Here is a 112,039-nt window from a genome sequence, read left to right as displayed (position 1 = left end):
GCTAGAGTCCATGGGGCCGCAAAGAGTCGTACAGTACTGAAGCAACTAACACAACAACACTGATCCCATCTCAAAGCTCACAGCCTGCCCTGCGGGAGCACTGGGCAAGGGGCTGAGAGAGCTGGGACCTGGGACCCCCGCTCAGACCTTTCTTCTCTTTGTTTGGGCATAAGGGTGTCCACTTGCTGTTCATGGACCGCAGAGTCACTCTCAGCCCTGCTCCTCTCCCACCTTCATCCGGGTCACACCACGGAGCACAGATGTCCCTGGCAGCTGCCATGAACGTGTATCCGTGGACTGGAAGAGAATGCAAAGGCCAGTGGTTGTTGGCAAGACGACTCATCTGGAACCTGCATTCACAGCCTCTAATTTTAGTTGTAAGAGCAGCTATGCAACACAGGAGGGCTGGCAGAGGCAGGAGTCCCCGGTAAGGGGCAGGAGTCATCGAGAGATTGTGGACCCAACAGACCCTGCCAACAGCCTGTTTTCCCACCCAGAAATTTCATTTCTGTCCCACCCTGAGTGTTGGGTGGGTGTGGAGAGCAGTTAGTCGGGGCAGGCCTGTGAGTTTAGCCCCACCCTCACCCTAGCCAAGCCAACATGGTCCAGGACAAATAGAGGGGCCAGCCCTTTCCTTGCGTTGGATTCCATCAGTGAAGTGTCCGTGTGAGGTCGCTGTTGGTCCAGATGGTCACTCAGGTCTGATCCCACATCCCAGGGTCTGGTCCATAGAGGCGAGACAGACTGGCTCACCCTGGGGGTCTGCAGTTCCTCAAGCAGCCCAGCCTCAGCCTCTGCTCAGATCCTGGCACGCCCCTCCCCCATACCTCCAGGCACAGGCTCAGCTGGAGCAGGGGATGACTCAGACTTGGGAAATTCTGTGGGTGGGAGGCGGGGGTGGGGGGCATGCATAACCCATGTGGCCAGGCCATAGGTGACATTCGGAGTCCTGGCAGCATCTCCACCAGTGGTTTCACAGATGAGGATTACACAGAGGGGGAGGTCTGATCCCAAGGCCCACACTCTGCACCCCGCATGGGCTTGGTGGAGGGGGAAGGGGGTGCCTCTGTCCACAAAACAGGGGGTGGGATGGCCCAGCAACCATGGCGTGGTTGCTGGCTGTGCAACTCTGGGTAAAAGCCTAACCTCCCTTTGTGGAGCGCTGTGGAAATTCTCCGTGCAGTGCAGTCACAGAGCCCAAGGGGATCCCAGGCACTTCCTAAGGGACAAGGAATACCCCAGGCCTGAGCCTCTGGAACCCCGAGATCCTGCCTGGCCACTCCCACCCCCAAGCACCTGTTATGTACAATTTTGACTTAGAAGTGAAGTTTTGAAAGGGACCTTAGTGTCATTATCATTCAATGAAAAATCTCCACCATTTGCCGTGAACCGAAGACATCATGCAAAAACTTGCAGGAAGTCAAAAACATGAAATTCCATTTAGATGCTGGTGCCTACTGCAAGCTTGCTTCCTCCTGTAAAAAGGTAAATGAATACATGGTCAGAAGGATATTAAGAACCTAAGTGGCGGACTCCCACGTGGTTCGTCTGCCCACTAACGCAGGCCACAGGAATTATATCCCTGGTCCAGGAAGATTCCACCCGCTGCGGAGCAACTAAGCCCCTGGATCCCAATTACTGAAGCCCAGGTGTCCTAAAAGCCCACGCGCTGCAACTCCTGAGCCTGAGTGTTGCAACTGCTGAAGCCGTGTGCCTAGGGCCTGCACTGGGCAACAAGAGAAACGAGGAGAAACCTACGCACTGCAGTGAAGAGGAGGTCCCCTGGGGCAGCAAAGAAGACACAGGGCTACCGAAAATTTAAAAAAAAAAATTGTTTTTAAACTTAAACAAGAACATTAAGTAGGCAGCTGTATGTTCTAACTGGTTTCCTGTGGTCACGTATGGATGTGAGATTGGACTGTGAAGAAGGCTGAGCGCCGAAGAATTGATGCTTTTGAACTGTGGTGTTGGAGAAGACTCTTGAGAGTCCCCTGGACTGCAAGGAGATCCAACCAGTCCATTCTGAAGGAGATCAGCCCTGGGATTTCTTTGGAAGGAATGATGCTAAAGCTAAAAGTCCAGTACTTTGGCCACCTCATGCGAACAGTTGACTCATTGGAAAAGACCCTGATGCTGGGAGGGATTGGGGGCAGGAGGAGAAGGGGACGACAGAGGATGAGATGGCTGGATGGCATCACCGACTCGATGGACTTGAGTCTGAGTGAACTCTGAGAGTTGGTGATGGACAGGGAGGCCTGGCGTGCAGCGATTCATGGGGTCACAAAGAATCGGACACGACTGAGCGACTGAACTGAACTGAATTGAAGGGGTGAAAAGGAACCGGCAATGAAGCTCTCGATCTGCACTGTCAAAGAAGTTGCAGAAACTCCATCTTCCACCCTCACCTGGCTCAGGTCTTCCGCTCTCTTCTCCGCAGGTCCAGACCCCTCCCAGGCCCCCGCCCCCCGCGGGCCGCGCTACCCGCACTGGGCCGCCCGGAGGCTGGCTCGCGCGGTCCGAGCGGGGCGGGGGCGGGGCCGGTGACGTCGCGCCGGGAATAGCCCGGGCTGCGGCGCCCAGGCCCGGCGGAGAAGCAGGGTGGGCCGCCCCAACCTCCCGCCGCTATGTACGACCCCGAGAGCGGCTGGAGCCTGTCCTTCGCCGGCTGCGGCTTCCTGTGCGTCTACTACGTCGGGGTGACCCGCTGCCTGAGCGAGCACGCCCCGCACCTCCTCCGCCAAGTGCAAAAGTTCTTCGGCGCCTCGTCGGGCGCGCTGTACTGCGCCTTCTTCCTCTCCGGGATCCCGCTGGGTAAGTCCCGGGCTCCGCGCCGGGATGGGGCGCGCGCTGGGAGCCGGGGTGGAAGCGGGCCCTGCGGGGGTAAAGCCGGGGTCTCCCCCAAACAGTTGGGTCGTCCAGTGCATCTTTTTTTGCCCGGCGCCGGGGAGCCCTGGAAGCGGGGCGTGCAAACCCGGAGCGCATCCTCGCCTCAATTCCCTTTTGGCGCCCGGGCTTGGAGGAAGCCCCCCACCGTACTCAGGGACTGAGAGCCAGGTGGTCTCCGAGCGACGGGGAGGAGGGAGCGTGACGCGGTCGGGGGAGCTGAGTTCCCATTTCCCCTGCGTGAGGCCAGGAGAGAGAGGCCACGCTGGCAACCGTCTCCATCGAGAGGGAGAGGGGCAAAGAGCAGGAAATGTGACCTCGGGGATGACTAGACTGGACACACAGCCAGTCTGCACAGCTTGGACTTGAGCTGTGATAAAAGCCAACCCTTGCGTCTCCGGCTTGTGACCTGGAGACATGCACACAGTCCAGTGTTTCATTGATTCCGATGCACAGACCCCAGCACCGGAAGTTGGCCGAATCCAGCCTGGAGGAGGTTCACAGGTAGAGGACAGGTGCAGCGGAGCGGCTGGGCTTGCAGGGGGAGGCTCGGGACCAGCAAGTCCCCCGAAAGGGTCTGGAGGTTTTGGCAAGAACTGCTCCGCAGGGTCTGGGAGCCCCGGTTTCCTGCTTTAACTGCCTGTCTGACTTTGGGGAGCTCCGGGGAGCATTCCCAGGGCCTGTGGCTTGGGCAGGGTTCCTGAGCGCATCTCTCAGCCAGGGCTGACCTGGAAGAAGAGCCTGGCAGAACCAAGCAGCTCTGTGCAATCATGTGCCTTCTGTCTGGCCTCAAAGGGGCCACATGTGCAGGGAGAACCCAGTGGAGTCGGAAGTGGGTCAGGGCCTGCTGGTGTGTCCAGGCCCTCTGCGTCCCCGCATCTGTGGATGACCAGGGCTTGGGCTGGCACTGCCTGCCAGGGCAGTGCAGGCCACCAGAGGGGCCCAGGCCAGTGAGTGAGGTCAGATGGAGCATGAAAGGGCCCTGTGTCCACTAGACGGTCTGGCAATTGTAGCATTAGAGGTTAAAAGTGTCCTTGGTGGCTCAGAGGGTAAAGAATCTGCCTGCACTGCAGGAGACCCAGGTTCGATCCCTGGGTGGGGAAGATCCCCTGGAGGAGGGCATGGCGGCCCACTCCAGTATTCTTGCCTGGAGAATCCCCATGGACAGAGGAGCCCCGGGGCTGAGTGACTCCCTTTCCAGAGGTTCAGAGTTAAGTCTGGGGACTTCCTTCGTGGTCCAGTAGCTAAGACTCCATGCTGCCAATGCAGGGACCCGGGTTGCGTCCCTGGTTGGGGAACTAGATCCCACATGTCACAACTAAGAGTTCTCATGCTGCACTGGGAATTTGCATGCTGCCTGGGAAGAACTGGCCTGCACAGTGACGATCAAAGATCTTCACACAGTTCCGTGTGCCGCAACAAGACCTGGTGCAGCAAATAAATAAGCAAATGTGTTTTTGAAAGTTAAGTCTAGAAATTTACGAGGTGCTTCCTCCGGGTTGACCGTGTACAGATTTTAGTGTACCTAACCTTCTCCGTCTCCAGAATATAGGTGAGTGTTGTCCCACATTAAAAACATACTGTCTGAGGCTCAGAAGCAGTGATGTAACGTGTTGAAGTTGCTCAGCTAGTAAGCGGTAGAGACAGGATTCAAACTCAGGTCCCAGCCTGCGCTTGCTCTCTGCTCCCTGCAGGGTTAGGCCCATCCATGCTCAAGCTCTGATGCTGTGGGTTCCTGGCATCCGGCCTTGATGGAGGGATGAAGATGAAGGGAGGGCTCCCTGGGCCTCTGGAGGCTCGTTCCTCTGGCCCGGGAGGGTCAAGAACGGCTCTGACCAACAGGATTATGTGTATCTTTATTTCCTAGTTGTTGTGGTTCAGTCACCAAGTCGTGTCTGATTCTTTGCCACCCCGTGGACTGCAGCACACCAGGCTTCCCTGTCCTTCAGTATTTCCTGGAATTTGCTCAAATTCATGTCCATTGAACTACGTGGAAGAAATAAAAGACATCAGTGAAATTTATTTGATTTATCCCAGTGTAGCCCAAATATTGCCATTTTCACATCTAATCAACGCAAAACATTACCCGTGAGATAGTCAACGTTTTGTTGTTGTGATCGTCATTCTAAGCCCTCGGGATCCTGTGCGTCTTTTACCCATCAGTGTGGACTAACCACATCTCAGGCTCAGGAACCACCGGCCCGATCCGGCAGCCCAGGCCTAGACAAAGGAGAGGGCTGGCAGCTTCCTTGCCATCAGGTTTCTGGTCCCACCGCAAAGCAATGGCCACCTCCAGGGTGGTACATTCCTTTGCATATTTCTCTCTCCACCCCTCCCCCTCCCTTCTTCCCCTCCCTGCCCATCCTCCACTTCACCCCCCACCCAGACCAGACGTTGCAGATCCTCATGGACCTCACCCGGAGCGCCAGAAGCCAGAAATTCGGGATCGTCCACCCAGGCTTCAGTTTGAGCAAGCACACCCGAGACGGTCTCCAGAGACACCTCCCTGACAACGTCCACCAGCTTGTCTCGGGCAAGATGGTCGTCTCGCTTACCAGAGTGTCGGACGGAAAAAACGTGCTGGTGTCGGATTTTCATTCCAAAGACGAAGTCGTGGACGTAAGCGGCTTATCTGGGTACTGTCGAGTCGGAAGGGCCATTTCGTTTTGGAAGCAACACAGGGAGGGGCTGTTGTAAGCCAGTCTGCCCCATTTTTTACTTAAGATGCAGGAGAACCTGGCTGCCCGTGATGCAGGTTGGCTTCCTGCACCAGAGTGATGGAAGCTGTGTGCCTCCAGCGGGCTGGTCCAGAGCCTGTGCAAACCTGGGGTGTCCCAGACAGCATCAGCTTCGAACAGTGTCTCCCCCTCCTTCACGACTTGGTTCATAACCTCCTGCTCCAGGGACCTTATGTGTGTGGCCGTCCTCCCAACGATGCCTGTTCCTTAATGAGGACCCGCCCAGTGAAGCCCACAAGGGTGGGAGCGTGTCTTGGTTACTTCTGTCCTCTTGGCTCTAGCACAGAGAAGATCATTGGCGATATCAAAATGCCGTTTGGTTTGGCTGAGTCTTTTGTGAGAATGCCTTGGGCGTCATTTCACTTAACACGGGTCCATACGAGCCAGCTGCCTGGTGAATATAACCAGCTGCTTCTCAGCAGCCAGTGTCGTCTTCCACTTAACCTTGTTTCTGGGAGCATTTTCTAGGTCCCAGCACCTGTGCATTCCCACAGGAGCCCTTTTCTCTCATTGCACCAGTGTTACATCATGCTTAATTTAGTGCTCACTAGCTCGGTGAGATGCAGAGCGTGGTCCCCCGGGGACCCGCAGCAGCAGTATCTCCTGGGGGTATTTCAGAAGTGCAGGCTCTCAGGCCCCGCCTCCAACCTGCCTCATCAGAATCTTAGGGGTGGGGCCCTGAGTCTGTGATTGGCCAAGCTTTCCAGGTGATTCTGATGAGTGTCAGTAATTGCAAAGCCCTGATCTAATCTGCTGAGAAGGCAATGGCACTCCACTCCAGTGTTCTTGCCTGGAAAACCCCATGGACAGAGGAGACTGGGGGGCTATGGTTCATGGGGGTCACAAAGAGTCGGATGTGACCTAGCACACAAGCACGCTGAAGTAATAAGTGTGTGGGCAGGCTCATCTTCATCCAACCATTCAGAAAAGCACCTGCTCTGCCAGCAGCGCTTTCAGGCTTATTGCTGTCCTTGCTTGTAGAAGGCTTGTGAAGGCCCAGGGAGTAAAAGGCCGCCTGGTCTGGGCTGTGCTGTGGTTTCACTCTCTTTTGTCTTCGCAGGCCTTGTGCTGTTCCTGCTACGTCCCTTTCATCTGTGGCTGGATCCCCCCTTCCTTCAGAGGCGTGGTAAGTCCACTTTTCAACGGTGTTTCTGGGAATTCCCTGGTGGTCCAGTGGTTAAGACTCTGCACTTTCACTCCCAAGGGCCTGGGTCTATCCCTGGTCCAGGAACTAAGATCCCGTACTAAGCATCTTGGAAAAAAAAAAAGGAAGACAAGGCACTGGGCTCAGGCACCCTGGGCCCCTGAGACCTGTCCCTAAATGAAGAAAGCCTTTTGCCTCTCAGCCTTCAGACAGAGGTTCCACAGCTGAACCCCTTCCAAGCTCTCTTGAAGCAAAACTGACTTTGTGTGGGATAATTAACTGCTCACCTGTAACATAAGCTGTTCACATAATCTCCACATGAGCACCGAAATAGGTGCCCAGTGGCCTACTTAGAGTATAAGATGCTCAAGAGTCAATTTACTCACTTAAGGTTTAATTCTGAGGAGCTGAGAGTTTCAATCCTCTCTGCCTCTGACTCTGTCTTTTTCGGTCCATGGCTTTGGGCAGAGGCTTCCGACAGGGCTGTGATTCAACTCCGGTGTAGACACATGTGGCTGTTCCTGAGCACTGGCTCAGGAGGAAGAACAGAAGTTGAGGTGTCGGTCCTACAGACTCTGGGCTGGATGCTGGACCACCTGGCAGCCTCCTTCTAGGGCAGTGGTTGTCAGATAATTCTGTCCCTTGTCCCGGGACATCTGGCGACGTCTGGAGACCGTTTAGGTTGTCACAGCTGTGGGAGAGAAGACGAGACATCCCCATGTCTCAGCAGGAAGGCACTTCAGAAGCCCTTTCGGTTCACGCTTTAACAGCAGTACGGGCCTCACATTGCAAAGCGACTTGCAAAGGCAGGTTGCGAATAGGCTCACTCCTGCCCCGGAGCTTCCGCCGGACAGACACACAGCTGGCCCTGTTTACAGATGAGAAAACCGAGGCCTGGAGCCATGAAGCGGTCACCTGTGGTTCTCACAGCCCCTGCCTGGCAGACAAACCTAGAATCGAGTGTCTGCTTTAGCCCATGTTAGCTGGGCCACGTTGATCCATTCCTTTCTTTCTTTCTAACATTTATTTGCTGATTTGGCTGTGCCGGGTCTTAGTTGCGGAACTCTGGCTCTTCGGTTGTGGCATGCAAATGCTTAGCTGTGGTGTCCCCGGTCTAGTTCCCTGACCAGCTACTGAAGCCGGCCCCCCTGTATTGGGAGTGTGGGATCTTAGCCACCGAGCCTCCAGAAAAGTCTCTGGACACATTTCTCAAGTCTTAGAAAGAATTGCAAACTGGGAGTCAATAATAGTGTGCAGTTGTTGCACTTTCGTGGAACTTACCTGCAATAATGCACTGAAGTGCCCGGCACAGAGCCTGGCACTCTTAAGTATTAGGTAAATGTGGGTTGTTTTGTCGTTGTTGTCATTGTCATCTTTGCACTTCCCCTTGGCCGCCCCGGCCGTGGGCCACACACAGTCACAGCCTCAGTGTCCTCAGACAAAACCTGCTGAAAGTCAGAGCAGAGTGTTCTTGGGATTCCACTGAGCAAACTCAGAACATTCCTCCAGGAAAGTTCAGGCTGGAGGAAAACCCCACACGACGGAGAGTCATTGGACTTTACAGTAGACCTTGAGCGGCAAAAGAGGGCATGTGTGTGTGTGTATAGAGCAAACTCAGAACATTCCTCCAGGAAAGTTCAGGCTGGAGGAAAACCCCACATGACAGAGGAGTCATTGGACTTTACAGTAGACCTTGAGCGGCAAAAGAGGGGATGTGTGTGTGTGTATAACAGCTGCCCGTTGTTGCATAGCAGAAACTAAGACGACAGTGGGAAGCACCTAGGCTCCAGCACACATGAATTAAAAACATAAAAAACAATTGGAAAAACAGTCCCTTGCTTCCGCCCATCTCAATCTCAACTTTGCTGCTGTTGGGTTCCAAGTCCCTTTCTGCCAGTGAGGGATCTGACGCTGACAAACAGCTACAATACAGAAACTACTGCTGTGTGTGCACAGCTGATCACTGTGGGCCTCAAGGGAGGACTCTCCTGATCCTGAAGGCATGCCTGAGCATGCCCCATCCTGTCCGGGACTCATTTTAGGCCAACGTGTGCCCTGGCATTTCTCCCTTTGGAAGGACTGGCTGGGGAAAGCCTCCCCCTTGTGATATTTGAAGGCCCCACCACCCCCACCATGGGCACCGACAGCTAGACTATGATGGTTTGAGGTTCGGGAATCATTCAAGATGTTGGCTTCATAGGTCTAGACTCGATCCAAACTGTAGCAAAACCTTGCTGCCTCAGCCTGACCGTGGGCACTAAGGTTGTTCGAGGCTATGAATACATTAATAGGAGGACTTCCCAGGTGGCTCAGTGATAAAGAACCTGCCTGCCAATGCAGGAGACGCAAGAGTTTGGGTTTGATTCCTGGGTCGGGAAGATCACTTGGAGTAGGAGATGGCACCCCCATTCCAGGTATTCTTGCCTAGAGAATCCCATGGGCAGAGGAGTCTGGTGGGCCACAGTCCCTGGGGTTGTAAACAGCTGGACACAACAGAGTTCCTGAGCGCTTACATGGAATATAGGAAAATGGATTCTCACAGTGCTTATCCAGATGCTCCTTTCCTGTGGGATAAGATGCCAGTTTTTAAGAGCGCAAGTCCCGGGTTCGCCGTGTCATTTAAGTCTCCAGTGCTGGTTCTCATTGCCCAGGTGTGGACAGAGAGTCAGGACCACAGGTTAGGTGTCTCGTCCAAGATCGCTCAAGCAGCAAGGGGCCTCGGGAATCGAACCCATGACCATCTGTCTCTCTTTGGCGCCATCTACATCACACTCTGCCCTGAGTGCGCTCAGCGCCCCTAGTGAATGCGAATTACATGGACTCGCCTGGGGGCGCTCATGACTGGGCCCAGCAACGTGGCCAGGCGCCAGCCTCCGTGTGCCTCTTCACCCGGCACTGTTCTGGTGCAGTGCGCGCACTGCGCAACAGCATGTGGCAGTCCTGAGTGCCAGCCTGCAGCCTGGCCTGGCACAGAAATGCTCGCTGGGGATTTGCTGCAAGAGTTGTTCCAAACTCCCTGGTCTCTCACTAGGTCTCCCTGCGGCTCTGAGAAGTCTCTATCCCTAATCTGAAGCACACAGAGAACTCCAGCCCAGAGCTAATGACAGGGTGTCCTTTTTTTTGTCCTCTCCCTTAAAAGCGATACGTGGACGGAGGAGTAACTGATATCATGCCCTTCGTTGATTCCAAAAAGACCATCACTGTGTCCCCCTTCTATGGGGAGAGCGACATCTGCCCCAAAGTCAAGTCCACGTTCTTTCTTAACGAAGGGTTCACCAAGCTCAACATGCAGTTCTGCACAGAGAACCTCTACCTGATGTTCCGGTCGCTGTTAATGCTGGATGTCAAGGTGAGAGGGGGCTGTGAGTTCTGGGGGTGCTGTTCTCCCCTTTGCGTCCCTCGTTGCCAGGCGACCCAGCAGCTGTTCAGGCTTCCCGGATGGCTCACTGGGTGAAGAATCTGCCTGAAATGCAGGAGACTCGGGAGATGTGGGTTCGATCCCTGAGTTGGGGGAAGGAAATGGCAAGCCACTCCAGTATTCTTGCCTGGGAAATCCCAAGGCAAAGGAGCAAATGAGTTGGACATGACCGACCATAGCACATCACAGCCTGGGCAGTAGGGTGTTTTGTTTTTTATTATTTAATTATCCCGATGATTCTTTTTAAATTAATTAATTTGGCTGCACTGGGTCTTAGTTGTGGCACAAGATCTAGTTCCCTGACCGGAGGTCGACACCCCCTGCCTTGGGCGTGCAGAGCCTGAGCCACCAGACCACCAGGTGAGTCCCCCAGTGATTATTGGCAGCCATGGTCAAGAATTACACTGCGTTTGGTGGTTTAATCTTTTTCTTTTTTTCCCCAGCTGTGCCTTGAGACTTGTAGGATCTTGAGGGATTGAACTCGAGTCCTTGGCCTGAGAGCGTGGAGTCTTAACCGCTGGACCACCGGGAAATTCCCCATTTAATCTTTTGTTTTGACTGTCACTATAGTGTGGTGGACCTTACCACCCTAATATAGTAAGAAAGTTGGTAGAATCTGCACAGTGACAGCTCTCTGGGGAGAAAGAAGGCCATGCCATACAGTGTACGTGAAGGCGTGTCGTCCTGGGTAGAGATAAGGCTGGACCACAGCATCAGGTGCCCATGTGGTTTGAGTGCAGAGGAGGCAGCTCAGTGTCCCATGACAAGCAGATCAGGCCCCGGTATTTGTGAGGATGGAGGCTCATCCAGGGACCAAAGGACACCAGAGGAACCAGCTCCCATCATGCTGGGGCGCCAGTGCAGGCTTCGCGTGGAGAGGGTGTCCTTCGAGGGGAGTCCTGCCAGGAAGCAGGGCTGCCTCTTTGGGGGAGCGCAGAACCCTGTCCACAGGCGGCGTCGACTCAGAGCTCAGGGGTTCCTGGCTCTGTGCCTGCCGTCTTCAGGCGCTGCTGGAAGGATTGCCGCTTAGTGACTCCGCCTGCGGTTCACGTCACGTGGTTTGTCCACAGATGCTTGGAGAGCTGTGCCTTCAAGGATATGTGGACGCGCTCAGGTTCTTGGAGAAGAACGGTGCGTATGGCGAGGGCGGCAGGCATGCCCTTTGAGTCACTTTTCTGTTCAGTCTTGGTCACCAGGGGAGCCATGCTGGTGCCATCACTCAACGCTCAGCACATTCACCTGCCATCAGGCTCGGCCCTGAGAGATAGGAAATCATTGGCCCATTTTACAGATGGAGAAATGGAGGCAGCCACGGCCCGCACTCTGGGGAGCAGGGCTGGGGTGAGCCTGGCTGACCCTGCAGAGGTCACAGCCCCAGGGTTCCTTTCCCTCTGCAGTGTCCCTGTCTGCCAGCCGAAGGCAGCTCCTTTGCTTTTTCATTTTTGCTTGAACAATTGTGAACCTTTAGTTTGATGGGGAGAAGGCAATGGTACTCCACTCCAGTACTGTTGCCTGGAAAATCCCATGGATAGAGGAGCCTGGTAGGCTGCAGTCCGTGGCGTCACACAGAGTCGGACATGACTGAAGCAACTTAGCCGCAGCAGTTTGATGAGGAAGGAAGAGAAATGGTTTCTGAGTCTCAGGTGAAGCCATCAGGAGAGCTGCCTCCAGCCAGGTGTGGGCCGCGCCCACCAGCCCAGCTGTGTTCTGGGGAAGGTCCTGGCTGGTCTGGGCTGGGGAACTTGGGTTCTTCACATGTTAGTGTGGAACCAAGTATTAGTTGTGTCTCGAGCTATTTTTCCCGGACACTAACGGTTGCTACAGTCACTGATCCTCTGAGTTAGTCTTTGTCCGAGGCCGAGGAGCTGGTGTGGTTCATGGGACATTCGTGTATTTATCTGCTCAGAAAGTGCTTACCGTATACCTTCCGGGTGCTAAGCAGTTGGCTGTGCGCTTGGGACTCCACAGTGGGTAGATAGATGTAGCCTCAGCCTTCCTGGAGCTTAGTCTTGGGATTGGGGAGGGGCCAGGTACCTGAATAGAAGGCTGCCAGAGGGCTCAGTGCCCTGGCAGGAACGTACAGGATGCTGTAGATTCAGCTGGGGTTCAGTTAGGGGAAGGGGGGTGGGGTTCTGCAAGGCAGGGGAAAGCAGGGCTCCTGGGAGGATGCAAATCGGCAGTGATGCTTTGAGGGTGAACAGGAATGTTCTAGGCATGGGGGGTTGTGAGCATGAGTCCTGCAGACAGGTAGTCTGTTCGAGGTGAAAAGAGGCATGTGTCACTGGAGTGGTGGGGGTGGGAGACAGAGGAACAGATTAGAGGGGAACAGGAATGGGGGTGAATGGAAAGAGGGGCAAGGCTGGGCCTTGTGGAGGTGGAGAGGGGCTTGCATCTCACAGCCATAGGGAGCCAGGGAGGGCTGCTGACGCGGGAGTGAGGGCAGGCAGAGGGAGCTCTGCCAGGGCCCCTGGCTGCAGTACAGAGAGGGTGAGGCCAATATCCCCGGTCAAGGTGGCCACCATGGGTTTGGCTGGGGTCACGGCAGCAAGGTGGAAGGGGCCGGAGGGGACAGGACTTGGAGACGACCCACCAGAGATTGCCGAGGAGGAGGACTCGGGGATGAAGTCCTGCCCTTGGCGTCTGTGGCTGGGACCGGAGCAGAGGGTGGTGCTCACAGTTTGGGCCCTTGGGAGGGCGCGGGTCCTGCAGGAAAGCTCGAGAGCCCCATGTGTGGTGCCCTGGGACAGATTTGGGTGGTTGGCAGAGGGACTGGGCCTTCCCAGGTGGCACTCGTGGTAAAGAACCCAGTGGCCAACGCGAGAGTCGTGGGAGACGCAGGTTTGTTCCATGGGTCGGAAAGACCCCCTGGAGGAGGGCCTGGCAACCCACTCCAGTATTCTAGCCTTGAGAAACTCCATGGACAGAGGAGCCTGGTGGGCTACAGTCCACAGGGTCTCAGAGTTGGACACGACTGAAGCGACTTAGCAGGCATGTACACAGAAGGCATGGTGATGTCAGAGTTCGAGGTTCTAGAAAGCAGGTCTGAACTGGGATTGGCATTTGGGAGCCACCTGGAAATAAAAGACAATGAAGAACCCTCTAGAAGTTGCTAGGTGACTTTGGGCAAGCTCCTTCTCTCTCTGGGCCTCTGTTTCCACATCTGTAGCAAGAGGAGTTTGGAGTGAATGATGCCGACTGATTCTTAGTAATTCTAAATCCTGGCGTGGGCTGGGCGCTTGCAGCATGGGTGCTGGGTTTGGGTTTAAGGATCTAAGCCAAGTTCTGCCTCGGTCACCCTGGCTTCCTTGGGGTTCAGCAGAGGATGCATGGGGGCGGGACAGGTGTTCCTTGGAAACAGATTCTCTGACACATTCCTCAGAGAGAATAAGTCCCCAGAGGCTGAGCTGTGTGTCAGAGGCTGGAAAGATGCAAGGGAGTCGAAGCGGGAGGTGTAGCTTGGGAGTGAGGCGAGGGGCATGCAGGGACAGCCCCTGGGCTTTTAACCTGAGGTTGGAAGCGAGAGGTGAGCCCGGGGAGGTGTGGGCATCCAAGTCTACCCGTCCCACCGTCCCCACGCAGTGTGAGAACAGGAATCACCCACGGGGATCAGCCCCTGAGCCCTGGCACCCAGGGCAGGGCCAGCACAGACTCTCCAACCTGTGGCTTCTTCTCAAGGTCGGGTGACGGAAGGGTGCCATCTTTGATATCAGACCTGGGTTTGAATATCGCTCTGCCGCGTGTCGGCTGTGTGACTTTAGGCAAATCCCTTCACCTCTCTGGCTTCTGATTCCTCAGCGTTCAGCTGGGAGCAGCTGCGTGGGTCGTGCAGGGCCGGAAACACTGGGCTTCTCGAGTGGTTCAGTTGTTATGAATCATCCTTTTCTCTGAACCTCATGAATCCACATGTGGCTCTAGAGCTCACACGGCTGGTGCGTGACAGAGCCAGCTGCCCGCCTCATCCGTCCCCTTCAAAGGACCACCCTGCGCTCTCCCTGTTAGGAGTGGTGGTCCCTGTTCGAGGTGGAGCAGGGGGATCCCAGGCGGATTATTCCCAGGTGGATCCACGCTGCGTACCTATAACAGGCCTGTTAGCTTCCTCCAGCTGGGTGGGCAGGTGGCTGGGCGAGTAGTGGCCCTGCTGCCTGAAATCGCCTGATGGGTTTTGTTTCCGTGCCCTTCGCAGGCATCCGTGAGGGGCCCCATCCGTGCCTGAGCGCGGCCCCCGCAGAGGCAGAGTCGGAGCCCAGGAGCCTGGAGCCTCTTCTGGGTGTGGCCACGTGGGAGGCGGGGCCTGAGGCAGTCGAGCTGCTGGACCACCTGCGCCTCCGCGTGCTGACCTGGGACGAGGGCGTCCTGGAGACCCTGTCGCCCGAGCTCAGCATGGGTACTGGCTCTGGGGGCGGGGAGGCGGGGGTGCAGAGGAGGCGGTGGTCAGTGACCCTTTCAGAGGAGGAAGGGCGGCTTCCCCGTGAGCTGTGGAGGAAGGTCCTGCTGCTGCCCCGGGAGAAACAGGGCAGAGCGACCAACGCAGGTTGGTCGGGACCCCCACCTCCGCGCATGGACCTCCCATCCCCCTGGGTCCTTGCTCTGTCTCCCTTCCCATTTGGTCATGGGCAGAGGAAAACAAACTCCAGCTGAGTTTTTATTTCATTTATCTATTTATTTTTAACACCAAAAACATTTTATATTGGGGTAGAACTGATTTACAGTGTCTTGATATTTTCAGGGGATCAGTGAAGGAACTCAGCCATACAGGTATCCATTCTGTCAAACCCTCCTGCCACCCAGGCTGGCACATAACATTGCAGCTGGGTTTTTGTTTTTGTTTTTTTAATTTAATTCATTTTTGGTTGCACTGGGTCTTCGTTCCGTCTAGCCAAGGCTATAGTTTTTCCAGGAGTCATGTATGGATATAAGAGTTGGGACTATGAAGAAAGCTCAGCGCAGAAGAATTGATGCTTTTGAACTGTGGTGTTGGAGAAGACTCTTGAGAGTCTCCTTGGACTGCAAGGAGATCCAAGCAGTCCATCCTAAAGGAGATCAGTTCTGAATACTCACTGGAAGGACTGATGCTGAAGCTGAAACTCCAATACTTTGGCCACGTGATGTGAAGAGCTGACTCCCTGAAAAAGACCCTGATGCTGGGAAAGATTGAGGGCAGGAGGAGAAGGGGATGACAGAGGATGAGATGGTTGGATGGCATCACCGACGCGATGGACATGAGTCTGAGCAAGCTCCCGGAGTTGGCAGTGGTCAGGGAGGCCTGGCGTCCTGCAGTCCATGGGGTCACAGTCAGACACGACTGGCTGACTGAGCTGAACTGGGTCTTGTTTGCTGTCCCTGAGCGAGCAGGGGCTACTCTTGGTTGTGGTACCCAGGTTCCTCATTGCGGTGGCTTCTTTTGCTGCGGAGCACAGGCTCCAGGTGCACGGGCTCTGTCACTGCATCGCGAGGGCTCAGTAGTTGTGGCACACAGGCTTAGTGCTCGACAGCATATGGAATTCCCTGGACCAGGGCTAGAACCCATGGCCCCTGCGCTGGCGGGAGGATCCTTATCCCCTGGACCACCAGGAAACCCTCTAGCTGAGTTTTGAGTTAACCTGCTGTGCTCTCTGCTCAGAAGTCCAAACACACTGGGTTTCTAGGGGGCCTCCTGGGGTGGCCCGTTCTTTGACGATGCTGTTTGCTCTCTGTCCTCCCATCTAAGAGTCTTCTCTCTCTTGAGGAGCCCCTCCAAACGTCTTCCTCCTCCCCAAACCACAGTTTTGAACCTTCACTGAAGGTGATGTATCTTATCGTGTCATCACAAACTATCTGATGGACAGATGAGTGCACCGTCCAGTTTCCAGTCAGGCATTTGGGGAAAGTGAAGGAAATGGCAACCCAGTCCAGTACTCTTGCCTGGAGGATCCCATGGACGGAGGAGCCTGGTGGGCTACAGTCCACGGGGTCGCAAAGAGTCAGACACGACTGAGCAACTTGACTTCACTTCAAAGCTGACTTATTGGAAAAGACCCTGATGCTGGGAAAGATTGAGGGCAGGAGGAGAAGGGGGCGACAGAGGATGAAACGGTTGGATCGCATCACTGACTCAAGGCACATGAGTTTGAGCAAACTCTGGGAGATGGTGAAGGACAGGGAAGCCTGGCGTGCTGCAGTCCACGGGGTCACAAAGAGTCGGACACAACTGAGCCGCTGAATAAAACAAAGATGAAAGGGATGCCGTTTCTTGCCTTAGGTACTAATGCCCTAGGATTCGCACTGACCAGCAGCTGCTCAGGTTATTGTGATCTGAGGCATGGTGAGGTCATCACAAAGGGGAAAATAGAAGGCTAGGGGTCCCAGGTGGCAGAGTGGAATCCAATTGCAGATGCAAAGCAAAGCTCATGAAGCCTGGGCTGGCGAGATTTGAGACAATTGTGTCTGCCTCCAAAAGTAATTTAAAGAGGTAGTGAAGTGGGATTTCCATTCTGGAAGCCTCAGTGCAGTGCCTAAGAGTCAGTGCAGCTCTCAAAGCACGGGGCCCAGGTTCAATGCCTGGTCCAGGAACTGGATCCCACATGTCACAGCTAAGACCCAGCACAGCCAAATGAATTTAATAAATAAAAAATAAACGAAGTAAAATGTAGTAGTGAAAGCTGCTCAGTCGTGTCCAACTCTTTGTGACCCCGTGGATTGTAGCCCAGCAGACGCCTCTGTCCATGAAATTCTCCAGGCGAGAATACTGCAGTGGGTTGCCATTCCCTTGTGCAGGGAGTCAGTTTAAAGGAGACTCTTTCAAAGGGATCCTGTGTCCTGTCGGCGATCCAAGGGCTGTGTAGGCACATTCCACATCTGACCTCAATTGTCATAGCTTCTGATTCCTTCCCTGCTGACTCAGATGGTCAAGGACCCACCTGCAATGTGGGAGACCTGGGTTCGATCCCTGGGTTGGGAAGATCCCCTGGAGAAGGGAACAGCTACCCATTCCAGTATTCTGGCCTGGAGAATCCCATGAACAGAGGAGCCCGGCAGGCTACAGTCCATGCGGTCACAAAGAGTGGGGCACGACTGAGAAACTTTCACGTTCACTTTTTCACTTTCTGATTGCTTAGCTGCCAGGTTTGGTAGGATTTATAGAAATTCCAGGCACCAGTTGGGGAAGGTGGCTTGGTTTTTACGCTGGTGGGAAACAGACCTCCAACTTGTGTTTTTCAGCACTGAGGAAGGCAGTCAGAAACCCAGATGGGTACAGAAACAGGATTTGCAACTTCTTACCAGTTAAGATCATGTCCTACGTGATGCTGCCCTGTACGCTGCCCGTGGAGTCTGCCATCGCTGTGGTCCAGAGGTGAACGCTTTCCGTGGCTTTCTGGCTTCCTCTCGGGGCTTGGAGGTAGGGTGAGGATTCAGTGAGAGGAGTCACGCTGGGCGCTCAGCCCAGAGCCTGGCTCCTTGCACATCTGGGTGGAGCTCGCCGTCTGCGTGGAACACCCTGGAAAGGTGCCTGGTCGGGAGCCCCTGGCCACCCCAGCTCCTTTCTCATTGCTCCCTCAGGTTTGTGGCTTCTCGTAGGTCTGCGTTTTGGGGAGGGAGGGGGATTTATTCCTGTGCGTTGGAAGGATCCCGAGGCCTACGCTGTGTGGCTGCTGGATTCCCGGGCATGGTTTTCCCTCCGTTTTCTTCAGATTTTCTTTAGTGTTTATTTTCTTTTTGCAACGTAGTCAGCATGTCTTTCAGTCTGTCTTTTTAAAAGTCCCAAAGTGAAAGTGAAGGCCGCTCAGTCATGTCCGATTCTTTGTGACCCCATGGAATTCTCCAGGCCAAGAATACTGGAGTGAGTAGGCTTTCCCTTCTTCAGGGGATCTTCCAAACCCAGGGATCAAACCGGGGTCTCCTACATTGCAGGCAGATTCTTTACCAGCTGAACCACAGGGGAAGCCCAAGAACCCTGGAGTGGGTACCCTTTCCCTTCTCCAGCGGATCTTCCCCACCCAGGGATCAAACCGGGCGGATTCTTTACCAACTGAGCTATGAGGGAAGCCCCTAAAAGTCCCAGCCATCCTTCAAAATCCGGCTCAGTTCTCTGGCTCTGCTGGACCTCCCAGATCACTCCCCAGCCCTGCCAGTCAGCCACCTGCCTTGCCCTGGGAGGAGGGCTGGCTGCTCTGGCATAGTTTTTCCTTCCTTTTCCTTTGTTTTAAAAAAGGACTTTGATAACTTCTTTGATTCGTGTATTGTGCTTGTGCTTGGTTTTCAGACCAGGATGCACGTGGGCTTCTCTAGTCGTGGCGAGCGGGCTTAGTTGCCCTGGGGCGTGTGTGGTCTTAGTTCCCTGACTGCCGTGGACCAGCCCCGGCTGATCCAGGGTATTCGAAGCGGGGACGGCGTCAGCGACCTATTTATTTAAATATTTTATCAAAGATATAAAGAGTAATAGGATGAGGATAGCTCAGTAGGAAAATTTAGTGGAGAAAAGAGGCTGAGTAGCTTGGTTTACACAGGAGACCAATAAAACTTCAAAACAAGAAGTTTGCACCACTTACATAGGCCGCAGGCGTCCTTCCGTTCTCCCGAAGGAGAGGAGACACAGGCCTTCCCGGTCGGATCTTGGAAGCCCAGGCATAATTAGCAAGTGTGGCGGGTTCTGCGCTCCAGATGGAGACTCAGCCAGAATTTGAGAGAGAGAGCGACATGGGGAGACCAAGTTTCAGTGAACAAGGCCCGTACTTTATTTTCCACAGTAGTTTTTATACCTTAAGTTGTGCATAGAGGATAATGGGGGAAGGGGTGGAGTCATGCAAGGACAGCAGTTCCTGGTCCTAATCGAAGCCAGGCTTTCAAAGTTATCATATGCAAAAGTTCAGGTGAATTACATCATCTTCTGGCCAGGAGGCCTGTTAACCTTTTAAGAAACTTATCTTTCTCTAAAGGTGATTATTCCAAAGTCAGGCACCAGCCTCCAAAAAAGCACTGGACAAAGCTGCATTCCTATAGGGCAAAGGTGAGGTGGGCTCAATCAAGAAAAGAATTAACTCAAGGGTCCAAGGTTACACACATTGAGGCTACTACTTACATTTCTATACACCCATTCTATCAATCAATACACTGCCAAGGACACAGTAGGTAAGGAGTATGGAGACTTAGCAGCAAACATTGGCCCAATAAGTGAAAATCCCTTCACCGATCCAATTTCTAATCAATCTTTTGTCTACTCAAAGGAATCTGTGTTTAGACAGTTTAGAACACCTCCTGCCTCTCGCAGTTGGGAGGCTCTGAACAATCACATGTGGCCGGAAAAACCTATTCAGGCAGGCTAGAGGACTTCCAAAGGAGTTTGTAGGTTGAAACACTGTCACACCCAGGAATTATTAACTAGAGCTGTAAGCTAACTCTTTTTTCAGAGAGAGGTAGTGGGGGACAGCCCCCCGTAAAGTCAGAGGTGTAGGTGAGAGCAGAAAGCAGAAAGTAGGCAGACTCTGGTTTTGGGCGTAGACGCTCAAGAATTTCCAGGGGGACTCCTGAGGCTCGATGCCGCCTTTGCATATGCCGAGCCTCCTTCCTCATGACCTTTGTCATGGGTGGAGCTCCTCACGCTGGCTCCCGGCAGTGATAGAATTCCAGTTGAGCTATTCCAGATCCTGAAAGATGATGCTGTGGAAAGTGCTGCACTCAATATGCAATGTGCACTCAGTATGCAATATGCCGGCTCCCGGCACCTGACCAGGAATTGAACCCTCGTCCCCTGCAATGGAGGGCAGATTCTTTACCACTGGGCCACCAGGAAGTCCCTTGACATTTTTTTTTTTTTTAATCTTTTTAACACCAAAAACATGTTTATAGGAGTATAGACGATTAGCAATGTTCTGATAGTTTTGGGTGAACAGTGAAGGAACTCAGCCATACATATACACGTATGCATTCTCCCCCATATCCCCCTCCCAAGCAGGCTGGCACATAACATTGAGTAGAGTTCGATGTGCTGTACAGTAGGTTTTTCTTTCTTTCGTTCTTTCTTTAATGCAGGAGACCCAGATTTGATTCCTGGGTTGGGAAGATCCCCTGGAGAAGGGAATGGAAACCCACTCCAGTATTCTTGCTTGGAGAATCCCAGGGACAGAGGCTCCAGTCCATGGGGTTGCAAAGAGTCGGACACGACTGAGCAACTAACAGTTTCACTTTTAAAGAATATTTCTTTATTTTTGGCTGTGCTGGGTCTGCGTTGCTGCGTGGGCTTTTCTCTAGTTGCGGTGAGTGAGGGCTGCTCTCCAGGTGCAGGCATGGCTTCCCACTGCAGCGACCTCTCGTTGCTGAGCATGGGCTCTCGGGCGCGTGGGCTTCAGTAGTTGCGGTTCCCGGGCTGGAGAGCACAGGCTCAGTAGTTGTGGTGTGCCGGGCTCCAGCCCCGGCTGATCCAGGGTATGCGAAGCGGGGACGGCGTCGGCGAGGATCAGGATACAGTAGCTTCAATTAGATATTAATTAAAGATGTAAAGAGTAATAGGATGAGGATAGCTCAGTAGGAAAATGCAGTGGAGAAAAGAGGCTGAGTAGCTTGGTTTACGCGGGAGACCAATAAAACTTCAAGACAAGAAGCTTGCACCACTTACGTAGGCCGCAGGCGTCCTTCTGTTCTCCCGAAGGAGAGGAGACACTGAGGCCTCCCCGGTTGGATCTTAGAAGCCCAGGCATAATTAGTAAGCATGGCAGGTTCCACGCTCCAGATGGACACTCAGCCAGAGTGAGAGAGAAAGCAATATGGGGAGAACAGTATTTCGAGAAACTGATCCCAATTCTTTATTTTCCATGGTCTACTTTTATACAGTGAGATATTATGCAAAAGTCACGTGGGGTCAGCAGTCCTGACTTTTATCAAAGTCAGGTGCTTCATACCAATGTATACAGAGGTCGTAGGGGTGTTACATCATCTTCTGGCCAGGGGGCCTGCTGACAATTTATGACCCTCTCCTTGTGACAGCGGTCAGTCAACCAGGACACTTATTTCTCCAGGGGTGATTATTCTTAAAACAGACACCACCCAAATAAAGTTACATTCCTATAGGGTGAGAGTGTAGTGGGTTTTAGTTAAGAAAAGAATTCTTAGCATAAGGGTCTAACGTGATTAATATCGAAGGTTAATACTTATTTCTTCTATATATTCGTTACCATGTGTAAGGGCAGGGGATGTGGAGACTTAGCAACAAACATTGGCTCAACAAATGAAAAACCCTTCACCAATACGATTTCTAATCAGCCCATTATACTTATCCTAATAGTTTTCTAACTTTTCTAAGGAACCTGTTTTTAGAAGGTTTAAAGCATCTCGTGCCTCTCACAGTTGGGAGGCTGTGAGCAATCACATGTGGCCGGACAAGCCTGTCAGGCAGGCTAGAGAACCTTCAGAGGAGTTTGTAGGTTAAAACACTCTTGTCACGCCCAGGAGTTTTTATTAACTGGAGCTCTAGGTTAACTCCTTCTCCGAAAGAGGTGGTGGGGGACAGCCCCCCGTAAAGTCCGAGGTGTGGGTGGGAGCACAAAATAGTAAAGCAGGCAGGCTCTGGTTATGGGGGTAGATGCTCGAGGATTTCCAGGGGGACTCCTGAGGCTCGATCCCGCCTTTGCGTATGTCGAGCCTCCTTCCTCATGACCTTTGCCACGGGCGGAGTGCCTCACTCTGGCCCCCAACAGTGGTGCATGGGCTTAGGTGCTCCTCAGTGTGTGGGATCTTCCTGGAGCAGAGCTCGAACTCATGCTTCCTGCATTGGCAGGCAGGCTCTGCCACTGAGCCACCAGGGAAGTCCTCCGCTGACATTTCTTGAAGCCCGAGACGTGGGGTCCTTTTTGTGTCCGGGGTGTTGGAAGCCTGGAGGGCAGAGGTCAGGCCTCCTTGGCAGCTTCCTCTGCGGGCACGCACGTGGCCGAGCACCTTCGATGTGGGCGCAGGGGATAGTGTCTCAACCAGAAGATGCTGTGTGCCAGGGTCCACGTTGCCCCAGAGGAGTGGGCTCTGGGAAGACCCAGGCCTTTTATCTCCGTGTAAGTCCTTTGAGCTTTCCTGAGTCCAAAGTGGCCTCATTTTGCTTTAGGCTTTTAGGTGGGTTTGCCTTGCAGAATTTATCAGCTTGGGGTTAGAAGTGACCCTGGCAGTACCTGAACGACGGTACTGGCGTCAGGTGTCTGCCTTCGGGGTGGGTTTCTTCTTGTCCTTTCTGCTGTGGCTCGTCTTCACTCACGTACGAGGTGTGCGTGTCTGCGTTTCCATCCTGCAGACTGGTGACGTGGCTTCCAGACATGCCCAGCGACATCCAGTGGCTGTGGTCGGCCACCTCCCACGTGTGTTCTCAAGCCATGGCGCGTCTGCTCCCCGCTTCCAGGTAAGTGATTTGGTTGTGGGACTGGGGGTCCACCCAGCACCCTCTCATCTGCTCAGGCCTCACGCACCATCCTAGGAATGTCATCAGACCCCGGAGAGGGGGCAGGGACCGTGTCCCCTGGTGCCAGAGGCCCTGCCTTACGGGAGGCCGCTGGGCCCATCAGAGGTCCCAGTGTACCTGCTGGAAGCTAGTGACCGAGACTCCCCTGCAGAGAGTGTGCTGAAGCCCGGGGAGGTGTGTCCATGGAGCGTAATTTTTAAAAAGTTGTTTATTTAGCTGGGCCAGGTCCTACTTTCAGCATGTGGGATCTTGAGTTATGGCGTGTGGGCTCTACTTCCCTGACCAGGGATCGAACTCCGGCCCCCTGCAGTGGGATCACGGAGTCTTAGCCACTGGACAGCCAGGGAAGTCCCCCACTGAGCCCATTTTGAGGGCAGAGGAGGGGGGAGCTGGCTGATGGAGCAGGAGCAGGGCCAGTGGACAGGTAGCATTGGTTTGCCTAAAGGGAGTGGCTCTGGGTACCGGTAGCACAGGCAGGGGGTGAGGCAGGGAGAGAGGGGCAGGGCCCCTCTGTGTGTGTGTCTGCGTGTGTGTCTGTGTGTGAATGTGTGTGTGAATGTGTGCGCATCTGTTAAGGGAAATTCCTGTCTCACCTTAGACCCCCTGAATCCTGGTCTCTTGGGCTGGAACCCGGCCGTCCACACTGTTAACATGGCCCGGGTACTGCTGCCACCACTTCCTGAATTCTGAAAGCTAATGAGGAGCAAGAAGGGCCTGGTCCCAGAAATGATTCTGGGACTTTTGTCCTGAAAGTCGTGGACCTCGGCTTCCTCCCCCGTTCCCCGGGGGTGAGCCTCCTCACCCCATTAGGTGTCTGTGAGGCTTTGGGAGTCCCCAGCTCAGTCCTGACACGTGGCAGGTGCCTGGGAGACGAGCCCTCCAGTGTTTCTATTAACAGACATGGAAGGTTTAAAGTAGGGATGGAGGGGTCTGGCTTGTGCTAGGAAATGACAGCAGTGGGCTTGCGGAGGCCGGATCCCTAGAGAGGGCAGAACTGGCCCAGCGAGGGGAAGGGCTTGCTCTCCAGAGAAACTGCAGGGCTGAGTGCTGTTCGTAGGCTCCAGTCAGAAGGATGATAGCAGCTGGGAGGCGCTGCTGAGCTCCAGGCTGGTTGGCAGGCAGGAGCAGTGGTAGGGGGGATGGTGGTGTGGCTGCAGAGGGCCACCCTGGCGGGTGAGCTGGTATGCCTGGAGGTGACCGATGGGCTCCTCCGGGCCTGTGCACGTCCAGTGGGAGGTGTCCAGGTGGCTGGGAGGGCCACAGGTTTGGAGGCCTGGGATGGTGATGTCAGCCCAGCACGGGGATGGGGGATCCGAGGAGGTGGTGAACTTGGGCTGGGCCACCCTGCACACCCCAGACCGTGTGACAATGTCCCCCCTCCCGCATCCCCACAGACACTGCAGACCAGAGTGGCAGGTCGGCGGCTGAGTCAGAATTCTTTGTTTGTTTCAGATCCTAAATCCCAGCAAGCGGCCAACGGCCTTCCTCCACAACCAGGACACTGTGGGCGTCGCTGGGCTCTCTGCTCCTCCGAGGACCCGGACACCCACCCAGTGGACGTCCCGCAGAGGCCAGAGCTGACAACTATGATGTACGCAGAATGACCTGTGTGCTGAGTTTGTAGTGTCCTGAAACCAAAGGCAATCTTCTGTCTAACAAAAAGCTAGGAAGCTACTCTTGGTGTGCGCGGTGGGTGCAGAGCTCAAGCATATCCAGGATATGAGTCTCTAAGTATCGTTGGCTCGGTTGGGAAACTCCACGAGGGAGCCCGGCGTGGGGGCATCTGTGGCTGACTCGTCACCCACTCGGCTGTCCCAGGGCACGTTCCTAGGGTGACTGGTGTTTGGATCGGGGTCCTTACCGGGGGGAGCCGGGCTACCCTTTGTGCAGTCTCGGGGGTTGAGGGGAAGGACTGTGGTCCCATCTCTCCGTACAGAAAGCAACCTGTGTCGGGCGAGGTGGGGTGCCATCCTCCCAAGGACACCCCTGGTTTCGGGGGGCATTACGAGGTGGTAACGTACGTGTGCTCTGGTACATCTTGCTGCTGCTGCTGCTGCTGCTGCTGCTAAGTCGCTTCAGTCGTGTCCGACTCTGTGTGACCCCATAGACGGCAGCCCACTAGGCTCCTCTGTCCCTGGGATTCTCCAGGCAAGAATACTGGAGTGGGTTGCCATTTCCTTCTCCAATGCATGAAAGTAAAAATGAAAGAAGATGCTCAGTCATGCCCGACTCTTAGCGACCCCATGGACTGCAGCCTACCAGGCTCCTCCGTCCATGGGATTTTCCAGGCAATAGTACTTCCCTATCCTAAATATTTGGTGGCGTTATATTAAACATAACTTTCAGCAGGCACTGAGAGAGGGCATCAGAGGGCAGACAGATGGAAACCACAATCACAGACCACAGGCCAATCTGATCACACGGACCACAGCCTTGTCTAACTCAATGAAACTAAGCCGTGCCGTGTGGGGCCACCCAGGACAGACGGGTCATGGTGGAAAGGGCTGATGGAGTGTGGTCCACTGGAGAAGGGAATGGCAAACCACTTCAGTCTTCTTGCCTTGAGAACCCCATGAACAGCATGAAAAGCCAAAAAGATAGGACACTGAAAGATGAACCCCCCAGACTGGTAGGTGGCTGATATGCTACTGGAGATCAGTGGAGAAATAACTCCAGAAAGAATGAAGGGATGGGGCCAAAGCAAAAACAACACCCAGTTCTGGATGGAACTGGTGATAGAAGCAATTTTCGATGCTGGAAAGAGCAATATTGCATAGGAATCTGGAATGTTAGGTCCATGAATCAAGGCAAATTGGAAGTGGTCAAACAGGAGATGACAACTGAATGTCCACATTCTAGGAATCAGCGAACTAAAATGGACTGGAATGGGTGAATTTAACTCAGGTGACCATTATATCTACTCCTGTGGGCAGGAATCCCTCAGAAGAAATGGAGTAGCCATCATGGTCAACAAAAGAGTCCAAAATGCAGTACTTGGATGCAATCTCAGAAACGACAGAATGATCTCTGTTCATTTCCAAGGCAAACCATTCAATATCACAGGAATCCAAGTCTATGCCCCAACCAGTAACGCTGAAGAAGCTGAAGTTGAACGGTTCTATGAAGACTTACAAGACCTTTTAGAACTAACACCCAAAACAGATGTCCTTTTCCTTATAGGGGACTGGAATGCAAAAGTAGGAAGTCAAGAAACACCTGGAGTAACAGGCAAATTTGGCCTTGGAGTACAGAATGAAGCAGGCCAAAGGCTAATAGAGTTTTGCCAAGAGAACGCACTGGTCATAGCAAACACCCTCTTCCAACAACACAAGAGAAGACTCTACACATGGACATCACCAGATGGTCAACAGCGAAATCAGATTGATTCTATTCTTTGCTGCCAAAGATGGAGAAGCTCTATACAGTCAGTGAAAGCAAGACCAGGAGCTGACTGTGGCTCAGATCTTGAACTCCTTATTGCCAAATTCAGACTGAAATGGAAGAAAGTGGAGAAGACCACTAGACCATTCAGGTATGACCTAAATCAGTCCCTTATGATTATACAGTGGAAGTGAGAAATAGATTTAAGGGCCTAGATCTGATAGAGTGCCTGATGAACTATGGATGGAGGTTCATGACATTGTGCAGGAGACAGGGATCAAGACCATCCCCAAGAAAAAGAAATACAAAAAAGCAAAATGGCTGTCTGAGGAGACCTTACAAATAGCTGTGAAAAGAAGGGAAGTGAAAAGCAGAGGAGAAAAGGAAAGATATACCCATTTGAATGCAGAGTTCCAAAGAATAGCAAGGACAGATAAGAAAGCCTTCCTCAGCGAACATGCAAAGAAATAGAGGAAAACAACAGAATAGGAAAGACGAGATCTCTTCAAGAAAATCAGAGATACCAAGGGAATATTTCATGCAAAGATGGACTCGATAAAGGACAGAAATGGTATGGACCTAACAGAAGCAGAAGATATTAAGAGAGGTGGCAAGAATACACAGAAGAACTGTACAAAAAAGATCTTCATGACCCAGGTAAATGACGATGGTGTGATCATTCACCTAGAGCCAGACATCCTGGAATGTGAAGTCAAGTGGGCCTTAGGAAGCATCGCTAAGAAAAAAGTTTGTGGAGGTGATGGAATTCCAGTGGAGCTATTTCAAATCCTGTAAGATGATGCTGTGAAAGTGCTGCACTCGATATACCAGCAAATTTGGAAAACTCAGCAGTGGCCACAGGACTGGAAAAGGTAATTTTCATTCCAATCCCAAAGAAAGGCAATGCCAAAGAATGCTCAAACTACGGCACAATTGCACTCATCTCACATGCTAGTAAAGTAATGCTCAAAATTCTCCAAGCCAGGCTTCAGCAATATGTGAACCATGAACTTCCTGATGTTCAAGCTGGTTTTAGAAAAGGCAGAGGAACCAGAGATCAAATTGCCAACATCCGCTGGATCATCAAAAAAGCAAGACAGTTTCAGAAAAACATCTATTTCTGCTTTCTTGACTACGCCAAAGCCGTTGACTGTGTGGATCACAATGAACTGTGGAAAATTCTGAAAGAGATGGGAATACCAGACCACCTGACCTGCCTCTTGAGAAATCTGTATGCAGGTCAGGAAGCAACAGTTAGAACTGGACATGGAACAACAGACTGGTTCCAAATAAGAAAAGGAGTTCGTCAAGGCTGTATATTGTCACCCTGCTTATTTAACATTTATGCAGAGTGTATCAAGAGAAACCCTGGGCACGATGAAGCACAAGCAGGACTCAAGATTGCCAGGAGAAATATCAATAACCTCAGATATGCAGGTGATACCACCCTTATGGCAGAAAGTGAAGAAGAACTAAAGAGCCTCTTGATGAAAGTGAAAGAGGAGAGTGGAAAGGTTGGCTTAAAGCTCAACATTCAGAAAATGAAGATCATGGCATCCGGTCCCATCAGTTCATGGCAAATAGATGGGGAAACAGTAGAAACAGTCACTGCCTTTATTTTTCTGGGCTCCAAAATCACTGCAGATGGTGATTGCAGCCATGAAATCAAAACTTGCTTACTCCTTGGAAGGAAAGTTATGACCAACCTAGACAGGGTATTAAAAAGTAGAGACATTACTTTGCCAACAAAGGTTCGTCTAGTCAAGGCTATGGTTTTTCCAGTGGTCATGTGTGGATGTGAGAGTTGGAATGTAAGGAAAGCTGAGCGCAGAAGAATTGATGGTTTTGAACTGTGGTGTGGGAGAAGACTCTTGAGAGTCCCTTGGACTGCAAGGAGATGAGTCCTGAATTTTCATTGGAAGGACTGATGTTGAAGCTGAAACTCCAATACTTTGGCCACCTGATGTGAAGAGCTGATTTGAAAACACCCTGATGCTGGGAACAATTGAGGGCAGGAGAAGTGGATGACAGAGGATGAGATGGTTGGATGGCATCACTGACTCAATGGACATGGGTTTGGGTGGACTCTGGGAGTTGGTAATGGACAGAGAGGCCTGGCGTGCAGCGGTTCATGTGGTCACAAAGAGTCGGACACGACTGAGCGACTGGACTGAACTGAACTGAACTGATATTAAACATAAAGGATTCTTAAAATCTGTTCAATTATCTATTATGAGAATCAATAAATATTCAGAGAAGAAGCCTTGAAAATAAAAATCCAGCGCATAAGACAGTCACCCTGGCACCTGCCTCCCCCTCCCCCTGCCAGAGCTCTAATGGAGACGAGCAGGAGGCAGGCACGCACCGTCTCTCCAGGGTGGTAATCTGTTGGCAGGCACAGATTACATGGGCCCACTGCCCCGTGTAATATGACCCAAGGAGCAATGTGGCGTGCGTTTTTCTTATTTATGCATTTGAGGATACCAAAAAGGAAAGGAACAATCAGCTCAAATCCTACTTGTGGGCGTGCAAAGTCGCAGCTCTCCCCCACATCGTGTAGGTGTCCTGGAGCCGAAGAACCAGCAGGGTCAGACAGAGCACAGCACCGTGAGGGCAGCAGGCAGGGGCTGCCTGTGAAAACACAGGGTCGGCTCGCAGCGCAGGGAAGTGCCCTGTGGGGGCTCCTGGCTGGCTCCTCACGTTTCTGAGGTCTCCTGTGCTGGTAACCCTCACTTCCCGAGTGAGGAAGGCTGAGTGGTGGGCTCTCTGGCCACCTGGGCCCCAGGTCAAAGCACTGTCCCCTTGCTGAGCTGACCTGGACTCCTGGTGACACCCTCACACCTTCCCTGAGCCCGGTGCTCGGGGTCCCAGTGGCCTTCTCTCCCAGAACCATGGCCCGGGTCTAAACACATGCAACCCCACCTTAGCAGCATTTTACAATAACCAAGACACTTCCATTTAGATAGTATTCTCTGCACTGGGTCTGATGTCATCGTAGGGAAAAAGATGTGTTAAGATAGGATTACATGGGACTTATTTTCTTACTGTCTGTGATTATTCCATCTTCTTACGATCAGCATGTGTTTTATTAATTCGTTTCAAACGTGCAGTAACACGAGGAAGTGTATTACTGTTTCTTAGGAATATCCCGGGTTCCGCCTCACTGGTGCCTTGTCTCCTCCTCATTGGCTGACCCCAGGCCACCCCCCGACATCCTCACCGCCCCCCAGGCCCTCACCTCTCCAGCACTGCGGGTTTCTCATCAGCGTGTAAAACATTCTCAAGTTTCTCCCACCTTGTCAAATATTGATGATCCGCTCGGTATGCGGGGATGCTCCAGTATCAGGAATCATTGGTGTGCAGTGTGATTCATGCCAGGGAGCAACCGTCTGTTTGGTAAACAGATAGCAGAGCCTGCTGAGAAGCATGAGCCCAGTCTTGCTAAGGAAATAAAATGTGTGTGTAGAGTGGAGACTGAAAGACTGTTTGCCCGGTTACCGACGGTGGTTACCATGATGCCGCCCCTGTAATTATATTTTATATTAAATTTCTGCGTTCATCACGATATAATTCATAACAACTGTGATTGTTCAACTGCTTCCCCGTGTCTCTGCATCCTTCGCGCTGTGCTGCTTTCCTTGCCTCACGGCCAAGCTCCTTTAATCTCTTCTGGGACCCCCCACCCGATCCCTAAGCAGGTTCACGGGTCCGCTGCCCCAGATGGGCCACGCCAGGCCAGGCGGCCTTCACGTGCTCTGTCCTGAACACTGAGGCCCAGACCCTCCTTCCTCTGGGACCCCAGACTCCCCGATTTCATCCTGGGAACCCAGCTCTTCCCCAGGGCCTGGACGTGCTGCTCTGCGGAAAGCATCCAGCCACCCCTGGGGAGGCCTCGCTCACTGAGGACTCTCCAGTCTCTGGTTCAGGGGAGAGCCCTAACACCGCCCTCCTGTATCAGGTGGCCAAGGTATTGGAGTTTCAGCTTTAGCATCAGTCCTTCCAAAGAACACCCAGGACTGTTCTCCTTTAGGATGGACTGGTTGGATTTCCTTGCAGTCCAAGGGACTCTCAAAAGTCTTCTCCGACACCACGGTTCAAAAGCATCAACTTTTCAGTGCTCAGCTTTCTTTATAGTCCAGCTCTCACATCCATACATGACCACTGGAAAAACCATAGCCTTGACTAGATGGACCTCTGTTGGCAAAGTAATGTCTCTGCTTTTTAATATGCTGTCTAGGTTGGCCATAACTTTCCTTCCAAGGAGTAAGCATCTTTTAATTTCATGGCTGCAATCACCATCTGCAGTGATTTTGGAACCCAGAAACATAAAGGCAGCCACTGTTTCCACAGTTTCCTCACCTATTTGCCATGAAGTGATGAGACTGGATGCCATGATCTTCGTTTTCTGAATGTTGAGCTTTAAGCCAACTTTTCCACTCTCTTCTTTCACTTTCATCAAGAGGCTCTTTAGTTCTTCTTCACTTTCTGCCATAAGGGTCGTGTCATCTGCATATCTGAGGTTATTGATATTTCTCCCGGCAATCTTGATTCTAGCCTGTGCTTCCTCTAGCCCAGCATTTCTCATGATGTACTCTGCATATAAGTTAAATAAGCAGGATGACAATATACAGCCTTGACGTACTCCTTTTCCTATTTGGAACCAGTCTGTTGTTCCATGTCCAGTTCTAACTGTTGCTTCCTGACCTGCATATAGGTTTCTCAAGAGGCAGGTCAGGTGGTCTGGTATTCCCATCTCTTTCAGAATTTTCCACAGTTCGTTGTGATCCACACAGTCAAAGGCTTTGGCGTAGTCAATAAAGCAGAAATAAATGTTTTTCTGGAACTCTCTTGCTTTTTCGATGATCCAGTGGATGTTGGCAATTTGATCTCTGGTTCCTCTGCCTTTTCTAAAACCAGCTTGAACATCAGGAAGTTCACGGTTCACATATTGCTGAAGACTGGCTTGGAGAATTTTGAGCATTACTTAAGTAGCGTGTCAGATGAGTGCAATTGTGCGGTAGTTTGAGCATTCTTTGGCATTGCCTTTCTTAGGGATTGGAATGAAAACTGACCTTTTCCAGTCCTGTGGCCACTGCTGAGTTTTCCAAATTTGCTGGTATATCGAGTGCAGCACTTTCACAGCATCATCTTTCAGGATTTGAAATAGCTCCACTGGAATTCCATCACCTCCACTAGCTTTGTTCGTAGTGATGCTTTCTAAGGCCCACTTGACTTCACATTTCAGGATGTCTGTCTCTAGGTGAATGATCACACCATCATGGTTATCTGGATCGTGAAGATCTCTTTTGTACAGTTCTTCTGTGTATTCTTGCCACCTCTCTTAATATCTTCTGCTTCTGTTAGGTCCGTACCATTTCTGCCCTTTATTGAGCCCATCTTTGCATGAAATGTTCCCTTGGTATCTCTAATTTTCTTGAAGAGACCTCTGGTCTTTCCCATTCTATTGTTTTCCTCTATTTCTTTGCATTGATCGCCGAGGAAGGCTTTCTTATCTCTCATTGCTACTTTTTATAATTTATGGCTATAATTTATGGGGTCACAAAGAGTCAGACGCAACTTAGTGCCTGAACAACAACAGCAAGAACCCCAAACTCTTAATTTAGCGCTCTCACACCCCCTCGCCTCTTTGGTGACCGTAAGTCTGTCTTCTGTGTCTGGGAGTCTGTTTCTGTTTTGTATACAAGTTCATTTGCATCATATTTTCGATTCCGTGTATAAGTCATATCATATGGGATTTGTCTTCCTTTGTCTTCACTTGGTGTGATAATCTCTAGGTGCATCCATGTTGCTGCAAATGGCATTGTTTCATTCTTTTCTAATGGCTGAGTAATATTCCATTGCGTATATATACACCACATGTGTATGCACTCATCTGTTGATGGATATTTAGGCTGGTTCCATGTCTTGCATCAGCAAAGTTTCTGTCTGCCTTCCCCCACTGGAGACTGAATATAGGAACATACAATAGCCAGACCACGCATAAAAAGAGAATTCTGACATATGTAGCAACCAGCCAAGGAAACCAACCCAGCATCTGAAGTAACTGGCCCCGGACACCCGCCACAAGGGGAGTCAGACTTGTAGGCGGTCAGATCAGTATCTCTAGCAACCGGTCCAGGAAGCCAAACAATAACCCCGTGACAGCTGTCCTCACAAGACCAGGATCTGTGGGCAGAGTCTTTGCCGTCTGAGCCACCAGGGAAGCCCTGATCACCGACAGCTTCCCCAGTTTTTGTCTTGCTTCCAACTTAGAACCAGAGAAAGTCAAATACACTTCAGTGCTCTTCAGTCCAATCACTCAGTCGGGCCCGACTCTTTGTGACCCCATGGACTGCAGCATGCCAGGCCTCCCTGTCAATCACCGAGTCCCGGAGTTTTCTCAAACCCATGTCCGTTGAGTCGGTGATGCCATCCAACCATCTCATCCTCTGTCATCCCCTTCTCTGCTTGCCTTCAGTCTTTCCGACCATCAGGGTCTTTTCCAATGAGTCAGTTCTTTGCCTCAGGTGGCCAAAGTATTGGAGTTTCAGCTTCAACATCAGTCCGTCCAATGAATATTCAGGACTGATTTCCTTTAGGATTGACTGATTGCATCTTAAAATTGGTTAAAATAGGAAATTTTACATTCTGCGTATTTTACCAGGATTGGAATAAAAAAGAAGGTCTTCCTGATGATCCCGTGGCTAAGACGCTGCCCTCCCCATGCAGGGCGCTGAGGTTTGATCCCTCCTCAGGGAACTAAATCCCACAGGCTGTTAATACAACTGAGAGTTCAAGTGCCTCAACGTGCCTCACGTGCCTCAACTAAGCGTTCGCACACTGCACCTAAGATCCCTTTGATGCTGCATTGAAGACCAGGGGCTGCAAGATGAATCAATAAATACTTAGAAAAAACGCAGCCTTGTGTGATGGGTGCTTCTGTTTAAAGACACCTCATGTGACGCACACATGACTCATGGATGTGGAACTGCCACTGGTGCCGTTCCTAAGCTCACTGACACGCCATCGTCTCCATAGTGAGGCCGGCACAGCCTTCTTGAGCATGGCCGTACCAGGGGGCCCTCAGCTCTATGCCTGGGGACAATTTTAAGCTGGAAAATCGCCACCAAAGGGCACCACAATGTGAAACAAAGAAGTAAACCGATGACAGAAAGGACCCTTGTTTATAGCAGGGACCAAGACAGGCAGGCACAGCAGTTCAGCCACAGCTGGGAACGGCAGGTATGGGGCAACTTGAACGTTTTGGCTGCTCTGCAGATACCCATGAATGGCCCAAAACAGAGCTGTTTGCATTAATCTGGATTTATAAATATGCTCCAGTGAGTTCTAGGCGAGTTTGTGAATACAGAACCATAAACAGTGAGGATGGCTGAGTGTTTCTTTCCTTTCTGAGCTGGTCTCTCCTCTGTGACTTTCTCACTCGTCTCCTAGCCAGCGGTGAGGCTGTTTCCTGCCCAATAAGATGAACAATCCTAGGACTGTTCCTCCTGAAGATTTATAGGCCAGGCAGACGTACCCCGACATTTGCAAGTGGCATGGGTTTGACCCATATCCCAGTGGGTCTGGGACCAAAAGTTTTCCCAGGATGTAGGACTTTCAAGTGCCCAAAGCAGGGAAGTCCCTGGCAAACTGAGCTGAGTTGGACTTTTTATATATATGTGTGTGTGAGAAAGATCTAAAGGTTTTAAATCTATTTAATATGGCTGAAAGTTGAAACCTTAGTCAATGCTTTTATCAAGATAAAACTATTGGCAACTCTACTGGCCCACTCTCACCTAGCTGCCAAAGTAAAGAGTAACAGGTTTCATGCCTTAGAGTCAGGCCAGTGAACTAACCAGCTTAATAGCAACAGGTGTTTCTTAATACCACAAAGTGTTCCTCAGTCTTTGGGTACTGCTGCAGCTGCTGCTAAGTCGCTTCAGTCGTGTCCGACCCTGTGCGACCCCATCGATGGCAGCCAACGAGGCTCCCCTGTCCCTGGGATTCTCCAGGCAAGAACACTGGAGTGGGTTGCCATTTCTTCTCCAATGCATGAAAGTGAAAGTGAAGTCACTCAGTCGTGTCCAACCCTCAGTGACCCCATGGACTGCAGCCCACCAGTCTCCTCCGTCCGTGGGATTTTCCAGGCACGAGTACTGGAGTGGGGTGCCATTGCCTTCTCCGAGTCTTTCGGTACAGCGACTGCCAAAACAGCCCACATTTGATCAGGATACCATGATATTTAGGACATGAAGTTCAGCAGGGAGTGGAGACTTGCTATTTCTGGGTAACACCACTGTTCGCCATGTACCTTACTTGGCCCCAGACTACCAGACAGAGCTTTGACCTGGTCATTCCTAAATGCTTTGACTGGCAGTCAGATTCTTGTTCCGGGAGCAGTTCTAGCAAGTCATAACGGGGAGTGGTGGGACTCCGGGGACCCGATGTGCCAGTGGCATCTGGAGTGGGGCCAGTCTTGTGGAGTGAGCCCTTCACCCATGGAGACCGTGTTAACTCTGGGTAACAAGCGTCAGAACTGAACGCAATGTTGGACACCCAGCTGGTGCTTCTGAGAGTTGTTGAAGTGGTGTTGGAAAAGTTGTCAACATAATTGATGTCAGAAGCTTGGTGGGGAAAAACAGCATGAAAGTGTTATTCCCTCCGTTGTGTCTGACTCTTTTCAACCCCATGGAATGTAACCCACCAGGCTCCTCTGACCATAGCATTCTCCAGGCAAGAACACTGGAGTGGGTAGCCATTCCCTTCTCCAGGGGATCTTCCTGATCCAGGGATCAAACACAGGTTTCCTGCCTTGGCAGGCAGATTCCTTACTGTCTGAGCCACCAGGGAAGCCCATAAAACAGCTTAGCGTCAGGAATTCCCACAAAGTGTTAACATAGGTTAACACTATGTGCCATCTCTGCAGGGTGCAGGGGTTCAATCCCTGCTTGAGGAACTAATACTCTGCAAGCCTTGCAGTGTGGCCAACAGAAACCCCGCAAAACAAAAACTGCCTCCCCTCACACAGCGGGATTGCTTAAAAGGAGTTCCTGGGTTACCACTTCCTGGTAGGTTTGAGACCTTGGGTAGAATAAGCTCAAGACGTGGTGATTCGGATCATCATTTCGGTTTGGAAACAGCTCCTCCTGCCTCTTTCCTCCCATAACTTCCATTGGAATCACTGAAATGAACAGAATTTTAGCTATCAGCATTATTTCACCCTTTAGTTTATTTAATAATGGACTTTGGCTCTGGAAAACTTCTCATATGTCCAAGGATATATATTTACCCAAAAGTTCAATGATAGATTACCAAAGTTGATACAGTTGTAGACTTACTGCATAAGGGCCTCCTTTTGGAGAATATTCCCAGCGTGGGAGTAGTGGTTTGCCGCCCTCTTGTCAACGTGGCATGCCAGGCTCAGTCACTGGCTTTGGCTGTGAAGTCCTCATCTCCCTTTCTTTACCCTGGGATGTGTGGCAGAAATATCAGCATTGCCGTGTTTCCCATCCGTAGTCTGGATATTGTGAAAATGGTGTCAGTATCCGGCCTTCAAATATATTTGTGTACTCATTCTCCAAATAAGAGAAGTATTTTGAATTTTCTGTTTAATCCATTGGGAAGTAAAGAAATATCTCATCTCCCTCTTTAAATTTATAGCAGGTGCTAATGCTTTTAAAGACCCAGCCGTGTTACAATTTCCCCTTTATTTCAGTTTTCCAGGAGCGTCTCCAATAATGAACTCTGACATGGTGGCACGTGTACGGATGCAGGAAGGAGCCTGACCACGTTGGCAGAGCAGGTCACATGCTGTCTTCCCTTCCGTCCTTAAAATGTGCATTTATATCACATACAGGTTTGACACTGAATGTTGAAAAGCAAAGTAGGATCTGCTACAGGTTCCTTTAAATTTTATAGAAAGCATCGAGATTTTTAAAAGGTTACTTATATGTACACTATCTTAAAATACTTGACTGTTGTCAATAAAGTGTTAATATTTGTGAAAGTATTAGTCCCATTCAGAAATATTTCTTATATTTCCTGGAAATTTGTGGCATAATAAAGCATATCCAGAGGTTATGTGTTTATGATATTATTTTCCAAACAATAAGTTTATTATCCTTAGGATAAACATGACTTGTTTCCTTGATTTCGGGCATATATTAACTTGCGAATTACTGAAGTTATCTGTTTCATCTTTCTAAAATTGTTACTGATTTTGTTGCACTACCGTTACCTTTAGAGAGGAAGAGGAAGGCTTTCCGGGGTGTATTTCTAAGGGAATTTACTAAATGCAAATAGCTTGTCAACGGAGAAGGCAATGGCACCCCACTCCAGCGCTCTTGCCTGGAAAATCCCATGGACGGATGAGCCTGGTAGGCTGCAGTGCATGAGGTCGCTAAGAGTCGGACACGACCAAGCCACTTCACTTCACTCACCCTCACACGGTTAAGGAAACTAAGCTAAGAGGTGAAAGATGCCTGCAAAAATCTAACTCTGCTAATGAGTGGCGAAGCCTGCATTTGGGCTCAGTCATCCCTGGCGGCTCAAATGATAAAGAGTCTGCCTGCAACGTGGCACATCTGGGTCTGATTCCTGGGTCAGGAAGATCCCCTGGAGGAGGAAATGGAAACCCACTTCAGTATTCTTGCCTGGAGAGTTCCACAGACAGAGGAGCCTAGTGGGCTAGAGTCCATGGGGCCGCAAAGAGTCGTACAGTACTGAAGCAACTAACACAACAACACTGATCCCATCTCAAAGCTCACAGCCTGCCCTGCGGGAGCACTGGGCAAGGGGCTGAGAGAGCTGGGACCTGGGACCCCCGCTCAGACCTTTCTTCTCTTTGTTTGGGCATAAGGGTGTCCACTTGCTGTTCATGTACCGCAGAGTCACTCTCAGCCCTGCTCCTCTCCCACCTTCATCCGGGTCACACCACGGAGCACAGATGTCCCTGGCAGCTGCCATGAACGTGTATCCGTGGACTGGAAGAGAATGCAAAGGCCAGTGGTTGTTGGCAAGACGACTCATCTGGAACCTGCATTCACAGCCTCTAATTTTAGTTGTAAGAGCAGCTATGCAACACAGGAGGGCTGGCAGAGGCAGGAGTCCCCGGTAAGGGGCAGGAGTCATCGAGAGATTGTGGACCCAACAGACCCTGCCAACAGCCTGTTTTCCCACCCAGAAATTTCATTTCTGTCCCACCCTGAGTGTTGGGTGGGTGTGGAGAGCAGTTAGTCGGGGCAGGCCTGTGAGTTTAGCCCCACCCTCACCCTAGCCAAGCCAACATGGTCCAGGACAAATAGAGGGGCCAGCCCTTTCCTTGCGTTGGACTTCCATCAGTGAAGTGTCTGTGTGAGGTCCTGTTGGTCCAGATGGTCACTCAGGTCTGATCCCACATCCCAGGGTCTGGTCCATAGAGGCGAGACAGACTGGCTCACCCCGGGGGTCTGCAGTTCCTGAAGCAGCCCAGCCTCAGCCTCTGCTCAGATCCTGGCACGCCCCTCCCCCATACCTCCAGGCACAGGCTCAGCTGGAGCAGGGGATGACTCAGACTTGGGAAATTCTGTGGGTGGGAGGCGGGGGCAGGGGGCGTGCATAACCCATGTGGCCAGGCCATAGGTGAGATTCGGAGTCCTGGCAGCATCTCCACCAGTGGGTCACAGATGAGGATCACACAGAGGGGGGGTCTGATCCCAAGGCCCACACTCTGCTCCCCGCATGGGCTTGGTGGAGGGGGAAGGGGGTGCCTCTGTCCACAAAACAGGGGGTGGGATGGCCCAGCAACCATGGCGTGGTTGCTGGCTGTGCATCTCTGGGTAAAAGCCTAACCTCCCTTTGTGGAGCTGCTGTGGAAATTCTCCGTGCAGTGCCATCACAGAGCCCAAGGGGATCCCAGGCACTTCCTAAGGGACAAGGAATACCCCAGGCCTGAGCCTCTGGAACCCCGAGATCCTGCCTGGCCACTCCCACCCCCAAGCACCTGTTATGTACAATTTTGACTTAGAAGTGAATTTTTGAAGGGGACTTCCTATCATTATCATTCAATGAAAAATCTCCACCATTTGCGGTGAACCGAAGACATCATGCAAAAACTTGCAGGAAGTCAAAAACATGAAATTCCATTTAGATGCTGGTGCCTACTGCAAGCTTGCTTCCTCCTGTAAAAAGGTAAATGAATACACGGTCAGAAGGATATTAAGAACCTAAGTGGCGGACTCCCACGTGGTTCGTCTGCCCACTAACGCAGGCCACAGGAATTATATCCCTGGTCCAGGAAGATTCCACCCGCTGCGGAGCAACTAAGCCCCTGGATCCCAATTACTGAAGCCCAGGCGTCCTAAAAGCCCACGCGCTACAACTCCTCTGAGTGTTGCAACTGCTGAAGCCGGTGTGCCTAGGGCCTGCACTCGGCAACAAGAGAAACGAGGAGAAACCCACGCACTGCAGTGAAGAGGAGGTCCCCTGGGGCAGCAAAGAAGACACAGGGCTACCGAAAATTAAAAAAAAAAAAAATTGTTTTTAAACTTAAACAAAGAACGTTAAGTAGGCAGCTGTAACGTTCTAACTGGTTTCAGGGGTGAAAAGGAACCGGCAAGGAAGCTCTGGATCTCCACTGTCAAAGGAGCTGCAGGAACTCCCTCCTCCACCCTCACCTGGCTCAGGTCTTCCGCTCTCTGCTCCGCAGGGTCCAGACCCCTCCCAGCCTCCCGCCTCCGGGGAGGGCGGGGTGGCCGCGCTACCCGCACTGGGCCGCCCGGAGGCTGGCTCGCGTGGTCCGAGCGGGGCGGGGGCGGGGCCGGTGACGTCGCGCCGGGAATAGCCCGGGCTGCGGCGCCCAGGCCCGGCGGAGAAGCAGGGTGGGCGCCGGACGGAGCAGAGGCGCGCTCGGACCCCGGCCCACCGCCCCAACCTCCCGCCGCTATGTACGACGCCGAGAGCGGCTGGAGCCTGTCCTTCGCCGGCTGCGGCTTCCTGGGCTTCTACCACGTCGGGGTGACCCGCTGCCTGAGCGAGCACGCCCCGCACCTCCTCCGCCACGCGCCCAAGTTCTTTGGCGCCTCGGCGGGCGCGCTGCACTGCTCCTTCTTCCTCTCCGGGATCCCGCTGGGTAGGTCCCGGGCTCCGCGCCGGGATGGGGCGCGCGCTGGGAGCCGGGGCTGGAAGTGGGCCCTGCGGGGGTAAAGCCGGGGTCTCCCCCAAACAGTTGGGTCGTCCAGTGCATCTTTTTTTGCCGGGCGCCGGGGAGCCCTGGAAGCGGGGCGTGCAAACCCGGAGCGCATCCTCGCCTAAATTCCCTTTTGGCGCCCGGGCTTGGAGGAAGCCCCTCTGCCCATTCCGGGACTAAGAGCCAGGTGGTGTCGGAGCGACCGGGAGGAGGGAGCGTGACGCGGTCGGGGGAGCGGAGTTCCCATTTCCCCTGCGTGAGGCCAGGAGGGAGGTTTGGGGCTGTGTCCCAGGCAGGGGTGAGTACCTTCTTCCCTCTGGGGACTCGAGGGGCTGAGACAGCCCCCCGTCTCCGCCGCCGCCAGGGGCCTTTGAATTCCGCCCAACCCTGGGGACTGGGGGGCGCCAGGGTGCCTCTGAGGCAGAAGGCAGCTTGCTGGTTTGGGGTGAAAGGGGGTTGAGGAGAGCTGTTTTGGGAGAGGAGAGAAATTCGCAAAGTTGTCTCCTCTCTTCCTTTCCTGGTGTTGGAGACCCTTTGGGGGACTGGACATTCCCATCCCATCCTCCCCACCACGTCCCTGCACAGTGCCCTGGAAACAGGTCCTGGCTGTTTGAATCTTGTCCTAGTGAAGGTCTCTGTCCCTGTAGAGACCGGAGGGAGGGGAGGACCGAGGCTGGTGGCCAGCGGGCCTGAATCACTAGGGCCTGGCGTCCTTGGCCTGTGGTTCTGGCCAGGGAGCAGAGCCTGGAGTGGTGAGGCTGTTGGTGCCCACACTGGGCAACAGAGCTTCTTCTCAGCGGCCCCTGTTTTACTGGGCTTCCTCAACACTTTACTTTTTGCTCTACCCGGGGACAGCTGTGTTGGGCACTGCCAGCAGGAAGTGACTGTTCCTGGAGACCAGGAATCCGTTGCCAATACTCACAGCCCTGCCATTGGATAGGATCAGTGAGCAGACCCTGGGCTGATTGTGAGGTGGGGATTGGGAGAGGCCACGCTGGCAACCGTCTCCATCGAGAGGGAGAGGGGCAAAGAGCAGGAAATGTGACCTCGGGGGTGACTAGACTGGACACACAGCCAGTCTGCACAGCTTGGACTTGAGCTGTGATAAAAGCCAACCCTTGCGTCTCCGGCTTGTGACCTGGAGACATGCACACAGTCCAGTGTTTCATTGATTCCGATGCACAGACCCCAGCACCGGAAGTTGGCCGAATCCAGCCTGGAGGAGGTTCACAGGTAGAGGACAGGTGCAGCGGAGCGGCTGGGCTTGCAGGGGGAGGCTCCGGACCAGCAAGTCCCCCGAAAGGGTCTGGAGGTTTTGGCAAGAACTGCTCCGCAGGGTCTGGGAGCCCCGGTTTCCTGCTTTAACTGCCTGTCTGACTTTGGGGAGCTCCGGGGAGCATTCCCAGGGCCTGTGGCTTGGGCAGGGTTCCTGAGCGCATCTCTCAGCCAGGGCTGACCTGGAAGAAGAGCCTGGCAGAACCAAGCAGCTCTGTGCAATCATGTGCCTTCTGTCTGGCCTCAAAGGGGCCACATGTGCAGGGAGAACCCAGTGGAGTCGGAAGTGGGTCAGGGCCTGCTGGTGTGTCCGGGCCCTCTGCGTCCCCGCATCTGTGGATGACCAGGGCTTGGGCTGGCACTGCCTGCCAGGGCAGTGCAGGCCACCAGAGGGGCCCAGGCCAGTGAGTGAGGTCAGATGGAGCATGAAAGGGCCCTGTGTCCACTAGACGGTCTGGCAATTGTAGCATTAGAGGTTAAAAGTGTCCTTGGTGGCTCAGAGGGTAAAGAATCTGCCTGCACTGCAGGAGACCCAGGTTCGATCCCTGGGTGGGGAAGATCCCCTGGAGGAGGGCATGGCCCACTCCAGTCTTCTTGCCTGGAGAATCCCCATGGACAGAGGAGCCCCGGGGCTGAGTGACTCCCTTTCCAGAGGTTCAGAGTTAAGTCTGGGGACTTCCTTCGTGGTCCAGTAGCTAAGACTCCATGCTGCCAATGCAGGGGACCCAGGTTGCGTCCCTGGTTGGGGAACTAGATCCCACATATCACAACTAAGAGTTCTCATGCTGCACTGGGAATTTGCATGCTGCCTGGGAAGAACTGGCCTGCACAGTGACGATCAAAGATCTTCACACAGTTCCGTGTGCCGCAACAAGACCTGGTGCAGCAAATAAATAAGCAAATGTGTTTTTGAAAGTTAAGTCTAGAAATTTACGAGGTGCTTCCTCCGGGTTGACCGTGTACAGATTTTAGTGTACCTAACCTTCTCCGTCTCCAGAATGTAGGTGAGTGTTGTCCCACATTAAAAACATACTGTCTGAGGCTCAGAAGCAGTGATGTAACGTGTTGAAGTTGCTCAGCTAGTAAGCGGTAGAGGCAGGATTCAAACTCAGGTCCCAGCCTGCGATTGCTCTCTGCTCCCTGCAGGGTTAGACCCATCCATGCTCAAGCTCTGATGCTGTGGGTTCCTGGCATCTGGCCTTGATGGAGGGATGAAGACGAAGGGAGGCCTCCTGGGCCTCTGGAGGCTCGTTCCTCTGGCCCGGGAGGGTCAAGAACGGCTCTGACCAACAGGATTATGTGTATCTTTATTTCCTAGTTGTGGTTCAGTCAGCAAGTCGTGTCTGATTCTTTGCCACCCTGTGGACTGCAGCACACCAGGCTTCCCTGTCCTTCAGTATTTCCTGGAATTTGCTCAAATTCATGTCCATTGAACCACGTGGAAGAAATAAAAGACATCAGTGAAATGTGTTTGATTTATCCCAGTGTAGTCCAAATATTGCCATTTTCACATCTAATCAACACAAAACATTACCCATGCGATAGTCAGCGTTTTGTTGTTGTGATCGTCATTCTAAGCCCTCGGGATCCTGTGCGTCTTTTACCCATCAGTGTGGACTAACCACATCTCAGGCTCAGGAACCACCGGCCCGATCCGGCAGCCCAGGCCTAGACAAAGGAGAGGGTTGGCAGCTTCCTTGCCATCAGGTTTCTGGTCCCACCGCAAAGCAATGGCCACCTCCAGGGTGGTACATTCCTTTGCATATTTCTCTCTCCACCCCTCCCCCTCCCTTCTTCCCCTCCCTGCCCATCCTCCACTTCACCCCCCACCCAGACCAGACGTTGCAGATCCTCATGGACCTCACCCGGAGCGCCAGAAGCCAGAAATTCGGGATCGTCCACCCAGGCTTCAGTTTGAGCAAGCACACCCGAGACGGTCTCCAGAGACACCTCCCTGACAACGTCCACCAGCTTGTCTCGGGCAAGATGGTCGTCTCGCTTACCAGAGTGTCGGACGGAAAAAACGTGCTGGTGTCGGATTTTCATTCCAAAGACGAAGTCGTGGACGTAAGCGGCTTATCTGGGTACTGTCGAGTCGGAAGGGCCATTTCGTTTTGGAAGCAACACAGGGAGGGGCTGTTGTAAGCCAGTCTGCCCCATTTTTTACTTAAGATGCAGGAGAACCTGGCTGCCCGTGATGCAGGTTGGCTTCCTGCACCAGAGTGATGGAAGCTGTGTGCCTCCAGCGGGCTGGTCCAGAGCCTGTGCAAACCTGGGGTGTCCCAGACAGTGTCAGCTTCGAACAGTGTCTCCCCCTCCTTCACGACTTGGTTCATAACCTCCTGCTCCAGGGACCTTATGTGTGTGGCCGTCCTCCCAACGATGCCTGTTCCTTAATGAGGACCCGCCCAGTGAAGCCCACAAGGGTGGGAGCGTGTCTTGGTTACTTCTGTCCTCTTGGCTCTAGCACAGAGAAGATCATTGGCGATATCAAAATGCCGTTTGGTTTGGCTGAGTCTTTTGTGAGAATGCCTTGGGCGTCATTTCACTTAACACGGGTCCATACGAGCCAGCTGCCTGGTGAATATAACCAGCTGCTTCTCAGCAGCCAGTGTCATCTTCCACTTAACCTTGTTTCTGGGAGCATTTTCTAGGTCCCAGCACCTGTGCATTCCCACAGGAGCCCTTTTCTCTCATTGCACCAGTGTTACATCATGCTTAATTTAGTGCTCGCTAGCTCGGTGAGATGCAGAGCGTGGTCCCCCGGGATCCGCAGCAGCAGTATCTCCTGGGGGTGTTTTAGAAGTGCAGGCTCTCAGGACCCGCCTCCAGCCTGCCTCATCAGAATCTTAGGGGTGGGGCCCTGAGTCTGTGATTGGCCAAGCTTTCCAGGTGATTCTGATGAGTGTCAGTAATTGCAAAGCCCTGATCTAATCTCCCAGAGAAGGCAATGGCACTCCACTCCAGTGTTCTTGCCTGGAAAACCGCATGGACAGAGGAGCGTGGTGGGCTACGGTCCATGCGGGTCACAAAGAGTCGGATGTGACGTAGCACACAAGCACGCTGAAGTAATAAGTGTGTGGGCAGGCTCATCTTCATCCAACCATTCAGAAAAGCACCTGCTCTGCCAGCAGCGCTTTCAGGCTTATTGCTGTCCTTGCTTGTAGAAGGCTTGTGAAGGCCCAGGGAGTAAAAGGCCGCCTGGTCTGGGCTGTGCTGTGGTTTCACTCTCTTTTGTCTTCGCAGGCCTTGTGTTGTTCCTCCTACGTCCCTTTCATCTGTGGCTGGATCCCCCCTTCCTTCAGAGGCGTGGTAAGTCCACTTTTCAACGGTGTTTCTGGGAATTCCCTGGTGGTCCAGTGGTTAAGACTCTGCACTTTCACTCCCAAGGGCCTGGGTCTATCCCTAGTCCAGGAACTAAATCCCGTACTAAGCATCTTGCAACAAAAAAAAAAGGAAGACAAGGCACTGGGCTCAGGCACCCTGGGCCCCTGAGACCTGTCCCTAAAAGAAGAAAGCCTTTTGCCTCTCAGCCTTCAGACAGAGGTTCCACAGCTGAACCCCTTCCAAGCTCTCTTGAAGCAAAACTGACTTTGTGTGGGATAATTAACTGCTCACCTGTAACATAAGCTGTTCACATAATCTCCACATGAGCACTGAAATAGGTGCCCAGGGGCCTACTTAGAGTATAAAATGCTCAACAGTCAATTTACTCACTTAAGGTTTAATTCTGAGGAGCTGAGAGTTTCAATCCTCTCTGCCTCTGACTCTGTCTTTTTCGGTCCATAGCTTTGGGCAGAGGCTTCCGACAGGGCTGTGATTCAACTCCCATGTAGACACATGTGGCTGTTCCTGAGCACTGGCTCAGGAGGAAGAGCAGAAGTTGAGGTGTCGGTCCTACAGACTCTGGGCTGGATGCTGGACCACCTGGCAGCCTCCTTCTAGGGCAGTGGTTGTCAGATAATTCTGTCCCTTGTCCCGGGACATCTGACTACGTCTGGAGACCATTTAGGTTGTCAGAGCTGTGGGAGAGAAGACGAGACATCCGCATGTCTCAGCAGGAAGGCACTTCAGAAGCGCTTTCGGTTCATGCTTTAACAGCAGTACGGGCCTCACACTGCAAAGACTCTTGCAAAGGCAGGTTATGAATAGGCTCACTCATGCCCCGGAGCTTCCGCCGGACAGACACACAGCTGGCCCTATTTACAGATGAGAAAACCGAGGCCTGGAGCCATGAAGCGGTCACCTGTGGTTCTCACAGCCCCTGCCTGGCAGACAAACCTAGAATCGAGTGTCTGCTTTAGCCCATGTTAGCTGGGCCACGTTGATCCGTTCCTTTCTTTCTTTCTAACATTTATTTGCTGATTTGGCTGTGCCGGGTCTTAGTTGCGGAACTCTGGCTCTTCGGTTGTGGCATGCAAATGCTTAGCTGTGGTGTCCCCGGTCTAGTTCCCTGACCAGCTACTGAAGCCGGCCCCCCTGTATTGGGAGTGTGGGATCTTAGCCACCGAGCCTCCAGGGAAGTCTCTGGACACATTTCTTAAGCCTTAGAATTGCAAACTGGGAGTCAATAATAGTGTGCAGTTGTTGCACTTTCGTGGAACTTACCTGCAATAATGCACTGAAGTGCCCGGCACAGAGGCCGGCACTCTTAAGTATTAGGTAAATGTGGGTTGTTTTGTCGTTGTTGTCATTGTCATCTTTGCACTTCCCCTTGGCCGCCCCGGCCGTGGGCCACACACAGTCACAGCCTCAGTGTCCTCAGACAAAACCTGCTGAAAGTCAGAGCAGAGTGTTCTTGGGATTCCACTGAGCAAACTCAGAACATTCCTCCAGGAAAGTTCAGGCTGGAGGAAAACCCCACACGACGGAGAGTCATTGGACTTTACAGTAGACCTTGAGCGGCAAAAGAGGGTGCGTGTGTGTGTGTGTAGAGCAAACTCAGAACATTCCTCCAGGAAAGTTCGGGCTGGAGGAAAACCCCACACGACAGAGGAGTCATTGGACTTTACAGTAGACCTTGAGCGGCAAAAGAGGGGATGTGTGTGTGTGTATAACAGCTGCCCGTTGTTGTACAGCAGAAACTAAGACGACAGTGGGAAGCACCTAGGCTCCAGCAAACATGAATTAAAAATGTTAGGTAGGTAGAATAGGGAAAAGGAATCCAAAATGGCGGTGGCTAAAAAACAAGGAAGGTCCGAGGACCAGAGTGAGGGAGCTTCGCTGAGCTGGGCTCCTGTTGTGCTTGGCCTCTTCCACGTAGAGGTTGTTTCAGCCAGGTTAAATCCGAGTCACGGCACCATAAATGTCACGCGAATGTATGTTCCTCGGTTCTTTGTCTCGTCACAACAAAGATTTGGAGCAACGGACATTAAAGCCCTCGGCACGTCACAGCTCTCACGTCTTGGACAAACTGTGCTACAGCTCTTAGGCAAATCAGTGTTACAGCTCTATTTTATTTAGAAGATAGCAGGAGAGAGAGAGAGAGAGAAAGAGAGAGAAAAGAGCGCACGCAAGCGGGAGAGAGAGTCCGAGAGAAAGCGCTTTGGCTCCTCCTTTTATATGTTTTTTTCTTCTACCTGGGCCTGCCCCATGCAAATTGGGCTTAGCCAGGAGTGCTGTTTGTTCTGCCTGAAGTCTTCACTCTGGTCCTCGGACCTTCCTTGTCTTTTAACCACCGCCATTTTGGATTCCTTTTCCCTATTCTACCTACCTAACATTCCCCCCTCAAGAGATGGGAGGCCCAATTCTTTGGGAATAGGGGTGTCGAGGTCTTTCTGGCTACTTCCTGCTGAACTGGGGCGGCGAGGGGTATTGGGCCTCCCCCTCTTGCTAGTCTCAAGCCTCAGAGTCCTTATAGCGGTGTCCAAGGGTGTGTGATATTTTCCGTGGTCATCTGTAGTTTTATATCTTTGTTGAACTGGCACTGCATGTTGTAGCTGGTTGACCTGGGCAGAGACAAAACAGCTTAGACAATTGACAGTACATGGAATAATCATAGGCATCATCAATATAGCGTAACAAGGACTAGTAGGGACATTGGTCAATTTTAAATTCACATCGCCAGGATGGCTCAAGTCCCTCCTTGTTCAGGGATCAGAAGATCTATCTCCTGTCTGTTTTGGAGTACAGTCTCTGTCAAACTGTGTTGGCTCCTTAGAGTTATCCTGAGAAATCTTATCCCCGGAAACCAGGTTTTGGGGGTGTTCATTAGAATGACACTCATTGGTAGTTCTGAATAGGTATCTGAGGTCTCCCAGGGGCTCACAGGTGTATTGAGTGTCCTCTTCTGTTTTCTTCCATGGCTTGACTCGTGAGTAGTGAATCCAGGAGTCATGTCCTGGTACCTTGACTGCTGTGGGGGTAGAAAGTATTACAGGGTAGGGGCCCTTCCATGTGGGCTGGAGTTGAGCCTTTGGGGACCCATCTTTCCAGGCTTTAATTAGGACTTGAGTTCCTGGAGCATATAGTGGTGACTCTTTAGAATCTTTTGGGTCCTGGTTCATACCCCACAAGCGTATATCCTGTTGGAATTGCCCAATGGCCATGGTATAAGACTGGAGGGTCTGAACCTCTGGATCTAGGAAGAGGTCATTGACGTAAACAAAAGGTCTCCCATATAGCATCTCATAAGGACTAAGACCAACCTGTTCCTTAGGGGCAATGCGGGTGCAGAGGAGAGCTATTGGTAAAGCCTCCTTCCATCCCAGGGAGGTCTCCTGGGTTATCTTTTTTATCGCTGATTTTAAGAATTGATTGGCTCTTTCTATTTTTCCTGAAGATTGAGGCCTCCAGGCACAATGGAGATAATAAGTAATGCCCAATGCTTTCGAGACCCCCTTGGGTGACCTTAGAAGTAAATGATGTCCCATTGTCACTTTGTAATGACCTGGGCAGACCGAATCTTGGAATGATTTCATGGAGCAGTTTTTTACCACCTCCTTAGCCTTCTCAGTCCGGGTGGGAAAGCCTTCAATCCATCCTGTGAATGTATCTATCATGACTAATAGGTATTTATACCCTTGAGAAGCTGGCATCCGGGTGAAGTCCATCTGCCAGTCCTCTCCTGGGTAGGCCCCACGTCGTTGGATGGGCTGGGCCAGCTGGGGTCTTCGAGCTCCTTGGGGATTGTTTATTTGGCAAATGGGACAAGAGGAGACCACCTGTCTTATAGTTGTTTGGAGGCCTGTTCCTCTGAAGGACCTTTCTAGTAATATTTGGAGGGCCTTTTCTCCTAAATGAGTAGTGGCATGTAAGGAGTTAACCAACTTCCATTGGAGGTTTCCAGGCAGAAAAAGGAGTCCCTCCTTTTGGAACCACCCCATATGATCTTCTTGAAAGCCCTCGCTCTTAGCTTTAAGAGTCTCACCTTCAGTATATGAAGGAGTTTCTGGCAAATTAGTCTGTGGAACTAAGGTGGCAATCCCTATTAGGTCATGGTTCTGTAATGCTGCAATCTTACCTGCCTGGTCAGCTGCTTGGTTCCCTCGTGCCACTTCCATGTTCCCTTTTTGGTGTCCTTTACAGTGCGAGACTGAAACCTCAGTGGGCAGATGGACTGCCTCCAAGACTCGAAGAATCTGATCACCATATTTGATTGGGCACCCTCGGGTGGTCAAGTGGCCCCTTTCTTTCCAAACAGCCGCATGTGCATGTAGCACCAGAAAGGCATACTTGGAGTCAGTGTAAATGGCTATTCTTTTTCCTTTTCCCAGCTCTAAAGCTCGAGTCAGGGCTATGAGCTCGGCTAATTGGGCTGAAGTACCTGGTGGCAGAGGCTTAGCCTCTATGGTCTCAAAATTGGAGACTACTGCATACCCGGCTCTTCTTTTTCCATCCAAGACAAAGCTGCTTCCATCGGTGTGCCAGATTTCCTCAGGATTGGTCAGAGGATCTTCTGACAATCCCTCTCGGGGTTTTGTCCAGTGGTCCAAGGTTTCTAGACAAGAATGAAACGGGAGAGAGCCCTCGGGGGTAGAGAGGAGGGTGGCTGGGTTAAGAACCTCACAAGGGAATATAGTGAGGCCTGGATTTTCCATATCAGACATCCATAAGTGGCCTCTCCCATTTAGGAGTTGTTTTACTTGGTGGCTGGTAAAAATAGTTAGTTTGCCCCCAAAGGAGAGTTTTAAAGCATCTTCTATCATGATTGCAATAGCTGCAAGATTTCGAAGGCAGGGGGGCCAGCCTCGGGCAGTTGGATCGAGCCTCTTGGATAAGTAAGCTACAGGCTGGGGCTCAGATCCCAACCTTTGAGTTAACACTCCCAAGGCTATTCCCTCTCTTTCGTGGACATAAAGTTGGAATGTTTTTTCTGGGTCTGGCAACCTCAAGGCAGGTGCCTGAGTTAAGGCCTGTTTTAGTGTAGCCTCTGCCTCCTTTTGAGGAGTTCCCCACATCAGTGGGATTGAATCATCTCGTCCCTTTAAGCTTTCATATAAGGGCTGGGCAATTAGACCATAATTGGGTATCCAGATTCTACAATAACCAATTAGCCCCAGGAAAGCTCGCAATTGTTTTCGAGTCATGGGGGAGGGCAACTGGAGAATTCCTTGTACCCGGTCAGAGGACAGCCTCCTGGACCCGTGTGTAATCTGACCTCCCAGGTAAGTGACCTTTGTCTCGACCATCTGTGCCTTAGCACGGGAGACTTTATATCCCCTTTCTGCCAAGAAGTTTAGAACCTGAATTGCATGTTGTTGGGCACTTTTCTCATCTGGAGAGCAGATTAGTAGGTCATTACATATTATTACATATTGTAATATTTTCCCATTAGGTCCCAGGTCCAGATCTAGGAGATCCCGGCCAAGGGCCTGTCCAAACAGGTGGGGGCTATCTCTGAACCCCTGAGGTAATACTGTCCAAGTCATCTGTTGGTGTTTTTCTCCTGGGGCCTCCCACTCAAAGGCAAAAAGGTATTGGGATTCTTTAGCCAGTGGTATGCAAAAAAATGCGTCTTTGAGATCCAAGACAGTAAACCATTTGGCACTGGGTGGGATTTCTCCCAAGATTACATAGGGATTGGGTACCGTGGGATGGAAGGGGACTACAGCTTCATTTATGATCCGGAGATCTTGAACCATTGGCCAGGTTCCGTCTTTTTTCTTTACTGAATGGATTGGGGTGTTACATGGCGAACTGGTAGGGACAAGTAGCCCACAAGCAAGGACTTTATTTATTAAAGGCTGTAGTCCCTCCCGGGCCTCTCTTTTGAGAGGATATTGTTTCCGGTTAGGAAACCGAGTGGGATCTCGGAGGACAATGATGACCGGTTCAGCTTGGTGGGCTCGTCCAGGGATCCCCTGGTCCCACACCTGGGGGTTAATTTTGTCTTCCCATAGTTTTTGGTCCCTCTCTATTGAAGGTGTAATGGGTTCTTCAGTAGTAACCAGGAACTGTAGAGCTCTGGGGGCTGAAAAACTTACCACCACAAGGGTGGTCCCCAGTTTAGTGAGTATATCTCTTCCCAATAAGGGGGTAGGACACTCAGGGACCACCAGAAACTGGTGGGAAAATATTTGTCCATCCCAGCAACAAAGAAGTGCTCGGGTGAATCTTTTAGTAGTTGCTTTTCCTGTAGCACCCAAAATGGTACAGGTTTGGGAGGAGAAGGCTCCGGAGTAGGAGATCAAGACAGAGTAGGTAGCCCCTGTGTCAACCAAGAAATTCTCGGACCTGCCTGCCACATCCAGTTGTACCCTTGGCTCCAGCCCCGTGATGGTTATCTGTGACAGGTGGGCTGGCTGGAGCGGGCCGCTTCAGTCCTCTCGAACCATCGTGAGGGCAGGCTTGGCACTTGACCTTGAGGTTCTTGGGTCCCCAGGGCAGAGTGCCGCCCAATGTCCCAGTTGATGGCATTTGTGGCAAGCCGTTCTAGGAGACTTGTCACGGTTTGGACACTCTCTGGCCCAATGCCCCACCTGTCTACGGATCAGGCATCTGTCTTGTGCCTTGTCCTTCAAGGACTTGGGGTTTGCCATAGGGCTTCTCTGGAGGGCAGCCAGCATCTAGGCATGCCTTGTCTCTTTCTTTCTCTCCTTCTCCTGGGCCTTGGCCTCCTTCTCCTGTTCTCTGTTATAAAAGGTATTGGTGGCTGTCTGGACCATCTCATCTAAAGAGGCAGCAGGGTCCTGCTGTTGTAGTTGCTGTAACTTAATTCTGATATCTGATGCACATTGGGACAGGAATTTGTCCTTTAAAATCACCCGTCCCTCGTAAGAGTCTAAGTCCAGGTTGGTAAACTTTTGGAGTGCCTCTTTTAGCCTCTCCAGAAAGGCAATGGGGTTCTCATTGGGCTCCTGAGTTATTGCTGAGACTGGGCACAGTCCCACAAGTAATAGGCTTCTTTCTGTCTCCATAGGTAGACTTCCTTAGGGGTGAGTCTTTCTGAAGCTTATCCTACCCAGAACGGTTGCAACCTGAGAGCCAGGCGTCCCCGGGTCAGGGTGCAGATCCCCAGGCAGGCTGAGGCATGACGGCCTCCCAAGAATTGGGTCCCTGGGCAGGTCGAGGCGTGACGACCTCCTGGGACCCCTGGGACTAGAGGATCCCCGAGCAGGTTGAGGCGTGACAACCTCTCGAAGACCGATCCCTAGGCAGGTCAAGGCGTGATGACCTCCTGGGACCCCCCGGACTGGAGTTTGGGCGTCCCCAAGATCTCCAGTGTGACCAGTATTGGGTAGGATTAGGGGTTGGATATTATAGAGTATTTCCCTCCCAAGGCCAGCTATTTTCTGGTTGTCTCTCCAGAAGATTGTAGAGGCAGTCTTGTGGGTCTGGATGGGGCTCAGGAAAAGAGCATGAAACAGGAGGGAAGGGGGCAGAGCACAACCTTTGAAAGAATGACATAGCACAAGGGTGTAACGTAAACCAATTGAAATCAACTGGGTCCAAAATGACAAGTCAAATTCAAGTAGACCTTAATCCCCAATCTATAAGCCAACAGACACACCCAGAGGTGGCAGGACAGCTCCAAGGCACAAGGTCAGAAGAGGGAGGAGTGGGTGGTTCCCCAATGGTTGGGTTGTTCCTCTCACTCACTAGCATATGAATTCCATCCCCTCACAAAACCTAGCCAGGCCTAATTCCATGGCTGAAGCCCTTGCCCTCGGCAATGGTTCACACCCTGAAGGGTGGCTTCTCTCTGGATCCTAACAAATCTACCTCTTATCCCTTTGTCTCTCAATGAATTTTTGCAATGAGACATCAGAGCCTGAGTTTCACTAGTTTTGGCCGGGCCTGAGTCCCGGAGAGCTGAAGGACAGGAGGAAAAAGCAGTGGGAAAAACATGCCAAGGAATCCCCTTCATAGCCCGCCGGAAAATTTGCTAAATATCTGACCGGTGCTCACAGTTTCATTGGTCTGATCTTTGGCACAGAGAACAGAAAGGACAGAAGAACCCCCACCGGCTTGGGTAACAGCTACTGGGGCTCAGCAGATAGCGCCTCTGGGGCATGCTGAGGAGCAGCCTCTCCAGAGTCCCTCAGTTGTGCCCCTGCCGCCCACCTGTTAGCGGGGGGTTCGAGGAAACAAGAAACGAGAGATTGTAAAGGTCCCTCCAGCCATAGGAGCGAGGACCTCTTACCTTAACTGGAGGTCTTCTGGAATCTGAGACTGGGCCACGTGAGCTTTCTGCTGAGTTCGGTTTTCGTTGTCCCGGTTTCCAGCACGATGGGCCTTCCCCTGCGCTGGGTTTCTTCACCTTCCACTTCTAGCGCGGGAGCTTCGCTGAGCTGGGCTCCTGTTGTGCTTGGCCTCTTCCACGTAGAGGTTGTTTCAGCCAGGTTAAATCCGAGTCACGGCACCATAAATGTCACGCGAATGTATGTTCCTCGGTTCTTTGTCTCGTCACAACAAAGATTTGGAGCAACGGACATTAAAGCCCTCGGCACGTCACAGCTCTCAGGTCTTGGACAAACTGTGCTACAGCTCTTAGGCAAATCAGTGTTACAGCTCTATTTTATTTAGAAGATAGCAGGAGAGAGAGAGGGAGAGAGAGAGAGAGGGAGAAAGAGCGAGAGAAAAGAGCGCACGCACGCGGGAGAGAGAGTCTGAGAGAAAGCGCTTTGGCTCCTCCTTTTATATGTTTTTTTCTTCTACCTGGGCCTGCCCCATGCAAATTGGGCTTAGCCAGGAGTGCTGTTTGTTCTGTTTGTTCTGCCTGAAGTCTTCACTCTGGTCCTCGGACCTTCCTTGTCTTTTAGCCACCGCCATTTTGGATTCCTTTTCCCTATTCTACCTACCTAACAAAAACATAAAAAGAATTGGAAAAACAGTCCCTTGCTTCTGCCCATCTCAATCTCAACTTTGCTGATGTTGGGTTCCGAGTCCCTTTCTGCCAGTGAGGGATCTGACGCTGACAAACAGCTACGATGCAGAAACTAGTGCTGTGTGTGCACAGCTGACCACTGTGGGCCTCCAGGGAGGACTCTCCTGATCCCGAAGGCATGCCTGAGCATGCCCCATCCTGTCCGGGACTCATCTTAGGCCAAAGTGTGCCTTGGCATGTCTCCCTTTGGAAGGACTGGCTGGGGAAAGCCTCCCCCTTGTGATATTTGAAGGCCCCCCCACCCCCACCATGGGCAACGACAGCTGGGCTATGATGATTTGAGGTTCGGGAATCATTCAAGATGTTGGCTTCATAGGTTCAGACTCGATCTAAACTGTAGCAAAACCTTGCTACCCCAGCCTGGCCGTGGGCACTAGGGTTGTTGGAGACTATGAATACATTAATAGGAGGACTTCCCAGGTGGCTCAGTGATAAAGAACCTGCCTGCCAATGTAGGAGACGCAAGAGTTTGGGTTTGATTCCTGGGTCGGGAAGATCACTTGGAGTAGGAGATGGCACCCCCATTCCAGGTATTCTTGCCTGGAGAACCCCATGGGCAGAGGAGTCTGGTGGGCCACAGTCCATGGGGTCGTAAACAGCTGGACACAACAGAGTTCCTGAGCGCTTACATGGAATATAGGAAAATGGATTCTCACAGTGCTTACCCAGATGCTCCTTTCCTGTGGGATAAGATGCCAGTTTTTTTAAGAGCACAAGTCCCGGGTTCGCCGTGTCATTTAAGTCTCCAGTGCTGGTTCTCATTGCCCAGGTGTGGACAGAGAGTCAGGACCACAGGTTAGGTGTCTCATCCAAGATCGCTCAAGCAGCAGGGGGCCTCGGGAATCGAACCCATGACCATCTGTCTCTCTTTGGCGCCATCTACATCACACTCTGCCCTGAGTGCGCTCAGCGCCCCTAGTGGATGCGAATTACATGGACTCGCCTGGGGGCACTCATGACTGGGCCCAGCAACGTGGCCAGGCGCCAGCCTCCGTGTGCCTCTTCACCCGGCACTGTTCTGGTGCAGTGCGCGCACTGCGCAACAGCATGTGGCAGTCCTGAGTGCCAGCCTGCAGCCTGGCCTGGCACAGAAATGCTCGCTGGGGATTTGCTGCAAGAGTTGTTCCAAACTCCCTGGTCTCTCACTAGGTCTCCCTGCGGCTCTGAGAAGTCTCTATCCCTAATCTGAAGCACACAGAGAACTCCAGCCCAGAGCTAATGACAGTGTGTCCTTTTATTTTGTCTTCTCCCTTAAAAGCGATATGTGGATGGAGGAATAAGTGATAACATACCCTTTGTTGATACCAAAAGGACCATCACTGTGTCCCCCTTCTATGGGGAGAGCGACATCTGCCCCAAAGTCAAGTCCACGTTCTTTCTTAACGAAGGATTCACCAAGCTCAATATGCAGTTCTGCACAGAGAACCTCTACCTGATGTTCCAGTCGCTGTTCCCACCAGATGTCAAGGTGAGAGGGGCCTCTGAGTTCTGGGGGTGGGTGCTGTTCTCCCCTTTGCATCCCTCCTTGCCAGGGGACCCAGCAGCTATTCAGGCTTCCCGGATGGCTCACTGGGTGAAGAATCTGCCTGAAATGCAGGAGACTCAGGAGATGTGGGTTCGATCCCTGAGTTGGGGGAAGGAAATGGGAAGCCACTCCATAATTCTTGCCTGAAAAATCCCACGGACAGAGGAGCCTGGCGGGCTACAGTCCAAAGGGTCACAAAGAGTCGGCCGTGACTGAGTGAGCAGAGCAGCAGCTGTTCCCCACACTGACGGACCAACAGCAACAAAGCCCATCCTCGGAAAGGAGCTCAGTTCAGGGCTGCCTCCCGCTGGCCACCGGAATCCCCTGGGGCCATTGGAACGGAGGGCTGGGGGTTGCCACTGAGGTCTCACTTCCAGGGGCTGTGGCTTAAGTATCCACAGCCTGGATCCATCTGCCAATGCAGGAGATGCAAGAGACTGGGGTTTGGTCCCTGGGTTGGTAAGATCCCCTGGAGAAAGAAATGGCAACCCACTCCAGTATTCTTGCCTGGGAAATCCCAAGGCAAAGGAGCAAATGAGTTGGACATGACCGACCATAGCACATCACAGCCTGGGCAGTAGGGTGTTTTGTTTTTTATTATTTAATTATCCCGATGATTCTTTTTAAATTAATTAATTTGGCTGCACTGGGTCTTAGTTGTGGCACAAGATCTAGTTCCCTGACCGGAGGTCGACACCCCCTGCCTTGGGCGTGCAGAGCCTGAGCCACCAGACCACCAGGTGAGTCCCCCAGTGATTATTGGCAGCCATGGTCAAGAATTACACTGCGTTTGGTGGTTTAATCTTTTCCTTTTTTTCCCCAGCTCGGCCTTGAGACTTGTAGGATCTTGAGGGATTGAACTCGAGTCCTTGGCCTGAGAGCGTGGAGTCTTAACCGCTGGACCACCGGGAAATTCCCCATTTAATCTTTTGTTTTGACTGTCACTATAGTGTGGTGGACCTTACCACCCTAATATAGTAAGAAAGTTGGTAGAATCTGCACAGTGACAGCTCTCTGGGGAGAAAGAAGGCCATGCCATACAGCGTACGTGAAGGCGTGTCGTCCTGGGTAGAGATAAGGCTGGACCACAGCATCGGGTGCCCATGTGGTTTGAGTGCATAGGATGAAGCTCAGTGTCCCATGACAAGCAGATCAGGCCCTGGTATTTGTGAGGATGGAGGCTCATCCAGGGACCAAAGGACACCAGAGGAACCAGCTCCCGTCATGCTGGGGCGCCAGTGCAGGCTGCGCGTGGAGAGGGTGTCCTTCGAGGGGAGTCCTGCCAGGAAGCAGGGCTGCCTCTTCGTGGGAGCGCAGAACCCTGTCCACAGGCGGCATCAACTCGGAGCTCGGGGGTTCCTGGCTCTGTGCCTGCCGTCTTCAGGCGCTGCTGGAAGGATTGCCGCTTAGTGACTCCGCCTGCGGTTCACGTCACGTGGTTTGTCCACAGGTGCTTGGAGAGCTATGCCTTCAAGGATATGTGGACGCGCTCAGGTTCTTGGAGAAGAACGGTGCGTATGGCGAGGGCGGCAGGCATGCCCTTTGAGTCACTTTTCTGTTCAGTCTTGGTCACCAGGGGAGCCGTGTGGCACTCAGCACATTCACCTGCCATCTGGCTCGGCCCTGAGAGATAGGAAATCATTGCCCCCATTTTACAGATGGAGAAATGGAGGCAGCCATGGCCCGCACTCTGGGGAGCAGAGCTGGGGTCAGCCCTGCTCACCCTGCAGAGGTCACAGCCCCAGGTTCCTTTCCCTCTGCAGTGTCCCTGTCTGCAGCTGAAGGCAGCTCCTTTGCCTTTTTATTTCTGCTTGAACAATTGTGAACCTTTAGTTTAATGAGAAAGGAAGAGAAACAGTTTCTGAGTCTCAGGTGAAGCCATCAGGAGAGCTGCCTCCAGCCAGGTGTGGGCCGCGCCCACCAGCCCAGCTGTGTTCTGGGGAAAGGTCCTGGCTGGTCTGGGCTGGGGAACTTGGGTTCTTCACATGTTAGTGTGGAACCAAGTATTAGTCATGTCTCGAGCTATTTTTCCCCGACACTAACGGTTGCTACAGTCACTGATCCTCTGAGTTAGTCTTTGTCCGAGGCCGAGGAGCTGGTGTGGTTCATGGGACATTCGTGTATTTATCTGCTCAGAAAGCGCTTACTCTATACCTTCCGGGTGCTAAGCAGTTGGCTGTGGGCTTGGGACTCCACAGTGGGTAGACAGATGTAGCCTCAGCCTTCCTGGAGCTTAGTCTTGGGATTGGGGAGGGGCCAGGTACCTGAATAGAAGGCTGCCAGAGGGCTCAGTGCCCTGGCAGGAACGTACAGGATGCTGTAGATTCAGCTGGGGTTCAGTTAGGGGAAGGGGGGTGGGGTTCTGCAAGGCAGGGGAAAGCAGGGCTCCTGGGAGGATGCAAATCCGCAGTGATGCTTTGAGGGTGAACAGGAATGTTCTAGGCATGGGGGGTTGTGAGCGTGAGTCCTGCAGACAGGTAGTCTGTTCGAGGTGGAAAGAGGCATCTGTCACTGGAGTGGTGGGGGTGGGGGACAGAGGAACAGATTAGAGGGGAACAGGAATGGGGGTGAATGGAAAGAGGGGCAAGGCTGGGCCTTGTGGAGGTGGAGAGGGGCTTGCATCTCACAGCCATAGGGAGCCAGGGAGGGCTGCTGACGCGGGAGTGAGGGCAGGCAGAGGGAGCTCTGCCAGGGCCCCTGGCTGCAGTACAGAGAGGGTGAGGCCAATATCCCCGGTCAAGGTGGCCACCATGGGTTTGGCTGGGGTCATGGCAGCAAGGTGGAAGGGGCCGCAGGGGGCAGGACTTGGAGACGACCCACCAGAGATTGCCGAGGAGGAGGACTCGGGGATGAAGTCCTGCCCTTGGCGTCTGTGGCTGGGACCGGAGCAGAGGGTGGTGCTCACAGTTTGGGCCCTTGGGAGGGCGCGGGTCCTGCAGGAAAGCTCGAGAGCCCCATCTGTGGTGCCCTGGGACAGATTTGGGTGGTTGGCAGAGGGACTGGGCCTTCCCAGGTGGCACTCGTGGTAAAGAACCCAGTGGCCAACGCGAGAGTCGTGGGAGACGCAGGTTTGTTCCGTGGGTCGGAAAGACCCCCTGGAGGAGGGCCTGGCAACCCTCTCCAGTATTCTAGCCTTGAGAAACTCCATGGACAGAGGAGCCTGGCGGGCTACAGTCCACGGGGTCTCAGAGTTGGCCTCGACTGAAGCAACTTAGCATGCATGTACTCAGAAGGCATGGTGATGTCAGAGTTCGAGGTTCTAGAAAGCAGGTGTGAACTGGGATTGGAATTTGGGAGCCACCTGGAAATAAAAGACAATGAGGGACCCTCTAGAAGTTGCTAGGTGATTTTAGGCAAGCCCCTTCTCTCTCTGGGCCTCTGTTTCCACATCTGTAGCAAGAGGAGTTTGGAGTGAATGATGCCGACTGATTCTTAGTAATTCTAAATCCTGGCGTGGGCTGGGCGCTTGCAGCACGGGTGCTGGGTTTGGGTTTAAGGATCTAAGCCAGGTTCTGCCTCGGTCACCCTGGCTTCCTTGGGGTTCAGCAGAGGATGCATGGGGGCGGGACAGGTGTTCCTTGGAAATAGATTCTCTGACACATTCCTGAGAGAGAATAAGCCCCCCAGAGGCTGAGCTGTGTGTCTGTCTGAGGCTGGAAAGATGCAAGGGAATCGAAGTGGGAGGTGTAGCTTGGGAGTGAGGCGGGGGGCATGCAGGGACAGCCCCTGGGCTTTTAACCTGAGGTTGGAAGCGAGAGGTGCTCCCGGGGAGGTGTGGGCATCCAAGTGTGCCCGTCCCACCGTCCCCACGCAGTGTGAGAGCAGGAATCACCCACTGGGATCAGCCCCTGAGCCTTGGCACCCAGGGCAGGGCCAGCACAGACTCCCCGACCTGTGGCTTCTTTTCGAGGTCGGGTGACGGAAGGGTGCCATCTTTGATATCAGACCTGGGTTTGAATATCGCTCTGCCGCGTGTCGGCTTTGTGACTTTAGGCAAATCCCTTCACCTCTCTGGGCTTCTGATTCCTCAGCGTTCAGCTGGGAGCAGCTGCGTGGGTCATGCAGGTCCTGGAACACTGGGCTTCTCGAGTGGTTCAGTTGTTATGAATCATCCTTTCCTCTGAACTGCCGAGGACCAGCCCCAGCTGATCCAGGGTGTTCGAAGGGGAGACGGCGTCAGCGACCTATTCAAATGGTAATTAGAGATATAAAGAGTAATAGAATGAGGGTAGCTCAGTAGGAAAATTCAGTGGAGAAAAGAGGCTGAGTAGCTTGGTTTACGTGGAAAATCAATATAACCCGTGACACCAGGTTAGCTCTGACCACGGAGGCCGCAGGCGCCCTCTCGAATAGCGGAAGGTGCTCCACCTTAGACACCTTCTTGAGTGGGTCTTAGAAGCCCAGGCAAATAAGTGGTCGCAGAGGATATCCACGCTCCAGATGGAGACTTTAAGGAAAGAATGACATGGGGAGACCAAGCATTGGTGAGCAAGGCCCATAGCTTTATTTTTAACAGGGGCTTTTATACCCTAAGTTACACATAGAGGATAATAGGGGATGCAAAGTCAGCAGTCTTTGATTCTTATCAAAAACCAGGGTTTCTTTCCTGCAAATTTATCCTATACAAATGGTTTAGGTGATTTACATCATCTTCTGGCCAGAAGGCCTATTAACATTTTATGACTCTTGACAAGGACTTATCAACAAAGACTTATTTTCTCTAAGAGTAATTATTTTAAGGTTTGGCGCCATCTTCCGAAGATAAAATTGCATTCCTATAGGGCGGATGTGTAATGGGTTTACAACAAAGAAAAGAATTTATTACCTTAAGGGTCTAAAGTTACTAACACCAAGGCCACTACTTATTTTTTCTACATACCAACTATTAATTAATACATATTCAAGGATACAACTCAGGGGATGTGAAAACTTGGCAACAAGCATTGGCTCATCAATGAAATCCTTTACTAGTTTATTCTGACAGTTTCTGAGAGGCTCTAAGCTATTTGAATATCTTAAGCTTCCTGTGCCTCTTGAGGCTGGGAGACTGTAAACAATCGTATGCATAGCTGTAGGAGTCCGGGTAAACTTGTCAGGCGAGTTAGAGAGCCATCTGAGGGGTTTGGATTTAAACACTCCTAATTGCCCAGGAACTTTATTAATTGGAGCTGTAAGTTAACTCTTTGACAGAGAGAGCGAGATGGTGGTAGGGGACAGCCCCCGGTAAAGTCAGAGGTGAGAGCACAAAGCAATAAAGTAGGCAGACTCTGGTTTTTGGGGGGAAAATGCTCGAGAATATCCGGACGGACTCCTGAGGCTCGATCCCGCCTTTGCGTATGCCGAGCCTCCTTCCTCATGACCTTTGTCACGAGCGGAATGCCTCACCGGCTCCCGGCACTGAACCTCATGAATCCACATGTGGCTCTAGAGCCCACACGGCTGGTGCGTGACAGAGCCAGCTGCCCGCCTCATCCGTCCCCTTCAAAGGACCACACTGCGCTCTCCCTGTTAGAAGTGGTGGTCCCTGTTTGAGGTGGAGCAGGGGGGATCCCAGGCGGATTATTCCCAGGTGGATCCACGCTGCGTACCTATAACAGGCCTGTTAGCTTCCTCCAACTGGGTGGGCAGGTGGCTGGGCGGGTAGTGGCCCTGCTGCCTGAAATCGCCTGATGGGTTTTGTTTCCGTGCCCTTCGCAGGCATCCGTGATGGGCCCCATCCGTGCCTGAGCGCGCCCCCCGCAGAGTCGGAGCCCAGGAGCCTGGAGCCTTTTCTGGGTGTGGCCCCCAGGGAGGCGGGGCCCAAGCCAGTGGAGCTGCTGGACCACTTGCATCTCAGCATGCTGACCTGGGACGAGAGCGTCCTGGAGACCCAGTCGCCCGAGCTCAGCATGGGTATTGGCTCTGGGGGCGGGAAGGGGGAGCGCAGAGGAGGTGGTGGTCGGTGACCCTTTCAGAGGAGGAAGGGCGATCTTCACCATGGAGGATGGTCGAGCCGCTGCTCGGGGAGAAACAGGGCAGAGCGACCAGCGCAGGACGGTCGGGACCCCCAGCTCCTCGCATGGACCTCCTATCCCCCTGACTCCTTGCTCTGTCTCCTTTCCTGTTTGGTCATGGCCAGAGGAAAACAAACTCCAGCTGAGTTTTTATTTATTTATTTAACACCAAAAACATTTTATATTGGGGTAGAACTGATTTACAGTGTCCTGATATTTTCAGGGGAACAGTGAAGGAACTCAGCCATACAGGTATCCATTCTGTCAAACCCTCCTGCCACCCAGGCTGGCACATAACATTGCAGCTGTGTGTGTGTGTGTGTGTGTGTGTGTGTGTTTAATTTAATTCATTTTTGGTTGCACTGGGTCTTCATTCCGTCTAGCCAAGGCTATAGTTTTTCCAGGAGTTATGTATTTATGTAAGAGTTGCGACTGTTAAGAAAGCTGAACGTGGAAGAGTCGATGCTTTTGAACTGTGGTGTTGGAGAAGACTCTTGAGAGTCTCCTTGGACTGCAAGGAGATCCAACTAGTCCATCCTAAAGGAGATCAGTTCTGAATACTCATTGGAAGGACTGACGCTGAAGCTGAAACTCCAATATTGTGGCCACTTGACGTGAAGAGCTGACTCACTGGAAAAGACCCTGATGCTGGGAAAGATTGAGGGCAGGAGGAGAAGGGGGCGACAGAGGATGAAATGGTTGGATCGCATCACTGACTCAAGGCACATGAGTTTGAGCAAACTCTGGGAGATGGTGAAGGACAGGGAAGCCTGGCGTGCTGCAGTCCACGGGGTCACAAAGAGTCGGACACAACTGAGCCGCTGAATAAAACAAAGATGAAAGGGATGCCGTTTCTTGCCTTAGGTACTAATGCCCTAGGATTCGCACTGACCAGCAGCTGCTCAGGTTATTGTGATCTGAGGCATGGTGAGGTCATCACAAAGGGGAAAATAGAAGGCTAGGGGTCCCAGGTGGCAGAGTGGAATCCAATTGCAGATGCAAAGCAAAGCTCATGAAGCCTGGGCTGGCGAGATTTGAGACAATTGTGTCTGCCTCCAAAAGTAATTTAAAGAGGTAGTGAAGTGGGATTTCCATTCTGGAAGCCTCAGTGCAGTGCCTAAGAGTCAGTGCAGCTCTCAAAGCACGGGGCCCAGGTTCAATGCCTGGTCCAGGAACTGGATCCCACATGTCACAGCTAAGACCCAGCACAGCCAAATAAATTTAATAAATAAAAAATAAACGAAGTAAAATGTAGTAGTGAAAGCTGCTCAGTCGTGTCCAACTCTTTGTGACCCCGTGGATTGTAGCCCAGCAGACGCCTCTGTCCATGAAATTCTGCAGGCGAGAATACTGGAGTGGGTTGCCATTCCCTTGTGCAGGGAGTCAGTTTAAAGGAGACTCTTTCAAAGGGATCCTGTGTCCTGTCGGCGATCCAAGGGCTGTGTAGGCACATTCCACATCTGACCTCAATTGTCATAGCTTCTGATTCCTTCCCTGCTGACTCAGATGGTCAAGGACCCACCTGCAATGTGGGAGACCTGGGTTCGATCCCTGGGTTGGGAAGATCCCCTGGAGAAGGGAACAGCTACCCATTCCAGTATTCTGGCCTGGAGAATCCCATGAACAGAGGAGCCCGGCAGGCTACAGTCCATGGGGTCACAAAGAGTGGGGCACGACTGAGAAACTTTCACGTTCACTTTTTCACTTTCTGATTGCTTAGCTGCCAGGATTGGTAGGATTTATAGAAATTCCAGGCACCAGTTGGGGAAGGTGGCTTGGCTTTTACGCTGGTGGGAAACAGACCTCCAACTTGTGTTTTTCAGCACTGAGGAAGGCAGTCAGAAACCCAGATGGGTACAGAAACAGGATTTGCAACTTCTTACCAGTTAAGATCATGTCCTACGTGATGCTGCCCTGTACGCTGCCCGTGGAGTCTGCCATCGCTGTGGTCCAGAGGTGAACGCTTTCCGTGGCTTTCTGGCTTCCTCTCGGGGCTTGGAGGTAGGGTGAGGATTCAGTGAGAGGAGTCACGCTGGGCGCTCAGCCCAGAGCCTGGCTCCTTGCACATCTGGGTGGAGCTCGCCGTCTGCGTGGAACACCCTGGAAAGGTGCCTGGTTGGGAGCCCCTGGCCACCCCAGCTCCTTTCTCATTGCTCCCTCAGGTTTGTGGCTTCTCGTAGGTCTGCGTTTTGGGGAGGGAGGGGGATTTATTCCTGTGTGTTGGAAGGATCCCGAGGCCTACGCTGTGTGGCTGCTAGATTCCCGGGCATGGTTTTCCCTCCGTTTTCTTCAGATTTTCTTTAGTGTTTATTTTCTTTTTGCAACGTAGTCAGCATGTCTTTCAGTCTGTCTTTTTAAAAGTCCCAAAGTGAAAGTGAAGGCCGTTCAGTCATGTCCAATTCTTTGTGACCCCATGGACTATACAGTCCATGGAATTCTCCAGGCCAAGAATACTGGAGTGAGTAGGCTTTCCCTTCTTCAGGGGATCTTCCGAACCCAGGGATCAAACCGGGGTCTCCTACATTGCAGGCAGATTCTTTACCAGCTGAACCACAGGGGAAGCCCAAGAATCCTGGAGTGGGTACCCTTTCCCTTCTCCAGCGGATCTTCCCCACCCAGGGATCAAACCGGGCGGATTCTTTACCAACTGAGCTATGAGGGAAGCCCCTAAAAGTCCCAGCCATCCTTCAAAATCCGGCTCAGTTCTCTGGCTCTGCTGGACCTCCCAGATCACTCCCCAGCCCTGCCAGTCAGCCACCTGCCTTGCCCTGGGAGGAGGGCTGGCTGCTCTGGCATAGTTTTTCCTTCCTTTTCCTTTGTTTTAAAAAAGGACTTTGATAACTTCTTTTATTTGTGTATTGTGCTTGTGCTTGGTTTTCAGACCAGGATGCACGTGGGCTTCTCTAGTCGTGGCGAGCGGGCTTAGTTGCCCTAGGGCATGTGTGGTCTTAGTTCCCTGACCAGGAATTGAACCCTCGTCCCCTGCAATGGAGGGCAGATTCTTTTCCACTAGACCACCAGGAAGTCCCTTGACATTTCTTTTTTTTTTTTAATTTTTAACACCAAAAACATGTTTATAGGAGTATAGTCGATTAACACTGTTCTGATAGTTTTGGGTGAACAGTGAAGGAACTCAGCCATACATATACACGTATCCATTCTCCCCCATACCCCCTCCCAAGCAGGCTGGCACAAAAGTTCCATGTGCTATACAATAAGTTTTTCTTTCTTTCTTTTTTTAATGCATGAGACTCATTTGATTCCTGGGTTGGGAAGATCCCCTGGAGAAGGGAATGTAAACCCACTCCAGTATTCTTGCTTGGAGAATCCCACGGACAGAGGTTCCAGTCCATGGGGTTGCAGAGAGTCAGACCAGACTGAGCAACTAACAGTTTCAGTTTTAAAAAATATTTATTTTTGTGTGCTGGGTCTTCACCGCTGCTTGGGCTTTTCTCTAGTTGCGGTGAGTGAGGGCTGCTCTCCAGGTGCAGGCATGGCTTCCCACTGCAGCGACTTCTCTGGTTGCTGAGCACGGGCTCTCGGGCACGTGGGCTTCAGTTGCGGTTCCGGGCTGTAGAGCACAGCGGGCATCCGTATGGCCAGGTACCTTCGATGTGGGTGCAGGGGGTGGTGTTTCAACCAGAAGATGCTGTGTGTCAGTCCATGATGCCCCGGAGGAGTGAGCTCTTGGAAGACCCAGGCCTTTTATCTCCGTGTAAGTCCCTTGAGCTTTCCTGAATCCAAAGTGGCCTCATTTTGCTTTAGGCTTTTAGGTGGGTTTGCCTTGCGGCATTTATCAGCTTGGGGTTAGAAGTGACCCTGGCAGTACCTGAACGACGGTACTGGCGTCAGGTGTCTGCCTTCGGGGTGGGTTTCCTCTTGTCTTTTCTGCTGTGGCTCGTCTTCACTCACGTACGAGGTGTGCGTGTCTGCGTTTCCTTCTTGCAGACTGGTGACGTGGCTTCCAGACATGCCCAGCGACATCCAGTGGCTGTGGTCGGCCACCTCCCACGTGTGTTCTCAAGCCATGGTGCGTCTGCTCCCCGCTTCCAGGTAAGTGATTTGGTTGTGGGTCTGGGGGTCCACCCAGCACCCTCTCATCTGCTCAGGCCCCACGCGCCATCCTAGGTATGTCATCAAGCCCCGGAGAGGGGGCAGGGACCGTGTCCCCTGGTGCCAGAGGCCCTGCCTTACGGGAGGCAGCTGGGCCCATCAGAGGTCCCAGTGTACCTGCTGGAAGCTAGTGACCGAGACTCCCCTGCAAAGGGTGTCCTGAAGCCCGGGGAGGTGTGTCCATGGAGCGTAATTTTAAAAAAAGTTGTTTATTTAGCTGGGCCAGGTCCTACTTTCAGCATGTGGGATCTTGAGTTCTCGCGTGTGGGCTCTAGTTCCCTGACCAGGGATTGAACTCCGGCCCCTTACGCTGGGGTCATGGAGTCTTAGCCACTGGACAGCCAGGGGAAGTCCCCCACTGAGCCCATTTTGAGGGTAGAGGAGGGAGGAGCTGGCTGATGGAGCAGGAGCAGGGCCAGTGGACAGGTAGCATTGGTTTGCCTAAAGGGAGTGGCTCTGGGTACCGGTAGCACAGGCAGGGGGTGAGGCAGGGAGAGAGGGGCAGGGCCCCTCTGTGTGTGTGTCTGCGTGTGTGTCTGTGTGTGAATGTGTGTGTGTGAATATGTGCCCATCTGTTAATGCAAATTCCCGTCTGACCTTAGACCCCCTGAATCCCGGTCTCTTGGGCTGGAACCCGGCCACCCACACTGTTAACACGACCCAGGTACTGCTGCCACCACTTCCTGAATTCTGAAAACTAATGAGGAGCAAGGAGGGCCTGGTTCCCGTCAGGATTCTGGGACTTTTGTCCTGAACGTCGTGGACCTCGGCTTCCTCCCCCGTTCCCCGGGGGTGAGCCTCCTTGCCCCATTAGGTGTCTGCGAGGCTTTTGGGGGCCCCCAGCTCAGTCCTGACACATGGCAGGTGCTTGGGAGATGAGCCCTCCAGGTTTTCTATTAACAGACGTGGAAGGTTTAAAGTAGGGACGGAGGGGTCTGGCTTGTGTGGGGAAAAGGACAGCAGTGGCCTTGTGGAGGCCAGATCCCCAGAGAGGGCAGAACTGGGCCAGTGAGGGGAAGGGCTTGCTCTCCAGAGAAACTGCAGGGCTGAGTGCTGTTCGTAGGCTCCAGGTGAGAAGGATGATAGCAGCTGGGAGGCGCTGCTGAGCTCCAGGCTGGTCGGCAGGCAGGAGCAGGGGTGGGGGGGGATGGTGGTGTGGCTGCAGAGGGCCACCCTGGCGGGTGAGCTGATGTGCGTGGGGGTAACTGATGGGCTCCTCCGGGCCTGTGCACGTCCAGTGGGAGGTGTCCAGGTGGCTGGGAGGGCCACAGGTTTGGAGGCCTGGGATGGTGATGTCAGCCCAGCACGGGGATGGGGGTTCCGAGGAGGTGGTGAACTTGGGCTGGGCCACCCTGCACACCCCAGACCGTGTGACAATGTCCCCCCTCCCGCATCCCCACTGACACTGCAGACCAGAGCGGCAGGTCGGCAGCTGAGTCAGAATTCTTCGTTTGTTTCAGATCCCAAATCCCAGCAAGCAGCCAACGGCCTTCCTCCACAAACCCGGACACTGTGGGCGTCGCTGGGCTCTCTGCTCCTCCGAGGACCTGGACACGCACCCTGTGGATGTCCTGCAGAGGCCAGAGCTGACAACTATGATGTCCGCAGAATGACCTGTGTGCTGAGTTTGTAGTGTCCTGAAACCAAAGGCAATCTTTCTAACAAAAAGCTAGGAAGCTACTCTTGGTGTGCGCGGTGGGTGCAGAGCTCAAGCATATCCAGGATATGAGTCTCTAAATATCGTTGGCTCGGTTGGGAAACTGCACAAGGGAGCCCGGCGTGGGGGCATCTGTGGCTGACTCCTCACCCTCTCAGCTGCCCCAGGGCACGTTCCTAGGATGACTGGTGTTTGGATCAGGGACGTTGTGGCGGGGAGCTGGGCTGCCCTTTGTGCAGTCACAGTGGTTGGGGGGAAGGACTGTGGTCCCATCTCTCCATAGATAAAGCAGCCAGTGTCGGGGAGGTGGGGTGCCATCCTCCCAAGGACACCCCTGGTTTCAGGGGGCATTCCGAGGTGGTAACTTACGTGAACTCTGGTACATCTTTCTGCTGCTGCTACTGCTAAGTCGCTTCAGTCGTGTCCGACTCTGTGTGACCCCATAGACGGCAGCCCACTAGGCTCTTCTGTCCCTGGATTCTCCAGGCAAGAATACTGGAATGTGCCGGGGTCCAGCCCCGGCTGATCCAGGGTATTCGAAGGAGAGACAGCGTAGGCGAAGATCAGGAAACAACTGCTTAATTAAACGTTAATTAAGGATATAAGGAGTAATAGAATAAGGATAGTTCAGTAGGAAATTCAGTGAAGAAAAGAGGCTGAAATAAGGATAGCTCAGTGAGGAAATTCAGTGGAGAAAAGAGGCTGAATAATTCAGCCAGAAGGTGAGAGAAAGAACGACATGGGGAGACCAAGTTTCGGTGAACAAGGCCCGCACTTTATTTTCCAAAATAGTTTTTATACCTTAAGTTATGGATAATGGGGGAAGGGGTGGAGTCATGCAAGGACAGCAGCTCCTGGTCCTAAATGAAGCCAGGCTTTCTTCCTGCAAACTTATCATATGCAAAAGCTTAGGTGATTTGCATCATCTTCTGGCCCGGAGGCCTGTTAACATTTTAAGACCCTTTCTTCAAAAACTTATTTTTCTCTAAAGGTGATTGGTCAGGAGCCACCCTCCAAAAGCATTAGATAAAGTTGCATTCCTACAGAGCAAAGGTGTGGTGGGCTATAACAAGAAAAAGAATTAACTCAAGGGTCCCAGGTTACAAACATTAAAGCTACTACTTACACCAATTATATTAATCAATACACTGCCAGGGTCACAGGAGGTAAGGGATATGGAAACTTAGCAGCAAACATTGGCCCAACAAGTGAAAATCCCTTCACCAATACAATTTCTAATCAATCTTGTAACTACTCAAAAGAATCTGTGTTTAGACAGTTTAGAACATCTCCTGCCTCTCACAGTTGGGAGGCTTTGAACAATCACATGTGGCCAGAAAAACCTATTCAGGCAGGCTAGAGGATTTCCAAAGGAGTTTGTAGCTTAAACACTGTCACACCCAGGAATTATTAACTGGAGCTGCAAGCCAACTCCTCTCCCAGAGAGGTAGTGGGGGACAGCCCCCCGCAAAGTCAGAGGTGCAGGTGAAGGCACAAAGCAGAAAGTAGGCAGACTCTGGTTTTGGGGGTAGATGGGGGACTCCTGAGGCTCAATCCCGCCTTTGCGTATGCCGAGCCTCCTTCCTCATGACCTTTGTCATGGGCGGAGTTCCTCACGCTGGCTCCTGGCAGTGATAGAATTCCAGTTGAGCTATTCCAGATCCTGAAAGATGATGCTGTGGAAAGTGCTGCACTCAATATGCAATATGCCGGCTCCCGGCAGGAGTGGGTTGCCATTTCCTTCTCCAGTGCATGAAAGTGAAAAGTGAATCAGTCGTGCCCGACTCTTAGCGACCTCATGGACTGCAGCCTACCAGGATCCTCTGTCCATGGGATTTTCCAGGCAATAGTACTTACCTATCCTAAATATTTGGTGGAGTTATATTAAACATAACTCTCAGCAGGCACTGAGAGAGAGCATCAGAGGGCAGACAGATGGAAACCACAATCACAGACAACAGGCCAATCTGATCAAACGGACCACCCAAGACGGACGGGTCATGGTGGAGAGGTCTGACGGAATGTGGACGACTGGAGAAGGGAATGGCAAACCACTTCAGTATTCTTGCCTTGAGAACCCTTGAACAGCATGAAAAGCCAAAAAGATAGGACACTGAAAGATGAACCCCCCAGGTTGGTAGGTCGCTGATATGCTACTGGAGATCAGAGGAGAAATAACTCCAGAAAGAAATGAAGTGATGGGGCCAAAGCAAAAACACCACCCAGTTGTGGATGGGACTGGTGACAGAAGCAAGGTCCGATGCTGGAAAGAGCAATATTGCATAGGAACCTGGAATGTTAGGTCCATGAATCAAGGCAAATTGGAAGTGGTCAAACAGGAGATGACAAGAGTGAATGTCGACATTCTAGGAATCAGCGAACTGAAATGGACTGGAATGGGTGAATTTAACTCAGATGACCATTATATCTACTACTGCGGGCAGGAATCCCTCAGAAGAAATGGAGTAGCCATCATGGTCAACAAAAGAGTCTGAAATGCAGTACTTGGATGCAATCTCAAAAACGACAGAATGATCTCTGTTCGTTTCCAAGGCAAACCATTCAATAGCTTGGTAATCCAAGCCTATGTCCCAACCAGTAACAGTGAAGAAGCTGAAGTCGAACAATTCTATGAAGACCTACAAGACCTTCTAGAACTAACACCCCAAAATGATGTCCTTTTCATTATAGGGGACTGGAATGCAAAAGTAGGAAGTCAAGAAACACCTGGAGTAACAGGCAAATTTGGCCTTGGAGTACAGAATGAAGCAGGCCAAAAGCTAATAGAGTTCTGCTAAGAGAACACACTGGTCATAGCAAACACTCTCTTCCAACAACACAAGAGAAGATTCTACACATAGACATCACCAGATGGTCAACACTGAAATCAGATTGATTCTATTCTTTGAAGCCAAAGATGGAGAAGGTATATACAGTCAGCAAAAACAAGACCAGGAGCTGACTGTGGCTCAGATCATGAACTCCTTATTGCCAAATTCAGACTGAAATTCAAGAAAGTGGAGAAAACCATTCAGATATGACCTAAATCAAATCCCTTATGACTATACAGTGGAAGTGAGAAATAGATTTAAGGGACTAGATGTGATAGAGTGCCTGATGAACTATGGACGCAGGTTCATGACATTGTACAGGAGACAGGAATCAAGACCATCCCCAAGAAAAAGAAATACAAAAAAGCAAAATGGCTGTCTGAGGAGGCCTTACAAATAGCTGTGAAAAGAACTGAAGTGAAAAGCAGAGGAGAAAAGGAAAGATATAAGCATCTGAAAGCAGAGTTCCAAAGAATAGCACAGAGAGATAAGAAAACCTTCCTCAGAGATCATGCAAAGAAATAGAGGAAAACGATAGAATGGGAAAGACGAGATCTCTTCAAGAAAATTAGAGATACCAAGGGAATATTTCATGGCAAAGATGGGCTCAATAAAGGACAGAAATGGTATGGACCTAACAGAAGCAGAAGATATTAAGAAGAGGTGGCAAGAATACACAGAAGAACTGTACAAAAAAGATCTTCATGACCCAGATAATCACGATGGTGTGATCACTGACCTATAGCCAGACATCCTGGAATGTGAAGTTAAGTGGGCCTTAGAAAGCATCACTACGAACAAAGCTAGTGGAGGTGATAGAATTCCAGTTGAGCTATTCCAAATCCTGAAAGATGATGCTGTGAAAGTGCTGCACCCAATATGCCAGCAAATTTGGAACACTCAGCAGTGGCCACAGGACTGGAAAGGTTCAGTTTTCACTCCAATCCCAAAGAAGAGCAATGCAAAGAATGCTCAAGCAAACCACACAGTTGCACTCATCTCACACGCTAGTAAAGTAATGCTCAAAATTCTCCAAGCCAGGCTTCAGCAATATGTGAACCATGAACTTCCTGATGTTCAAGCTGGTTTTAGAAAAGGCAGAGGAACCAGAGATCAAATTGCCAATATTCACTGGATCATGGAAAAAGCAAGAGAGTTCCAGAAAAACATCTATTTCTGCTTTCTTGACTACGCCAAAGCCATTGACTGTGTGGATCACAATCAACTGTGGAAAATTCTGGAAGAGATGGGAATACCAGACCACCTGACCTGCCTCTTGAGAAATCCGTATGCAGTTCAGGAAGCAATAGTTAGAACTGGACATGGAACAACAGACTGGTTCCAAATAGGAAAAGGAGTACGTCAAGGCTGTATATTGTCACCCTACTTATTTAACTTATATGCAGAATACATCATGAAAAACGCTGGGCTGGAGGAAGCACAAGGTGGAATCAAGATTGCCAGGAGAAATATCAATAACTTCAGATATGCAGATGACACCACCCTTATGGCAGAAAGTGAAGAACTAAAGAGCCTCTTGATGAAAGTGAAAGAGGAGAGTGGAAAAGTTGGCTTAAAGCTCAACATTCAGAAAACGAAGATCATGGCATCCGGTCCCATCACTTCATTGCAAATACATGGGGAAATAGTGACTGACTTTATTCTTCTGGGCTTCAAAATCACTGCAGAATGGTGACTGCAGCCACCATCTGAAATTAAAAGATGAAATTCAAAGGTGCATACTCCTCGGAAGGAAAGTTATAACCAACCTAGACAGGGTATTATAAAGCACAGAGACATTACTTTGCCAACAGAGGTTCATCTAGTCAAGACTATGGTTTTTCCAGTGGTCATGTGTGGATGTGAGAGTTAGAATATAAAGAATGCTGAGCACAGAAGAATTGATGCTTTTGAACTGTCCTGTTGGAGAAGACTCTTGAGAGTCCCTTGGACTGCAAGGACATCTATCCAGTCCATCCTAAAGGAGATCAGTCCTGAATTTTCATTGTAAGGACTAATGTTGAAGCTGAAACTCCCAATACTTTGGCCACCTGATGTGAAGAGTTCATTTGAAAAGACCCTGATGCTGGGAAAGATTGAGGGCAGGAAAAGTGGATGACAGAGGATGAGATGGTTGGATGGCATCACTGACTCAATGGACATGGGTTTGGGTGGACTCTGGGAGTTGGTAATTGACAGAGGCCTACATGCTACAGTTCATGGGGTCGCAAAGAGTCGGACACGACTGAGCGACTGAACTGAACTGAACTTATATTAAACAAAGGATTCTTAAAATCTCTTGAATTATCTATTATGAGGATCAAGAAAACATTCAGAGAATAAGTCTTGAAAATAGAAATCCAGTGCATAAGACAGTCACCCTGGCACCTGCCCCCGCACCCCTCCCCCACGAGCTCTAATGGAGACGAGCAGGAGGCAGGCACGCACCGTCTCTCCAGGGTGGTAATCTGTTGGCAGGCACAGATTACATGGGCCCACTGCCCGTGTAATATGACCCAAGGAGCAATGTGGCGTGCGTTTTGCTTATTTATGCATTTGAGGATACCAAAAAGGAAAGGAACAATCAGCTCAAATCCTACTTCTGGGCGTGCAAAGTCACAGCTCTCACCCACATCGTGTAGGTGTCCTGGAGCCGAAGAACCAGCAGGGCCAGACAGAGCACCGCACCGTGAGGGCAGCAGGCAGGGACTGCCTGTGAAAACACAGGGTCGGCTCGCAGTGCAGGGAAGTGCCCCATGGGGGCTCCTGGCTGGCTCCTCACATTTCTGGGGTCTCCTGTGCTGGTAACCCTCACTTCCCGAGTGAGGCAAGGCTGAGTGGTGGGCTCTCTGGCCACCTGGGCCCCAGGTCAAAGCACTGTCCCCTTGCTGAGCTGACCTGGACTCCTGGTGACACCCTCACACCTTCCCTGAGCCCGGTGCTCGGGGTCCCAGTGGCCTTCTCTGCCAGAACCATCGCCCGGGTCTTAACACATGCAACCCCACCTTAGCAGCATCTTACAGTAACCAAGACACTTTCATTTATATAGTATTCTCTGCACTGGTTCTGACGTCATCGTAGGGAAAAAGATGTGTTAAGATAGGATTACATGGGACTTATTTTCTTACTGTCTGTGATTATTCCATCTTCTTACGATCAGCATGTGTTTTATTAATTCGTTTCAAACGTGCAGTAACACGAGGAAGTGTATTACTGTTTCTTAGGAATATCCCGGGTTCCGCCTCACTGGTGCCTTGTCTCCTCATTGGCTGACCCAGGCCTCCCCCCGACATCCTCACCGCCCCCCAGGCCCTCACCTCTCCAGCACTGCGGGTTTCTCATCAGCGTGTAAAACATTCTCAAGTTTCTCCCACCTTGTCAAATATTGATGATCCGCTCGGTATGCGGGGATGCTCCAGTATCAGGAATCATTGGTGTGCAGTGTGATTCATGCCAGGGAGCAACCGTCTGTTTGGTAAACAGATAGCAGAGCCTGCTGAGAAGCATGAGCCCAGTCTTGCTAAGGAAATAAAATGTGTGTGTAGAGTGGACACTGAAAGACTGTTTGCCCGGTTACCGACGGTGGTTACCATGATGCCGTCCCCTGTAATTACATTTTATATTAAATTTCTGCGTTCATCACGATATAATTCATAACAACTGTGATTGTTCAACTGCTTCCCCGTGTCTCTGCATCCTTCGCGCTGTGCTGCTTTCCTTGCCTCACGGCCAAGCTCCTTTTATCTCTTCTGGGACCCCCCACCCGATCCCTAAGCAGGTTCACGGGTCCGCTGCCCCAGATGGGCCACGCCAGGCCAGGCGGCCTTCACGTGCTCTGTCCTGAACACTGAGGCCCAGACCCTCCTCCCTCTGGGACCCCAGACTCCCCGATTTCATCCTGGGTACCCGGCTCTTCCCCAGGGCCTGGATGTGCAGAAAGCATCCAGCCACCCCTGGGGAGGCCTCACTCACTCCGAGGACTCCCCAGTCTCTGGTTCGCGGGAGAGCCCACCTAACACCCCCCACCTGCCCCTGGTTGCCTCCCTCACACCCTCCCCCAGGGCAGAGCCCCTCAGCTCTTTCATCGGAGCGAGGAACGAGCCAGGAACGAGCAGCGCCTTGAGTCCCGCCGCCCTTCTCCCCCAGCTAGTCCCTGTCCTGCCCGTCCACCTCCACTTCCACTTCAGGCATCTGGAAGCCAGTCCCTCTTGGCAGCCTGCCCCTGCCCTGGGCTGTGGCAACAACTTCTGGGCAGGGGCTGGTGGCCTGAACTCTGCCTCGGGCCATTCTTGGGCCCAGAATCGGTCAAGTCACCTCCCACCCCAACCCGAAGAAGATGCCTTCCCTGCAACGCCCCCAGCCCCGGGCATCCTGCCTGGTCTTCCACTCCCTGCTGGCACCCTTGTCCTTTCCTCTTAGCCGCTCACCTTCACTCCTCCGGTGGCAGGAGCTGGGGAGACGGGACGGAGGCGAGGCCCTCACCTCAGGCCACCCCAAACTAAAAGCAGGGGTCGCCACTGCAGGGATCTGTGAAGACCCAGTGTGCCTTCCTCATGACCTCTGAGACTCAGGGTTTGCCTTTGTCAAGGGAACCAGTGTGGTCACTAACCTGCATTTAGGTCAGCCCTTCGTAAACCAAGTTTTCCAGAACGCTGATGTTCTTGCAGATGGGACTAGGGACTTTTATCAGTTAGGATAGACGGTGTTATGTTCCCCAGAGTCTCACTTCTCAGGCCACCCTGCGGACCCAGGTGGCCCAGCCTGAACCTGTCCCTGCCTCTGGGCCCAGGGTCGGGACGGCGGCGGGGGAGGAACATGGTGCTTGAAGGTTTCCATCCAGGTGTCAGCTCTCCCTTCCGCCCACCACTTGTTGACCAAAGCAAGTCACATGGATGGGGGCATGCAAACCCAAGTCTACCTTTTGCCCCAAAGAGGAAGAGCAGAAATTCTGGTGAACAGGGCCACTGAAAACCTCAAAAAAACCACAAAGTCTTTATGGCAAAATAAATAACCCAGGAAATACTGGGTTAAAGAAACCCTAACAGGTGTATGCATTACAGGATGTCTCAGAGCCTTTGAAATGTTAATGTACGGGGAATTCCCTGGCAGTCCAGTGGTTAGGACTCCATGCTTCTATTTCAGGGGGCATAGCAGGGGGCAAGGGCTTGATCCCTGGATAGGAACTAAGATCCTGCATGCCACACGGCGTGACCAAAAAAAAAAGCGTACGTTGTGACCAGAGAGGGCAGAGCTGTGACTGTGTTTGACACGTCCTCAGCTACCCTGGCCCTTGTACAGAGTAGGCTCTCAGATATTTGGCTCAGGACTTGTGTTGTAATCTGCAGGTCAAAGTCACGGCTTATCTTTGAGAGGAGGCTTTCGTAAGAAAATAACAAGGAAATGCAGGAAGAAAGCCTAGTTTATTCAGCGTTCAGTGAGCCAGGCCCCGTCTTCTCTCTCCTTAAATCCTCACTACACCATTATGCTTTAGGAACCACTATCTTCATCTTGTACTTGAGAAAACTGAGGTTCAGGCAACAGGAGGATGAATTTTAAAAATAAGTGTCCAACTTGTGTGACTTGTGCTTAAAATTTGCTCCTTCTCCTAGATTATCTTTGGAAATCTGTGTCCAAGTTTTCACACATCACAATCTTTTGTGTCTGAGCTGGGGATCGGTAAGACCCTCAAAGCGTCACTTTGGTGGCCAGAGGCAGGTGTCCGGGGACCCAGGGTCCAGGCCTGTGGGCACTGAGCCGAGGCCCCTCGGGGTCTTGCCCAGAAACAATCCAGCACAGCCTGTTATATATGCTCCCCCCTCCCTTTTAAGGGTCGGGAGGCTTCTGAGTCATATCTACTTCACTGCCCTGTCTCCGGACCCTGGGACATGTGGGCATCATTCAGAGGTGGCTAAGAGCCAGTGGCGGGGCCATATCACTCTGGGTCCAGCTTGGCTATAGGGTAAGTTGCTTACTCTTTCTGGGTCTGTTTCATCCTTTATAAAAGCTCCCCTGTGATGGTTAACTGTATGTGTGTGTGTGTACACGCACATGCTCTCTCTAGGCCTGGGTTTAGGCTGTGTGTGTGTGCACGCATGCGCACATGTTCTCTCTCTCTAGGCCTGGTTGCAGCTGTGTGGGTGTGTGTATACACACACATGTGCTCTTTCTCTCTAGGCCTGGTTGCAGGCTCTATGTGTGTGAGTGTGCTCACATGCTCTCTCCCTCTAGGCCTGCTTGCAGCTGTGTGTGTGTGTGCGCTCACATGCTCTCTCTAGGCCTGCTTGCAGCTGTGTGTGTGTGTGTGTGCTTACATGCTCTCTCTAGGCCTGGTTACAGCTGTGTGTGGGTGTGCACACGTGCTCTCTCTCTCTAGGCCTGGTTGCAGGCACTGTGTGTGTGAGTGTGCTCACATGCTCTCTCTCTCTAGACTTGGTTGTAGGCTCTGTTTGTGTGGGTGTGCACACGTGCTCTCTCTAGGCCTGGTTGCAGGCTCTGTGTGTGTGTGTGCTCACATGCTCTCTCTCTCTAAGCCTGGTTGCAGGCTCTGTGTGTGTGGGTGTGCACACGTGCTCTCTCCCTCTAGGCCTGGTTGCAGGCTCTGTGTGACTGTGCTCACGTACTCTTCTCCCTCTAGGCCTGCTTGCAGCTGTGTGTGTGTGTGTGTGTGGGCGTGCACACGTGCTCTCTCTAGGCCTGGTTGCAGGCTGTGTCTGTGTATGCGTGTGTGTGCACCTGCCCTTTCTCTCTAGGCCAGGCAAACCTTTACCTTATTTACTAACCTTATGAGGTAGATACCATCACCACCCTCACTTCACCAAAGAGGAAACTGACCCAGAGAGGTACAGGCCCTGCCTAAGTCCACACAGCTTAGCAGTGACAGAATCATGGCTGAAACCCAACCAGTGGGTCGGCCCATAAAGCCAGCTCTCATAACCATTAATGGGGAGCTAATCTGGTTGTGGTTTCCTGCCAAGGGGTGATCCTAAATGGCCTAAACGAGTACAAAAGCCCAGGACCCGTTACTTCCCAGTGTAAAATATAAAACATGTAAAACAATAACCTGTTTTTGGTCCTTAGCAAGCTCATCTCTATTTTACAGTGGAGAAAAGTAACCCTTAAAGAGGGTGTAACTTGCCAGGGGTCAACTGCTAACTTACAGCCCAGTTCTTCCATCAGCTCGCTGTCCTTCAAATGTATGCCCAGACCCAGAAGCCTCTGGGCCAGACCTCTGTCACAGCCCTGCCCCGCTTGCAGATGCTCTGTTGCTGCCGCAGCCTCTGCTTCCTCCTCCCCCTTGCTGAGCACCTCTCCACTCAATTCTGGCCAAGTTCCTTATAAGCAGGTGAGTAGCCCAAGTCTTCAGAGACTTTAGAAATGAGTGATAAAGTCAGACACAGACCTAAAGCTTTTTAGAATGTTGCTGTTTAATCAGGAAGTCGTGTCTGCCTCTTTTACAACCCCATGGACTGTAGGCCACCAGTCTCCTCTGTCCATGGCATTTCCCAGGCAAGAATACTGCAGTGGGTTGGCATTTCCTTCTGCAGGGGATCTTCCTCACCCAGGGACGGAACCTGCACTGCAGGCAGATTCTTTACTGTGGGGTTCTTAAACATAATGGCTAAAAGAATTATGTAGCCCACTTTAAAAAACTCACATCTCCAGGTTCTACTTTCCGGGGGTTGGTTCAGTAGATCAGGGCTGAGGCCCAGGAATGTGCATTTTTAATATAAGCAGTGTCTTTCTGTCTGCTGTAGCCTACGGTGGGAGAGCAGTTAATTCAGGAAATATTAACTGAGTCGCTACACCACGCCAGGCACTGTGCAGCCTCTGGGCTCGTGGAGCGAAGGACTGGGCCCTGCCTCCAGGCACTAGTCCAGCTCAAACAGATAACTAGGTCAACTGGCAAGGAATGCAGTGTGGGAAGGGGCGCCTGGGAGGAGCTAATGTCTTGTTTCTTCCCAGGCAAGAAGGGGAACATGGACTTAATATTTACCCCAGGAAGGCAAGAGAATTAAGGTACTGCTACTTAAATGGGAAAGGGTGTCAGAGTCTCTGGGAAGGGGTGGAAACGTGAGACCACATGATACTGAAAACCCTTCTCTTGTTTCTCTCACTGCATTTATCACCATGTGCTATTACTTATTACATGCTGTCATTTGAGACAGGAAGCTGTTTCCACCACCAAAATAAAGCCCCATGTTGCAGGGAGAAGTCAATTCTGACTCCACCTTGAAACTGTTCCACTTGCTTTCTGTTGCTTTCGTTATTACAATCATACATAATGCCCTGCCTCAGAGAATTCTGCCCCTCTGCCTGTTAAGCTAAAGTGCCTTTGTGCATAACCCTGTCCACCTGGAGAAGGCAGGAAGAAAGAAGTTAACACATCTCTCTGCCTGAGACTTGGCATTCTAAAAGAGTATTTCCAAGATTAAAGGCCTTTATTTTACTTTGTCTCCTCATCCCTCCCCCATCTCAGATCCATAAAAGAACCTGGCATCCAGACCCCTACAAGATGGGTTACTTTGAGACATCAGTCTGCCCTCTTCTCAGTCAGCCAGCTTTCCAAATAAAGTCAGACTCCTGGCCTCATTTCCTCCTCTCCCCAGATTCACTGCCTATCCTACCAGGATCAGAGCGAGCTTAGACTCAGTAACACCAGAGCTGTCTTGTTTTTCAATGTGAATAGTCCCCACGTCAACCCTGGTTAACACTCTTGACATTTACTGCAGTTGAAAGAATAGGGGTCATTGACTAGCTGCTCACTCAGTGCCCAGCCCTGTGCCCGGCGCTTTTTATACTGTCGTGCAAAAGCCTTGTAATCCATCCCTGCTAAGCAGGTAAGACGTCACCTTCATTCTGTCAACGAGGAGCCTTAGCCCTGGGAGCTTCAGAGACCTGAAGGGTCAATGTGGCCAGCGGGAGAGGTGCAGGGCGCCAATCCGGATTTGTGAGGCTCCGCAGGCAGGGGCGGGGGAGGCCACAGCCGCAGCCAGGCGTGGAGAGCCGCGGCGCTTCGCCAGAGTGCGGGGACCAGAGAGGCACCGCGGAGTCAAGGACATTGACACGAGTTTGAGCAAACTCCGAGGAGGTGGCGATGGACAGGGAGGCCTGGCGTGCTGCAGTCCATGGGGTCGCAAAGAGTCTGACATGACTGAGCGGCTGAACTGAACTAAACACGAGGTTTAAGGGAAAGACATGAGGCCCGACGCGCTCACCAGCTGGCGTACTGTACCCCAGGGGCAACTCCGGGGCGCCTACCCCCACTAGACAACCACGGAGACCCGCCGTCCACTCGCCGCCAGCTCCTCTGAACGCCCACGAACGCGCGGTGCTGGGGCCGTCTCCGGGTCTCAGGGCTTCCGGGCGTTCGCGTGTACATCCGGGTCACGGACGCCTATGAGCCAATGAGCGGAAGCACCGTGAGCCAAGGGGAGGGGCGAAGGCGGGACATCATGGCCGCCCCCAGTCCGCAGCGTCTAGGGGCTTGTGGGTGTTGCCTTAACCCGGAGCTCGGTCACCGGAGCCCCGCCCTCTGTCCTCACCCGCCGAGCCTTCGTCCGGCCGGGACTGCTCTGGGAGGCGGCGGCCAGAGAGGGAGCCATGGGGACGGTGCACGCCCGGGTAAGAGGCCCAGCGACCCGCGCGGGCTGCGTGACCTCGGGGCGGGCGCCGCGAGGAGACGCTCTCGCGGCTGCGCCCGGGGCTGCCCGGGTAAAAAGAGGGCGGCGGGGCCCGCTAGCCTTCGGGGAACGGTGCCGGGGTGGGGGTGGGGGGAGCCCCAGCGCTGCGCCGCCGCGGGCCGGGTGGAGGAGGCTGCAAAGATGCCTCCACCCGCTACGGCAGGCTTCCGAACTGGAAAACCGATACCCAGAGGAGAGACCTGACTTGCCCAAGGTCACTTAGCAGTGGGGCCTAGAAAGGGCCAGCAGGCTTTCCGCGATGTCTTGCAGCGGAGGAATAAATTTTTTCTGCCCTCAGCGGTTTCGGGCGTCTGAGTTCCTTCAGTTCAGTCGCTCGGTCGTGTCCGACTCTTTGCGACCCCGTGGACTGCAGCATCCCAGGCCTCCCTGTCCATCACCGACTCCCGGAGTTAGCTCAGACTCATGTCCATTGAGTCGGTGATGTCCCCCAACCGTCTCATCTTCTGTCGTCCCTTCTCCTCCCTCCTTCAATCTTTCCCAGCATCAGGATCTTTTCCAATGAGTTGGTTTCTTCGCATCAGGTGGCCCGCATCAGGTGGCCAAAGTATTGGAGTTTCAGCTATAGCATCAGTCCTTCCAAAGAATATTCAGTACCGATTTCCTTTAGGATGGACTGGTTGGATCTCCTTGCAGTCCAAGGGACTCTCAAGAGTCTTCTCCAACACCACAGTTCAAAAGCATCAATTCTTCGGCGCTCAGCTTTCTTTATAGTCCAACTCTCACATCCATCCATGACCACTGGAAAAACCAGAGCTTTGACTAGATGGATCTCTGTTGGCAAAGTAATGTCTCTGCTTTTTTGCTTTTTCCAGTCTCTCCCGCTCAGCCGCTGCTGGGGTCTTGTGAGGCTTTCCTAGAGCAGGAAGCATCTTCTGAAGTCTTCCAACCCAGGCTCAGGAGTCCTCATGTCTCGTGGTTACTGCCGCGCAAAGAGGAAACCCGGCTGAGTGGAGGCAGTAATAGTGTCCACTCACTGGGCCCTTGGGAGAATTGAAACAATGCATGTAAATGCACTTGCTTGCCTGCGGTGCGGTAGGCAGACTGCCCAGCTGCTCTCCTTTATCGCAATCTTAACTGAGGCCCAGAGAAAGAATATATGTCCAAGGCCTTACTGTTCAAGCCTCAGAATGTTCTGAAACTGAATGTTCGGAACCATCTGCATGTTCCTGAGTCCCAGCCCACAGCACAACTTTTTCTGCAGCGTAGATAGCTGCGCTGCTCAGAAGTTTTCAGGAGTTTTCCTGAATTTAGCACAGATGTCTCAGCATGGTGTCCGGAATTGAACTTAACCTCCCTTTGCCAGATATTTCCTTCAAATAAAACACTATTTGGACCGTGCTGGTGGGCGTAGCTCCTCTCTCTCATCACTCGCAATAGCTGGCGAAACGGGCCAGTCTCTTAGAAGTGAAGTGAAGGTTCCTCATTCGTGTCCGACTCTTTGCGACCCCGTGGACTATACAGTCCATGGAATCCTCCAGGCCAGAATACTGGAGTGGGGAGCCTTTCCCTTCTCCAGGGGATCGTCCCAACCCAGGGATCGAACCCAGGTCTCCCGCATTGCAGGTGGATTCTTTACCAGCTGAGCCACAAAGGAAGCCCATGGTTTTTTAGAACTCAGTTCAAATCATTTTCTGCACAAACCTTGTCTCCCGTCCGTTCCTCATTTTGGATGTGCTACCAACCTCCTTGATTGACATTTCTATTCTGGTGCTCTGTTTTAGCTCTGCATTTTTCACTTAACCTTTTAGATTCTTAGTTTCTAGATGACAATATGAACCACATCTTATTTGCCTTGGATCCCTTGTAGCATCTTGGCAAAGTTGTTTACCGATGGTCAGCTGTGTGCTGCCTGGCACTGTTCTAGGTGCTCAGAGTACAGGAACAAAAAGACTTTGCTTTTATCGAGCTCCTTTGACACGGAAACTGCCACTCCTTTGTTGAATATATTGACAAAAAATAATTTCAGTTCTTTAACTTCACTAGCTAGTGTTTGAATTTTTTGGTCAGAACTCACAGTAAGAAAACTTCCCATATTTGCTATCTAGTACCCTCATGCATATGTGAAACAAAAGTTTTCTGAATCAGGACTTCCCTGGCGGTCCAGTGGTTGGGATGCTGTTTCCACTGTGGGGCAGGGGGTGCAGGAAAGGTTCAATCCCAGGTTGGGGAGCTAGGATCCCAAACATTTCGTGGCAAGACCAAAAAATTTTTTAAAAAATTGGAATAAAAAAGTTTTCTGAAACAGTATTTATCATCTTTTTGTTTTTCTGGTATTTTCTGTCTCATTCTAGTCTATATCACTTTAAAGATGGTGTTCATAACTCATTAAATTTATTTCATGTCCTGTTTCTTCTGTTAGCACTGCCTTGCCCAGTGCTTGGCATGTGGTGCTCGGTAAAGTTTGTCGACTCACAGTAGACATCTGCTTAAAGGTTAGAGGCTGGATCCAAATATTTATTTTAATTCATTTCACTGACTACTTAGCCAGGCACTGCAATGTAAATTCTGTGAAGGTGAGACTCTTGCAAGTGCTTGTCACGTAGTGAATGGATATTTGGTGAATGAATGAATCTCTACTGGTGAAGCAGTTAATCTAGGACATCAAGCTTTGGTGCAATTGGTGAGACTGTAAAGACACCATCTGTTGAACTTAAAGTGTAAATTTCGGATTTAAGACTACAAATGGGTGTGACAAGTCTTTGGTGAAATATGTTCTGTGCTTCGAGATTTTAGGAACCACAAGGGAATTTTTTTTAGCACAATAGCACATGAACTTTATGTCCAGACAAAAATCTGTTTGTCAAGCATTCGGATTTAGAACAATGAATATGTGTGTATGTTCCTAACCATAGTATATACTCTGCATGTAGGATTTACTCATCTGTAATACACTTTTTAGCACTATGTAAAATCCCAGGGACAGGGGAGCCTGGTGGGCTGCCGTCTATGGGGTCGCACAGAGTTGGACACGACTGAAGGGACTTAGCAAATGTAAATACAGAAGCATGTTCATGAAAGGTTGCATTAAAAAGTTACTATTTTAGGGACTTCCCTGGCAGTCCAGTGGTTAAGACTTCGCCTTCCAATGCAGGAGGTGTTTGTCTGATCCCTGGTCAGAAAGCTAAGATCCCACATGCCTTGTGGCCAAAAAACCAACAAACATAAACCAGAAGCAATATGATAACAGACTCAATAAAGACTTTAAAAATGGTCCACATTAAAAAAAATTAAAAAGTTACTATTTTGATTTGTTCGCATGTTTGAGAAATACAGTAATGATCCCGTTTTAAATATTTACACAACAAAAGTGAAAGGATAATTATGTGAAATAAATTCTATTTCTTTGCCCAACATCATCTTCCCTTTTTACTCATGTAAGTAATCCATGTCAACCCCCGGGGGAAGGACCCAGTCTGTCTTATTCACGGCTGCCTTCCCTGCTCTTAAGCAGACAGTAGGCACTCAGATATTTATTAAACTTGAGAACAAAAGAAAAAAAATAATTCACTAACCCATTCCATAAATGCGTATTTCTGATGTAGCCGGGCAGGTAAAAATAGAAAGGAGTACTTGCCAAGGTCGTAAACTTCGGCCGAGGGGTATCCCTGTGAAGGAGGGCCGGATTCTCGCTGAAGAAGCAGGGACGGCTCACAGAGGAGATAACGCCGACGGTGGTTCTTCAGCTCACCTCTGGGGAGGAGGCTGGTTGTCCTGGGCGGAGAGGACCGGGGGCGCCCAGACAGGAGGGCGAGGGCTGCGCGTGGTCGGGTCGAGTCTGGAGTAGCGGAAGGGGCTGCGTAGTGGAGCTCCTCCGCGCCCCGCTGAGGAGTCCGCTGCACTGCGTCCCTGGGGGCGCTTTTTAGGGCCAGGATGGGAAAGCGGCCATGGTACTGTCAGGCAGTTCCTTTCCAGAGGACCAGCGCCATGATGAAGGGTGTGCTGACAGGCCACTGACCATTCCAGGGAAAAGGCGAGAACGGCCCGGAGCCCGCCTTGCTGCACGGTCCGCAGGCGGCAGACAGGCCCGCGCGCTTCAGAAGTGCTTCTCTCTGGAGAGAGCTGGTGGCGGGAGGAAGCAGCCGGCTACGGGTACCATGGTGCTCCCAGAGCTGCCTGTGTGTGCACCCACCTGGTGCCACTCGAGCGTCTGGGAGTCACGTTGTTCAGTCGTGTCTGATTCTTTGTGACCCCGTGAAGTGAAGTCGCTCAGTCGTGTCCGACTCTTTGCGACCCCATGGACTGTAGTCCACCAGGCTCCACCATCCATGGGATTTTCCAGGCAAGGGTCCTGGAGTGGGTTGCCATTGCCTTCTCCAGATCTTCCCTACCCAGGGATTGAACCCGGGTCTCCAGCAATGTATTGGCTCCGGCTTTACCATGTGACCCCCTGGACTGAAACAATTATGTATGTAATAAATATACCATATTATATGTGCATTGTTTTGCATACTATTATCATATCTCCATAATTATTACTGTAGAATCCTTCCTCAGAAGATGCTTGAACGCTTTGGAGGTAATGTCACTTCAGACTGAAGGACTGCTTTCTGGCATATGCTGCTCCCCTCAGTGTGTAAGTGAGACTTTCTGAACCAAAACAAATCTTATCAGAGTCCGAAGAAGTATCTTTAAATAATTTGGTGTGTTAATGTAACTATCCTAGATTGTATCTAGTTTTGATTTAAAAAAATGAGGACGCTTTCTATAACAGGAAAGCAATTTTTTTTTTTTGTTTTCACATGGGTCTCAGGTGTACAAAGCTAAGTTCTTGGAACAGTCATTGTAGTTTGCGCCTGATCCTTTTGTTGATTAATTTTCACCTTTGTTTTCTGTAATAACAATACTCTGGACCCCGAAGGGTCACTGTCAGCCAAAGGCTCGCAAGTCGACAGCTGCTCCCATTCTCTGTGCTCCCCACCCCACTGCCACCAGCACTAGAAGGGGCTGTGGTCCTGAGTTTTCTGGAGCGCCATCTGAAGACGAAAACGAAAAGATTTGGCTTTTTAATGGAAGTTCATTTATCTGTGGTTCCCCCCACTCCCTTTCAGAGTTTGGAGCCTCTTCCAGCCAGTGGACCTGATTTCGGAGCATTAGGAGAAGAAGCTGAATTTGTTGAAGTTGAACCTGAAGCTAAGCAGGAAATTCTTGAGAACAAGGATGTACGTATCCCGTGGAGGGCGAGGGCTCCATACTGTTGTTGCTAGAAGCACTCGCTTCCACAAACCTCTGGGAAAACAGACGGGTTAATCTTGTTGACACCTTAATCAAAGAAGAGTTTGCAGCCAGCTACATTTTAGAAAGACTGGACGCTGAAAGAAATAGCTTCTGGTTTTAGAGGAACAGTTTTTTCTTGGTGATTCTTTGTGTGGGAAGGGTAAACAAACCCATTTTTGTATTTCTGTTAGGAAAAAAACCCAAAAGTATTTCAAAGAGAAACTCAAGTGGTGTTAAAATTTAAACTGTGTTCCCTCCTCCCAGAAAAGACTTTGGGTCTTGAATGAAACTTTTTCTAAACTTTGTTGCCTTTGAGAAACGTAAACACATTTTAATTAGTTCTTTTTCTATTTTAAATTTACTTAGTTTTAATTGGAGGATAATTGCTTTACCCTGTTGTGTTGGTTTCTGCCATACATCGACCTGAATCAGCCATAGGTGAACATATGTCGCTGCCCTCTTGAACCTCCCTCTCGCCTTCCTCCCTTTGATTAGTTCTTTGATTACGATTGTAGTATAGTGTTCTGATCACCTATAAGTCATGCAGGCCCTAGCACTCCCCGTTATGCCTGCTTGATTTTTCTCTGTTACTCACTACCATCTACTCTACTATGTACATTGCCTGTTTCTCTCCCTTTTAGAATATAACCTCCATAGAGTCAGAAATTTTTAAGTTTTGGTTGCTGATATATTCTCAGTGTTCAGTATGATACTTGGTTCATAGGTAATCAGTGCATTTTCATTGAATGAATGAATGAAGTAAGTCTTTATAGACAAGGGAAAGGCTCTGAGCTGGTGTTTATCATGCCATATTGAGATCCACACAGGATCTCCTGCAAAATACTCAGTTATTAAACCAGGTCACAGTCGGCATCATCCAGAGGCCAGTGCCCCAGGGAGCATGTGGGGAAGGGGGTCCAGAGGATCTCTGCACCCTGCCTGGCTTTAGGACTGACCTGGCCCTTGGTCATCTGGCTGCAGGGAGCTTGTAAGTCTAGTTCACTAGTCAGTTCAAGGGACCAGTTGTTTTGAAAAGGCATGGAGTTAAGAAACGTGGCTCATTAAATTAAAAAAAGAAAGTCTTTGAAAGTAACTTTAGGCATTTGTCTTTGGCCTTGGCGTCTGATCTTTTGCCGCGTCTTGTCCTCAACGGTCTTGTGTCCCCTTATCACGTCCAGGTGGTGGTTCAACATGTGCATTTCGATGGACTTGGAAGGACTAAGGACGACATCATCATGTATGAAATTAGAGATGTTTTTAAGGCTAAAAACCTTATTGAGGCAAGTATTCCCCTCTGTGTGGCCTTTTTCCCATCCCTTCTGGAGACCCCGTGGACCTCTGCTCGCACCACCGGGTATCCCGCCCCCACTGATGAGCTCGCCTCCTCCCGGGAAGGGGGCTGAACCCCCTCCGTTCCCAGAAGCCCCCCCACAAACTGACATGCTCTCGCATCCACCCTGACCCCAGAGAAGAGGTGTTTCCCGTCCTGCCCAGGGCCGCCCGTCCCCGTGTCCCTTGCGGCCATCCCAGCTTTGCTGCAGAGCTGCTGGTGGGGGGTCTTGACCCTTCCCGCACCCCCCTGGTGCTCAGCGCACTTTCCCTTCAGGGCCCTCCATGACCATGGGGGCTGGGCTCTTCCCTGCCACCCACCCCTGCCGACTCCTCGGGCCCTTACTTGTTTATGCCCCGCATCTTTCCCGGCTTGCACCGTCCTCTCCTCTGTGGCTTTCTTGTGTCTGCTCTCGGAACCACACTTAGGCGCCTGGCAGAGTCGCCAGCAGCTTCCTCGTGACCACGTCTGGCTGGCTCCAGCCCCCATTGCATGTGATCTCTTAAGCAGTGTTCAGCCATTCCCGCTTTTAAAAATATAGTATTTTTTTTTAAAGATTAATATTCTTCTCAGGGAATCATCAACTTTGCACGAATGCTAAGCCGCCAGCTTGGTCTCACAGCCACCGTGTATGTCTCTGTATCTTAGAGGAATACAGTTTCTGTTTTTCTCTCTTACAGGTTATGAGGAAATCTCACGAAGCCCGTGAAAAGTTGCTGCGTCTAGGAATATTCAGACAAGTGGATGTTTTGATCGATACGTGTCAGGGTAGGCATCCTGGTTGCAGCTTCTCTCTGATTTCACCTAGGATATGTTCCCCTAGGATCACGGACGCTATTTACGTGTCCAGGCAGAGAGCACGTGCGTTCTCAAGGAATTCACTGGGTCTTCAAGTCAGGCTGAGGGAGGTCAGGTGACTTTGAAGATGCTGCTTGCTGATGGGACCAGGGTTCTGAGAAGGAGAGAGCTGGGCTTTTTCGGGATAGCCCACCCCAGCGGGTGTCTGAATAAGCTCTTGGCAGATTCCACCTAAATATATGTTAAGAAGAGGAGGCAAGTGGGAGTCAGATTTCACTTTTGAGCATCTGTTCACTTCCTCAATTGCTATGATATTGGGCAGCTGTCTTACCTTGGTGTTTATTCTTTGGTTAATGAGTCCATGCCGTAGGAAGAGCCCGTGGCAGATAAGACATGGTATCTTTCCAAAGAAGCTTCTAGTCAAGTGGAAGAGGGTTGGGGACAGACAGAGAAGTGAGGACAGTTCAGCTGATAGGTTATGCTGTATGGGGGCGAGGCCCTGGAGGAGGAGACCTAGTCTCTCGGTCAGCAGAGGCAAAGTGGATCAGAGAAGACTTCCTGGACGAGGTGACACAGATGCTGAGACCTAAAAGATGCGCATGAGTGCGTTTGGGGAGCAGGGCTGATGAGGAATGTTCTAGGGAGAGAGAATAGGCCCTGTGGCCAGAGAGAAAGGGTCATTGGGTGGACGCCAGGGCTCCAGAGCCAGAAGGCAGTCATGGGGATGAGTGAAGCAAGACGAGGCAGGAGAAGGATCAGGAGACGGGTTGTGAAGGACTCCGTGTGTGGCGGTTCACTCCGTTCCGATGTCCCCCGAAAAATACATACTTGGAATGAATCAGAGAACAAGTGAACTCTTCAGGATTGAGTGAAAGATAATTTTGAGAAGATGAAAATGAAACAGTATATGAAAGTGCTTGCAAAAATATAAAATGCTGTGTAAATGAAAGACGTTTCTATTACCTGGAATACAGAGTCATCTGTGACTAACAGAGGCCCCTGGTCTCTCTCCCCCAGCGGGACAGGGTGCGACAGTGGCCCTTGCCAGTGCTCCGGAGTGCTTACTGGTGGCGAGTCCTGGGGTGACGTTTAGATTTAGCGCTCTCCTGTCTTTTGTGAATGTGATGTGTATGTGGTCAGCTGGTTCACTCCTGTCTGTGGTTCTCCACCCTGGCTGCCTTTAGAACTACCCAGGAGCTTTTAAGAAAGAATGTGGACATCATCCATTTGTCAGATGTCTAGAATGTGCAGTGCCCAAAGTGAACCTTAGCGCAGGCCACACTTGAGTTAACAGGAACATCTCTCTGTTGGTTCATCAGTTGTAACAAACATGGCCACCAGTGCAGCATGTGAATGGGGGGAGGGGGTGTGTGTAGAGGGGGCTTATGGGAACTCTCTGTACTTTCTGCTCAGTTTTTCTATAAACCTAAAACCGCTCCTCTAAACAATAAATTCTGCTAATTAAAAAAAAAAGTGGCGCCAAGGCTCCAGCCTGGACCAGCTGAATCTGAGAGTTCGGGAGCCCCTGCCTGGGTGTCCGTGGGTCTGACAGCTCCCAGAGGCCGTGGGTGTCCAGCCAGGGCTGCAGGATCAACCTCAGCCTTTCTGGCGCTCAGGGCCCTGCCCTGCAGGACCCTCGATGGGTGAGGGGCAGCTCTACTGAACTCAGGCCCATGCCACCAGCTTGGGAAGGACAGAACCATCCACGTCCTACATCCGGCTCCAGCTCTTGCTTCTCCGTCAGGGTTACTCGAGCCCCTCTCACTCGAATTCCACGTTTTAACGTCCATTGAACTGAGGCCCCCCCCGGCATTTTTAAGGAGCTCATTTGTGGGGGAACAAGTACCGTAAGGAAGTAATGCAAATGATGTGTGTTTACATAATGCTGCTGCTGCTGCTTATGACTCCTTTCAGCAGCAGCTGAAAGACCTCGCGGTCTTCCACCACGGAAACCAGAGCCGTGTGTCGGGATGTGATGGGGTTTTCACGCATGTTCCTGGGCTTTAGACCACGGTGTGTGTGTTCCGAAGGAGGCTATAAAGTCAGCGGAGGCTCAGTTTGCATCCTGCCATTTATCTCAGCGGGACAGAAAATAAAGCTGCACACCCACGCTGCCTTAACTGTTTCATCTTTCGCGCTTACTAGGTGATGATGCACTTCCCAACGGGTTAGATGTTACCTTTGAAGTAACTGAGTTAAGGAGGCTAACGGGCAGTTACAACACCATGGTCGGGAACAACGAAGGCAGTATGGTAAGACACGGGCTTTCCCTTCCTGAGGGTGGGACTTGCCATAGTGAACTTCTAATTTTTTAAAAAATGTTTCTTTATTTGCCTGTTCTGGTCTCGGCTGTGGTGTGAGGGATCTGCTTCCCTGACCAGGCCCCCGCATGGCAAGTGTGGAGTCCCAGTCACCAGGAAGTCCCCAGTTGTGAACTATGCTCTAAAAACTAATGGTAGTTCCAGAACTTTTCCATGACCTTTAGTCTTTATTTGTAAGCTGTCCTGTGGTTCTCATTAATCTTCCTAGAGCTGATTACAACACGCTTTGTTATGAAGATGGGTTGTTTGAGAACGGGGTGTCGATAACCCATGTTCATATTAATAGTTTCTTCTTCAAATTCTCCTGAACTCCAAGTACACAGAGTCCGTTTCTCTGAGCTTCACAGTCAGCAGGATTAGCCTAACCCTAACATTCATCAGGCTTGTGCCCCCGGCAGAGGCAGGCTTTAAAGAAGAGCAATTACAGATGAAAGGTGGACCCTCGTGTACATCTTTACTCCGTGTCTGTGAGAGTTATTCCTTGCATCTAAACCCCTACTGTTTTTCTTTTTTGTATGATTCCATTTTTCTCCTTAAACTTTTTATTTTGCATTAGGGTGTAGCTGATAAACAGTGTTGTGATGGTTTCAGGTGGACAGCAAAGGGACTCAGCCGTACGCATGCGTGTATCCATTCTCCCCCAAGCTCTCCTCCCATCCAGGCTGCTGCGAAACATTGAGTGCAGGTCCTTATTGGTTATCCATTTTAAATACAGCCGTGTGTACATGTCCATCCCAGACTCGCTCACTCTCCCTCCCCCTCCCTTCCCTACCAGTAACCCTAAGTTTGTCCCCTAAGTCCGTGAGAGGTGTGTATATATAACAGAATATTACTCAGCCATTAAGCAGAGCGAAACAATGCCATTTGCAGCAACGTGGGTGGATCTAGAGACTGTCGTGCCGAGTGAGGTAGAAGGGGACACACACACCCCTTGTAAGTGGGCTGTCGTGCCGAGTGAGGTAACTCAGAAGGGGACACACACACCCCTTGTAAGTGGGCTGTCGTGCCGAGTGAGGTAACTCAGAAGGGGACACACACACCCCTTGTAAGTGGGCTCTAAAAAGAAGTGACGCAGATGAACCTACTTACAGAACCTCTGCTGTTTCTCTTTTGCTCCCAGGTCCTTGGCCTCAAACTCCCCAATCTTCTAGGCCGGGCAGAAAAGGTGACTTTCCAGTTTTCCTATGGAACAAAAGAGACTTCGTATGGCCTGTCCTTCTTCAAACCACAGCCTGGAAACTTCGATAGAAAGTAGGAAGCCCAGCGGATCGCTGTGTTCAGCGGCCTGGTTTAGGGGTTAAGGTAGCCGTAGTGGACGTTTCTGAAGAGAAACTTTGCAGGATCAGCCAACGCTTCTGTTGCGTCACCACACACGTAGATTTCCCCGTGCAGATGAGCCCCGAGGCGTAGCTGTGAATCTGTTGATTTAGGTGGTGCTCCAGGTATAACCACCTTCTCAGCGTGTAAAGCTCTGTCCCCTTGTCTTCTAGTTTCTCCGTAAACTTATACAAAGTCACGGGACAGTTCCCTTGGAGCTCGCTCCGGGAGACAGACCGAGGCGTGTCAGCAGAGTACAGCGTGAGTGGCTTTCCCGTCCTTCCCTCTGTGTGCCTACATGGGACCTGATCCCCAGGCTCGGCCGAGGGGGCGGGGCCAGGCGCGCATCCACAGTGGGCTAAGCTTGGAGCCGGGGCCCCGTGGCTGGGGTCACCCTCGCTGCCTGTCCTGCTGCCAGCTGCCTCCTGGGCGGCCCCTCCCCACTTGCCAAGTGCCCATTGCCAGGGCCGGAGAGGGTGGCCAACTCCCACAGCGGCAGGTACTTTGCCCCGGTCGCGTCTTTTCCCTGCCCCTGACTTCCTGGGACACCGTCTGTTTGTCCTTCCTCGTGAACGCTCAGATCGATCGCTCCTGACAGCCAGTTAAGGTCACATCAGGTTACCGGATGCTTTCATCATTGGTTTATAGCGCGTTCACTTCCGGCGGGATGCATCGCGTGGAATTACTGTTGTTTGACCATTTTTCAATTTTACAACGAACCCTGCTCTTCTTTACCTTCCTTTCTAGCTTGTCCCCCTTCCTCCCCTCCTGGTGTAGGCTTTAGTTTGATGAGGAAAGACTTGAGGCACGTGCTTTGTAAAAGTAGTTCCTCGCGTGCGGTCTTCAGACCCGCTGCTTCTGCCTCTCCTGCACATTCATGGCCCTGCATGCCCTGCTGGGTGAGCATCTCCAGAGAGGGGCCCAGGAAGCTATTGTGGCATGCCCCCCACCCAGTACCTCCACTTATCACGGACTTGTGACCCCGTCTCCCTACTCTTCTCTGGGGGCTGAGGTGGCTCACGTGGGTCACCCTGCCTGGCTTCAGCAAAGCAGGTGGGGTGCGTGTCCCGTGGTCTTTCGGATGGAAAAGAAACCAGGTGGTTATAAAGTTCCCTGCAGCGTCAGACCAGCGACGTCCGTCTCCTGGCTCAGAGCACAGCCCTGCTGCTCAAACAGTTTTTCCCTCTGATGGCGACCCTGGCTTTCTCCCCCAGCCCTGCCCCGCCCGCCTCCACTCCCTCCTTCCCAGCTTGCCTTGTCTTGGTCTCTTCCCATCCCATCGTTTCACAGAGCGTCTTAGTTTTTGATTGGCTAACAATCTAATGACGCGTCACCCCACGACCCCGGCTGGGATGACGCCGCGTCCACGCAGCATGAAGGCTGACGGTTCTCTGCGTTTGCTCGCAGTTTCCCACCTGGAAGACGAGCCACACGGTCAAGTGGGAGGGCGTCTGGCGGGAGCTGGGCTGCCTCTCCAGGGTCGCGTCCTTCGCCGTCCGGAAGGAGAGCGGGCACTCGCTGAAGTCGTCTCTCTCAGTAAGGGCTCTGCGTCTGCCGTCGACGTGTGCCTGCCCTGGTGCAGCCAGGCCGTATGCGTTGGGAGAATCGCGTTTACCTCTATCAGGAGGGACTGAGCGCGTCACGGTTGGGGCAGCTAGAACGGTGGCTAGGACCGGTCACTGTAAATATCTGGACACAGCCTCACGTCCTTTTTTCCTGAGTAACATCGGAGGTCATGGAAACGGAGGGAATAAGGGCCCACCGTGGTGTCTTAGCCGGAAGCAGGCTGAGCTGACGTCCATCAGAGCGTCAAGCTCCCTGAGAAAACAGGGCTGGGGACGGGCTCGGAGTCACCCAGCCAGCAGACATGCCCTGTCTCCCTGACTCTGTTGGGTCCTCACACAGAATGGGAGGTTTTCCTGAAGGTGAAGCCACCTAAGGGAACACTCGGCACTGAGCTTGGTGAGCAGCCAGCGCTCAGGGAGTGTCATTCCATATTAAAGCACAAACACCCTGTCCTTACCTCTTCCAGCACTCGATGGTCATCGACTCTCGGAACTCCTCCATCCTGCCGAAAAGAGGTGCTTTGTTGAAAGTGAACCAGGTGAGCGGTCCCTCCCCTGTGGCCCCGCAGGCTCCTGGGGGACTGGGGCGTCCCTCGGGGCGGTCACGTGGTTAATACTTGCAGCTGCCTTTAGCTGTAAAGGTCATTCTGGAATGGCTTGCGAGGGTGTCCCTCCCTCCCAGGGTTCCTAGCCCTGGATTTGCTCCCTCTGCTCAGACTCTGCCTTCACGGAGCTGAGTCAGGATGAGGTGCCAGGATGCCGTGTCACTTCACAGACCAGGGGCCAAGTCGGGACTTGGTGGGGCTGGTACTCTGCCTTCACGGAGCTGAGTCGGGATGAGGTGCCAGGATGCCGTGTCACTTCACAGACAGGAGCCCAGTCGGGACTTGGTGGGGCTGGTACTCTGCCTTCACGGAGCTGAGTCGGGATGAGGTGCCAGGATGCTGTGTCACGTCACAGACAGGAGCCCAGTCGGGACTTGGTGGGGCTGGTTTCCTGGGTGGTCCTTGATGAGCACACAAGCCCGGGGTTGTAACCCTGACACTGGCAGGGCCCAGCTGGCGACCTCGGGGAGAAGCTGGCTGGGGACGGGGCTCCGACCCTCTGTCTGCCTGAACTCAGTGTCAGAGGAGCAGCTGGGAATCCAGTTTTCATATGCTGTTGCTGCTGCTAAGTCACTTAGTCATGTCCGACCCTGTGTGACCCCATAGATGGCAGCCCACCAGGCTCCTCTGTCCCTGGGATTCTCCAGGCAAGAACACTGGAGCGGGTCACCATTCCTTCTGCAATGCATACATGCATGCTAAGTCGCTTCAGTCGTGTCCGACTCTGCGACCCAATGGACAGTAGCCTGCCAGGCTCCTCTGTCCACGGGACTCTCTAGGCAAGAGTACTGGAGTGGGCTGCCTTTTCCTTCTCCCATTTTCATATGAAAATGAAATTGTGAGAGATGGGCTAATATTCTTTTTCCGAACACTGATTGGGCCGAACAAGTCATGTCATCCTGTTACTGTTCACTTGCTAAGTCGTGCCTGACTCTCTGCGACCCCATGGACTGTAGCCCTCCAGGCTCCTCTGTCCATGGGATTTCCTAGGCAAGAATACTGGAATAGGTTACCATTTCCTACTCCAAGGGATTTTCCCAACCCGGGGATTGAACCCTCATCTCCTGCATCGGCAGGCAGGTTCTCTGCGCCTGAGCCACCGTCCTTAGCAAGCTCTGTAATGAACATCGGTGTCGCCAGTGTTTTCCTGGCGCATGTAAGCAGCAACTTCTCTGCGGTCGCTCTGTGTTTGGTGACAGTGTCTCTGCCAGGCCCCTGATGCTGTCCCGAACGACCAGCAGGCAGCCTCTGGGACACAGACGTGGTCTGTTGCCTTTCTAAAAATACAGAACAACAGCCTGTAGTGCTGACTGCAGTGACTCTGCAGTCAGTCTGTGGGCTCCATCCCACCTGAGGATCCTCCCCGACAGGAGCTGGCTGGCTACACCGGAGGGGACGTGAGCTTCTTAAAAGAAGATTTTGAGCTTCAGTTGAATAAACAACTCATCCTTGACACAGTGAGTATCTCGTCAGCTGCTTGTCACCTGTGTTTCTGGAATCTGACTAGATCCTAGTTCCCGAATATCTAAAGCTCGGAAGAGGAAATGAGAACAGTCACGCTTAAAGCTCAAGTGCGTCATCTCTTAAGTGTGGCCAGAATTGAGGCTGCTCTGGGGAGAAGCGATGGTTAGCTCCTTTAAAACTCACCTGTCAGTCATCTCACACGGAAGAGCCCCTTCCCCACTCACCATCATCTCAGGGCCGTCAAAAAACGTGTCTGGAGGACAAGTGTGCCTCCGTCTTTGCCTCCTGATGTTACGTCCCTAGAAATTCTGCGTCTTCACCTGACTTTTCTAGGTCTTTAGGCTCTGGGTGTCTCTAGGAATCTGTGTGTTAAATGTTTTTAACCAGCTTTGGTTTAGTTCCTCCTGCTTCCCTCAGGACCTGAGGAGCGAGTGACCAGATTCTGCCCGAGGCAGTGGAGCCCCAGGCCGGGAGACACTGTGCCTGTTGTCCACTCTTCCTAGCGCCTGGGTGGCTGGGGACAGCCCTCCACACCCCACTGCTGCCTCAGAACCTGGGGGCAAGGCGCGAGTTCTGACGAAACAGTACACGCGTCTGACCGTGAAATCGTTTATCACTGCTTCCGATCGGTCCTGGACTCAGCGCACTCAGAATGTGGTCCCTGCCTTTTCTTTTTCTCTGCTTCTCTGGAGGCTGCCGGGGCCGATTTCCTGTTGAGTTCAGCGAGCTCTCTCCTGTCCCCTCCTGTGCCCGCTCCCTGGCACACCACCAGCCCTCCTGGACTGCATCATGCCTTCTCCTCCCATGCCTTGATGTCTCTTCCTTGACCTCCTTTCCCTCCGTCCATCCGTCTGCCCGCCCATCTGTCCTCCCACCTGTCCATTCGGCGTACATCCATCCCTCCCTTCTTCTCACACAGACTGGCTGGCTGCCAGGCACTGTCTGGGCACCAAGAACACCCCAGTAAATAAAGCAGTCCGTGCTCTCACACGCTAGTGGAGGGGGAGTCCCGCAAGCACCGAGATGGATATGTAACCCGGCAGGTGGTGATGAGAGGCGGGAGGAGCAGGGCAGCAGACTAAAGGGGTAGAAGGTGGCCTTGGGGGTGCTGCCTCATCGTCGTTGGTCGGGGGGGGGAGGGGGGCGTCTTTAATGAACCCCTCCACCCTCAGGGGTGTCTCCCCCTGCCCCCAACCCACCCGGGGACAGCCATGTGAGGTGCATAAAGCAGCTCATTTTTAGTAACAGGCCGTGGGATTTCAGTGGGGTGAGTGGGGAGTCAGGACAGGAGGGAACCAGGGGGTGGGCTCATCGTCCTGCTGGTGTTGAAGAATTGGGGTGCCCGGTGCTGGAGGGAGCGGGTGGAGATGCCTAGGTGTGGGGGCACCTGGGGCTCCCGTGGTCACTGAGCTCAGCGGGACACGTGGCACGGTGGGCCTGTCTTGGCGGGGCATCAGTGCTCCTTGTCGCCCCCCGCCCCTTAGGTCATGACCGTTGGGGGGTCGGGGTGGGGAGGACAGTCTGCCAGGAGCGTCTTGTCCAAGGGGCGGCCGCCCCACCGCGCACCAGGCTCCAGCCCCTCGCCCTGTTTTGCAGCAGTTTGTCCCGTTGTTGAGCAAAGACGCATTTCTCAGAATAGAACGTGCGCTTGGCCCTCTCTGCCCACTCTGCCCCGGTTTTCATCTGCGATTCTTCCTACAGAAGCTTCTAAAAAAGAGCCCTCTGGGCAGCTTTGATGGATGTGGACTTTGCATGTCCAAGAGGACAAGTTGGGCAGAAGCCTGTGGGGAGCGCTCAGGAGATGCCGGGGTGCATGATGACGGCCAGGGGTCAGGAGCCCAGAGGGCCCACTGTGGTCTCAGGCATCACCGGGGCATTTCTGGGCAGGGATGACATGGCGTGAAGATCAGATCCCTGCATGGGATCATTCACCGCCCCGACCCTGACCTGTCAGACGAAAGTGCTGTCCCCAAGGGTTGGGTTGGACGTGTGTTTCTCTGCATTTCTTTTTTTTTCCTTTGTTTTATTATTTATTTTTGGTCATTCCGGGCTTTCATTGCTCTGCAGGCTTTTCTCTGGTCAGATTGTGAGGGTTTCGCATTGTGGCAGCTTCCCTCATTGTAGAGTGCGAGCTCTAGGGCTCCCATCATTGCGCTCCTGGGCCCTAGAATGCAGACTCAGTAGTTGGGGTGCACGGGCTTAGTTGCTCTGCAGCACCTGCGGTCTTCGCAGATTGGGGATCAAACCTGTGTCTCCAGCATCAGCAGGTGGATTCGTTACCATGGAGCCACCAGCAAAGCCCTGAATTTCTTAGTTGTAGCATTTTCTTATCTGCTGCCTCCCTCTCCTGAGATGCCAGGCACCCTCAGGACGTGAGGCCAAGCCACAGAGGCCTTTGGATGCCGACTCCCTTGTCGGGGCCTGGTCCCCCTCCATCTGGCCGTGGCATGGCTACTGGGCTTGGCTTCTCAGAAGGGAGGGTGCTGCCCAGTGTCAGAGCCAGGCCCTGCTGAGGGTTTGGGCTTGTTTTTTTGCTTATGTCTCATACGTCTTGAAATTTGAAGTTGCGAGTTACACAGATACCCTCAGAACGCTTCGAGCTGTGGCTCTTCCCCTGCCTGAGCCAGGCGTTCCCCTCTGCAGCCTTCACGCCCCAGCCCAGAGCTCCGCACTGGACACGCGGGGCCATGACCAGACCTCAGCACATTTTCTGTCCGCTGATACTAGGAAGGAAAGAAACGCTGGAAGAAAACGGTTGTTTGTTTCTATTTCAATAGGTTTTTTCCGCATCTCTCTGGGGTGGAATGTTGGTCCCCATGGGTGATAAACCGTCGAGCATTGCTGATAGGTAAGTGATAATAAACGAATGGGTGGTTTGCAAGTGGCTTCCTTTGGATCTTTCTGGTTGGTTTCTTACAAAAGAAGTTTAACTATTTAGGAGAGCACTTATTTCACATTCTAATTTAGTTTTTAGGTTTAAGCTAATTTCAAAATACCCTGTATAGCTTTATGCTGATTTTTAAAAAACAAGAAGGATGCAAAAATGTATGCAAAATGTAGTATGTCACCAATTTAATACAGATGTGTACATAAATTTGTATGTATATACTCTCACACAAATACACATTCACAAAAAATTGATTAACAGTAAGTACCTTTGACCCTGAACAAACGTGAGTTTGATCACGGGGGTCCACCTGTCGGTGGGCATCCTTCAGCAGTACACTGCAGCACTGCGTGGCCAGGAGTTGGTTACATCTGTGGCTGTGGAGGAAGCCCAGGCACAGAGGACTGACCGCAGGATATATTTGGGTTAACCTCTGAGTTGTTCAAGTGAAAGACAGTGAAAGTCGCTCAGTGGTATCTGACTCTTTGCAACCCCATGGACTGTAGTGTACCAGCCTCCTCTGTCCATGGGATTTCCCAGACAAGAATACTGGAATGGGTTGCAGTCTCCTTCTCCAGGGGATCTTCCCGACCCAGGGACTGAACCCGGGTCTCCTGCATTGCAGGCAGATTCTTTACTGTCAGAGCCACAAGGGAAGCCAGTGGGTTGTTTAAGGATTCACTGTAATCCTAAATGTTAGCCCTGCTTGCAATGACAGGATTGTTTTATTACTTTCTTAAATGTTTCTCTGTGTTTCTATAACATATACGGGGCTTCCCTGGTGGCTCCGTGGTAAAGAATCTGCCTGCCAATGCAGGAGATGCAGGTTTGATCCCTGGATCGGGATGATCCACGTGAGAAGGAAATGGCAACCTGCTCCAGTGTTCTTGCCTGGGAAATCCCATGGACAGAGGAGCCTGGCGGCCTATAGTCCATGGGGGTCGCAAAGAGCTGGACAGGACTAAGCGACTAAACGATAACCCGTGTGAACTTTTTTCTTTCATACTCAAAGAGAACATACAATTTTTAATATAATGAAGCATCTCCCCGCCCCCAAAGCTTGGATTTTAACGGCGTTCTCCGTTCTCGCGTGCATCTCCCCAGTCCTGAGATGTGCAGCGCGTGGCGATGTGGGCCCCCCAGAAGCGAGCATGCCCTCTGCACTTGCGGTGTGTGACAGCGACTTCCTCTGACAGCTCTTCCCTCTTCCAGGTTCTACCTTGGTGGACCCACCAGCGTGCGGGGCTTCAGCATGCACAGCGTCGGGCCACAGAGCGAAGGTCTGTCCTTTCCCAGAATACACCATGTTGAAAAAAAACCGAAGCTGCATTTACATCTCATTTTTGAACCCTGTATTTGTTTGTTTAAATTACAAAATAATATATACTTACCACCCCCTCAGTAACAGTATATGAAAAGATGCTTATAAGAATAAGTACTTTATCATTTTTTTATGGCTGCTTATTTTCTCATTGACAAACTACAATTTTTTATTTTTTTAATTTTATTTTATTTTTAAACTTTACAACATTGTATTGGTTTTGCCAAATATTGAAATGAATCCACCACAGGTATACATGTGTTCCCCATTCTGAACCCTCCTCCCTTCACCCTCCCTGTACCATCCCTCTGGGTCATCCCAGTGCACCAGCCCCAAGCATCCAGTATCATGCATCGAACCTGGACTGGTGACTCGTTTCATACATGGTATTATACATGTTTCAATGTCATTCTCCCAAATCTTCCCACCCTCTCCCTCTCCCACAGAGTCCATAAGACTGTTCTATACATCGGTGTCTCTTTTGCTGTCTCGTATACAGGGTTATTGTTATCATCTTTCTAAATTCCATATATATACGTTAGTATACTGTATTGGTGTTTTTCTTTCTGGCTTACTTCACTCTGTATAATAGGCTCCAGTTTCATCCACCTCATTAGAACTGATTCAAATGTATTCTTTTTAATGGCTGAGTAATACTCCATTGTGTATATGTGCCATAGCTTTCTTATCCATTCATCTGCTGATGGGCATCTAGGTTGCTTCCATGTCCTGGCTACAAACTACAATTTTTTTAAGTAGTGTACTTTATTTAAAATTTTAAAAAATGCATATAGTAAAAGTAAACAATAAACATGCATTTTTATAAAAATACTTAGAGAAAATATAACTAAACATTAGTTATGGTTTTATCTGGGTGATGGGACTGATGAATGACATTTTTTTTAAAGTGTTTTTCTGCACTTTGCAAATTTTTCACACGTTTACATTAAGCTTGTTTACTGAGATATATAGTCAGTTTATAATATTACATAAATTTTAGTTGTGCAGTGTAGGGATTCATAAAATGTCGTCGACTCTATACCCTGTGTAATGGACTTTATTTTTGAGAGTAGTTTTAGGTTTAACAGAAAAATTGGGCACCGAGTGCAGCGCTCACCATACACGCCCGTGGGACCCTTTTTCACCAGCGCCCTCTGTTAGCGTGGGGCGGTGTCACAGCTGATGCGCCAGCAGGGACGTGTTGCTGCTGCTGCTAAATGGCTCAGTTGTGTCCCGCTCTGCGACCCCATGGACTGTAGCCCACCAGGCTCCTCTGTCCATGGGATTCTCCAGGCAAGAATACCGGAGCAGGTTGCCATTCCCTTCTCCAGGTACTGACCTGTTACTACCAACTAAGCCACATGGTTCCCGTGGGCATCCCCTGCCTGTGCTGTGAAGTGTCCGGGTTTTGGCAGATGGGTGACGGCACGCGTCCATCGAGCGTTCACCCCCGAACGTTCGCTGTGCTCCACCTGTTCATTCCCTCCTCCCTGCCTCCTCCTCTGCTCCTGACAGCCTCTGACCTTGACTTCCTCCCTGGTTTTGCCTTTTCCAGAATGTCATATAGTTGGAGTCACAGTACATGTGCTTTTCAGACTGGCTTTTTTGACGAAGCAGTACGCATTTCAGGTTCCTCTGTATCTTTTTCCCTCTTTTGGTCAATGTATTTATCACGTTTTGTTTACGTGTGTGTGTGTGTGTGTCTAAGGAGCTGTGTGTGTGTGTGTGTATATGTGTGTGTCTTAATTGGAGTGTAGCTGGTTTATAGCATTGTATTCGTTTCAGATGTCCAGTGTGTGTGTATGTATGTCTAAGGAGCTCTGTGTGTGTGTGTGTATGTGTGTCTAAGGAGCTCTGTGTGTGTGTGTGTCTTAATTGGAGTGTAGCTAGTTTATAGCATTGTATTTGTTTCAGATGTCCTGTGTGTGTGTGTGTGTGTGTGTGTGTGTGTGTGTCTAAGGAGCTCTGTGTGTGTGTGTGTGTGTCTTAATTGGAGTGTAGCTGGTTTATAGCATTGTATTCATTTCAGATGTCCAATATAGTGACTCGGCCCTCTGTGTCTTTTCATAGCTTGATTGCTCATATCTTTTTATCACCAAATAATACTCCCCCCACTGCCTGGCTGTTTCACAGGGTGGTTTATCCATTCACCTATTGAAGGACATCTTGCTTGCAGGACATCCAACTTTTCGCAATTACGAGTAAAGCTGATAGAGATATCGGTGTGCAGCTTTTTTTATCTGGACGTAAGATTTTTCAGCTCGTTTGGATAAAAACCAAGGAGTGCAATTGCTGGATTGTATGGTAAAATTATGTTTAGCTTTGTAAGAAAATGCCAGACTGTCCTCCAAAATAGCAATACCATTTTGCATTCCCACCAGCAATGACTCAGAAAGATAAAAGCCTTATCATTTTTAATGGCTGCATATTTCACGTTCTTGCCATACTGTGACCTTTCTAAACCAAATCCCAAGTGTTAGACATTTAGACTGTTTTCTTTTTTTCTTATTTTAAATAACTGTGTGTCAGTGAATAACCTAACTCAATCTTTGTGCTTATCTGTAAGTTTTACTATATAATATAAAGTCCTAGGTTGGAATTGCTAGATCGATGGGTTTTGAGTATCCTCAGGGGTTTATATGGTGCTCAGTCATAGTCTGTCTAGCAGAGTGTGAGCATCCTGTTTCGGGAACTCTCTCCAGTCTCTGACGTTTTATTAGAGAATTGCCATGTATTATGAAAAACATCATTTAGATAGGACACATGTTATTATATTATAAAATAGTCTATCCTGATTTTCTTAACTTTTTTTAAACATCTTTGTTGGTCTTATTTTATATTATTAAAAATAATGATCATCCACAGCATAAATTTTTGTACAAAATATAAATTACTTCTTTTCATTTGCTTTTAGGATGCTTTTATTAGTCTGTCCTTTTCTCTTGGAAAAGTAACAATTTCTTTTTTTCACTGTAGCAAGTATTATTTAGTGACTAGATAAAAGTTTTGGAGTCTTCGTTTGCCTGAAAATTAAAACACAGTGATGTTTTATTTAATTACCTATTAAAAGGCCATTGGTAGGATTCTGTGAGTAAGGGTGTAAATCGCCGTAACTTTTTATGAAAGCGGTTTGACAATATTTATCAGGAGCCTAAAACGTATATATATACAAGAACTAGAAGGGAATGGCAACCCGCTCCAGTATTCTTGCCTGGAAAATCCCATGGACAGAGGATCCAGGCTGGCTACAGTCTGTAGGGGTCGCAAAGAGTTGGACACGACTGAGTGACCAACACACGTGGATAACAGCACTGAAAACTGGAAACCCAAATGCCCGCCAGCCATAGGACAGGCAGCTCAACGGTGTGTCTTCACACTGTGGTTTATCATATAGCAACGAGGACGAGCAAGTTAGGGCCACTGATGGGGTGGCCTGAACAAACTTAAGAAACATACGCCTCCCCGCAAAGAGTCAGCCCCAGCAGGTGCCCGCTCTGTGTTCCATCTGTGCAAAGTGTGGCAGCCGGGTAAAGAGCTCTGCGCTGTCGGGCGACACTGATGGTTGCCGGGCCTGGGTGGTGATTAGAGGGGAGCACCGGGCCTCCCAGGGCGCTGCGCGTGTCTGTCTCTTGGTCTAGGTGCTCACTGTATCGTGTGTTCTGGGCCTGGAAATTCACTGCATTGTACACTTAGGATGTGTGTGCTTTTTGTGTGTATATTATCCTTCAAGACGGTTTAAAAACGTGTGTGTGCAGGAAAGCCCATCACAGGTTAACGTCCACTCTCAAGAAGCTGAACACCGACAGGACAGTAGTCAAGGGTAGGCCGTCACATCGGGCTTCTCTGCTGGCTCAGTCGGTAAAGAATCAGCCTCCAGTGCGGGAGACTGCCTGCAGGAGCCCAGGCAGGTGCCATCTGTGGCCCAGAAGGTACCCTGGAGCAGGAAATGGCAATCCACTCCGGTATTCTGGCTTGGGAAATCTCATGGACAGTGCAGCCTGGTGGGCTACAGACTGTGGGGTCAAAGACTCAGACATGAGTTAGCGACCGAACCACAGGTCATTGCATTATGGTCCATATATCTGATTGTTCAGGCATCAAAATCACATTTTCAAAGAATAAGCAGTCTTAGAGGAAAGTGCTTATAGTACAGTAAATGAAAAAAAAAAATCAGGGCTGAAAGATATGTATATATATACTTACATTTTATTTTCTTATTTAATGTTTCATTGTAATTCACTGAAAGGAAGGACACCAGGATGTTAGCTGGTTTTCTCTTAATGGTAGAAATTAAAGGAGAATTTCCTTTTTTATACTCCCATGATGAGAATAAAGAGGTTATTTAAGGAAGGAGAGGAGCACTTGCTGGGAAATGAACATCAGGCCCGGTTGACCTCCTGCTCTCGGTCCGCTGTTCCCTCTAGAACTCCAGTGTTGACCGGGGTGAGGAGACACTGGAGTCTCTAATAAGCAGTTCATCCCTTGAGAGGTTAATCTTGGAGACAACCTGCAGTTTTCTTTGTCATGGTCGGGTCATTTTGTATTAAAGGAGACTGAGGCACTTTACAAATAGTATTTAGTAACAAAGTATAAACAATTCAGAGGGTTTTGTTGTTGTTTTAATGTTGTGGCTATTTGTAGTTGAAATAGTAGGGACAATTGTAGAAGTAATTTGTATTATTATGCATTATGTAAGCAAACAAAAAAAACCCCACATGGTCATGAACCTTTGAGAACGAGCCTCTTCTCTGAAGACGTTGAGCTGGGACAGCGTCCTTGTGCAGTGGGGAGCTGGCCCTCCGTACCTTTGGGTTAATAGCTAGTCTGACCATTTCCAGAAACTGCGGAGACATTTTCTGCATTTTGTCTCTCTGTAGTGCGGTCTTGAAATTTCTGCAGAATAATGCATTTCATTTGTCAAGCAACAATGATCTAGTCATCTGCAGTTGTGGAGAAAGCGATTTCCATTAGTTCGCTTGTTGTAAGCATTTCACAGATACGATCAATTACTGGTTTCATTCTTTCCTAAATGACGTATTAGCTTTTTTTTTCCTTCAGTTAAAGCAAATTATAAAACAAACAAAGAGAATAAGAAACATTGTTTAAAAGGAGGCTGACGGCCTCAGCGGTTAGAAGAGCAGCTGCTCGTGGCCCAGGCATGGAGTGTGTCCTGATCACAGCACACCCCTCACTCTTGTTCCTGGTGGGCAGTCGGGGTGGTCCTGAACCTGTGACTTCATTTTGATCTGTGCTCTTTCCTTGCCTAGGTGACTACCTGGGCGGGGAAGCCTACTGGGCCGGTGGGCTGCACCTGTACACCCCGTTACCCTTCCGGCCCGGCCAGGGCGGCTTTGGCGAGCTCTTCAGGACACACTTCTTCCTCAACGCGGGGAACCTCTGCAACCTCAACTACGGTAAGACTTGGACTCCTTAGCAGCCAGTCGGCACACCTGACCTTATGTTTAAAGGCACGGGACGCGAGTAGGTGTCTTTCTCCTTTAGATTGCTGTGCTCAGTTGCTCAGCCGTGTCTGACTCCATGAACTGTGGCCCGCCAGGCTCCTCTGTCCAGGGGATTTTCCAGGCAAGAATACTGGAGTGGGTTGCCACTTCCTTCTCCAGGGGATCTTCCCGACCCAGGGATTGAACCCTCGTCCCTCGTGTCTCCTGCATTGGCAGGTGGGTTCTTTACCCCTAAGCCACCTGGGAAGCCCCTGGTTTAGATTATGTCATCTTTAAATGTACCAACTATGCCCTGGAGGAGAAAATGGTAACCCATTCCAGTACTCTTGCTGGGACAATTCCACAGACTGAGGAGCCTCGTGGGCTACGGTCCATAGGGTCACGAAGAGCTGGGCACGACTGAGCATGCACACGCGTGCTCACCTTCAATGCCTACGTCATCTGATACGATGCCCAGAGTAAAGCGATTGGCCAAATGACTGAAACATGCATGAAAATCATCTGGTGCTCTCTTGCCAAATAAAAAAAAAGGTATTTATTTAGCAAACATTTCTCGAGCAAACATAACTCTGTGCCAGTCGTTAAGGCTACAGAGCCGGTCTCTTCCTCTCGGAGCTCAGGGCTGGGTGAGGGGCACAGACATATCCAGCAGCAGAGACATGGGAGGTGTCTGGAAACCAAGGCTTGGAGTTAGGCTTCCTGGGTGCTCAGGGAAATACAGAAAAGGGACCAGAAGGCGCCGGGCCCAGAGAACTGAGAGGCCTGCGTCCTCCTGGGGCGGCGAGGTGGTGTGGTCCCCAGCCCTGTCTTGAGTTGGGACCTGGTGTCACTTTCGTGCATTCTCCTCACAGAGCTCGACCTGGCTCTCACGATGATCGGAGGCCACGCGGAGAGAGCCGGGGCTGTCCACAGACAGCGCGTGGGGGGCCACGTGCGGTTGGTCACGCCCCCCTCCCCTCTCTTTTCAGGGGAGGGCCCCAAAGCCCACATCCGGAAGCTGGCCGAGTGCATCCGCTGGTCCTACGGGGCGGGCATCGTCCTCAGGCTGGGCAACATCGCGCGGCTGGAGCTCAACTACTGCGTCCCCATGGGCGTGCAGCGTGGGGACAGGTAGGTGCGGGGGTCCTCTCGAGAGGCACGTGGCCCTCTCCCGTCACTGTGCTCTGAGCCTGCTTCATCACTGGCATCACCCACTCAATGGGCAGGAGTTTGAGCAAACTCCAGAAGACAGGGAAGCCTGGCATGCTACAGTCCATGGGGTCACAAAGAGTCAGACGCGACTTAGCAACTCAGCAGCAGCAGTCACTTCACCAACAGCCTTTAAGATTCAGGACTTTAGGAGAAATTGAATAGTTGGCAAAGGAGTGAAAATACAGGGATTTTCCTCCGCGGGGTTTTTCTTTCCATCCGATTTGGAGGACAGGCTGTGGGGTGTCCTCGTCCCCCCACCTCACGCTATTTGCACTTGCTGTCAAGCAGCGGGAGCCCCCCGGGCAGTCTGGCTGGAGGTGGTGGCCTGCGCTGCTGGTCTGTGCTGAGGGGGATGAGGTGTTGCCATGGGGCCTTTGCAGGCCAGGAGCCCGAAAGGCTGGGGTGGACGCAGCTCTGCGCCCTCCAGAGCCTTCTCTGGGCAGCAGAGGACCCGGCTGTCTGGAGTTTCTCCAGCCGTCATTGATTTGTGCTGAAGAAGAAATTAATTCTGTTTCTTAAAGTGTTTGGTTTGCGTTTTAGAAAGTTTAAGAAGCCCAGAGATAACATCATCACAGTATGTAATACCACGGACTGGCAGCTTAGAGAGCAGACGTGGATTCCTCACTGTCTGGGCGCTGGGAAGGCTGGGGTCAGGACGCTGGCAGGTGTGGTTTGTGGCCCAGGGCGCCCTTCCTGGTTGGCAGATGGCCCCTTCTCTCTGCATCCTCACCTGGGGACAGAGCGAGCTCTCTGGTGTCTCTTCTCACAGGGACACTGAGCCCACCAAGGACCCCGTCCTGGCTAAGCTCCCTCGTCTGTGGTGACTGGGTCACCTCCCCAGGTCCCGTCACGTGAGCTTAGGGTTCGGGCCTCAGCTTATGCGGGTGGGGAGGCCACATGTTTCTGTTAACCTCTGAGTATCTTCACACGCACACACTTCAGAGTCTCGACGGCTGTGTGTTTTTATCCTCGGCGTTCTGTCTGTGATCCGCCGTGATGCTGAGTCGTCGTTGCCCAGGCATCCAGTGCCAAGCTGTGGTCTGCGGTGTTGGAGGGGGTCCCGTGCCGCCTCTGCTCCCTCCTCTTTCCGCTCGGCGCGCTGGGTGACAGTGTTCTAGGAGGAGCCGTGTCAGGGACCTTCTGACGAGGCTGTGCTCTCAGGTGTGGGTCAGCAGCCATCACCTGAGTCCCCTGTGACCCTTGGCCCAGTGCAGTCTGCCCTGCTCGTCTCGCTGGAAGGCTGGCTCGGGCCGGGGCCCCCCGTGATGTCGGAGCCCTTCCTCCCCACGCCCTCGCGGATCTGCGGCTCTGACCATGGTTAACGCCTCTCCACGCCTTGCCTGTTCTCGGCACGGAGCAGAGCCGAGGAGGGTCCGGGTGCTCAGGCTGGGTGTGCTCTGGAGCCAGCTCGGCCGCCGTGTGGCCTGGGGTGAGGGACGTGACCTTTGCAGGCCTCTGTTTTCACGTCTAGAGAACGGGCACTAGTGGCAGTGAGCGCTCCGCCGGTCTGGGGACTGAGTGAGTGAGCGCCCACTCATGTGCAGGCCGTGTCCGGTGCGGCGTCAGCAGGGCTGGTTGTTCCTCATGGTGCTGCTGTGACCGGTGCAGTCACCCCGGCCAGCTGCTCCCTTGGGAAGCACACCGCGTCCCCCCGCTCCCTCCCCGTCTGCAGTGTGCCCGGGGCTGCCACCTGGCTCACTGTGATGGAGACATGTAATAGAGGTGGGTGATGTGTCCTGATTTCAGGGAGAGTGCAGCGTGGGGGATCGGGTACTTTGTCCAGAGCCAGGCTTGTGTGCTAGGTGACATCTTACCTGCCCACCACAGGTGTGGACCCAGGGCTCCCTGGCATAATACCCAGGTGCTCACTGAATCCTTGCAGGGAGCGGCCGAGGTGCGGTGCTGACCCTGCACCCGCCCTGGGATGGAGTCACGGAGAACCATTCCAGCCGGCGCTTCTCAAGCCATCATGTGCCTGGGTGAGCAGGACGATGGTGTGTGTGTCCGTCAGGGGTGCCAGGGAGCACCAGCCCGCTGAGGCCAGAGCGCGCGCCATTCCCTCCACCCCCGATGCCAGCAGAGGAGCCCAGCACCCCACCCACCTGCTCAGAGACCCCTGCCATGAGGCTGCGCCACACCGCGGGCAAAAGCAAAGAGGAAAGCTGTCTCTGTCTCCTCAGTCACACTTTGACTCGCTACCAGCTTCTCTGTTCAGAGAGTACCCAGGCTGTTTCCGTGACGATTGTTTGATGGAGATTAACCGTGTGTAATATTAGTCCCGATCATACAAGTAAATAGGTCATAGATGTTCCTTGTTTCAGGGGAGCCTGGACACGCGGGTGGGGTTTTCGCTGTAGCTCTACTGTTTCACCGTGACTGTCAGCCGCGGAGGAGTGGCCACGGCCCCTCGACTGGCTGAGCTGCGGGTGGGCTGCAGGGCCAGCCCCTGCCTGTCCCTGGCTGTGTGACCTGGGCCCGCCCTGCTGGCTCTGGGGAGGCCTCCCATCCTTCCCACTGAAAGTGTAGTTGCAGCGTCCCTGGAGTCCACTGGGTGTCGCTGTGCTCCCAGAATCCGAGGCTCTGAGGAAGTCCGGCTGGGTCCACTCTCCTCGCAGACTCTGCAAGCAGGAGATGCCTGCGGGCGCCAGCTTGCACCCCTTCTGCAGGGGCAGAAGCGAGGCGTGGGGCGGCCTTGATGCCGGGCGGGGACTGAGTTCCGGGCACTTGCGTCCCCTCGCGTCTCCTCTGGCCTTTTCCCCTCGGGCACACACCAGGGTCTCTGAGTTCTGGCCCTCGTCAGCCTGCCTCCCGCGGAGTCGCCCGTGCCAGATCAGGCCCGGGGCCTGCAGGGGGAGGATGGGAGCCTGATGCTGGGGGACCCTGCAGGGCCGGAGACTGTGCCGGCGGGAGGGGGCGACTGAAGACACGGGGGATTTCTGAGGCGCCTCCTGAGTTACAAGCTCACAAGTTACAGGCGACACAGAACAGGATGAGGGGCATTTGGTGAGGCTGTCTCCATGCTCCTGGCATCGGCGACACCGTTCTGGGTGTGTGTGGCAGGTGTCTTTCCTGTGACACGTTTATACGGTCTCTGAACATAAACATGCACTTGTAAAGTTGTTTAATCTGTTTATATAGTCCAAGTAAACGAGCCTTTATTGGAACGCCTGCTTGTTTCTGAACCATGTGAACCTAGGACTTGACTTGTTTTTATCTTGTAGCCTGTTTCAGACATTTTCCTAAATAACGAACGTAGGCATTGGGCCCCCTTTTATGGACCCGGAAATATAAAAGGTAAAGACACGTTGTTTGGGTTTCAGCGGAATTAAGCTGTGCAAACACAGTCGTGTCCTGACTGTGGGTCTTTGCCATTTAAGGACAGCGGTGAGGTTTACTCAGGGTCACGTTGGGGCTGGACTGTGGCGTCCCTTCCGGTCAGGTGACTTCTGCTGACACCGTCTGTCAGTGAGTACCCTTGACCCTGCAGGTGGTCACTGGCAACAGCAGTGATTCTCTGTCTCGAGTCTCTTAATTGATCCGGTTATTTTGTTCCCCGGCTCACAGTCAGGCTGAAAACCACTTTCTGTCAGCTTTCTTGCATCTTAAGTTCTAAGGATGGGGAGCGGGGAGGCACAGGTGTTGTGACACTGAAACATCAGCTTTCCTCTGAATGAGGGGGCTGTTCTTGTCCAGTTTTTCTGGAAACTGTCAGAACTTGCAAAAACACGCCGTGTTCCACAAACATATCGTCATCAACTGCCGGTTGGGATTTGGAACTCTGCTTTCGCTGGAAGCTTCTGCTTCCTGGCGTTGTGACCCCAGGATCATACAGCCCTGGTCCTGCCTCTGAGCCCAGCCAGCAGGTGGGCAGTGCGGGAGACCACCTTCCGTGCTGGGGGGCAGTTCTTGGCCCGGTGGGCATCAACATCACTGGGGGGGTCCCAGGAACGCACCTCGGCCAGTGATTCTCCGCCTGTGTGCTGCATGCGGCTGGCACAGGGGCCAGGCCGTCATGGACACTGCCAGGCCCTCGGGCACGCGTGCGTCTGGGTGCGGAGCTCGGCTCCCAGGACCCTGCCGTGACCACAGCCGCCTCCTTGCTGCTCGGCCCCCTTGCCCATCTGAACTTGGGCCCAGGGGCCTGTCAGCTGGTGATCAACAGCACACAGAAGGGAACCTGCGAAAGTTTCAGTGGGTGACAGATGCTGCAACCCGCGTGACCTCCTGCGTCCTTTCTTTCCTGTGAGAGGAGCAGGCTGCCAAGCGGTGGTCGCGGCAAACCCTGCGGGACTGTGGGTTCTGCTGTTGCCAGACCCTGGGACTCTTCTGGGTTCTGCACTCCTGCCAGCTCCCTCCCCGACCTCCCTGGGTCATCCTGGTAGCCTTAGAAATAAACAAAGCTTCTCCCCCAACCCGCCCCACCACCCACACCAGAGTTTTGTTGTTGGTGACTGTTTCGCTCGAGGTCCTCCTGTTGTCTCTACTTGGGTCAGGACTGGGGAAACAGGAGTAGAGGAGGAAGCAGGGAGGGGTATTTGTGTCTCCCGTTTCGTTCCCTCATCCATCCTCCGAAGGTGGAGGAGGGAGTGGCCAGGGCCAGCGGGTGAGGCCGGGAGGCCAGGAGGGCCCGGGCCTCCCGAGAGGCAGGGCCACGGGCCTTGTGTCTGAGCCGTGCACGTCTCTGGTGCCGACAGCGGCGGGGCGAGCAGGGCAGACCTGAGCTTTGACTTCCTGCCTTAAGAGAAAGCACTTTGTTTTCCAGGATCTGTGACGGCGTCCAGTTCGGAGCTGGGATCAGGTTCCTGTAGCGGATGCAGCACGTCCTCCAGCCCCCCCAGCAGCGGCTCCAGGATGCAGGCAGCACTGAGATTCTCAGGGCCACACTCTCTCTCCAGACAGACACGCTTCACGGATCCTTCGACTGCAGTCCTTGTGGAAAACCATGTCAATAAATATTCAAATACAGATCCTCGGCCGCGTCGTGGATGGGATTTCCTCTCCGAGGCTGCGCTTGCCGCTTTCTCTGAGGTCAGGTGGCCTTGTGCGCGTTCCTTCGTGCGTGCCTCCGGGTGGGGGGCCGGCCAGTCACCTCCTGATTCCCCTTTCATCCCGGACTCTTCGGGTCTCAGTGCTCAGTTGCCACAGATTAGGTGGAATCAGCAATGGGATGGCTGTGTGCAAACTGTAAAACAGCATTAGAAAGAGTTATTATTATCCTCATTCCTGGGCTTCCCTGGTGGCTGGCTCCGTAGCGAAGCATCTGCCTCCAGTGCAGGAGATGCCGGTTCGACCCCTGGGTCGGGAAGGTCCCCTGGAGGAGGGCGTGGCAACCCACTCCAGTATCCTTGCCTGGAGAGTCCCATGGACAGAGGAGCCTGGCGGGCTACAGTCCATAGGGTCTCAGAGTCAGACAGGACTAAGTGACTAACAACTCTCATTATCATCATTACTATTATATTTTTTGGTGGATTGACTGAAATAGTCCATCTGGGCTGTTTCTCAAAGCTTCTGTGAGCGCCCGCCTCAAATTCTCATGACCGTGATGGGCATTCTCCATGAAGCGATCCGCAGAGCCCGCCGCTAGGGGGCGTGCGTGCTGTGACTCAGTGCTGGCTGAGAAGGGCCTGTGCAGGGCTGCAGGCACAGGGTCATCTCAGCCAGTGTGAGCGCCCTGCAAGGATGAACCAGCCTGATGGCAGGGAGGCAAGGAGGGAGGCGCAGCCACCTCGTGTTAAAGACGCGTGAATCCGCTTCCGTGCTGCTCTAACCAAGCACCGCACACCTAGAGGCTCAGCGTGACACAGAGCCGTCCCCTTGCAGTCCATACGCCAGGAGTCCAAAATGGGTCTTGCTGGCCTGAAACCAGGCGTCCGCAGGGCCGCATGCCTGCTGGACGTTCCAGGGGAGGGTCGGCTTCCTGACCTTCCCCAGCTTCCTGAGGCGCCCACGATCCCTGGCTGATGGCCCCTTCCTGTGTCTTCAATGCCACAGCTCAATCTTCCTTCTCCCTCTGACTCTTTGCCTCGTCTCTGGCCCACCCGGACACTCCACGCTGGTCTGATGTTACCATCAGGTGGTCAGCAGCCTCAGATCTACCACAGTCTAATAATGCACCAGCCACACTGAGTCAGATACCCACAGGTTCCAGGAGAACCTGGAACGTGGGCATCTTTGGGGAACCTTTATCCTGCCTAACACACGTAGTATCTATCTCTCAAAGTAATATTTTAGGGTAGACTTAATTATTCACGTGAGAAGAAAGTTTTAACAATTTAAACCTTCTCTGAATTCTTCTAAAAACGGTACCCTGTAAAAATGTCCAGGGGTGCAGGTGTTATCCCAGTGGGCCTTAGCCAGAGTTTCCTATCAGATATCCCTCCCAACCCCCACGCCCCCGGCTGGGGCTCAGTGCCCCTCAGCTTCATCCTCCCATTACCTGGTTAATATTCCCGCCAAGGGCGCCCAAGTCCAGGGACCCACCTGCACTCAGGCCTCCGAGGCGTATCTCCCCCTCACAGCCCACGTGAACTATGGAGATTTTGCAGAGGATACTTAAGGAGAAAATTTTACCTCTCTTAATAGTTGGGAACCTGGGAGAATATACTTTTTTTCCCCTGAGTTGCTTTATTGTTTCCAGTTTCATATCGATACATTTGGCAAAATTAGAAACCCACAGTAGGGCTCTGTTGTGTTCAGTCTACAGATTAGGAACAGTAAAAATTCAGGTAACCCAGACTCTCAGACTCCATGACCTTTGTGAATTCATCTCCCACTCTGGTGGAGAATCCAAAAAGAAGTCACTTTTGAAACGGTGCATCTTTAATCACGCAGGGCCGGGTCACCTCGGGCCGCCAGCCTAGCTCCTTAATGAAAGCGCAGCATGTCGGCCATCTGCCAGGTCAGGAGCGGGTTTCAGTGGCAAACACGCTTCTCAGGCTGCTTCACAGGGTGGAGTGGAAGCGGTGGAGACACGGGGTGAGATCAGAATTCTGTCCCTTCTTGGTGGGGTTCAGTGGGCAGACTGGAGCAGGAAGCCAGGAGCCCTTCACAAAGTGCTAGAGGACCAGAGCCCAGGCCAGTTCACTGTGGACTGAGCTTCACAGCTGCTGTTTAGAGCAAAAGATGTCATGAAAAGGAGCGTGAAGAGCACCACCCTGCCTCCGCGAGTCTCTGTGGCTGTGCCTCCCACTAGTTCCCCAACCAGGGATCGAACCCGCGGCCACTGCTCAGCAGTGAAAGCACCAAGCTCTAACCACTGGACCACCAGGGAATTCCCTTTGCATCTTAATTTGACTTCATTTTTCTCTAAATACCTGAGCTTTTGGGATTAGACCGGAGTTCAATATTTGTTCAATCAGGGTTTCATGTCACTCTGCAAAGGAATGGGCCAAGACACGAAGCCTTCCGTGTCTTCATCCTGAAGGGGATCGCTGCCGTCTCCCTTGCTGGAAACATGCTGGGCCAGTCATGTGCGTATGACCGAGGCTAGCTTCAGCAAAGATAGTTGTCTCAATGCCTGCAGAAGCAAACCCGTCTGCGATGCATCGTGTCGCCCGTTACTGTGACCCTGTGGTGGTCTCTGCCCTCGCACGCTGACCTTTTACACAAGTTTCATCAGCCACGTGCTCCTGGAGCTGAGCCGCCAGCCGCCCGTGTCCCGCCCCGCCGACCCCCTCCCTCCTGTCTGTTGTCTGCACGGCTTTTACTACCCAAGGAGGAGACAGGCTGTGCTACAAGGGTCTCGGTCACTGGAGCAGAGGACAGTCAAGCAGGCCCTGCTGACGAAGGTCAGGCCACACTTCCCCTGAGGCTGATTCCGGCATAGACCCTGCACTTTTGACATCTTCCTCATACCCGCACAGCTCCTGAAGCTAAGAATTCTCTTTAGTTTGTGAGTTTGCTTTTTTTTTAATATAAATGTATTTATTTTAATTGGAGGCTAGTTACTTTAGAATATTGTATTGGTTTTGCCATACACTGACATGAATCCACCACGGGTG

At 51.9% G+C, this 112,039-nt stretch overlaps 3 protein-coding genes across 4 annotated transcripts; all 3 read left to right on the top strand.

The window, feature by feature from the left end:
- Positions 1-2,557: 2,557 nt before the first annotated feature.
- Positions 2,558-24,705, top strand: LOC113892128 (1-acylglycerol-3-phosphate O-acyltransferase PNPLA3-like). The gene is made up of 9 exons (XM_027540561.1): positions 2,558-2,811; positions 5,270-5,502; positions 6,682-6,747; positions 9,905-10,114; positions 11,254-11,314; positions 14,367-14,567; positions 17,381-17,513; positions 22,431-22,535; positions 24,048-24,705. The coding sequence occupies exons 1-9, from the start codon at positions 2,625-2,627 to the stop codon at positions 24,052-24,054; spliced, it is 1,203 nt and encodes a 400-aa protein (XP_027396362.1). The 5' UTR covers positions 2,558-2,624; the 3' UTR covers positions 24,055-24,705.
- Positions 24,706-38,793: 14,088 nt separating this feature from the next.
- PNPLA3 (patatin like phospholipase domain containing 3) lies at positions 38,794-66,503 on the top strand. 2 transcript variants are annotated; one of them, XM_027540560.1, is made up of 10 exons: positions 38,794-39,084; positions 42,251-42,483; positions 43,663-43,728; positions 54,003-54,212; positions 55,720-55,780; positions 59,967-60,161; positions 62,086-62,218; positions 64,211-64,315; positions 64,978-65,039; positions 65,836-65,921. In XM_027540560.1, exons 1-9 carry the CDS (start codon positions 38,898-38,900, stop codon positions 65,027-65,029), a joined length of 1,242 nt encoding a protein of 413 aa, XP_027396361.1. In that variant the 5' UTR covers positions 38,794-38,897; the 3' UTR covers positions 65,030-65,039; positions 65,836-65,921. The 2 variants fall into 2 exon arrangements, with proteins under 2 accessions (XP_027396361.1, XP_027396360.1); XM_027540559.1 differs by lacking the exon at positions 64,978-65,039 and having other exon boundaries at positions 65,836-66,503.
- An 11,798-nt stretch (positions 66,504-78,301) lies between these two features.
- On the top strand, positions 78,302-109,007 carry SAMM50 (SAMM50 sorting and assembly machinery component). Its single transcript, XM_027540557.1, has 15 exons — positions 78,302-78,484; positions 83,613-83,723; positions 84,957-85,058; positions 85,789-85,876; positions 88,052-88,158; positions 89,348-89,478; positions 89,718-89,805; positions 90,952-91,080; positions 91,577-91,648; positions 93,085-93,171; positions 95,956-96,026; positions 97,278-97,345; positions 102,654-102,800; positions 103,817-103,958; positions 108,802-109,007. The coding sequence occupies exons 1-15, from the start codon at positions 78,464-78,466 to the stop codon at positions 108,845-108,847; spliced, it is 1,410 nt and encodes a 469-aa protein (XP_027396358.1). The 5' UTR covers positions 78,302-78,463; the 3' UTR covers positions 108,848-109,007.
- The last annotated feature ends 3,032 nt before the right edge of the window (positions 109,008-112,039 follow it).

This window comes from Bos indicus x Bos taurus, chromosome 5, assembly GCF_003369695.1.
Source record: "Bos indicus x Bos taurus breed Angus x Brahman F1 hybrid chromosome 5, Bos_hybrid_MaternalHap_v2.0, whole genome shotgun sequence".
Lineage (NCBI taxonomy): Eukaryota > Metazoa > Chordata > Mammalia > Artiodactyla > Bovidae > Bos > Bos indicus x Bos taurus.
Note: the sequence above shows the minus strand (reverse complement) of the source record. Positions and strands in the feature narration are given on the sequence as shown.

Excerpts from the sequence above, each read along its gene's own strand:
- SAMM50 (XM_027540557.1), top strand. The coding sequence starts at position 78,464 with ATGGGGACGGTGCACGCCCGG. Across the intron at positions 78,485-83,612 it reads TGGGGACGGTGCACGCCCGG|AGTTTGGAGCCTCTTCCAGC; the intron begins GTAAGAGGCCCA and ends ACTCCCTTTCAG. Across the intron at positions 89,479-89,717 it reads CCTGGAAACTTCGATAGAAA|TTTCTCCGTAAACTTATACA; the intron begins GTAGGAAGCCCA and ends CTTGTCTTCTAG.
- PNPLA3 (XM_027540559.1), top strand. The coding sequence starts at position 38,898 with ATGTACGACGCCGAGAGCGGCTGGAGCCTGTCCTTCGCCGGCTGCGGC. Across the intron at positions 62,219-64,210 it reads GCCATCGCTGTGGTCCAGAG|ACTGGTGACGTGGCTTCCAG; the intron begins GTGAACGCTTTC and ends TCCTTCTTGCAG. Across the intron at positions 64,316-65,835 it reads CGTCTGCTCCCCGCTTCCAG|ATCCCAAATCCCAGCAAGCA; the intron begins GTAAGTGATTTG and ends CGTTTGTTTCAG.
- LOC113892128 (XM_027540561.1), top strand. The coding sequence starts at position 2,625 with ATGTACGACCCCGAGAGCGGCTGGAGCCTGTCCTTCGCCGGCTGCGGC. Across the intron at positions 2,812-5,269 it reads CCTCTCCGGGATCCCGCTGG|ACCAGACGTTGCAGATCCTC; the intron begins GTAAGTCCCGGG and ends CCCCCCACCCAG. Across the intron at positions 10,115-11,253 it reads TGTTAATGCTGGATGTCAAG|ATGCTTGGAGAGCTGTGCCT; the intron begins GTGAGAGGGGGC and ends GTTTGTCCACAG.